This window comes from Mytilus galloprovincialis, chromosome 1 (assembly GCF_965363235.1).
Source record: "Mytilus galloprovincialis chromosome 1, xbMytGall1.hap1.1, whole genome shotgun sequence".
Lineage (NCBI taxonomy): Eukaryota > Metazoa > Mollusca > Bivalvia > Mytilida > Mytilidae > Mytilus > Mytilus galloprovincialis.
Window position 1 is genome coordinate 66,052,785 of NC_134838.1, and position 144,179 is coordinate 66,196,963.

At 32.2% G+C, this 144,179-nt stretch overlaps 2 protein-coding genes across 5 annotated transcripts; one reads left to right on the forward strand and one right to left on the reverse strand.

Annotated features, from left to right (window-relative positions):
- Positions 1-3,756: 3,756 nt before the first annotated feature.
- LOC143085668 (caveolin-1-like) lies at positions 3,757-5,655 on the reverse strand. The gene is made up of 3 exons (XM_076213942.1): positions 5,557-5,655; positions 5,019-5,098; positions 3,757-3,903 (listed from the first exon to the last, which is right to left on the reverse strand). The coding sequence occupies exons 2-3, from the start codon at positions 5,070-5,072 to the stop codon at positions 3,760-3,762; spliced, it is 198 nt and encodes a 65-aa protein (XP_076070057.1). The 5' UTR covers positions 5,073-5,098; positions 5,557-5,655; the 3' UTR covers positions 3,757-3,759.
- A 19,785-nt stretch (positions 5,656-25,440) lies between these two features.
- On the forward strand, positions 25,441-94,599 carry LOC143081975 (uncharacterized). Of its 4 annotated transcripts, none has more exons than XM_076257593.1 (17): positions 25,441-25,642; positions 44,878-44,941; positions 59,688-60,341; positions 62,250-62,531; positions 65,195-66,469; positions 75,159-75,287; positions 80,867-81,060; positions 83,568-83,708; positions 84,105-84,199; positions 85,109-85,280; positions 85,775-85,996; positions 86,271-86,310; positions 86,843-86,934; positions 87,757-87,881; positions 88,204-88,472; positions 89,223-89,295; positions 90,198-94,599. In XM_076257593.1, exons 2-17 carry the CDS (start codon positions 44,887-44,889, stop codon positions 90,814-90,816), a joined length of 4,437 nt encoding a protein of 1,478 aa, XP_076113708.1. In that variant the 5' UTR covers positions 25,441-25,642; positions 44,878-44,886; the 3' UTR covers positions 90,817-94,599. The 4 variants fall into 4 exon arrangements, with proteins under 4 accessions (XP_076113708.1, XP_076113709.1, XP_076113715.1 ...); XM_076257594.1 differs by lacking the exon at positions 25,441-25,642 and adding an exon at positions 38,739-38,898; XM_076257600.1 differs by lacking the exon at positions 25,441-25,642 and adding an exon at positions 41,015-41,073.
- The last annotated feature ends 49,580 nt before the right edge of the window (positions 94,600-144,179 follow it).

Genomic DNA, 144,179 nt, shown 5'->3' on the forward strand with positions numbered 1-144,179 from the left:
TCTTATTTCCATGGAGATTTTTTGGCCCTGCCCCCTCAGTCCATGGTCTATTGACTTTGAAACTTTTGCTTATTTTACATGTTTTACTTTGTGATTAGGTCATTTATGAGAAACCACTAATGGGCATTTGCAAGTATAGTTTTAATGGAGATCATATAGCCTCACCTCCTCTTCATGGTTCATTCATTTTGGCACTTTTACATAGTTTACAAGTTCATGTGTGTGCTAAGGTTTGTTTAAAGGGAACAACTTTTAATAAGTCAATGGTATTTGGTATGCAGTTGTTTTAGCATTGGCACATATCATTTTAATACATGGAGATTGTTTAGCCTTGTACCTCAGACATGGTAATGCTATTCTAATTTCATCATTTGCATAATCAAAATTACAAAAAGGTGAGCCATATCTCTGTGAAAACAGTTTATTTTCTGTAGAAATTTGTAAGAATTGCAAATTAAATGAATATTTTATAAAATGGGTAGTTGAGGTATAAAATATGCTCTTCTACCCTACCCTCATACATTCAAATCAGGAACAAGCCTTAATTGTCCTGGAATATTTTGTTGTTCATGTATTTGTACTTAAGTGTTCTATCATAATTTTATGGAGCAGAATCAATCAAAAAAAGAAATTGAATACCTGGTAACACACCTGCTCTATTAAGGAAAGTCTTTCTGTTAAAAATTTGAATTCTTTCCTTTTTGACCTGTCATCTTTGAGGGATAGAAAAACTGTGTGTCTGTCAATCTATAAATATATATATATATATACATGTATAAAAAAAGATATGGTATGATTGCCAATGAGACATCTCTCCACAAGAGACCTAAATGACACAGAAATTTACAACTATAGGCTTATGTACAAACCTTGACTAATTTTGAGATTTTCATTTCAAAAAGTATATATCAGCAACAAATATTACCAGTTAGAATATCAGCGCCAAACAACTATTTTTTAATGTAAAATGCCGCTTAGAAATATATAAACAAAATGCATTACAAGCACTCTCCTACCCATTTTGAGCATTGATCCATTACTTTTTACAGGTGTAATGTCTCTGAAATGTTATTTGTATTCATCATTGCATTGTAAGCACTCTCACACCTGCGCTTCTTGTCGATTTATTTGTGAAATTTTTATCAAATTCATAGGCAAAGAAAGAGTGCAGAACCCATTCTTTTTCAAAGAAGTTATGTCCCATGGAAATAGAAATTATATATTGAAATAAGATTGTTAGCTATCACATGCATGCTTACAGTTATTTTTTTTCTCTCAGTTATTCCCCTTTGAAAGAAAATATATGCCATCTCTATCTTGATTAAAATTTGCTTAACAGGATCTGACAGTATCGTATTCTGGTAGTTATTACATCAGCAAATGAAATTTAGGACCAAACCAGATGATTCCAAAATTTCTTTAAAACAAAGTTGAATGGAGCGTATTCAGATCTACTTTGAAATTTGAATGTCAAAAAGACTTTCAATGTCATCAAGAATGTTGTTTTAACTAATTAAATCCATGTTTAGATAAATATGTTTATCTGAAATATTCATTGATAGTAATTTCAAATACTAGTACTGTATCATTATAAAAAATTACATTAAAAGAAGGTTGCTACTAACAATCACCCCCCCCCCCCCCCCCAATTATAGAGCAGCTATGAGGAAGATCTCCCATTTTGTTACTCCAAAAAGATAGCAGGTATGTAATATTGATTTAATAACCATTTTGTACTGAAATACACCTTCCTTTTATAACTTTCTTTACTAAATTTCACTTTTCATAACATTCTGTTATCTTTTTCTCAGTTTTTCATTGGTTGAAATTCAGAAGGAAAGTTGTTGAAATTTTTTATACATTTTGACTGCATTTAAAAATCCACTTTGCTAGATGACATAATATATAACAAAAATTAAGGTAATATGGTCAATTGAACGGACAGCCCATGAAGCCCTTGCCTAAGTAGGCATCTATTTCCATGTGCATGTATAAATTCACTATCAAGTCTGGTCATAATTTAATGTAGAGTTAAATATGATACCTCATATAGAGAAAGTGCTTAGTACTCGTCACTATATATATCTTTGCAACAGCTCTGAGGTGTTTGTTGGTGACTTGCTGCAAGGCCTAAGCTCTGTCCCTCTCCAATATACTCTCATTTTTCCATAGCATTCAAAATTTTGCGTGTCATCCTGGTTGACCCCCTATTGCAGAACCTACTTATTATATTTATTATTGTTAATTTTTTCTCGTCTTATGTATACATGAACAATTTGCCACTTGATATTAAAAGTGCAACAATAGATCAATCAAAATTGAAGAAAGGACACTAATCTATTTTTCACCAATCGCCAGAAAGATTTTTTGATTTAATTGTTTCCATTTCAACTGAAAATCTTTCCAGAAATGAACAGTGCAACTATATACAAATAGTATTATAAACATGACATTTTAATTTCATATGTTGATAAAATTGGCCTTAGGTTCATCCATTGATGCCAATGAACCAGTTAAGAGAGCCATGGCTACTTGATTATGCTGTGCTATTTCAACATCCTGATACATGATAGTGGATTGACCACAAAGTCCAAAATACAGATTTTCCCAAAACGCAACACCATTTTTGTGTTGCAGCATTATTACACCCAAACAGAAACTGGTTTGGAAATTAAATCAAACCACGCTGGTAGGATCATTGCCCCTCCACAAAAATAGGTTTGATACTAATACTTTATGTAAGAAGAGCATATTTTTAACAACAAAAAATAGTTTGAAGACTATGAATGAACCCTGTAAGCCGTGGTAGATCCAGAAAATTTCATTTAAAAGGGGGCTCCTATCATGCTTTAGTGATTCCCTATCTAGCCAACCAAAATTTTCCCACAAAAAAGTGCCCGAGCACCCTCCCTTAAATCTGCCTCTGGTAATTCAGTTATACTTAGTTACTACTTGCATATAATGAGACCGTGTTAATTATTTGCCTTGCCGATTTCCATTGGTGTTAAAGATAATCCTGAAATTGGTATTCAATGGTGTTCTGTTAAACAAGCGGTTTTTAGAAGCTGAAACATGTGTTACAGTAATTTATGATTGACACTAAAGGCAAAAACTGATCAGGTGAAGCAAAAAAAAAATGTATCTGGGTAATGTGACATTGTTACATTTAGGTTTTTATCCAGCATGTTGAAATTAAACTTGAGTGTTTCATTAAGTACAAATCCGGGTTAATATTTTGTGTACTGAAATGTATGTAATATTGGCCACTGGACTTTGAATTGATCCATCCAAAATTATAATCGAGGTTTTGTTGGAACATAAACTGCATTTGTCATTGTGTGTGTGAACTGACGGACGACGATCTTCTATTATTTTCAAACAAAATTAGATCAGTAATAAATAAAGTAATCAGTATTTTTCTAATAGTATGCGGGTTGGAAATTATGTCTGTCTGCTGAATTTGTTGTCCGAGTTTCATACACTGTCTTTTCCATGTTGCCTTTTGGTTTTGTTAATTTTTCAAATTCAATTCGAGGTGTAATAAAATAAAATTGATTTCTTTTTATATATTTTATTCTTGGGTAACTTTGATATTACTAAACATAGCACCCACGGATTCATAGCATGGCTGGCAAACACATTTGACGCACGTATTATAAATTCCGCTCCATGAATTGACGCATGTTCTCATCATTCTGACGCATGGAGTGACACACCAAACAGATTTAAAACTGAGACAGGCAAAATTCAGTCCCCACATCAAAGCACATGCACTCCACAAACTGCAGTCAAACCTTTGTAACAGCAATCCATACTTCCGGTGAAAACTTTATCAGAGGCCTTCCAAACACAGTACATACTTTCAGCCGTGGGTGGTTCCCCTATTACACCGTCAAACTGGATCTATAAAGAAATTAAATATGTCACTGTTACACTGTATATTTACATACAGTATCTCATATAGGTGTGGATTATTTCCCAGGATTTTTCCTGGACAATATTTTTGGGCAAAATTTTCAATTTTTACTCAAATTTACAATATCATTGCGTGACGTTCGTCCCTTGTGGTTCTATCTTCTTTTTAGATCGCATGTAAGAAATGCAACTTGATAATCATTACACAAGCCAATGATTCATAACTTTATCAACAACAAAAAGTAATACTTATTTTCCATAATAAAAAACTATAGTCTTATTCCCCTATCATTATTCACCAACAAAAAATTAACATATTGTATCGTCTTTAGTGTCAAAATAAAGCACCGAGTAACATTTTGATTATTGAAAAAGCATAAGTAATATATTCAAATTTAAATATGTTGCAGCACATTTCCAATTAGATAATGTATAATTATCAGCCTTTTATTGTAGATATTTTGGTAATGCTGTCTAATTGGATGTTAATTGTAACCAATATTTTATTTTCATTTGCTAATTTAAACGCAGCGAACGCATTAATATTGGAGGTCTCGTAGTACCTTTCTAGCATCGATCGAGAGCTGGAGGTCGAGAGTCAAAACCATACCAAACCATAGACTTGAAAATTTGTATCAATTGTTTCTCTGCTAACGCGCCATTAAGAAGTAAAAGCAAATATACTGGTCGGTTCGGAGTTAGACATATACTGTGTTTATAAAGGGTAACATGTCTTCCAGTGGATAGTTTGGTAATTAACTTAGGAACGAGCACGTTAAAAAGCCGTTCCATCGAGTTGATCTATAATACAAAGCCACTGTTTCATATTCATACCGCATTCGCAAATTCTGGTCTCATATGCTTGTAATATCTCCCACAGAACGACATAGACACCAATCCATCGCTATCGCCATAATCATATGAAAATGTAGCATGATTGCCAATGAGATAATCCCTTTTAAACGGGAAAATATTATTCCAATTAAATTGATAAAAAAAATTCGCCTTGCTACGATCGATACATTTTTATCATTATGGTAAATTACTGTCCAAACCCTGGATAGGGACGTCTCTCCAAAATCAAACATGTACATTGCACTTACCATGACATGATCATTAAGAGAGTTAGGGTCCCTCATAGCAGCAATACCATCCATTCTGTAAAATTCAGCCGTTATTCTGTCTACAAAAGTAAAGTTTAGCAAATTTCTAAGTTATATAAAACCCAGCCAAAAATCTGAATATAGGGAAACCTTTTCACAAAAAAAATAAAATAAAATACGACTAAAATTATCGTAAGATATACTGAAACTTCCATGACTTAATTTACAAGAATATTTCTAGTAATATTTTTTTTGTAAAAAATGAGTTACTCTGCGTTATTTTTTATGGTATAATTCCTACCGTATATATATAATGTTTCCATTTTGAAAATTATTTTGGACTTGTAATTATGCAAGCACACACCAAAATGTGGCAGGATAGTCACTCTAATGGCAGCAAAATCTTATTGGAAGAAGCTTGAAGACTAAACAGATAGAACTATGTGAAAATCTTATGTGAAATCAAGATCGTAACGCTGACAAATAAAATAACTGGAATTAAGGTACACACAACTAAGTAACTTTTGTAAATACTTACTTGGGTATAAGAATAGCTCTGTCTGCTACAAAACGTTGACAAGGAATATATAGAGTTCGTCTGTTGTCAAGACGGCAACGTCATAAAGAGGCATCGACATAATTGCAAAAGGACCAACAATCAAGTGTCTTGCGCCAAACATTGAGGGTCTGGGGAATTAAGAGATAACTGTATTGTATTTGAAGATTTAAGGACGTCCATCAATAGTTTTACTGTCGCAAATTTAGTTTACCTGGCGACGCGTAGCGTTATCACGGCCAACACTCGGCTAACCGAGAGATTGGTCGGTTAATCTATATTGAGTATGCGGCTATATGGGCGATTGGTCTGTTAATCGGGTTGGTTATACGTCTGTTAAGAGTAAAACGCTTAATTTAATGTTAAACTCTATCAAATATACAGATTTTTGGCATGTTATAAGAACCAAATCAAAAAAAGAAAAGTGTCTGACAAAATGATATCTATCATAGAACATTTTGCACTTGTAAAAACATTTCTTAGTCTGCGCAGTTTTCAGTAAAACTAAAAGGCGTCGCGCAAGTATGTAGTATTTATGCTTATATGCATAGCAATTTTTTTAATAAAAGGCGAAACAAACAAATTTAGATATCATTTAAAGGACAAAAAATAGTACTGTGGTTCTAAAAAATAAATTGACATTAGTAAATATTTCATAATTGTAAAATAACGTGAATAATACCACGTTTTAGTGAAAATTATGGGAATAAAGTCTGTTAATGGGTTGGACAATTGAAATTGTGTCAGTTAAGAGTTATTTAGCCACGACAATAATTTTGCTACCTTTATATTTTCCCCTTGAAAAATTTAAGAATGAGATGTTCCTGAGTAAACAAAAATTACAATACGGTGCCACAGTATCCTAGAAAGAGCATTTTTAGTTTGACTTTCTTTGCATTTTACTGAAGGGTGTGTCACTGCAATATAGCGTGATATGGATTGGCCCCTGGAATATGCATGAATTTGTTATTGACATTTTCAATCAGCCTTAATTTTTGTGTCTGTTCGAAGGAGCACGTTCTCAATTCCGACTGAAAGTGTCTTTCTAATACAACACAGGGTACATATAACGTGTTCTCGTTCACATATGAACATGATATTTGTCACTGGACGTTAAACCCTAATTCGTCAGCATCATCCAATTGGTTGTCTATGGTGACCGGTGAAGTCCATTTCGCGTTTTCGCGATTTCGCCTTTCATATTCCATAGCGCGAAAACGCGAAATTGCGAAAAGGCGAAATCGCGAAGTCGAAAACGCGAAAACGCGAAAACGCGAAGTCGAAAACGAGAAATCGGTTTCGCGTTTTCGCGTTTTCGACTTCGCAATTTCGCGTTTTCGCCATATAGAATATGTAAGGCGAAAACGCTAAAGCGCTAAAACGCAAAATGGCATTAACCTGCCACCATAGTTGTCCGCATGTAAACTTCTGGAATTTGTCACCAATATAAGAACATCGCAATCCGTTACTGTTTCAACAGCCATCAGTGTTTCATGTATGTATTCTTAAACAAGTATTATTTTTCTCCCCTTTTTAGCTCACATGGCCTAAAAAGCCAAGTGAGCTTTTCTCCTCACTTGGCGTCCGGCGTCCGTCGTCTTCCGTCGTCCGTCGTCCGTCGTCCGTCGTCGTCCGTCGTCGTCGTCGTTAACTTTTACAAAAATCTTCTCCTCTGAAACTACTGGGCCAAATTAAACCAAACTTGGCCACAATCATCATTGGGGTATCTGGTTTAAAAAATGTGTCCGGTGACCTGGCCAACCATCCAAGATGGCCGCCATGGCTAAAAATAGAACATAGGGGTAAAATGCAGTTTTTGGCTTATAACTCAAAAACCAAAGCATTTAGAGCAAATCTGACGTGGGGTAGAATTGTTAAACAGGTGAAGATCTATCTGCCCTGAAATTTTCAGATGAATCGGTTAACCCGTTGTTGGGTTGCTGCCCCTGAATTAGTAATTTTAAGGAAATTTTGCTGTTTTTGGTTATTATCTTGAATATTATTATAGATAGAGATAAACAGTAAACTGCAATAATGTTCAGCAAAGTAAGATTTACAAATAAGTCAACATGAGTGAAATGGTCAGTTGACCCCTTTCGGAGTTATTGCCCTTTATAGTAAATTTTTAACCATTTTTCGTAAATCTTAGTAATATTTTACAAAAATCTTCTCCTCTGAAACTACTGGGCCAAATTAATCCAAATTTGGCCACAATCATCTTTTGGGTTAGTAGTTTGAAAAATGTGTCCGGTGACCCGGCCATCAAACCAAGATGGCCGCCATGGCTAAAAATAGAACATGGGGTAAAATGCAGTTTTTGGCTTATAACTCTAAACCCAAAGCATTTAGAGCAAATATGACATGGGGGTAAAATTGTTTATCAGTTCAAGATCTATCTGGCCTGAAATTTTCAGATGAATCGGACAACCCGTTGTTGGGTTGCTGGCCCTGAATTAGTAATTTTAAGGAAATTTTGCTCTTTTTGGTTATTATCTTGAATATTATTATAGATAGAGATATACTATAAACAGCAATAATGTTCAGCAAAGTAAGATTTACAAATAAGTCAACATGAGTGAAATGGTCAGTTGACCCCTTTAGGAGTTATTGCCCTTTATAGTCAATTTTTAACTATTTTTCGTAATTCTTAGTAATCTTTTACAAAAATCTTCTCCTCTGAAACTACTTGGCCAAATTAATCCAAACTTGGCCACAATCATCTTTTGGGTTAGTAGTTTGAAAAATGTGTCCGGTGACTCGGCCATCCAACCAAGATGGCCGCCATGGCTAAAAATAGAACATGGGGTAAAATGCAGTTTTTGGCTTATAACTCAAAACCCAAAGCATTTAGAGCCAATCTGACAGGGGTAAAATTGTTTATCAGGTCAACATTTATCTGCTCTGAAATTTATAGATGAATCGGACAACCCGTTGTTGGGTTGCTGACCCTGAATTGTTAGTTTTAAGGAAATTTTGCTGTTTTTGGTCATTATCTTGAATATTATTATTGATAGAGATAAACTGTAAACAACAATAATGTTCAGCAAAGTAAGATTTACAAATAAGTCAACATGACCGAAATGGTCAATTGACCCCCTAAGGAGTTATTGTTCTTTATAGTCAATTTTTAACAATTTTCATAAAATTTGTAAATTTTTACTAACATTTTCCACTGAAACTAATGGGCCAAGTTCATTATAGATAGAGATAATTTTAAGCAGCAAGAATGTTCAGTAAAGTAAGATGTACAAACACATCACCATCACCAAAATACAATTTTGTCATGAATCCATCTGCTTCCTTTAATATTCACATAGACCAAGGTGAGCGACACAGGCTCTTTAGAGCCTCTAGTTTAACAATGTATCACTCTCTATTGTCCTTATATATTATTCTATATTCTGCGTTTCCATCCAGATTCTCGTGTATACCATGAGGGTCCGGATTGGGGGTATTGTTTATTTCTGTATTCTTTAAATTGTTATGTCATTTTTTTCTACATTTTATTTATCTTACTCTTTATTTTTTCTTTATTTTTCATATTTTGTCATCCCAATATATTTTTTTTACTGATGTTTAGTTACATTACGACGTTTATCTCTGATTTATATACTGGTTACCAATGTAGATGACAGATTTGTGTCATTCATGACAATTTAACAGAATCAACATGATATATGCGATCATTCTTGGATGAAATTAATATGACTTTAATATTACACTTTTTGAAACCATTTTTATCAATTTTCAATTTCATGTGTTGTTTCCGTATATTTAGACAATATACGTATAGTGTCTTGAAATATGAAATTTATTTGTACGAGGCTTAGAAACGGGAAAATGCGAGGTTCTACCGACACTATACGTATATTGTTTTTATACTGAAATCGATAAAAAAAAAATGAAAAATAAAAAAAATATGTAACAAATATTGTTAAAAAAAGTGTTTTGAATTTCCCTCTTGGGGTACCATTTTGGGGTATTTCCCTATGAGCGTAGTCCAGGCGGTAAGACATTGACATATTAAGGGATTAGAAAGGGAAAATGAACTTAATTAATAACATTTGATAAATATGGTATATAAATAACCAATTTGAAGACATAAACGTTTAAATTCATAAAAGTTTGACCATTGTTACTTCACGTTGTCATGGTCGTGACGTGACGTTGTTGATGAAATACAGTAGTTCCGGTAAGGAGGCGGGGCTTATAGGTTAGTTGAGGTCATTGACGTATAAAGCTAACGTTTATACGTATAGCTTTATCTGTATAGTAAAATAGCTGATTGCAGTATAAGTTATGTTTCATTGCTCATGTGTTTTTTTCGTATATTTTAGCCACTCGTCTTGAGCCTACTCATTTGATCCGATAACACCCAATATAGCAATAAAATTATACTTTTATTGCCATTCATAACTCTTAACAGACCAATTAACAGACCGGGTTTTATAGATCCGACCCATTAACAGACCAGGTTTTAAATAAAGATTGATTTATGTCACCAAAATACAGATTTTCGTGTAGATTTTTCACACAATGATATCAATACGGTTAACAAACATAATGCCTTTCTTTTTTCGATGTTCAAAATATTAAATGCAAGTAAATTTAACCAATGTGTCATTTTGTGTACATTTTATGTGTGTAAAATGTGTATAAATTTATTGATGAGTAACCCGCCTTTTCATTTTATAGATCGTACATCGAAGCTAGAAAAATAATAATTACACCACTGAATTCAGTACATTGAATTGTTTTGTTAGACATGGATACTTTTTATGATGAAAATATATTTAGAACGTTATACAATGAAACATGCTGAACTTTCAATGATTTTCTCGATAACACCTGATTAACAGACTTTAGCCAACCCGATTAACAGACCAACCGCCGATATAGCCGCATACTCAATATAGATTAACCGACCAATCTCTCGGTTAGTCGAGTGTCGGCCGTGGTTATATTCACATGTATTCACATATATTTGTGTTATATTCACATGTAATTTGGAATACATTATTCCAGGTTTTGTTCCAACTGGCTTTCATAGTGCTGTAGAGCTTGTTTATAGTCAATTATTAGCAATTACTTACAATAAATTATAATGTTATTTTGTAAATGTTGGTGAATAATTTAATTTTGGATGTAACGCGTCTGACGTCTGATTGTCTGACGTCGTTTTGTTTATCAGCCCATAGACATAATTTTGTCATGTGATCGTGAAGTCATTAACGTTTTTTCATGATTTACTATGGTTTAAAATGGATTTACGAATTAAATTATAAGAAATGATTGTAATATTTTTTCTGCCTATTCGAAATAACATCAAAAATGTGGTGCACACTTTAAATAACCCGCGTATGTGGTGCACACTTTAAACAACCCGCTACGCGGGTTATTCAGTGTGCACCACATTTTTGATCATGTTATTTCTTAAAAGACAGAAAAAATATTACAATCATTCCTTAAATAAAAATCTTTTTGCAAGCCACATGTATGCTTCATTAATAACGAACACGATAAAACAACAATCAAATTAAGTTTAGTATATAATAGTTTCTTTATATATGATGTGAATTAATCTTGTCACAGGGTTACACGAGGGTGTTCATTCCAAAATCCATCTTTTTATATAATTTGTTCCCAATATTGCCTCTTTTTTTTTACCGCTTCTATATCCCACACCACAAAATCATGTCACCGATCTCATATACATGTAACTGATGGACAATGACAAAAAAGGGAAATTTAAGAATACTATGATGGTACTGTCACTCAATGTTTGTTTTTACTGAATTTTCTCTTTTTTTAAAAGAAATTTAAGATACAACTTTTGTACGGCACAAGTCAGGTGTAGTATTTTAGTATGTCTATGTTTACTTTTATTTATTTTGATACCATATAATAGCTATAGACCTCTATGAGATGGGCATAGTAATGAATAACACTAGTTAAGTATTGCTAAGTATTGTTATATGGATATGAATTAGTGAGTATTTTTACCACACCGACGCCGCAATATAGTTCCACAAATAGTTTAAACTGACCGTTAAGTAGTAATATAGATATGTTTAATATTGTTTGATGACAAATGTTCCACACCAGGTGCAGGTTTAGTGTAGAATACATTGTTTATAGATTAACCCTAATAATTACTGTAGTTTATACCAAAATAATGTTCTCAGTCTTCAGGCTTGTGGATGTGTGCCAGTTTTTTTGTGTAAATGACCTAGTCAGATCAGTGTCATTATGCTTAACTGAAAACTTTGCTTTGTTGATATTTGAAAGCCGGTTAAAGCAATATACGGAACGAAAGACAAAACATAAAAAAATCTTGCTTAATGGAAAATAAATATGTGTTATATGTTCTTTAACGAAGGACCACAGACTTTTGAAATTCATATTTCAAAGTTCGAGTACATCTTGTGATAACTTGACAGTGGCAGATCCAGAAATTTTCATAAGTGGGGGCCCACTTACTGACCTAAGAGGGGGCCCGCTCCAGTCACGCTTCAGTGATTCCCTATATAAGCAACCAAATTTTTTTCCCTAAATCCGCCTCTGCTTGAGTATATGCTTACGATGTTCTTTTTTAAAACAAATTCATGATAAAAAAAATAGAGACCAATAATTCTTATATGATTTGCATATTAGGGAATACGTTGATATGATTGGTCGAGACCACTTCCGGTAGTTGATCTTGTCTTTGGTTATTTTTCGATAGACGACGTTGACCGAACTTCTTTTCGTAACCAATGTAAACAAGATGACGGCGAAAATAACACATACGTTACCAAATTTATTTTTACTGCAATCTTCAAATAAAATAATACACATAAACATTCGATTGAATGATAATAAGGGTTTTTGCAGTTTACTATTTATCATATTGCAAATTTCAATGAGTACATATTTTTGCGTTAACCAACAAATACATTCGTGCGGCAGGCCTATTCGATGACATAAATATACAATTTACGTGTGATAGAGGTATAATGTGTGGAAAACTATATTCCCTTTCTCCAAATTTAAAGAATTATAAGGATTAAACGCCTTTTTATTGGTCGAGTTTATACAGCAAGAAATTCCTTTAAAAAGGCGTTTAATCCTATACTATTTACCGGAGTCCAAACGATTATGTAAGCAACTGCATGTCACTACTCGGCGTTCAAAGTCATATATACCGTAAAGTACGTAAAATATAGAAGGACCCGATATAGGAGAAAATTTAAAACAATTTAAACGTAAAATACACCACCTTGATTAATGATAAAACTACGGAAGCCGATAAGGGCCATTAAAAAAAAATAATTATGTCGTAATTACGACCTAGCATGTCGTAATTTCGACATAACATGTCGTTATTACGACATCGCTATGTCGTAATTTCGACATATCATGTCGTTATAACGACATCGCTATGTCGTAATTTCGACATATCATGTCGTAATAACGACATCACTATGTGGTTATAACGACATAGCTATGTCGTAATAACGACATCGCTATATATAAAAGAATATGTATTATGATTGCCAAGAGACTAAATGACACAGAAATTAACAACTATAGGTCATCATAATGCCCCCAATAATTAGAAAAGCCCCCGCATAGTCAGATATAAAAGAGGGAGGAAAGATACCAGAGGGAGAGTCCTCGAAATGCTGTGTGGCAGACAGTGTTATTAATTAATTATTAGCTCCCTTGGTAAAACTCCAAATTTCATATTTAATGTATTTCATTGTTAAATACTTTACATGAATCTTAATAAGTTTATATTTGTTAATTCCATAGCTTTTGCTCTTTGAATTCATTGGTTAAAGATTTTTTTATTTATATTGTAAAGTTTGATATTTAAAATTGAGAATGGAAATTGGGAATGTGTCAAAGAGACAACAACCCGACCATAGAAAAAACAACAGCAGAAGGTCACCGAGAGGTTTTTTTTAATGTAGAGAGATATTCCCGCCCCCGGAGTCGTCCTTCAGCTGCCCCCTAAACAATTACATACTAGTTCAGTGATAATGAACGCCATACTAATATCCAAATTGAACACAAGAAACTAAAATTAAAATAATACAAGACTAACAAAGGCCAGAGGCTGCTGACTTGGGAGAGGCGCAAAAATGCGGCGGGGTTAAACATGATTATGAGATCTCAACCCCCCCCCCCTTACACCTCTAGCCAATGTAAAAAAGTAAACGCATAACAATACGCACATTTAAAATTCAGTTCAAAAGAAGTCCGAGTCTGATGTCAGAAGATGAAACCAAAGTAAAAAGCATCGTTGCAAATTCTTTGGTTACCTTCTGTGAGAAACTTATATATTTTATAGCTTTCATTTAAGTTCAATAAGATACCGGCCGAGGAAGGGCCGTACAGCCAGACAAGGTTGATATAAACTTCTATTTGTTGGAAGAATCATACGTGGAATTTTATGAGGACTGACATTACAAGCCAAGCATTCCATCTCCCTTTAAATAAGCGCAAACTACATGGCTTCTTGTAATAAGGGTGAATTGAAGTATTGATTGCTCTATTTCTACTTTCAAACATTGGGCACGATGTTCCTACAACCCCTAGGATTTAAAACAGATCTTCGAAATTTCATCCGCAAAACAAAATAAAAATGATAGAAAACACGAACCAATATTAAAACAAATTCAATATATGTTTTAAATTATGTTTTTACAGCTCTTGATCCTATACTAAGTAATATCTAGTATATTTGACGATTAAAATAAGAAAGCTATGTGAAAAAAAAAACGGATGTCCAACGTTACATTTATGAAAAACTGTTTTAACTCTTATGTATAGTGATCCTATTTCTTATTCTCTGATCTTCTTGATTCTTGGCAGGAACAACGACATGTGTCGGTTCTTTGTGGCGTTAAAGCCGTTATTTTACCAAATTACATTTGACTCGGTGGCTGCATATTAAGCTAGAATAAGAAAAATGTCCAACGACGTTTTTCGTTAACTCAACGACTGAAAGTGAATTTTATAAGTAGATATAGCAGAAAATGAATAAAAAGAGTAAGACAATAATAATATCAAACAAAAGTACAAATATTTGCCTCATGTGAGTTCAAATATTGCTGATTCAATAATATCTTCTCTACACAGTCGTTGTTCAAACGGTAGCCATTTTGTCCAAGTTGATATTTTATTTTTCAAAGCAGTTGACGCGTATTTTTTTTTATAATTGATCAAAACAAAAGTTAAATACACGAAGAGTAAAAAATGCCAAGATTCTTTTCTTATTACCTACATATTTGGGTCTTAAAGGAATAAAATGCTTCCACACATTACAAAACGGTAGCCAATTTGTACAAACGTCTGAAAACGTATAAAATCCTAAAGACGCTAATTTCCAACGTCACATGTTCTAAAGTTTCAATTAAATGTTCATTATAATTAAAACAAATTGTGTTATGAAATTTGGAAAAAGAGGTTGATGATTGCTGCTGAAAAAAAAGAATAGTGCATGTTGGTATAGACTCCGCCCGGGGACATAGATTCGACACAGAATAAATTTTGCAATTTTTAATCGTTTATAGCTTTTAACGATTTATTTAAAAGAATTGGGAAATGGGGAAAAAATCCCATTACATGAACTTCGTCCAACTTTTGCAAAGACAAATTGGAGACACCAAGACAGTCCTCTAGATGTAAAATGCGAACTGAAATTTATGTTACGAAAGTACTCCGAAATAGATCATTTAAAGTCATCACTTCAGTAAGGTGCAATTCCCAATATTAAAAGACTTATTACCAGTTCGTGGAATGTTTTACTTCGCGATTTGTCCTGCTATTCATGTTATAACTGTCGTGATGAAAGTAATCCCTGTACAAGCGAAGCCGGAACTTTTCGTCAATATAAACTTGTGCATGAAATGGAGGTAATTGAAAGACGAATCCCAAACAGCGACGAAAACCGTTTCATCGAATTGATAAAAACCCGGGATTATATTTGCCGTTTTCGCGGACGATCCAGGAGTACATTACTGTATTTTAAAATGTATATCAGAAGTTGAACACTATAGATGACTTGTGAAATAATTCTCAAGCCAAGGTTCAAGTAATTGAAGGGGTGTATTTCGACAACATATGTGCCAGGGAAAATACAATTCTATTCAAATTTAACCAAGGGTAAAAATGTTCGATTTACTTGCTGAGTGTCAGTTATTTTTGTATTGGGGTTGAATTAAGATATAGAAATTTTACAATGACAGCTGATATGCACCTTGAAAGTTAAACATCCTATGATAAAAAAAATTATGGAAAACCGTATACATGTCCCATCTTTCCTTCCTACATTACTTGCGACAGTACTGCATTTTTAGTTGAAATAACTTAAAGGGTAAACATTATTAAATCGATTTCCACAACTCGAGGTAGTTTTTGATAAAATGACATCACAAAACAAACAGAACCAGAATCAACCAACATTATAAAAAAACGAAAAAAACTTGCAAAAATTAATCGAAGTCAAAAACCCTCTTCGACGCCGGATTTAGAGATGAAATGCTTGGCTTGCAAAGTCAGTCCTCATTATATTCCACGTATTATTCTTCCAACAAATAGAAGTTTATATCAACCTTGTCCGGCTGTACATACCTTCCACGGCTGGTACCTTATAAACATCAGATGGGATCTATAATAGTTATCAAAGGTACCAGAATTATAATTTCGTACGCCAGGCGCGCGTTTGGTCTACATAAAACTCATCAGTGACGCTCATATCTTTTGTTTTATATAGTGACGCTCATATCAAAATAATTATAAAGTCAAACAAATACAATGATGAAGATATAAAATACTTAAGTTTCTCACTGAAGGTATCCAAAGAAGGTAACCAGAGATTTTGCGACGATGCAAATAATAAACTTTACAATATAAATAGAAATCTTTAACCAATGAATTCAAATAGTAAAAGCTATGCAATTACCAAATATATACTTATTAAGCTTCATAAAAATTATTTAACAATGAAATACATTTAATATGAAATATGGAGTTTTACCAAGGGAGCTATTAATTAATCAATAACACTGCCACACAACATTTCGGGACTCTCCCTCTGGTATCTTTCCCCCCTCTTTTAAAGCTGACTATGCGGGGGCTTTTCTAATTATTGGGGGCATTATGATGACCTATAGTTGTTAATTTCTGTGTCATTAAGTCTCTTGGCAATCATAATACATATTCTTTTATATAACGATATCGTTATAACCACATGGTGATGTCGTTATTACGACATGATATGTCGAAATAACGACATATCGATGTCGTTATAACGACATGTTTTGTCGAAATTACGACATAGCGATGTCGTAATAACGACATGTTATGTCGAAATTACGACATGCTATGTCGTAATTACGACATAATTATTTTTTTTTGAATGGCCCTTATCGGCTTCCGTATAAAACAATGAACGAAGAGCAAATATAACACTCAGCAACCACCGGCAAACACTGAATTATGGAATTATGTGTGGTTCAATCAGAAACATATATATTATAATATTATTAATTCGTATATTTTAACAAATTTGATTCGTTTAGGGATAGTCACATGTTAAACTATATTTTCGAAGGTAGAGAGAAAACGGCGGATAGCAAAAAGCATATTGACCTGCAAAAAGCATTATTGCACGGTTATTTTTAGAATATCTAAAAACCAATATACTTTGTGACGTCATGTAATGAATTTCAGGATATTGTTAAACATTTTGAAACACATGATATCTGTGATTAATTATTTGACGAAAAAAAAGTAAATGAAATATCAATCAATATGTTGTTATTGTCAAGGAGACAATGTAATATCTATAAAATTCCAACAAACCTAAATGACGATTTTGATACAAATATGGTCAGAAATTAATAATATAACAAATATAGCCTTTGTATGAGATCAATACAAGATATATCGACCCAAAGAAGTATATCGACCTCGGACTTCGTCCTCAGTCAATATACTTCTTTTAGGTCAATATATCCTTGTATCGACCTCATACAAAGGCTATATTTGTATAATATGTGTCTCTGTTTCAAGGCATTTATCTCACTTGCGATATTGTCAATTTTTTAATTTTTCGAACCATATAATATGGCATTTTTCAAGATTCAACAGGCTGGAGCTCTAATATTATATTTAACTCAAAATCTCTTTACTAATTGCAATTTCTGTACAGTGTTTGACAATATACAAAAACTTGCATTCCGATACTGACGATTTCGGGTTATTAAAAAAAAAAAGAAGGAAGGTAAACGGCCCCAACTTTTCTTCTTATAATTCACCTCATATCGTTATACTGAATGTTGAACAAGAAATGGTACCTTCTTTTCAATTTATAGAATTTTCATTTTATTCATTCTGATCTAAACGGTTGTAGGACATAAATGGTTGAAATAAGTCAGCAGACTGGCGTATTATGCACCCATTGCGTCCATGTTTCTACATAAGTGTTCGTATTAATCAAATTCTGACAATCTACCATCATTATTTTTCTTGCAATTTTCATTACACAATCGACTAAAAAGATGTGGCTCCTGTGCTTAAATATAAGCTAAAACAGAAAAGAATGAAGAGACAACAAAAAGCATCACAAGTTAACTTATTTGTGACTATAGACGTCAATTGATGCCCGGAAATCTTCAAATACAGTACTGTTTTTTTTTTTTTTGCATTTTTATGCAACTGAAAAAGTCTGCAAAATTACACATTTCAAATTGATAAAACTACGTCTGAGCTTGTGCGTTGATGTCCTGATATTTATGGCAGCGGATAACCAAAATGAACGTTTCAAACATTACAAACGTTGAATAACAACGCGAATCGTGCAAGGGCTGTATAGCCAGTCAAGGTCGTTCGAAACTTCCATTTGTTGTAACAAAGCGAACAATTTGGGTGCAACATTATTTTAATAATAATACCGGACCCTGTAAATGTATTGCATGCCATATTGAGATATTGTATGGTTGACCCCAATATATCAAAATATAGATCTCTGATTTCGTTAAACTTATATGCAGTATAACGAAATTAGAGATCTATATTTTAATTAGATTGGGTTGACCCCCCAAACCACTATAAATCATAACCGAATCATATTATCATACTAGCATGGCTTTTATGAATATCCGCTCAAATTATACATTCATAATATGTCATTTTCAATTCTTGTTTTTCTCATTTTCCGTTGTACTGCAATAAGCGGTACTTTGGTCTTCGTAAGAAGTCTGAGAAGAGACTGGTTTGATGAATATTGAACCAAATGTTAATGCAACTTAACACACATTCTGAACGATTGTTGCTTTGTTTACGTCTTTTGATTTTAACTGACACTAAACGGGATTGTATTTCTTTATACGCCCTCACATCGACAATACAAATCTATTTTCTGTGTTTGACAAATTGCAATGAGGCCGAAAGTTTTTAAGCTGAAGATTAAGTATGACTGCTTAAAGATTAAAAGCTGAGAACAAAGCAAATCAGCTTTCAAAATGCTTGACCGACTTTTTGTTCTTTGAAAGTGAAAGAAGAAAAGTTAGAGGAAATCTTAGTTATCTATGTTGTTCCCTTAATCAGTATTTTGTATGTTCATGCCGGTTTGAATTCGGTTGGAGCAGATCCCACGAAATTCATCGAGGCTTTTCATTTTAATACTGAATGAAAATTTGAACTTCCTGTTTCGTTCTTTCGTTCTTTTAAATCGCAATTTATGTGAGAACCTGGTGTTGTCAAAGTTGAACATAGGATTCGTGCAAAAGGACACCATAACCCCGAATGTGTTTGTCAGTTGAAGAGACGCGATTCTTATATAATTTAGCATACTATCTATACAAAAATCAACAGAGCAGAACGCATAACAGTAAGTTTTTCTTGATGTCTTTGATGATTGCGTACAAAAAGAATTGCAAAGTCGTTATCACTAAATAATTGGTTTTATGAATTAATTTAATATTGAAAGCGCTTCTGTATAGTAAAGTTGTAAAAATTAATAGAATTGGCGGGACTACTTTAAAACAGACAGATCGCTTTTCAATATTTGCAGAATTTCTTAAGAGACTTGAGGTAATAAGTATTTTCGTTAATTACCCATAACACTCTAGTATTTTGTGAAGTTTTTCAGCAGACAACTGTTACTTTTTCTTTTACATGCATCCACGTAAGCCACCGTGGTAGATCGATTTCACTGTTATAAGTCAACATACTCCTAAAATAAGGATGTCAACACCCATTAGTTAAGATGTTTGATTACAATAACTGATAAAAGTTATTTTACACTAGTTTTGAAAGTGAATAACCGTGTTTTTTCTAATGTTACTTCTGTTACAAATTAATCTTGAACAAAAGCCTGGGAGGAATTGTCTAAATATTAATGTAAGTTTATATATATAAGTAATTCGTCAAATTTATTCATTGAATACATTAAAAAAGAAATTTAATTGAAATTTTTCAATAAAGATTGTCATGTAACATATTGATCGCTATACTTGATGTATTGTGACATTATAAATAGATCTGAAGTTTACGGAAGCCGATAAGGGCCATTCAAAAAAAAAAATAATTATGTCGTAATTACGACATAGCATGTCGTAAATTACGACATAGCATGTCGTAATTTCGACATAACATGTCGTTATTACGACATCGCTATGTCGTAATTTCGACATAACATGTCGTTATAACGACATCGCTATGTCGTTATTTCGACATATCATGTCGTAATAACGACATCACTATGTGGTTATAACGACATAGCTATGTCGTAATAACGACATCGCTATATATAAAAGAATATGTATTATGATTGCCAAGAGACTTAATGACACAGAAATTAACAACTATGGGTCATCATAATGCCCCCAATAATTAGAAAAGCCCCCGCATAGTCAACTTTAAAAGAGGGGGAAAGATACCAGAGGGAGAGTCCCGAAATGTTGTGTGGCAGTGTTATTAATTAATTATTAGCTCCCTTGGTAAAACTCCAAATTTCATATTTAATGTATTTCATTGTTAAATAATTTTTATGAAGCTTAATAAGTATATATTTGTTAATTGCATAGCTTTTACTATTTGAATTCATTGGTTAAAGATTTCTATTTATATTGTAAAGTTTATTATTTGCATCGTCGCAAAATCTCTCGTTACCTTCTTTGGATACCTTCAGTGAGAAACTTAAGTATTTTATATCTTCAACATTGTATTTGTTTGACTTTATAAATATTTTGATATGAGCGTCAGTATAAAAAGAAAGATATGATCGTCACTGATAAGTCTTATGTAGACGAAACGCGCGCCTGGCGTACTAAATTATAATCCTGGTACCTTTGATAACTATTATAGATCCCATCTGATGTTTATAAGGTACCAGTCGTGGAAGGTATGTACAGCCGGACAAGGTTGACATAAACTTCTATTTGTTGGAAGAATAATACGTGGAATATAATGAGGACTGACTTTGCAAGCCAAGCATTTCATCTCTAAATGCGGCGTCGAAGAGGGTTTTTGACTTCGATTAATTTTTGCAAGTTTTTTTTCGGTTTTTTATAATGTTGGTTGATTCTGGTTCTGTTTGTTTTGTGATGTCATTTTATCAAAAACTACCTCGAGTTGTGGAAATCGATTTAATAATGTTTACCCTTTAAGTTATTTCAACTAAAAATGCAGTACTGTCGCAAGTAATGTAGGAAGGAAAGATGGGACATGTATACGGTTTTCCATAAATTTTTTTATCATAGGATGTTTAACTTTCAAGGTGCATATCATCTGTCATTGTAAAATTTCTATATCTTAATTCAACCCGCAATACAAAAATAACTGACACTCAGCAAGTAAATCGAACATTTTTACCCTTGGTTAAATTTGAATAGAATTGTATTTTCCCTGGCACATATGTTGTCGAAATACACCCCTTCAATTACTTGAACCTTGGCTTGAGAATTATTTCACAAGTCATCTATAGTGTTCAACTTCTGATATACATTTTAAAATATAGTAATGTACTCCTGGATCGTCCGCGAAAACGGCAAATATAATCCCGGGTTTTTATCAATTCGATGAAACTGTTTTCGTCGCTGTTTGGGATTCGTCTTTCAATTACCTCTATTTCATGCACAAGTTTATGTTGACGAAAAGTTCCGGCTTCGCTAGTACAGGGATTACTTTCATCACGACAGTTATAACATGAATAGCAGGACAAATCGCGAAGTAAAACATTCCGCGAACTGGTAATAAGTCTTTTAATATTGGGGATTGCACCTTACTGAAGTGATGACTTTAAATGATCTATTTTTGAGTACTTCCGTAACATAAATTTCAGTTCGCATTTTACATTTAGAGGACTGTCTTGGTGTCTCCAATTTGTCTTTGCAAAAGTTGGACGAAGTTGATGTAATGGGATTTTTTCTCCATTTCCAATTCTTTTAAATAAATCGTTAAAAGCTATAAACGATTAAAAATTGCAAAATGTATTCTGTGTCGAATCTATGTCCCCGGGCGGAGTCTATAGCAACATGCACTATTCTTTTTTTTTCGGCAGCAATCATCAACCTCTTTTTCCAAATTTCATAACACGATTTGTTTTAATTATTATCAACATTTCATTGAAACTTTAGAACATGTGACGTTGGAAATTAGCGTCTTTATGATTTTAGACGTTTTCAGACGTTTGTACAAATTGGCTACCGTTTTGTAATGTGTGGAAGCATTTTATTCCTTTATATATAAGACCCAAATATGTAGATAATAAGAAAAGAATCTTGGCATTTTTTACTCTTCGTGTATTTAACTTTTGTTTTGATCAATTATCAAAAAAACTACGCGTCAACTGCTTTGAAAAATAAAATATCAACTTGGACAAAATGGCTACCGTTTGAAAAACGACGTGTAGAGAAGATATTATTGAATCAGCAATATTTGAACTCACATGAGGCAAATATTTGTACTTTTGTTTGATATTATTACTGTCTTACTCTTTTTATTCATTTTCTGCTATATCTACTTATAAAATTCCCTTTCAGTCGTTGAGTTAAAGAAAAACGTCGTTGGACATTTTTCTTATTCTAGCTTAATATGCAGCCACCGAGTCAAATGTAATTTGGCAAAATAACGGCTTTAACGCCACAAAGAACCGACACATGTCGTTGTTCCTGTCAAGAATCAAGAAGATCAGAGAATAAGAAATAGGATCACTATACATAAGAGTTAAAACAGTTTTTCATAAATGTAACGTTGGACATCCGTTTTTTTTTCACATAGCTTTCTTATTTTAATCGTCAAATATACTAGATATTACTTAGTATAGGATCAAAAGCTGTAAAAACATAATTTAAAACATATATTGAATTTGTTTTAATATTGGTTCGTGTTTTCTATCATTTTTATTTTGTTTTGCGGATGAAATTTCGAAGATTTTGTTTTAAATCCTAGGGGTTGTAGGAACATCGTGCCCAATGTTTGAAAGTAGAAATAGAGCAATCAATACTTCAATTCACCCTTATTACAAGAAGCCATGTAGTTTGCGCTTATTTAAAGGGAGATGGAATGCTTGGCTTGTAATGTCAGTCCTCATAAAATTCCACGTATGATTCTTCCAACAAATAGAAGTTTATATCAACCTTGTCTGGCTGTACGGCCCTTCCTCGGCCGGTATCTTATTGAACTTAGATGAAAGCTATAAAATATGTAAGTTTCTCACTGAAAGTATCCAAAGAAGGTAACCAAAGAATTTGCAACGATGCTTTTTTTCTTTGGTTTCATCTTCTGACATCAGACTCGGACTTCTTTTGAACTGAATTTTAAATGTGCGTATTGTTATTCGTTTACTTTTCTACATTGGCTAGAGGTGTAGGGGGAGGGTTGAGATCTCATAAACATGTTTAACCCCGCCGCATTTTTGCGCCTGTCCCAAGTCAGGAGCCTCTGGCCTTTGTTAGTCTTGTATTATTTTAATTTTAGTTTCTTGTTTTCAATTTGGATATTAGTATGGCGTTCATTATCACTGAACTAGTATGTAATTGGTTAGGGGGCAGCTGAAGGACGCCTCCGGGGGCGGGAATATCTCGCTACATTAAAAAACCTCTCGGTTACCTTCTGCTGTTGTTTTTTCTATGGTCGGGTTGTTGTCTCTTTGACACATTCCCAATTTCCATTCTCAATTTTAAATATCAAACTTTACAATATAAATAAAAAAATCTTTAACCAATGAATTCAAAGAGCAAAAGCTATGGAATTAACAAATATAAACTTATTAAGATTCATGTAAAGTATTTAACAATGAAATACATTAAATATGAAATTTGGAGTTTTACCAAGGGAGCTAATAATTAATTAATAACACTGTCTGCCACACAGCATTTCGGGGACTCTCCCTCTGGTATCTTTCCTCCCTCTTTTATATCTGACTATGCGGGGGCTTTTCTAATTATTGGGGACATTATGATGACCTATAGTTGTTAATTTCTGTGTCATTTAGTCTCTTGGCAATCATAATACATATTCTTTTATATATAGCGATGTCGTTATTACGACATAGCTATGTCGTTATAACCACATAGTGATGTCGTTGTTACGACATGATATGTCGAAATTACGACATACGACATAACGATGTCGTAATAATGACATGTTATGTCAAAATTACGCTATGTCGTAATTACGACATAATTATTTTTTTTTGAATGGCCCTTATCGGCTTCCGTAGAAGTTCGTTTCACGGATATCGATAAATTAAAATAATCGAGTGCGAACACTTTAATTCGATATCGTCAATATTGGCTATCGAGTGGTCTTATTCTTTTACATCTATCCACGTAAGCCACCGTGGTAGATCAATTTCACTGTTATAAGTCAATATGCTCCTAAAATAAGGATGTCAACACCCATTAGTTAAGATGTGCATAGATGTAATACCATCTATGAGATGTGTGATTATAATAACTGATAAAGTTGTTTTACACTAGTTTTAAAAGCGAATAACCGTGTTTTTTCCAATGTTACTTCTGTTACAAGTTAATCTTGAACAAAAACCTGGGAGGAATTGTCAAAATATTAATGTAAGTTTATATGTAAGTAATTAATCAAATTTATTCATTCAATAAATTAATAAAAAAGGAATTTAATTGATTTTTTTCAATAAAGATTGACATGTTATATATCGATGTATTGTGACATTATATATAAATAGAATACTGTTTCAGATATCGATAATCTAAAATAATCGAGTGCGAACACTTTAAATCGATATCGTGAATATTGGATTTCGAGTGGACTTATTGTGATACGAATGTGATATGAAAATAAAGTATGGGTATGCTTGCGCCAATGAGACAACTATCAACCAAAGTTTAAATAAAGTGGATGTAAGCAATCATGGGCAACCGTACGGACTTCAAATATGAGAAAAAACCCATACCGTATAGTCAGCAATAATAAAAGGCACTGACACGAAAAAAATGAAACAATTCAAATGATAAATCTAAACTGACGGCCTAATTTATAACAAAACTATTTACGAAAAACAAACATGACAGACGTGAAATAACGACAACCGCTGACCTACGGGTTCCTGACTTTGGACAGGGTCGGGGTTTAACATGTTTGTGAGCGCAATGACTGTTTTTTTTTTTTTCTCAATTTTTAGTTTTTTTGTTGTTTTTTTTTTGATTTTTGTACAATCAACGGTTTCTAATATCAAAGATCATATTGACAAGATATTAAATTAACTTAATATTTTTTACATAATTTTTATTACTTCTCATTAACATAATGATTGACACATTTACGCACGCGTATTGACAAGGACAGAGTAGTCTCGTTATCTGCTATTTTATTGCTGGAACCATTCATCCGTGGTATTATACAAGTATGGACAAGCATTGATGTAATTTTCAAATCAGCATAAAAAGTTACTTTTTTCATCATATGTTTACATTATTGAATTCTTAAGATGGATTTTATTTTAATTTTCAAATTGGATAGTGAGTGACCAGTTGTAAATGAGGAAAAGGGTATTTGATCTGTCTCACAGGAGCTGTATTTACATGTGATTAGGGTAAGTGAATTTAAGATTGTTGATGGCATATCTTAGTGGTATTCTCTTTAGATATAGCTGTTTTCTGAAATAATACGTAAGGAACCCGTTTCAGTATTTCATTACTAACTCTTTTAAGAACAACTTTTATTTCCGCATTCTTAAAAAATCATAGTGGACTTTCATAGAACTATTGAATCTATTTTGTACTTCTTTTGTTATTGTCCGTTGTTTATTTATTTATCATAATTTATTTATTTATGTTTTTTCTCCATTTTTTGTGTATCTATAAATCTAAAATATTTAAAAAAAATCATTGATCTTTTCTATATTATTATTATCAATATTTGACTTTTTATTTTTCTAATCAGTTATTTTGCTTATTAAGATGTTGGCAAACAAGGAACATAAGACTAAGTGTTTTATTTTATAAAATAATATATTGTTTGTTTCAAACAGCAACGTCACAAGTCTTCAGCTTTTGTATGTTAGTTTTTTTCTTAAACTTTAGATATAGCATAATTATAATAAAATTTTATCTGGATATAAAGAAACTCCTTTCAATTTTTGCTGTTTTATCTTATTTTTTTCTGACGAACATTTATATCTATATCTACATGTATATACAACAACAGCAGCAGCAAAAATAATGATTATCATTTTATGTTTCCCTGAATACATAGTTATCAAAGGTACCAGGATTATAATTAGTACGCCAGACGCGCGTTTCGTCTACATAAGACTCATCAGTGACGCTCATATACAAACTGACACAACATAACACTTGAAACACTTAAAGACAACAATACAATTAGCTGTAAGAACTCTCGAATGTGCCTTTATAGAAGATCTTACAGTCAATAAGAAGATCTTGTAATCAAAAGCGTGTTATTGTCACGAACTGACTGGAAGTCTAGTGTCCCCGGATATCTTCAAGTTCTAAGGGTCATTGAGAGATTACCATAAGATATTGATCTGTTTACAGTTTGATTAAAATCATATGTGACCAATTTCCAATTGAACCGAAGAGTTTTTGTATAAGGGGGCGATCATTTTAATTCCGGGGGAGGAGAATTTTGAAAATGAATAACTTGGGATGACCAGAACTAAAATAAATCACTCAACATAAGACTGGGTGAACAAATAAAGCATGCACAGTAACAGATGAAAAAGATTACCAATCCGTATCTGGACACAAATCCTCAAAGGCCCTTACAAAAATGTCAAAAGGTCGTCCCCAAACCTCAATAACGAAAATTGGTCGGTTTCAAAGTTTTAAGATGCAAGATATGTAAAATGCATGTTTATAATCATAAAACCGGAAGAGCAAAAGAAGAATAAATGAAAACGACCAATCAAAGTGTAAGCTTTCCCAAGCGAAAGTGTTTCTTCGTTGAGTATTATTTCATTGTCTTTCCTTGTCGCGGCAATATGATTTCTAAGTTTTTTGATTATATAATGTCAGTTCTGCAACTGTTTTTTGTTCGATCTGTTTTCTACACAGGCGAGACGTATCTCTTGGGGAACAGTTCATGTTCTTTTATTTGTCTTTGATAGTCAAATGCATGATATAGCTATCGATAGCAAAAAATCTAGTTTTAAATCCGAAACGTGATCATAAGTCAGGAACCTATTCAGGAGTTGTCTGCAATTATCATACAAATTGAGTTATTTTTGTTCTTTAGAGAATGTGATGTTGATAACAGATCTTTTAACTTTTCAATATTGAGCAAAGTTCTTAATATAAATGCAATATTTGCGACTGGACGTTAGGCAACCAACAATCAATCAAGACTAAGAGATTAAAGGCGTGACATATAGTTTAGGCATCTGTCTATTTTTAAGCCCATATATTGACCTTTATAAATATCTAAATGCTGTTGCATTGATATATACATACCTTTGCTTTCATCCATATATTTTTAATATACTAGTCTAATGGTTTACATTTTCAATTTTTGACTTGAATGGAAAGTTGTCTTATTGGCACTCATACGAGTACCACATATTCTTATGTCTAAACATAAAAACAAATGTTCAATTCAAGTTGCCGCAATAACTATTATAGTTAATTTTCGTCAGGTTGCAAACAAATAAGGAATAGAAGAAGTTTAATTATCAGCGTATTCTTTTTTCACCATTTTCATAATATATTAATTTGTTTTTTTTTTAAATGTGAGATATTTACTGCAATTCATCATTTACCACCAATTTATAACAAAACAAACGAAAAAGTAACAATCGGTAAAAAACAAACTATGCATCACACAAAGTGATAAAAAATATCTGAAATAGAAATAGGGAATTATTAACCCTCAACAAAAAAAAAGCTAACTTGCAAACAAAAAAAGAAGAGTTTTTCACTCAACAAAACAAGTTTTTGTATTGCTATAAAGTAAGGTCTATTTCCACTGATTCTATTACACACCAGAGCCATTGTTCAAGGTACAAAATTTAACTTAAATTCACAGTAGTACAGCTTCATTTTGTATGTATATCATCATGTTTTTTTTTGAAAATTATCTAATTTGTGACCAAATCATAAATGCCGAAAGATACCGAATAAATTTACGAAGTTTTGCATATATTTACCTAAATGAAATAATTAGAAGGAAAGTTTATACCAACACCTATATTCAATCGAAAGAAAGGGCTAGTTATTGTTTTTCAGATACACATTACATGAGTTCGTATGTATTTTTTTAATTTTTTTTACAAAATTTGCAAAATGTACAATTGTTACACAATGACCTTCAACAGTGAAGTTAGGCGGTAAATTACATTTTGATTTTAAGGATACAGTACATTTGTATGTATAATATCAGAAATCCATTACTAGTCTAGTAATGTACTTCTGATAATATTAATAATCTGTTTACGTAATGTATGTTTTGTTGTATAAACATATTTTATTAATTAAATTGAAATTAAATATTAAAAACAATTTGGCATTAACATTTTAGTACAACTGAATGATAAATAGGATCCGGAAACAATCTGCTAGCTAACATTAATCCGTTTCCTTTGTTATATTAAATATGTGATGTTCAAATTGGTGTAGGTTCCATCAACTCCCTGCTTCTGAACCAACGATATCAACAACATAATGGGATATTGTCGCTACTTATATCATGTAACAGAATAAACAACTCGTTTGTTAACCAGTTTAATTTTGTAATGTTGAACTCGAATCTTGCACTTGCCTAAAAAACACTAGCAAATAAAAAATAAAGTCTCAAAGGTTATTTTACCCAAAATAAAGCGTCTTTAAAAATTCAAACGATTTCCCCTAAACTATTTTAAGTTCAACTAGTGTCTGATTTTTTAAATGACCTCATTCAAGAAGGAGTGGAATTTTATACCATCAAACAGCAACCCAACACAAATTCCAAGGTCATTCTTGCACGAAATGATGTGAATATAAGCTTTGTCATTATTACAATGCTGGTCAGTATATCAAGTTCGGAAATCAAGTTGTCAAGTTTTGACAAGTCTCTGTCAGGTCTTTGTCATTGGACACGTGGATGTGGATATTATTTACGATTCTATACACAAAAAAGAAGATTTGTAACGATTGCAAATGAGACAACCATCAACCATAGACCAATACTAATTTGCAAATGACGTAGAATTAAGCAATTTTTGGTCACCCAAACCGTACATTAAGTACTAAAATATCACAACATGACTAAATGTAAAACAATTCAATCGAGAAAACCAACGGCCTGGTTCATGCTAAAAAAAAAAACAAACAAAAAAACAAACAAACAACAAATTTGAAAGACAGTAGTGTAACAGAACAATCTGTAAAAATAAGTCGAAAAATAGGGAATATTTTTTTTTATGTATTTCATACCCTTCTTCATGTCTCTACAGGAGTACAGAGGCGGATTTAGGGGGGGGGGGGCGGCAGGGGACCCGGGCCCCTTTGAAAAACAAATTTGGTTGCTTATATAGGGAATCACTGAGGCATGACGAAATCAAGCCCCCTCTAAGGCAGCCAGTGAGCCCCCACTTATGAAAATTTCTGGATCCGCCACTGGAGTATAGCAATATGACCTCAAATATTTCTTCCGTCAATTAATGATACATATACTCTTGTAGGGAAGAATCTGCTTCACTTTGCGGGATGCACAAATACATAGCCACGTACAATAAAGATAGACACTTTTTTGGGGCCATCACTTTGCCACTATCCAAGGTACTATTTTTTTTCCGTGACATACATTCGGTCATTAAGGTCGACCCATTATGCAACAATACCTACTTTTCTCGCCCTAAATATGCATGTTATATGTTTAAAAAACATTATATCATTCACATATATCAAACATAAGCTATAAAAGGACCTACTCATTTTACAAAATTTGTGTTTACTTTATTTCAATTCAACAAAAACCCCATGATGTTTCGTGTTTCAATTTGTACATAGGGAACAGAAACTCAACTATTTCCGAAGTTTTTTCGATTACGCATGCGCTTGTCCTCGTAGAAATTAAGCAACGCATTTTTATATGTTAACATAGTATTATCTCATTAATTATGACAACAACCGCGTGTCACCCTGTTAAAGCAATTATTACATTATACATATGGACAAATGATGATGTCAACATAATACAATGAAACAATGATTACATGAACGGTTTTAGGGGTCATCCAATGGTCAACTTTAGGTTCATAGGATGGACACATTGCTACTAAATCTTGTTAATGTATATGTAAATCTCGTATATCATGAAATCTTGTTTTAGCTGGATAGAATTCAATAGTTTTACATGACTTTCAGTAACTTTCAATAACTTATATAAGGTATTGATAGTCAGATCATTTTGAAAGGACAACAGTACAACTATAAGTTAACGAATTATCTGGATTCACTAAATCACTCGTTTATATTGTTGTAGTTCATTTAAGAATTGAATTTCTGGAAATGTGAGCACGATCAACACTTTTAAAACCCTATAAAATTACAAAAAGAAGCATTCAATTCTTATAATTACATTTTTATGCTAGGGTCATGAAAAACTGATTTCTATCACATATTTCTTTAATAAACCTGTGGACTTTATTGTGATTGTATGTGTCATCATGGATGTTACACTGCATTGGGATATAAAGGTTGATATTAGTATGAAGCGCAAGTGTTGTTATCCAATATAAAAAACAGAGTCTTCTGAAACATTCATGCAATGTAGTTGTTTTAAATTATGGAATATATGTCCCTTGTACAAAGCTCTTATTTATTGTACGGATTTGACTATAATATTTAAGATTCGGGTAAACTTATCAGTCCTTTGAATCTGAGACTATTATACTATGTGTTATATGTATAGAAGTCTCAGTTTGAATAAACGTATTCTAAAAGGTTTGTTTTTAGGGATGTATAAATACACTGCCACGTCCGATTTGTGTTTTTCTGATTGGTATCAGTTTGATGAGTAAAGCCCTTTTCCACTGATTTTTTTATTATGTTGTTTTGTTGCCCAACTGTTCCAGTCCAGGGGAGTGTTTGCGCCTTCCCATATATTCAACCCCGCCACATTCTATGCCTATCTAAAATAAGTAGCCGCTGTAGTTCAGTGGTTTTATCAATTGAATTGTTTCATATTTTTTCATGTCAGCGCCTTTTTTAAGCGGACTATACGTTATGGATTTTTCCTCATTGTTGATGGCCGTACGGTTGCTTATAATTGCTTACATCCATGCACATCATTTGAACTTCGGCTGATACTTGTCTCAATGACAATCATACCATATCTCTTTCATTGTATATAGGTTTTACATTTGTTTGATCAGCTTTTTAAATTTGACTTTTTTTCATGTTGTTCCAAATCAGTTTTGTATTACCACTTTGAAATTTCGTAAGATTGTGTTTCTTATATTCAACTGATACATATGTTTTCCCCGCAGATATCATAATATCACGTCACATTACGGAAACATGCGTATTTCCTTGACTTTTTCACTCTATCGATGACATTCTTAGTGATAAAATGGAGAGACCTTGTACCGTGGTATCCGTTGTATCGTAAAAGACAAATAAAAAGTGTCTTTGAATATAATATATATGTAACCTATCACGCTTACAGGGAATATATTTGTGTTATTAATGAACATAACCAATTTGCTCTTCTATTACATCATGCACTTCTAACTTCCATTTTGAAATCATCATTGTTTTAAGTTACCATGCAGAGATCATTGATGTAAAAAAAAAAGTCCATGATATCATAGAGATCGGAGGCAGGGAAATATTAACAAATGAAAAATAAAATCCACAAAGTTCTTGCTTCAATCAATGATACTAGAACACACCCGCGAAATCGCGGGGAAATAGAGCGTATGTAAACTGTAAAAAAAAATATACTGACTGAAGAATTTCAGGAGAGGTATCAAAAGTCAAAGGTACTTAGTGACTGGGCACATTTTTTTTGCCTTCCACCTATTTTTCAAATACCCCGATTTTTATACCTTCTGTTTTTGTAACAAAAACAGTTATTCATAGTAAATAAATGTATGTAAGTATACAGAAATATATCCGCAGTGACCGCCGTTGATATTAATCCATAAGCGGATCCCAAAAGGGGGGGGGGGGCTGGGACCCTGCCCCCCATTTCGTTGAAAAAAATTGTTGATTATATGGGAAATCACTGAAGCATGAGAGGAACGCCCCCCCCCCCCCCCCCGTTTAGATCAGTCAGCGCCCCCTCCCTCATGTTCTGGATCCGCCACTGTAAACTAATTGATAGTAAATAGCAAATATTATTCATTTTCGTTTTCCTACCTAAATAACCCAAACTGAAACACGTTAAGCAAGGATGATACATGCTAGAACTCAAAATGATAGCACAAAGCAAATTTATATACTTTATTCATAGTCTTTGTATGTTCAAAGTACAGAAAAACACAAACCGGAAGACTAATCTGACTTAAAGTTTTGTCCAATGACGGGAAAATATCCGGACGCATTCTTTTTCGTTTTTATCCCAAAATAACCCAAACTGAATGATCATAAGAATGGATGACAAATGCGACTATACATGTTACCTATAGGACACAGAGGCATGATGATTAATTTATTGTGGAAGGAGGAGAAGCGACACCCAAAATGAGGTCTTCTCGTTTAATAGTATAGATGATTTGTAAAGTCTTTTGGTAAGATGAGGGCTTTAAGAAACATCTGAAAAAAAGACAACGATACATGTGCCCTAAAATGCATAGAACGCCAGAAATGTAGATGGTCATTTGAGGGCCATTAAAACAAGATAAGATAATAAAATCCAAATATTAAAATAATTTTAAGTAAAACTCGTTACATCATTTTGTGTCCCTTCGAATGTGCATCGTATAATTGTTTACGATGCGGTACTGTTAGACTCGTCACCGATCTGTGTTTTTCTGTTCTGTGACTATTTCCAACCGGGTAAACGGCAACGTTCCACACCTTTGCATTTATATTTTTTCTTAAGTAATTTTGCTGAATGACAGATATGTTTTGACTTCTTAAATTATTTGTAAAGTCAAAAACACAACTAATGCCAGTTGAAAGAACAGATGCTGTTTTTTATGTTTCTGACGGGCAATCAATGCCAACGTTCCAAAGTTTTTGTTATAACGATTTGATTCGATGTTATTTAAACAAATGACAATTAAGGAAGTTCGCTACTCAGTTTCAAGATAACAAACTTTTCAAAACGCTAGTATGTAGTGATAGGGGATTAATAAAGGAAACAAAAGAGCAGATCAATGTGCTTGTTTTCGATATATAAACCATTGAAATTTTAGAGGGGATATTTTCTCTCTTGATTCTCATAGCTTTATCATTGATGAGTTTAAGCTCTCAAAAATAATAAAAAATAACAACGATTTTATAAGACTTTTACAGATAGCTTATAATGATACCTATAAAAGATTTATAAAAAGAAAAATGGGGGTCAATGGGCAAAATTTTTTAAGGCATTCAAATGGATAAAACCAGAGGTTTCCGAAAATCTAACAAAAATTCCAAAACATGACAAGCGAACTTTCTCAATGTTTAGGTTATTAATAAAGTCAAAACTATAAATATTGCCATGTGGCCGAACAGAAGCAGTCATATTTTATTTTCAGTGTTTTATTTTTCAAGCATCCACCCTCACCTCCCCCTCCAAAAAATAAGGTTTTTTTTATTCCTTATGTCCAGCTCTGTAGGTTCTTACTTATTTCAATAATGATTTTATTGAAAATGTCATGTATTATCCGTGTTCGTCTGACAAGGAAAAAGTTGAACAAAGTAAACAAGAAAGTAAGAATTTGGTCAATTATTGACATTTCCCATACATTTCATCCAAAGTAGTTGTATATATTATTTTGTAGAATTGTATCCACACAAAGTCATCCGATAACATTATAATATATACTAAGTTTACACTACAAGTGAAGATTATTTACTGTTTTATATCACGGCCGTACCTATTTGACTCTTCTTACTATAAAAACAAGATTTTAACGTGCATTGCATATCTATTTTTGACTTTCATTACATGCTTTTCGAAGTTCTGTCTGATTATTTTTTTTGAGGACTTATTCGACACATTTAATTACTATTCTTCTTGAAATGCAATAAGATAAAAGTATTTAATTAAAAATTGAAATAGGTAATCATCTCTATAAGGTTACATTCCCATTGTACCTAACGGTCTCGTGGTTGCGTTTCGGTCCTCGACCGGGTCAAATGATTTTATCGAAGACTTTAATACTGACCATACATGACTCTCATGGTTAGTCAATGTCTTTACAATACCACCGAAGAAGTTAGATTTTATATTTGACATTTGCTGCTTCACCTCTTAGCAAGTTGTCAGGGTAGAAAACCAGAAATACTTTGGCTTCTTCTGAGAAAAGTCTGGGTAGGGTTTATAGCCAGAATAGAGAATAACAGGCCAATACATCAAGAATGTGCCAAAAGACATATAGAGAAAATAGAATTATTAATAAAATAAAGAAAAGGGAATAATAAAATAAAGTAAAGGGAATAATATGGAGCTAAAAGATAAATGATAGGAAAGAACGACCAAAACATAAATAATAGAACAAATTACGTAAAATTTATAAAGAATAGAGGAAAATGAAGGACCTCATTCAGACATTCGTGTAATTTCTGATTTATTGTGTGTTCCATCCTTTAATTTTTTAATTAGTAATCTTTTTACGCTTTTTTTCATTTCATTGTGTCTGGGCAATAAACATACTAAACATGTATACATTATGTTGTTACCTTAACGGCGATAGGAACGATTTCGAATGCTAAGAAGGGTATGTTCATCCGAATCGCCTAACATATTAATCTAACATTACTTTGAATTTTAGCAGAGCCTCAATATTGTGTAAGCTCTAGTTTTCTACGTTGTTTGCTATGTATATGTCTATGTGCGCGTTTTGCCTTTTTGAACGTCACAAGGCCGGATTGACACAATGTTGGCCTGTCCTTTCTGTTTTCGACATTTTAATTTTTCGCTGTAACACATTGACTAAAATACTTCTCTTCATTTACATCTAATTAGAATCGTAATGGTTTCTTCGAAAGTTTCCAAATTTCATTTTTCAGTTTGGTGATCCGTGATTTCATAATGTCTCATCAATTTCCACACATGTCGAATGGTTAATAAGATTTTTGTAGTTATGTGCAGTTACCCGGATTCGCCCACATTAAAAATGGGCAGCATGGGTGTCAATTTTGATGGTCACTTAAACAAGTGTATGCGCAACAGAAATACCACTCTAATCTCTAACTATGACCATATCATATATGAATCCCTATGATTAGTTCATCTAATGCCTTATTATAAACAAATTTATCCTTATCAACACTGCAAATATTGCAGACGCCTGACGCGTCTGGACGCGTTCCAATTTTAAACACAATATGTTCAGTTATTAACATTAGTGTTCCACATTGAACGCCAGCGTTAAAGAATATAACACATTGTGTTCAGTCTTTTAACGCACATATTCAAGACAAGTGTTCTAAATTGAACACTAAAAATGTTCTTATATTGTAATGGGGAGTGAAAAAAAAATTCATCATTTCAGAGTCAAACAGACGATGAATAAGGGTGATTCGTACTATGATTTGACGATAAATGTATTTTAGCTGTATCGGCATATAAGCAAATTATAGTTTGGTAAAAAAAAATGAAACATTTTACAAGAGCGTATTTATAAGCGTGCAAATGATTGATTTTTAATATGAATCTTTTTCTAAACGACTTAAGTTCTTAAGGTATTTTTTTAACAATGTAAATGCGTAAATGCTCATGAAAACGTTGCTCTTGTAAAAGCGTTCTGGTGTCGAACATGATGCGTTCAAATTTACCATTTTCCCTGAACGCCATGTGTTCCAAACATATCCGCGTACATAACAGCGCGTGACGTATTAATGTACCGGAAGTTTGGTTTTTGATCGTGATTGAAGAAGCTTCACTGAAGAAAATTAACAACAAAACTTGATATAATAGGTATGTATATCTATATTTATCTACACATGACGAACATAAAAAATATTTTTTTTAGTCATGAAATCAACAAATGTCTACTTGGACAGGACACACTAAAGTATAAATGGAAGAACATTTTGTTCGAACATAAAACTGCCCCCTCCACTTCCACTTAACTGTGCTGTCATAATTCGATTAAAAAAGTAGCGGTTCTTTGAGAGATTACATTCAAATTATCATGTTTAAAAAAAAAAATTAACCTCTGTAAATTTAAACGTAAATGTTAAATGATATCGTTGCTATTGTAAATGTGTTCTGGTCTCGAACATGATGCGTTCAAGCTAATCGTTTTCTCCGAACGCCATGTATTCCTAACACGACTCAAACATTGTGTATAGAAAGCATTAAGAAGATCAAACGATCATCTACACTTTTGAGGATGTACATTTTTTAATTAAATAAAACCAATGCATAAGGATTTGTTCACAAATGCAAAAACTGTCATGACATTGCAATGTCAAGACAGAAGTTTGTAAAAAAAGGCATACTGCAACACTAATTTTAAATTTCTCATGTATATGTTATTTATAATAGCTTTGTAATTAGTAATTCATTTTAGCAAATGTCCACCCTTGTGCACTGCATTCATGTATTGTAATGTATTCCTATGTTACTTTTATAGGGTACAAACCCAACTATACTGTACTTAAGGGTAATTGTTCGTGCATACCTCGAGAATAAAGAGAACATGTTGCAGTTCAAGAGATGACTACTTATCCTGCACCATAAAAGTACTATATGTAAGTTTAAGAATTTTGAATAGGAGTGCATGTCCATTGACTTCTTACAAGTGTTGTTATTGCAGATTTATCAATAAAATGTGCACCATTCACTTGCTTACATTAATCAGAAAGCTATTTGAGCTAAATTTGATGCAATTACATCATCCGTCAATTATCCGTATACAGATCATAAGTGAAAAAATTACTAAATATCTTTCAAAATAAAGGCAAATGGCAATTAGTTTCTTGAAATGTTAGCAGTTAATTTAGTGACAAGTCTAAGTTGACGATAAAGTTTTGCCTAAAAAACATAATAGCACTTGCTGGACACTTTCTATCATTTTTTAAAAAAGATATAGTGTAAACAATATTTTATTCAGAAACAGATAAATAAATGCGAACATAAATACAATACAATGGATTGGAAAACAAGTGACAAGTCACTTATACAAATAAAAAGATATAGAACACGAGAGCACATTTGACCACTCAATTACCACTCATTGGCAAATGCATCTTATCTTATAATGCTGACAAGTATAATGGAATTACAAAAACGAAATAAGATTTTCTAATATTCTTAAGGAATGTCGACATGATGAATAATTTGTTTACTCATACACTTCATATTTCACATTTTAGAACTTACGGTTGATGGATAACAAGGTTAAAGAATAATTATAACCCAAGGAGACGAATCCTCTAAAAATGGAAGCTCAAAATCAGTTGTAAACGACTCAAATCATGTTTAAAAGTGTCCAAGGAAGCAGTGTTACATGAACACCGACTCGACTACTAGCATCATATACACAGGGTATTTTATGTTTGATATTGACTATCTGAGTGCTATGCAGCCAGTGGATTATGGAACATTTTGGTGATAAAAGAGTCAGTGGCATCAGTATTTTGTAAAGAAATTCAGAACAGTTCTTGACTTAGGAAGTTGCAAACGATGAGTTAAACATAAGACACTTGACTTTGTTGTAACATAATAATTTTAAATATATGACGAACATTTTGTTTATGAGTAAATATTTGGACACATTTTGCATATTACAAATGTTATATTTCTAACTTGTCTAACTTGTCATTTTAAAGTTGCTTCAATATTTCACATTTTATTGTACTTTTTTTTTTAAATGTTGCCTTTTTTAATCAATTAAAGACGTTTTTAATCAATTAGAATATTTGTTTTACAAGACCACAATAATGTTTCAGAGAATATAACACTTTTTCTGGAACATGTAAAATTGTGTTCCAGTAATATACACTATGTGTTCTGGATATTAACACATATTTCTGGAACACAGTCCGAGCGTTCCAGAAGTGTTACAAGGCTTAGAACGCGTAACGGCATACAATTTTGCTCACAAGGACATGTTCCAGATTCAAACACTAGGCGTTCAAGAAGTACACGCTATCCGTTCAAGAATAACACATAGCGTTCGAAAGATGCACACATGATGTTAAAAACTGGAACACGAAAGTTAATATCTAGAACACTGTTACGCGTTCCAGATTCTAACACTAGGTGTTCAAGGAGTACACACTATCCGTTCAAAAATAACACACATAGCGTTCGAAAGATGCACACATAATGTTAAAAACTGGAACACCAATGTTAATATTGAGAACACCGTTACGCGTTCCAGAAGTGTTACAAAAGGGCGTTCAAAAAGTGTTCAGATTCTTAACACTTTTATTTACAGTGAAGGGATTGTCGTGTATATGCCCATTCCAACAAATATTTCTACTTCTGATGTTTACTTAATGATAAATTAAAACTGGTTAAGTGTATCACTAAAACAATGTTCTTAATTCTACAAATGATATCACCGTTGTAGTATAGGTTCAGCTATTTTAAAGTTAACTGTCGAATATTGTTCTTTCTGGAATTCAAAAAGGATTTTTTACAGCAGTGGCAACTACCAGTTAATCTTCGACTCAAGTTTTAGTGATATTGGATACTTATTTTTGCCAGAAGTGTTCTATTTTGATATTTCTTAACCGAACAGTGGTAAGATAGAATCCATTTTTAAATTCATTCGAAACACTACAGTTTTTATCCTTGACTTTATAGTCTTAAAAATATAGACAGATCGATTCGGCACACCTTTCTTGATTTTTTGTTTGTTTGTTGCTTTTCAATTATGAGTACGAGACGAAACGCGCATCGGGAATGCTACATCAAAACCGGGTATCTAATGACTTTTTTAATAGGGCTTGGTTCTTACGAAATAACTTCAACGTGGAATAAGATATTTTGTCAGCTGGGACAGTTTTAAGATACTCAGTATACTTTGGTACTAGCATATGCAAATACGGATATTGTTTTGTTGTTGTTGTTTCAAATTTTTGTGTAAATATTAGGAAATGAACTGGAATTTAGAAATGTATCTTTTCGTTCCTATCCCAAATTGACGTTACATTTTGACCCCTTTTATTGTTATCATCTTCTCAACGATTGCATTATGTTTTGAATTTCAAAATATTTTGGCCTCATGCATCACTAAAGAGATATTTAATGTAAAAATTGCTACCTTACATGCATATGTTTGACTACAATGGATACTTAGTTATGTACCTCCGCTTGTGGACTGTCAGTCCTCAAGGTTATTATCCTCAGTTCAATAGTTCAGTACTGCGTATACGGTACTGGCATACAAATACATAAATTGTTTTATTGAAATGCTGTTATAAGATGATTAAGGATATAATTTTGAATAAAGGAATGAATATCCCTCAGGTATAGTTTCTGATTCTGATATACATTGTTTTTGTTTTTGTTTTTTTTTTGGTTTTTCGTTTAAGCATCTCTTGCCTTGAATTTTCTAATATTTTAGTCCCGATTATCATTGGGGAGACATTAATTGTTGAAATTAGCAAAATTGAAACAGTATATGGTATAGACCAGCAAAGGTTGATCGTCAGTAGTCCCTGAGAGTATCCACAGACCAGTAGATCAGTACTTTTGGATTGGGATGTCAAAACTGATATCGTTTTTTAAATTTGCTGTTATGAAATATAGGAAATAATTGTGGAATCAGAACATGCATGTATAGCTCTGGTTCTGTGTACGGATTTGGCTATACATTTTCTGTGCGTTTTGGCTAAGAACATAATATGCTGACTCTAATGCCGCACTATAGGGAAAACGGTAGTATTACATTTTCCTAGCATTAGGTTGGCCTTTTGTGTACCCAAGACAGGTGAAGGAAGTCAACTTAGGAGCGCTGCGATTGGATGTAAGGGTACAATATATTTTTTTATTTATCTATGAATAACTGCAGTGTTTATATTTACAATATAAATTTTAAAACCTATTGAAATATTTTCTAGAGAATTATTCGAAAAGGCTTTCAAAATTTTATAAATTTGCTGCAAAATGACGGTGGGCATGGATAACATAAACAAGCTCCGTTGGAAATTGGTCATGATAATATTTGGCTTCAATTTTTAAAATAGAGTAATAAAGTACTAACACCACACATAGCTGTTTTATCCAGGTTTTTATTATAAAATGTGGTAAAATTAGAAAATGTTAGTATTGTCGCCTATGGCAGAATAAATAGTACCGTTTTCCCTATAGAGCTTTACATAGAGCTTTACATAGAGCTTTACAAAATACGATTAGTCTGTACTTCTTTTTGCAATGATTCATCTATAAACATCCGACAGAATCCAAAAAGCCATTATATCATTCAAAGTGTGCATTAATTGTCTCGCTTGGTGCAATTGCACACTTTTATAGATTTAAACCTAGTTGAAAATAGTTAACTGCCACTGCTGAAAACACATTTATCCTTCAAGTTTATGATTGATAGGAGATTTACATTTCTTAAAAGTGAAACACAACAGTACAGAGTTACTATAATCCCACGCCCTGTGAGAAATTATAACAGGTTCTTGGGTGTATCTGAATGGTCTTATTTCCACAATTAATCAAGATAGATAGAGTAAAATGGTATTGTTTCTACAACTTCTGTATACCAGAATAATGACTTTTCACCTTGGTTTCCTGTCGAAACTATACTAAAGCCGCTAATTTGTTTGTTTTCATTATAAAGTTAATAGTCGTGATCCGTAATAAGAAGGACTTTTAAATGCTAATGTTTGTCACTTCCAAGACAACTTTGGATTGTTAAATTTATTCATAAGATTATATTTATTTCTGCAAAAACGCAAAATTCAAGTAAGTGTTGTTCATTTATCTGTTGTTATTATTATTATATTTCAGAAAGAATTTTTAGACAAAAACCTTTTTTATTCAATAAAAACGAATGAAAACTTTGAATTTCAGATCAATAATCACTAATTTCATGACTAGATTATATCTGTAATTGGACCTAAAGAAACCAGAATTTCAAACAGAAGCTAAGAAGGTCGAACAGTACATCAACAAATGATTGCTTAGGGTCAACACGTTGGACAATATCGCTTTGTTTCATTACAATACATTGGTTTTATTTTTTATTTTGTTTTTTGTTTGCTTTCTGTTTTGGTTGTTTTGTTTTAGTTTTTTTTTTTTTTTAGATTATTCTATTTTATATTTTAATTAATTTACTAGTATGCAATTGAAATTTTTAAAAACTGATACAACAGCATGCGTCTATTCAATTCTTGGAATTCTTATTCGTATATTTGTACAGTGAATATATATTTTGCTATATTTTTGCATAATTGGAGTGTGATTCGTTTAACAGTATACTCACCGTGTTTGCTAGACTATACGGACAATTTAGAGTTTAACTTGTATTGTTGATGACCACTAGGTCTCTTTTAGCGTCGCTGGGTAGTCTGACTTTGTATTGAAATATATCTCGAAATCTGGTTTTATTGTTAATCCAATGGTCTTTCATTTGGACAAGTACTAATCGTTTCAAAATGGACTCTTCATTGAAAAGGAAGTGCTTCAGTAAAAACAACTTGTTGCCAACCTAAAGTAACAGCTTGGTTTTAGTGGAGTGTGGTTGTTCAGAAAGACAGTCTTTACACTACCTTGTAACCAATGAGACATAACTATTAACCAATACGACGTCTCTAAATGGTCACGTGTCAGCAATTTTCAGGGAAAAAGCATGCGCATCAAAATGTCGTCAATCGAAACGAAAACTGGCATAAACCAGGATTAAATGTATGAATGAAACAATGATTAAGGTTACCGTGACCGTAGTTTTTGTTATTGTTTCATGTTTATTAACTATAAATCTGTTTACCTCGCACCTGATCGATATAGTTAATGATTTGTTGTCAAAATATAATCATTACAAACAAATAAATATGTCAATACATGACGCATAGGATCTGACCGCTCGATCAGTTGACTAGTCCAGCTTTGTTTAGTACACCACGTACTTATGGCATAAACAATCCAGATGTTGCCGGATTGACAGCATACGAGCGTTTTAAAATTACATGACGTGGACAGACTTCTACCGTTTATTGACAATTTCTTTTTTAAATGATCGATATTATTACCGTAACGGTAGACCCCACTGTATATGTTAATGTGCAAATCCCTAATTTGGAACTCCCTCCTGGGTTGGATATCTTTAGATATAACATTAAGTTTCTTTGTTTTTTGTTATATTTGGTATGGCATATCTTTTGCCACCGATAAATACATGTATGCTACACGTGTAGTTACTAAAGATTTCAAGTGTGTCATGTTGTAAAATCGCATGTCTGTTTTTGCCCATTTTATATTGCTGGGTAGTTGTATACTCGACAAAGGCCAACATTCACCTTTCTCCCTTATTCGTAAGTAGGTGAACGAAAAAACAAGACCAAGTGATAACCAACAACTTCAGGCACATAAATGTGATGCGAACTGGAAAATGCTTATGTATATGCGCTCAACAAACCCTAACTCCACATTGTATAGTGACATGCAACTAATAAGCAAGAGGGGCAGAAAATACCTAAGAGACATTCAAACTTGTAAGACGACGACAAAGTGACAACCGCCAATGCTAAACAAAAATCAAATGACAACGAATAGTCTACAAAACAAAACATAGAAAACCAAAGACCGGTTGGAATACTTACAAAATATTGTAAGATGTTACAATTCGCCGTTTCAGAATCTAAAGAAATATGGGAAATTTTATTGTTTGCATACCAAAATGTAAATTACCAGTCACGTCATCAGGTGTATTTCAATTGTTGGTGATGTTGGTGGGGTCTTGGTAGCCAATCACAGCGTTTTTGTGTACGTGTGACAATATGATGGGCTTCAATATATATATATATATATAGATATAAGAAGATGTGGTGTGAGTGCCAATGAGACACTCTCCATCCAAATAACAATTTATAAAAGTAAACCATTATAGGTCAATGTACAGCCTTCAACACGGAGCCGTGGCTCACACCGAACAACAAGCTATAAAGGGTTCCAAAATTACTAGTGTAAAACCATTCAAACGGGAAAACCAACGGTCTAATCTATATAAAAAACGGGAAACGAGAAACACGTATAAATTACATAAACAAACGACAACTACTGTACATCAGGAGTCGATTTCACCAAAAAACGTACGACTAAGATTGGTCGTAAGTATACTGAATTGTTCATGACTTCAATCTTAGTCTTAAGCTTTTTTTGTGAAATCGACTCCAGATTCCAGAAATAGGACAGGTGCAAACATTTGCAGCGGGATTAAACGTTTTAATGGTTCCAAATCTTCTCCCTTTTTCTGAAACAATAGCATAACATCACAACATAGAAAAACACACGATAAAATTCTAAAAATATATATATATATATTCATACTCTTAATATGTTTAATAAAATTCATTGAATTAAACAACACAGTGAAATGTCTATCAAGAAAATTATACAAATAAGTTTTAGACAGGTTGTTTTTATTCAAGGTTAAAATTACATGAAAATATAAGTACATTTGTTGTGTGATCTATGGGTGGGTTATTGTCTCTTTTGACACATTCACAATTTCCATTCTCAATTTTACATTTGTACATGTAGGCCATATACTGACATGTTATAATAACAATTAGTTAATGAACTGGACATACGCAAGATTCACAACTATAAATTGTCCAGATTGGTAAAAACATGTCAATTCAAGTCAGCTTGATAGATATTCATCTTTGTATCTTTAGAATAAAAACTATATTGTCAAAGTAATAGAAATTTTGATAAACTGTTATATTCAAATGAAATGTACATAAACTATTGCTTGTACTGTTATTGGAGAGACCGTCCTTTATGGACACTGATCCAGACCGGCTTGAATAAAATTGTGTTCCATATAACCTTGTGTTGTGTTACATACGCTATTGAAAATATTACATAGAGTGCATTGGATTTTGAAACGGAGAATTTGTAAGTGGACTTGTATTTCTTCACGTTCATTTTTCGGTGAAAGTTCACATTTTCCACCCTTCATCATGGTCGACATATCTAGCAGAGCCTTCTTGTTGCATTAATCGTTAACTTGTTCTCGTTAAGACTATTCATCAAATATTTGCAACTGGACGCTAGGCATTCAAAATTTAATTATACAGTCCTTCGTGCATATGCATATATGAGAACAGGAAATTTTAACACAAAGAATGGAAAAATCGTCGCATTGTTTTTTTTAATCATTTATTCTGTCACTGTGTTACTGAAATTAAGTTCAAATCTATAACACGACGGGTGCCACATGTGGAGCAGGATCTGCTTACCCTTCAAGAGCACCTGAGATCACCCCTAGTTTTTGGTGGGGTTCGTGTTGTTTATTCTTTAGTTTTCTATGTTGAGTCATGTGTACTATTGTTTGTCTGTTTGTCCTTTTCATTTTTAGCCATGGTGTTTATTTTCGATTTATGAGTTTGACTGTCCCTCTGGTATCTTTCGTCCCTCTTTTGTTACAGATCTGTGATTTAAATGCTGCTTGTATTTTTTTTTCGAATTTTAATCAAAAGTTAAACCCATGCAAAACCTTTTCTTTAGCTTCATGTTTTTGATGAATCAATTTGTATTTTTCAGGTGTAGAAGATGTTCCCTTTGGGGAAGGTATTGGTGTTCTTGGTTTTAGTATGTTCAACAAAAGGTAAGACACATATTATTTCTGCAAAAACATGTGTTTATAGGGTAATGTATGACATGTATAGACTACAAAAACCTCGTGAAATAAACGAACCAAATAATAAGCCTTTTTATGCTTGTTCTTATTGACAGTTGCGCAAAGGCGTTGCTTATATAAACGGTACCATCATCAACTTGTTGTTGTTGCCATTTGTTTGACGTACGGTCTTGCATGTGAAAACAACACATAACACAGACTTGTTGTTGTTTGCCGTTTCTGGAAAGTCTTGTGTACGGAAATGGTACGTACATAAAACAAATTTCTTGATGCTGCCATTGCCTTGACGGTATTGCATGAGGAAACGGTACCTTACACAAACTTGTTGTTGTTTGCAGTTACTGGAGGGCCTTGAACATGCAAAGGGTTTCCAAAATCAACTTGTTGTTGCCATTTGCCTGAAAACCTTGCATGTTGAAACGGTACCTTTCGTGTTTTCAAACTTTACTGTTAATACGTGCATATGCGTTTGTATGAAACATTGTAGGCATAGTCAACTAATCACAGAACTCAATTGGGGAAAGTCAGTTTGCAAATACATTAATGTATTGCCAAATAAATGAAACTTACAACGATTGAAAAAAGCAGAAAAATAAAACAGAGAATACAGTATTATATAATTGATAATTTAAGGTAATTTGTCGACCTTAAAATTAAAGGTAAACTTGTTGATATGAATATGACGGATTTGGTTATCATACCAAATATCCTTTTTTGTGTTTCATATTCTAATTTTTAAAAACATGACATATTTTGAAACCGCATTCTGTTTGGTGTTAAAGAAGCAAAAGTCAAAATTCAATGATTATAAGCGAGTTTCGAACCTTTCAAAATATATATGTAGCATATTACCATGCCTTTTCTTAATCTTGTATGTTCAGAAAATATTTTACTTACAATACCTGATTATCATTCAAATAAAACATTCTCATATTATCGAAAAAAGTATCGAACTAGCAGGACATTTTATTGATACTTATTGCAACAGGTATTCTATGGAATGTCACTATGTTTTTGCTATATATCAAACATAACATCTTTGAAATGTAGCTGCCTTTGAAATCAGAATATATGATAAAATGAGGAGATTTGGTATGATAACCTACTGTATCATAAAACTATCAGCTAAGAACTAAGGGACAAAAATTTGTTAGCTCAACGGCGTTTACGTGCAATATAACGGCATACTCATCTTGCAAAATGTCGTGCATCCCACCAATCTATATGTTCCTACCAAATTCGAAAACGATTGAATATCATTTCATATTATTATTGCACATAAATCAATAATTTATCATTTTACAACCAGCATGAATTTAAATTAAAAAAACCCTATGTAGAAATCGAGAAAATAGAGAATATGTTTCTGTTGCCTTGCAATAGTGTGCAGTCTTTGGAACAAGACAAACAATGATTTCTCGATTAGCTCTTCGTAGTTTCCGACTTCAATAACATTCTTTATATAACTTTAGCTTTACATTCCAAAAACAATATTTAAACATCTGCAAATGCTTTCATAGACATTATAAATACCTTCTTAGCTTTCTAATAGGTTCATTCAGCTTTCCATTGTAAAAATAATTCAAAACTATCAAAATAAAACTTATCACAATTTAGTAGATATTAATTTTCTAAGCAAATATCAAACAACAAAACAGAAGAGTTAATTATCTTTAATCGTATGGTGCATATTTCATAAATTAATTTTGTGGCGAAAGTTATCTAAATGTGAGGGGTAACGGTATCGACATGGAGTAATTATACAGATTACTATTTTATATATAAACTACAGTTACATTTTACAGAAAGTTGAATTAATTACGATCAGATAAGCATTCAAGAGACCCGCCTTTCAATTTTGTAAACAATCTGAAAAATCTTGTTCATACTTTTGAACTGGAACGGGTTATAAAAGCTAGTTTATCAAAGTTGAAAATCTCCCGGGTTATTTTGTGCTTTTAATGTTTAATCCATTAACCCAATAATTTAGTACAGTCGTAGAGCATTGATAATTTAAAAAAACGCACTTTTCTGTAATTTTTTTAGGTATGTACACTGATCTTCAATGGTTGTGACTTCTATTTCAACAAGGTGTTACTCTTGATTTTTAAAAGGTGACTAGAACACACCCGCGAAATCGCGGGCATTCAGAGCGTAGTTGAAAGTATGTAAAGTGTTGTTGGAAGAATTTTGTAAAATATTGAATGACTGGAGAATTTCCGGAAAAGTATCAAAAGTCATAGGTACTTGGGAACAGGAAAATGTTTTTTTATCCCTCCTCCTTTGTTTCCAAAATTCCAAATTTTTTATTGTCTATTAATTTCAATGTTTTGTATGATATGAAGATTCAGTTAATGAGCCTGTTATCCAGTGGTTGTCGTTTGTTTACGTATTACAATTTTGTTTTTCGTTCATTTTTTTGTACATAAATAAGGCCGCTAGTTTTCTCGCTTGAATATGTTTTACATTGTCATTTCGGGGCCTTTTATAGCCGACAATGCTATATGGGCTTTGCTAGTTGTTGAAGGCCGTATTGTGACCTATAGTTGTAAATTTCTATGTCATTTTGGTCTTTTGTGGAGAGTTGTCTCAACATTGCAATCATACCACATCTTCTTTTTTTGTAATCAATTATTTTTTGTAAAAGATTAATGATTGGAGAATTTCAGAAAAGGTATCAAAAGTTCACATGAATAATTTTAACACTTATCTGTATGATCCTGTATATTATTAACATTCATTACTATATAAATAAAGTTTACTAATCGATCGGTGGTCATTGATATATCATACAGACCCTCTCTCTTTAATAAACTCTGTGACCGCCGTGGATAGTAAACTTGAAAATGATAGCAGATAGAATTCGGAAAATACACTTTATTCGTAGTATATTTTATGTTCAAAGTATACAGAAAAACGCAAATCGGAAGTCTAATCTGACTTAAAATTTCATCCAATGACGGAAACAATACCCGGATGCATTTTTCTCGTTTTTCTCCCAAAATAAGTCAATCTGAATAATCATATAAATGGATGACAAATGCGACTTTGCACTGTACCTATAGGACACAGAGGCGTGTTGTTTAATTTATTGGGGAAAGAAGAGAAGCGACACACAAAATGAGGTCTTCTCGTTTAATAGTATAGATTTCCATTTTCACCGGCTCAAGAATTTCTATTATTCCAGTTGCATTTCAAAATTAACACGTATTTTCCCGTTTTCCATTTTCAAAGCATCATTAATGTATGTCTTATTTTGGTTAGTCAGTTGTCCTAAATATCACGAATATTCATCAATCAATCAATCAATCAATCAATCACTAAAATATCTATTTAATCAATTAAGTTATTATTAAAATATCAAATACTACATACGGTTGTACATAATTAAATTTGAACTTGTTTTTACTATGTAGACATTTTATAGTTTTTAAATGTCCTTAACATGCTTAACTATCATTTTTGCCTGTAGTTAATGCTGGTTAATTGGCGCCATTTTTTTTAATTTGTTCGTCTCGTTAATTTTCCATTTAACATGTCTGCCATGTCGCGTGTTTGAAATCTGAAAATATACATACATGTCCTTCAAAAATACTTTAGACTTAGTTTATCTAACATGTAATCCTGTTGCTTTTCTTTGTTTATCATTTTGATAGTTATCGTTGACAAGGGATTTGTGTTCAAGATTGATAAATAGCTGCACCGAGTTCACCTTTCAAAAGTTTAATAAGGAAATGACGCATTTGCGGTACGCAATGCTCTCCAAGAGAGGAACCTGGACACGTGTTCAAAGCCGGATATTTTATCTGACTGGCTTTATATTTAAGATTTGAATGCTTCTTTTTGTAACTTCATTGGGGTGTAAAAGCGTTGACCGAAGTACATTTTGTATGAAGCGAGGAAGCGCTTTATACTAAAAAGTGTTACTACAGGACAATAAATTGAGAACTGCATTCTAAGCAGGGTATGCTTAATCTGTTGTTGAAACTGGTGTCCTGTCGGTTTTTCGGGAGTTCGTTTGTCCAAGCCTAAGCGTAATTTCGTATGTGTATTTTGTTGTTTATTTCAGAATGTTTTTTCTTGTTTTTTTTTATAAACTGTAAGCCAGTCATCAAGCTGAATTCTGTTTTTTGATTAGTTTGTTGTCTGGTTTTCGACACCGCTAGTTTTTTCCTAGACCCTTCCGTAGAAAAGAATAAAGTTATAGATCAAAGATGAAGATATGAGTAGGGAACATAGAGGTTGGATCTCCGATTGAACGTTACATTCAAGTGGCTAATATTAAAAACCGATAAAAATAATCCAAAAAAAAAAGAACGCGTTTTTGTTTTTGAACTTTCAAACTAAACGTAAGCTATCTCGCAATTATATAGATATGGGAATATACTTCAAAATTATAATTGCACAAGACCACAAATTACAGACAGTATGTAGCGACATCAACAGATAAGCGAGCAATCATATCATTTCATTTCATCTAAATCATTAACTTTTTGGTACAAAAATATTTTTCGAAAGTGCAAAACCATCATAATTGATTCGGTTGTACTTCAAAGTGTAAAATGAACTTAATTTTCAATGATAAATTCCTTCTTTAAAGTACAAAATGCCAAGACTGAATTGTAAACATGTTTCTTTTCAAGAAATATTTATCAAGGTGGGCAGTGATTTAAGTGAAATAAACTAGAAAACGATTAAGAGCATTCTTGATTTTTGCTTTTGTAAAACAAGTAAAAGTTTATGTACACGTATATACTTATACTTCTTTCATTTAAACAATAATGATAAATAGTCAAGTAATTTAACTTTTATGGTGTGGTGAAAATAACATTCAACATTTCAACACGTATATTCATGTCAACACAGAGGTGCTGACTACTGGGCTGCTGATACCCCGGGGAGATTAATATATCCCATTTATAAAAATCATATTAAAGTGACTTTTTTACAATCATTATTTTTAATCTTAAACAGTTTCTCTTTATTTCATTTTGTCTTCTATATTGACAAGATGGCATTGAACTTCATAGTTAAGTGCCTCAACTCGAATTATAATACCTACATGACATAATGAAGGAAATATAAAAGAATACATGTACTTTATAGACACCATTCATTAAATATATTCATCAACAGTGTAATTTATTACAAAATTTATTAAAATGGCACCTATATATAGTTTGCATGATTATATATAGATTTTTAAGTATTTATTGGTGATTGTACATACATAAGAACATTAACCTGTATATATAAACGTGTTCCACTGTTCCTATCTTTATCGTGAAAGACTATTTTAACCCTGGTTTAGTCAGTTTTGAGGTTGTAAGAACAATAACAGTACTTCTATCACTGCACAGATGCGGATTGTGACAATTGATATCTCCTAAACGAGTCGAGGCTATATCTTGACAAATAATGGAAGAGAAAAGAGTTTGAAGGCTGACAATCTACAAGTTCGACCTTTTTAAATAATTATCAAAGGTACCAGGATTATAATTTAGTACGCCAGACGCGCGTTTCGTCTACATAAGACTCATCAGTGACGCTCATGTCAAAATAGTTATAAAGCCAAACAAGTACAAAGTCAAAAGAGCATTTTTAAAAAGGTACGGAGTGCTTTGCAGTATCATGAATTACGTCAACATGAAACAATATTTGTTCGTCAGGTCTTATTACTAGTACATATACTATAATTTTATTTCTCCGGCATCGCCGGTTTAATCTTGTTTTGTACATGTATCCAATTTTATACATCATTCAAGCCAAAATAATATTTGATTTACCATATCATATTAATGCAACCAATGAGAATCAATATTCGTTACGTAATAATTTCAAGATGACGTGGATATCGTATGAAAATAATAGCTTCATGCATGTTAAACCGCCATCTTGGATTGTACTAACGCAGAACACAATCAGTCTAGTTATTTTCTCAAATGTGCAAATTTGAAGAAAGATGTGCACTTTTATTGGTTATACTGTCTTTTTATATGAAGAAAACTTGCTGATTTATTGCAGTATTCAAAATATTTAAATAAATACCAAACATTTGTGTTTTAGAATCATTTTTTCAGCTAAGCCATTTAAGGGGAGATGACTCTTTTAATGAAAAATTTATACTGGACTGATTGGGATTTTTTTTATTCAGTTTACTTGTACCAAGAAAACAAGTTCGATGACATCAATTGTTTTTAATAATTTTCTTAAAACATATTATATAACCTATCTTCTTACAATTTAATTCTAAATTCTATCTGAAATAGATTTCTTTTTATGCACAAAAATGTTTTTTATCATGATCATTCTTAGCAAATAAAGGCAATTTTCAACGACTCATAGCTTGAAAAATAGCACGGTGACCCATACTTTTTATTATAATTTTGAAAACAGCATAGTAAAATCTTTATTTTGGCAAATTATAAGTAAATTCTATATCCGACAATGACAATGTAACCAAATGATCATCAGTAATCTGTCTCGAATACATTTTTTAAAAATTCTAAACCATTTCGAAAATATACCTAAAATAAATTATGGATGTCATCACAAACCTTATTTACCATCAGATTTAACTATGTACATTAATATTTGGTCATTACTTGGACTTTTCTTTTCCGTAATAATATGTATCTACACCAAAGCTGATTCCTCTGGTAACCCTTTTAGAGAATAAAATCCTTTATTCTGCACTGGATGAACATACATTTTCCTTAACACAATTTTGATGCCAAATAACTTCACCGACAACTCTACTAAATATGTTTTATACGTTTATAGCATAATGACTGCAACAAAACGTCATCACATACAATTAGTCAGGTGAATGACACCGGGCCTTGAAGTCATTAACTTTTTGAGTCAGTTTTTGGTACTCACACTCCAAAATCAACCAATAAAAATGTTTGATTTCATGTTTCGATCATGATTTTTGTGCTCCGAGCACTGAGCAAAGTTTTATGACTTCAACCCCAGATGTTCTGGGTTAGATGTTAGTCTGAGATTGTTCTATGCTTGAGACTTGTTTGGACCATCTATAGCGCTAGAATCATCTCGGACTATTTTGACAAAACTGATCCACTCAAACTTGTACCTTTTACCTTCGGTGCTTTTTTAGTTAACACGTTATGTTTTATAATTTGTATCAGTCTCATTACTGTCCAAACACTCAATTGTTTCGCATCTCAACTAATTTGTTTTTGTAGTTTCGATTTAAATGTATCTTTCTTAGTTTGAAGAGAAAAAGAAAAGAAAAACTTCGAATACTAAATTCATTCATCTATATTTCAAAGATAGGGAAAATAATTTTCTGAACGAAAAGTTCTGCAATATGTGTTATAGCTAATTATTTGAAATGCAAATGACTTTACCAGATTTGTTTATATTTTAGTTACGTAACTCTTTGTTATGTTTCCAACAACAAATAAAGTTTGCACGCCAGCTAGACAAGACATGTGGTTTACCATACCCCATGGCTGCGTCTCCTGACGTAATCACAAGAAATAATGAGTTCTAAACTATAAATACTACAAACATTTATATCGTAGAATGTTTGTTTTACCTACCACTACTTGAAAAAATGCAGAAATGCGGTGACAGCAAGCATTTTAATGGTAGTCTGAACGTTTCGGATTTTAATTTTTAATCAAGACATAATGTAAAGTTTTGATATGAATGATGATAATGTTGATGATGATAGTATACATAAAAAACAATTAATCAATCATGATGTATACAAATGTGTACATGTATGATACCTAGTTCATTTGTGTATGCCATGTGCTTGCCAGAAACATGTATACATACGATACCATAATTTCAGAAAGTCCTAAATGCAAAAAGGTAAAAACTAATAAAAAGAAACAATACTAAACTTTGCTTAAGATATGAAAAAGTATACATCTATAGTCGATAATTATCACGGGGGTTTAATTTAACGTTTATTTTGGTAAGTTTCTGTGGCGTTTACACTTGATTAAAATCATAAGAATATTCTATGATATAAATTTCGAGAAGGATATTTGAAAAAAGAGGGCCGGAAAGATACCAGATGGACATTCAGACTCATAAATCAAAAATAAACCGACAACGCTATGGCTAAAGTATAGAAAAAGACAAACAGACACAACAACAAAAATAGCACACACAACACAACATAGAAAAATAAAGATTAAGCAACACGGAACACGAATTTCGGAAATAGCGCGAACTAGAGCTGGTTCCTATTTCAAGTTTTCTAAGGGGGTAACAGATACACGGGAGACATTATTTTAGATCTCGGCAGCTATGATTCCTATTTCGGTATTATCTAAATGAATTTGTAACAATATTAATAGTAAATGCATAAAAAATACAATTCATCAATATAACTTACGATCTCAAATAAAAGAACCGCTTGTTGATACTTTAAGTATATTTATTTGAAAAAAATGAAATTTCCAGGATAAGAGTATTTCGTAATGCCCGCGTCACACTGTCCCGATTTTTACGCCGATGGCAACACGATAATGGAAATTTTCAAAATCGGGACTGATCGTATCTAGATCGGGCTATTCGTAGTGCCATCTTTAACCATCGTAGAACTATCGGCCACTTTTTCTAGCCTTCGGGGACAACTTCGGGAAGGGTTCTAAATTTTTTAACATATTAAAAAATCCCCGAAGGTGCGTCCGATGTTGAGGGTTCGTATTGAGTTCGTATCACTATCCTCACTATCGTAATGTCACCGGGAATGCATCTTTGCACATCGTATTGCATTCGTGTTTCCATCGTTTCCATCGGGCAGTTTTGACATTACGATGTCTACACGAATGAATCACGAAGATACCCGAAGGTCTTACGATGGCAACACGACTTCGTGAAGACCTCGTAATCCCGTCGTGTTGCCATCGAATAAAAGTACGAAGGCGACAAGATGGAACTACGACGGCAATAAATCCAGCTAAATGTTACTTGTTAATTTTCGCGTTAAAATACATTTAAAGTGCCATGCGCGATATGCACTGGTCAGTCTAATATGACAGTTAAGAAAGACGTTCACAAAACCTGGAGCTCATATCATATGATTCTATGAGAACAAGAAAGGCGACAGCGTTGTTTCTATTAATTCAAATGGAACAAGAAGAGCAGCTATTACAGGCTCAGGATTTACTTTTACAAATAAAATATTTTTTTTTGTCAATTTTCCATATCAAGTAACATAATGAAAATCATAAACGCGCCTCGTACATCAACACTGCAGGTACATGTATATAGGGAAACCAACTTTTTCTTCATTATGCTGATTTTTTTATGTATCGTCTGAGTTGTTGTCACACGAATGTTAACTCCATAACCATTTTGGTTTTTATATGTCATATTTTGCCGCATTTGTTGCTTTCCCCACATCCTTCCTTTTAGATATAGGAAGATGTGGTGTGAGTGCCAATGAGACAACTCTCCATACAAATAACAATTTAAAAAGTAAACCATTATAGGTTAAAGTTTGTCTATATTATTATGATATTCTCCTGGAAAGAGCTCTTTTTGAATAAAAGGGATCAATGAACCCATTACCTTACCTTTAAGATAGATCAGTAAACATGGGCATAATTATGGGTGATTATTCAGACTAGTGCACACATTTTACAGTTCAAACAAGGCAATGCCGAGCGTGGCATCCCCTCGAATGTAACATATTGGGGACAAATATGGACACTATATTTGTATATACACATGCAGAAAATGGTAAATTGATTCAATATGCATATTTGATACATAAACTATTTTTCTATAAATCAACCAAAACATTCAGTAACTGGAAATACCTTTAATATTGTCTTTAGAACCAGCAGGTAAAAAAAATGAGCAACCAATTCCTGTGTATTATGCTATTTCAAGGAGAAAAAACAAGTCCATCTGCATGACCTTGACCTTTGGCCTTGAACGTAAAAAATGTCAGATCATTACAAGGAGGAACAATATACCAAATGTGGTTAAAATCTTTTGAAGCATATTGGTTTTAGAGTGTCCACAAGGGTGATATTGCCTTGTATTACAACTGCCACTGTGACCTCGACCTTTGAACTTTAAAGTCAATAGCGCTTAAGATATTCTGAACGAGTAACACCATACCAAGTTTTGAGCATTTTGGGTCTAGAGTGTCAATAACAATTTTATATACACGCAACTTACATGTAGTAGGCGAGGGGATAATAAACTAAGTTTTATAAGAATTAGACAAAAAGATCGATTTCCCGCCATGCATGGCAGACTTGTACAGAAACGATATGTTGTCGAAATTCTGTTCGTATCTTTAATACATCGTATGGACATCGCGCCATCATCGTAATCCATCGTGTAGCCTTCATAATCCATAGTGTAGCCTTCGTAATCCATCGTGTAGCCTTCGTGATCCATCGTGTAGTCTTTGGCTGATATATGAAGCTTAAATACCCGTCTTCGGTTAACCTTCGTATGTCCATCTTTTGCTATCGTATATAATTTCGGCACCATCGTATAGACTTCGTTATTCATCGTACTTTCTTCGGTCACTTTTTGGTATTTTAACGAGATCGGGACCAACTTCGTACGAACTTACAATTTTCGCATTCGGGTGTCCATCGTATATAAAAATCGGGACAGTGTGACGCGGGCATAATAGAGTATACTATCGGGCTAAAAGTAATTCCTGGATAAGTGTATAACAAACGTATTCAAACATAAAATGTGCAACTATATCAAATCGGATAACGCAAAAAGATCAGTCAGACGAAAATATTACACATGACTCTGATGGGTTTTCCGGGTTTTCCCTTTAAGTGTTAGTAATATATAAAAAACTTTCTTCTTGATTTATTTTTTCAAAATGTTAAAAGTCTTCGCCCCTAGCGATAAAAAATGTCATCAATCAATCAATCGAATCAATTAGAACATATTTCCGACATTAATTGAAGATATGAAAAGTTTTATGGACAATAAAATAAAGATTTATGACCACTGCAGATCGTAAAAAAATATACATGAAATATTTTAGCGAAGGTCAGTGCAAGAATCTTATTGAAATAACATGTTTAGTAATGCTAATAGATTAACAATCTCCTTCAGTTTATAATAACTGATGTCGATGGATCCATATCAATTAAAGCAAATCGAACATCGCATATGGGTAAGGGGATAATTCAAATATTTACAATATAAATGTAAATGTTTCGTACAGTTTTTATAAAATCTTGCTCTGTCGCTGGAAACATTATTTGAAGCGAATTTAACAGCTACAACAGTTCAAAGCAATACGTACAAGTTGTTAATTAAAACCGTATCATACAATAATAGACGGAAATTGAAATGAACAATTTAATAATTTACATGAAAGAAGGAAATATGCGTGCAATATATTCCAAGCATGACATAATCTTATTCATATTGTTCAAATGACAAATACATAAAGGTTTCTTAAATGTAAATACATGTATGGAGGATTACGAACTGACACCAATTATTACAACCACCGCTACTTTTTCATTTGTTTATATCTTTATGGAATATATTTCATACATATGTTACATTTAATTTGACATGTACATCTACATCAGAGAAACACTACAAAGCATGTATAGTGACTGAAGAAATAATGAGAAAAAGTTCAACATGTTGACACTGTAGTTTAACTAACTGTAAATTGACAAATGGACCGTTGCACCTTCAAAGAAAGCATTTTATTCTTTTTTATTTGATTAAACAGTGTAAATAATGAAAATGAATTTACAAATAACTGAATCTTTGTTACTGGACAATTTGTGTTAAGATAATGGTAGTTTGGATTTTCTTATGGATACATGTAAGCCTTGTAGAATCTGTAGGAAGTTTAATGAATGTTCAAATCATTGGAGGTAACCAAACATTGCAAGCACACGGAATAAGAGTGACGTCATCATACACAGGTAAGATCGCAATATTTCAAATTTCATTTTAACCGCACACAAGTTTTTACTTCCGATTTTAAAGCAAATTGGAATATAAATGTGTAAGACATAAAAGCAGTGGCCATCTCATCGTCACGTACTTTGTTTTTACTTCAAGCTGATAGTTTTTTGATTAGATAAACTACAACAACTACCCAACAAAACCAAACTTGAATTCCCCAAAAAACAAAGTGAAGGAACACTAGTCCAAATAAATATGAAATGTTTAAAGTTTTCTTGTGCAGCACAAAATACTTAAAGGAAAGGGGGGAGTATGTTGAAAAAAATTAATATTTGATTTCGTCTGAAATGTTCACCATAACAATTAGACACAATTTGAAATGCATGATACGAAAAAAAAAATAATAATATCATCTATCTGTAACACGAAATGCATTAACTTGATATAACTGGAAGATGATAGGCCTTAAAAACTTCATATGTTTTATGTGTTCACAAAAAGAATTTGACGCGCTGTAAACCTCTATTTTGTCCAATCATTTTAATGAACCTTAATTGAAACGATAGTAAATACCTTTTTGTGTGTCGGTAAATATATTTATGCCTTCCTGAGAGCGCTACTATTTATAAATCTTTTTACGTCTTTCAATCTTTCCAAATTTTAGCTTTCAGCAACAAATTACGAATGCATCAGCGTTTTCATTATTTATTAGAATTTGGCTACCAACCATCATGTTGAATAAAAATGAGGATGAGTTGGGATGAAGATTAAAAGAAATGTTTTGTTTTTATTTCAAAATATATTTCATGGAAAAGTCAACTTTTTAATTCAAAAATTTGGACTAAAAAGCTTATAGAAAATTAAATAAATATCGAGATCGAGATGAACTTTTGCAACTTCGATATTTTAATCTTTTTTGAACGTTTAATACATCCCAAATATTTCTTATTCGCCATAGCAACTCTTTTTTTTAACAGTTAATGCAGACACAAATATTCGTGGTTTTTACTCTTTTTGATCACACGCAGACGTAATGCTGATAATCAAAATGAAAATTATGATTACGAAACTTTTACCAGGACGAGATGTAAACAGATATATGAAGATTTCATAAATGGTTTATAAAGACCGTTCACATCAAAGGCCAGAGATCATACTTTAAGTTAGTTAATGTTATATGAAGAACTTGAAAAATCAACTGTTACTAAGAGCAGAACAAAACAAGATTTATGATAAACCAAAGTCGCTCCAATCAATCTAAAGATTTTTTTTAGAAAGTAAAGAGGCATTTCCAATAAAGAGGTATGCCATTATACTCTGCATTTATCGTATTCCCAAACAGGATCAAAAGCAGAAAGTTGTTAAAATCAAATAACAAGGTGTTTAAATAAAACGCATGCAATAATTTATTTTAATAAACACTTATCAGGGGCGGATGCAGGAATTTTCGAAAGGGGGGGTGCTAACCCAGGGCAAAGGGGGGGGTGCAGGGGGGTGCTAACCCAGGGCAAAGGGGGGGGGGTGCAGGGGGGGTGCAAAACATATGTCCCGATACAAATGCATTGATCGGCAAAAATAAAGGGGGGGTGCGCACCCCCGGAACCCCCCCCCCCCCTGGATCCGCCTTTGCTTATATATATAAATTCAAACGTTGTTCAGTACTATCATTTGTTTAAAGGCAATTTCGTTAAATTATTGCATTTTTCAAATTAGAATTTTCATACAAAACGTTTCATACGGCGGAGAGCATCCCTTAAAATGAACAAGATAGAAGAGGGAGTCATTATTTGTATCAACGATTACTTCTAACTTGACTGTAGAACTCATTGGTCTTAACCTCGCGGCTTATACTACACAATTGTCTTTTATGTATATATAAAGATACACGCCCTGTGTGTCCGTTGCACCGATATATACCGATATGTATCATATATGTTCTTAAATATATTTAAAATAGACATCTAAATTACAAACCATTGATAGCCGAAAGGTTTCATAAATCTAATAATGCCGTCACAGCTTCTAAGCAAAACTTCCGCATTCAAGTCTTTGGATTTAAAGGAAAAGAGTTAAACTATGGTCAGATGAAATAAACTGTTGTAAAGTTTTGCTGTCATTGTGACCGAGTAAATGATAGAAGTATTGTTACAATCAGTTTATAACAGTACCAGTGTTTTCAATTATTAAATCACTTAAAATTATTCAACAGGTTTTTTAGGAGGAGGGATAACGATGCTTAATCCTTTAAATTTTGTTTCTATGAAGTCTTTTTTGGTTAGTTGTCATCTTATCTTTGTTCATTTAGTTATTGTGTCATAAGTCTTTAGACTTATATTATGGTTGCCATTTTGGTACCCGTTACAATTTAAAGTTGTTCTGATGTTATTTATATGTGTACATGTCCATTTGTGATACACATTAATTTTTGTTGTATACCAACAAACACGAAAGACACTGTTGCTATGTACATCAAATGTTTCTTTGTATATCTCGAACAGCCTTAAAGGCTGAATGTTTGATATGAAAACAAATTACATTATATACAAAACACTTTGAGATTGAACAAAAAAGAAAAAAAGAAGACCGATTCATTTATCTATAGTGACATCAGCGGTCATCGACCCTCTTCATGAAAATACAGTTATACAAGTCCATGCATGGTTTTTCTGTTTTTATTTCATTTTTGTATTAACCATTTGTACGCGCTTTATTATAATATAATAATTCTTTATTGTCATATAAGTAAAACTATAATTGTGACATAAACAAAATATGAGAAAAGTCTTATTTATCCTTTTTATTTCAGCTACTAGATCGTTCAGGAAGTTAATACTGAGTGTCGAACCAAATCCTGCCTTAATTCATATCAACGCACCTCCCGGTACTCCAATTCTTTCCATCACCGGTTACGATGCCGCTACTGGACAACGGTTAGAACAAGTACAAATAACCAATACGCCTGATGCTAGCTATTTCATGCTCAAAGACCCGATAGCAGGGGACAACAAGTGGTACTTATACTCAAAACAGTTCATGAACAAACCACTTAATTATGTCTTCCGATTTCGTGTTTACGGGACTCATCAAGGAACTGTACAAGACCAGGAAATTAAAATTAAAGTCAGTAAACCAAACTTATATCCACCGGTCTTTGAAAACCAGACGTATGAATTTATTGCTTACAGGAAATCAGCTGATTTGGACATTCAACTTGTCGGAACCGTGCAGGCAACTGACGCTGATTTTGAAATGTACAATTCAAAGTTTGATTATTTTATTTTTGATACACAGGTTTTAGGACTGTTTAATGTAGATTCTTCAGGAAAGGTTATCATTGTATCAAAACAAAACTTTCCAGACGATGCAGACTCTTACACTTTCAGCATTGTCGCCATTGATGCCGGTTCGCCCCAGAAAATGAGCAACATCACAGTAAATGTTAAAATCTCAGATATACCACGTAAGTAGATGTATAATCAGTAAGAGAAATATATCAAGTTTGACTAAAGCTAAATATATAAAAATATCCTCGATTATCTAAGCCTACATATCCATGCTTAGTGGCTGCATATCGGTTTTGGTAATTTCACGAAAGGACAATTTGAATACCAATTCAGTTTAAGAACGTGTACATATAAATTATACAATCTCTGCTCCTTGTTAAAAGAACCAAGAGACACTCACGTCTATAAAGTCTGTTTTGAAAGCATGCACATTTTTTTTTCGTTATAACATCGGACAATTAACACATCAAGCTTTATTCCCTTGTTTGTCATGTCCGTTTCAACGTATATAACACAGACAGTGACCCGTTAATCTTATTGAAATACAGACCTATGTCAACGCTTTGCTGGCATAAGGATCACCAAAACAGCACCGCATGGAGAAAGGATCAGCATTTTTAATCAGACAGTGATCATTTCTATTATAACAATCTACAACGTGCAACTACTTATGTTTTCTTTTTACATTAATTTGAATACCAGATTGGTATAACAAACCGAATTTCTTCCTTCTTTCTTTGAATACTGTCAGGTTTTACTATGAAAGTAAGAAGATGTGGTAAATTTGCTAACAAAAATCATTCCACCAGAGACCAAAAAACAGAAGTTAAAACTATAGGTCATTGTAAGGACTTCAACAATGAACAAAACCTATACCGCATAGTCAGCTTTAAAAATGCCCCGAAATGACAATCGAAAAAAACTAACGGCCAGATTTATATACAAAACAATGTTCGAAAAAACAGCAAAAAACAGAAACCACTGAATTACAAGCTCCTAACTTGGCACAGACAAATATAGCATGCGACGGGTTTAACATGTTTGAAGGCGCAAACCCTCCCCTAATCTAGTTAAAAGTTATTTTCGCACCATATCTAGGTTGATGTTCTAGTGTCTGTGCAGATGTCGAATGACAATTGCTAAGATATGCACTTTGAACATCTTAAGTAAATATTTCGGTCAAACTTATATTCATAACTGGGCGAGACGAACAGGTCAAAATACTCTGACACAAACATTCAGAAAAAAAGCCCACGTCTTAATCGGATTAACGTTATGGACGTGTCGGCTGTTACCAATTTACCGTACACTTTCTATCGAACAAAAACTTTCAAATATTGACTGAAGACGATTTAACTAGCGATATATCATTTTTTTTTGATAAATAAAACTTTTAACAAATGATTTACATAAAAACCGTGAATAAATTTGTTTTTTCTTGCGGTATTTTGACTTTTTAAAACAAGAGAAATTAAAGCTTTCCGGAAGAGGTGTCAACAATTGATAAATGTGGTATTTTTATGGGACAATCTACCTTATACATCAAATAATTTGATATCGACATTTTCATAAATTGCATAGTAAAATAGGAATTATCAGTTGAAGATATTTGAGGTTTCTTTATTACGTCGACGAGTTTCATTGACAAATTATCCCATTTTTAAACTTTGTCATTATACGTTAGTTTAGTTGATAAATAGTAGCAAAGAAAGTCGACAGGCGCTTTTGATGTCGTTATATATCCTTTAGTCATTTTATTCGTTCAGCTTGCATGTTTTTATATTCGTCAAGAAATTTATGTCCGCGTGTACGGTCAGAACGTCACTTGTCAGGAGTTTATAAGTAATAGATTTGGTCATACGTGTTGTGTACTGGGACACCGAGATAGGAAATCAAATATTTATTGACAACAAACTACAACTCTCGTGAGAACTTCATCTTTATTAGTTGATAAACAAACATATTACGTTTTTACATTCAAGATGCAATAAACTTATTTGTTATTTTGGAATAATTTAAATTCTGTGGATTAATATACTTGAATAAAATGCTCTCATTGACGTTGACATTTTATTTCACTTTAGCTCCAGATATATTTTGTGTATCCGTTGAAGGAGTAAAAGCCAAATTCTGCTGGAAAGATCCAACACATGGACAGTTCGTTAACAATTACCAATTACAGTTTACTGTTAACGATAAGAACATAACAACACGTCCTGTGGCAATCCATGGGAAACGAAATGAGATCTGTACCAGTGTTAGTGGACAACACATGGAAAGATCCTACAGATTCACAGTTCAAATCTTTAATGGAACGGATAGGAGTCCTGCAAGTGTTCAGAGATTTGTTAACATTTCAAAACCGGGTAAGTTCAGGCATTTTAACATTTTAGGTAGTTTTCGTGCTTATATTTAACATAAATACTTTAATGTCTTAAATCTCCTTTTTAAAGTGAGAATAGGGATCATTGCTAACACCAAATACCAATGTGTGCAACAACAAAAAACAGGGAAGTTTGAATTGGTAACTTCATGCGCAGAGCTCACCATTAAATATGTTTTCTTCGTAAAAACATTTTATTAAATAAAATACGATGACATGTGTACTAAATGCATAATCACTGCACTAGTACACATTTTTATTAGGGGACAAGCTGTAGCACGCCTCCGGGCGCGGAATTTTCTCGCTGTGTTGAAGACCCTTTGGTGGCCTTCGGCTTTTTCCTGCTCTCTGGTCGGGTTGGTGTCTCTTTGAAACATTCACCATTTCCATTCTCAATTTTATAAGTATAATTACTACTCAAATTAAAGCTTATCCTAGATCTGTTGAGTGATTTCACAAGAGGGGTTTGATTTTCATTCTGCATCCTTACTTATTTTCAATCTCAGTAACATTCTTGTACAATTAGTATGAATTTTTCGAAATGCTTAGGATTTTCTTATCCCAGGAATTGTTTTGCATTGTCATTTCGGGGTCTTTTATAGCTGACTATTCGGTATGGGCTTTGCTCATTGAAGGCCGTAAGGTGACCTTTAGATGTTAATTTCTATGTTATTTTGGTTTCTTGTGGAGAGTTGTCTAATCAACAATCGTGCCACATCTTCTTTTTTTATATAGATTACCGTATCCGTATTTGGCACAACTTTTTGGAATGTTGGGTCGTCAATGCTCTTCACCTTCGTACTTGTTTGGCTTTATAACTATTTTGATCTGAACGTCACTGTTGGGTCTTATGTAGACAAAACGATCGTCTGGCATATAAGCCTGGTAATTTTGATAACTATTTTACAACGTATAATTATATTATCAATACGATTATAAATGGTACAATGATATAATTTACACAAATCGTGACTAAGTTTTTCATTTTCACGAGTTACCTCACATATCAGACATTTTTACTGCATTCTTTTTGAACCTGTGTCCTTCAAATACAGATTTTCTATATCATGTCTTTTTTTCAACGTTTAATTTTTGCTGAAAAAAATAGATTATTTAAGGTTGAACAGCATCGATGTTTGCAAGATTGTCAATATTGTTTTCAACGTTGTCCCCACCTGAAAGAAAATTAGATGCAAAATATACAAAACTAAGGAACCAAATTTCTGAAAAGTATTTTGTCCGAAGCATATAATTCTGTACTTCTATAATTTAACAATATTGTTACCTTCAATATAAGATAATGACAAGAAATATAAAAACGATTGTAAATTAGTAAGAATACAATATATGTAAATTTTTGTCGTCAGAAATGACATTTGATGTTTTATTTGATGTTTAATACATACAAATTATCATTGAATAGGTTTCATTCATGTCAACATAGACATATTTCAGTTTGTTTGTTATATTTCAAATATCTCAAGTACAAACAATGAAATATTTCAAAATGAAAAATGATGCAAGGTTGTGAAAGTCATATTTTTTGTACTTAAATCATAGTCACATTTGTATATAAAGATTATAAAAAGATAACCCGAAGATCATGAATCATGTTTCTTGATAACTTTGTTCATATATAATGTATAATACCGCAATCAGAATTAGGATGGGTGATACGCGAAACTGTTTCGTCATTCAAAAAGCTATAGATGGCGATTCTAATTTTCTAATATCTTCGTTTAAAAAAAAGTTGTTTACATTAAAATATCTTTTTAACTACTTCTGTTTAAATGGTATTTATTTTATTATGATAATAAGAAAGTCTTTTTGTTGTTAGGATATACAAGTACCCGGCCACGTCCACTCCGTGTGTGTGTATTTCTATTTGTATCCATCTGTTGAGTTAAGCCTTTTTCAACTGTTTATAGTTTGTTCTTATGTTGTACTGATACACCAATGTTAGGGGAGGGTTGGGATTCCGCTAACATGCTTAACCCCGCCACATTTTGTATGTATGTGTCTGTCAAGCCAGGAGCCTGTAATTCAGTGGTTGTCGTTTGTTGATGTGTTATATATTTATTTTTCGTTCATTATTTTTTACATAAATTAGACTCTTAGTGTAGTTTTCTCGTTGAATTGTTTTACATTTATTATTTCGAGGCCTTTTATAGCAAACTATCGCGTATGTGCTTTGCTCGTTGTTCTAGGCCGTACTGTGATCTATAGTTGTTAAATTCGCTCGAATTGTATTGCACATCAATGGCTTACCATGCATATCCTTGATTAAAACCTTCCAATATGCAGATTAATCGTGGTGACTGCATGAAATTAAATCTGGGGTTTTGTGTTTGTTTGCAAGTCGAGAATAGGGAAGGGGGAGGGGGCTACATAACTTTTGTGAAAATGAAGTGGGGTTTAGGGTAATAAAGCAGTATCCAGAGGATTAGAGATTTTCGGCTTCATGGAAGATTGAGGCAGACAATCGCAAAATCGTTAACTATTCTAATTCACCCTTACACGTTAATTTAAAACCGTCCCTTTTTTTTCCATTCACACTCAGTTTGTCTTTATCCAGTTCAACAATTTTACACTTGAACAATTGAATATGCTTTTTGCTGTTTTCATTGTTTTAACTTCTTCCAACAGGTTTATATGGGGATTGTCTAAACTTCAGTAACTGCAGTATATGGAAGCCGTGTAGACATGGCAAGTGTTTGACAAAGAAAGATATGTCGTATGAATGCGATTGTTTCCAAGGATGGATTGGCAGAAATTGTACAGTTAAAGATCCATGTCTTCCTTCTCCTTGTATGAACAATGGACAGTGCAACAGGACTGAAAAAAATGGATTCCAATGTCAATGTGCGCATGGCTATTTTGGGAAATACTGCCACCAGAAGGACAGTTGTGTCGGGGATCCTTGTTTAAATCAAGGGTCGTGCTCATCAAAAACTGATGGAAGTTACGAATGTCATTGTCGGCCTCATTTTACGGGACAACATTGCGAGGTTACAGATCCTTGCAGTCCTAGCCCTTGTAATCATACCGGTTTGTGTCATAGATTAACAAACACTGAATATGTGTGTTCTTGCTTACAAGGTTACTATGGAGATGATTGCGAAAACATAAATAAGTGTGAATTACACAATCCATGCAAATCCGGTTGGTGTGTTCATATTGACCATAACCAATTCAACTGCACGTGTTACAAGGGCAGTTCAGGGAAATATTGTAATATAACAGACGCCTGCATGATAAATACGTGCAAAAACGGTGCTACATGTGTTCCAATAATTGGAAATACTGTCAAGAAATACGACTGCCAATGCAGCCGTGGTTATCATGGGGACGAATGTCAGCATTATGATCCGTGTTCGAGTAACCCGTGTCAGTTTGGCGGCGTCTGTCGGGCTTTGTCCGACCAACTTTACCGCTGTGAATGTAAACAGGAGAGATATGGCGAAAACTGTCAATATGTAGATGGATGCAAGATTCACAAATGTGGCGCAAACATGGTTTGTCAGAACACATCATTGACTGGCGCCGTTGATTGTTTGTGTAACTCCTCGCCCTGTAGACAAGGTGGAACGTGTACAATAGGCTATAATTCGCAACCGTATTGCAAATGCAAGAGCGGTTATAGCGGAACATCGTGTGAGAGGTCTTGTTCTCGTGATTCTTGCCTGAATGAAGGCACATGTGAAATAATAGATGGATCTTATGAGTGTGTTTGTCCGGATAATTTCTTCGGAACTCGATGTGAGAATTATGATTTCTGTAATGCTACCAGGATGTGTATTCGTGGTGCTAGATGCCACCTAACACAGAAAACCTACCATCACTTAATAGTGATCAACCAAACTATGACGGCGAACGTGACAAATTGGTACACGTGTTCTCACTGTCCTGTAGGTTATACAGGTAAGTTTACAGAAATTTGATTCCTACATTTCGAATGCAGATTTGCATTTGTATTGGCAGTAGATCCGTCCTACTCTAGGTGACCATTCTTTTTTTCTGGAAGGATTGTCTGTCGGTCCATTCATGCCTAAATCTTTAAGATAAAGTTATCTTTCTTTTGTTTTATTGTTTCGAATTATCGAATTTGAATTTCAAATTTTGCTAATAATAAGTCAAATGAAACAATTGACTGGTGAAAACAAATGTTTGTCCAATTCTTTAACCAATGCATGCATATATCATATACCTAGTCTTCTGTACACGTTATTATCATTTTTCACTCATCTATTCCATAAAATCGGCAAAAAAATATTTCACTCGGTCGGTGTTGTTGTGAAAATATGGCAGCTTATTAATGGTTGTGTTTTGTAAACAACCACCAAAGAATCATGGATATTCAGGTAAGCACGTGTATAACATAATCAATAAGATATAGTTTATTTCGATGACGGAGCGATGTTTACTCTTGTTGACTCTCTCTGCCAGTTTGGGTTTCCCCTTCAAACTTGCGTAATTACGATTATCGGATTTTTTCGAGAAAGGTCACGCCGAGGTAACTGCATACAAAAACATGTCGGAAAATTGTTGACTGGAAGGGAACAATTAAAAAAAGGAAATTTCTTTTAAATTTGGACAAATTAAAGATTTTTCTTTAAAAAAAAAGTATGTTTTTATAAGTTTTATAAAAAATATAAAAACTAGCCATTTATTTATAAAAACCATATGCATCATTTCTTTTTAATTGAAGTTTGAAATGACTTTTAGGGGAACGAATTTATTGTTCAAAATTTAAAAATTAAAATATTTACATGAATTTTAGTCGTACAATATAGATTGTAGTTTGAATTTTTTTCAAGGATATATTTTTGTAAAACATAATTACAAAAAGAGTAACCTAGATGCTTTTGCAGAGTGAGGGTAAGCCCTTAATTTCTCATCATTATTATTCCAAACTTTTATAATTAAAACACTGAACATTGACTTTTGTTTTATAAGTACTGTAGTTGTGCTTCTTGCATATCTGTTTGAACTCATTCTGTTGTTTAAGACATTTGTGCATAAACATTTAATAATATAAGATTTGAAAGAAGGAATAACTAAAAAGAAAAGTAATGTGCTGTGCATCTTTCTTGTTAGTTTTAATTGGTCTACAATATTCGAACAGGCTATAATAAAAATGATAACTGAATATCAAGGTTCAAAATGTTCTAAGGCAGATGCACGTATGTCCTAATAATATCTCGAACTATAAAGAAGTCTAATCTTAAGTTGGTTCTTTTTAGACTACCTTGAGAAATTCATGTTTTTACAGAAGTGTTAAAATTGGATCAGCATGATTTTTTCCTTAGTATTTGAATGTGTTAACTGGACCAATTAACTCACAAACGAATGTTTAGTTGAAGTGAAAGTAGTATACGATTATGTAAAAAGGTAGTAAATTGGTCACTTTAAATGTTTACTAAACTGTTACAACTTGTAAAAGATATTTTAAATTTAAAGTAGTAATTGTACGGATTTAATCATTTGTTAGGTTCAATTTCGACTTCTCTTTGTACTCGTTTACCTTTCATATGTTGAAAGTACATGTTATCATCTAGTAAGTCAATGTTATCATCTAGTTAGTCAATCCAGTAAAAGAGTAAATAATGATTTTTTTTATGCAATTATATAAAGGCTTTAACAATGTTTAAGAAAATATTAACATTACATGCATATTTGATAAAAATCCGACCTTTCGGTGGAAGGAAGGGAATGTATCTATTAAAAGTTGATTCTACCTTGAGAAATCAATTTAGTGATTGACCGCACATTGCGCTTCGTACAAAATGTGCTTCGGTCAACGTTTTTGCACCCCAATAAACAAATAATATTCAATTCATAAATGATTTATCTTGTCGATTTTATCAAATCTCTACTTTAATTTATTATTCTTTAGATATATTTGTAAATGTAATGATTTTTAAAAATTTTATGTCGATTGGTAACATAGTAGGAAAGCACTTTGTATTTTATGAATTAGCAAGTTTCAAACCCCCGTATTGCGAATGAATCAACCATGACTTGCAAGAGTCATACAACTCTTTCGAAAAAAAACCAAACTGCCACTCCTGTACGCCATATCGATTGGTGAATTTTAAGCCTCTTGGGTGCATTGCCCTTTAAAGGTTTTATGTCTATGACCCAACCCTTATTTTTCACAAATTACACGTTCTTCCTCTTCAAGGTTATGCGAACTGTTAACTAAATATTTTTCGTTATACAAGGTTTGTGACCATGATTAAAGTCAATAGCACCTAGATTTGACATTAAAAGCCTAATGTTTTGTCAGGTAAATGGAAAATAAAGTGACGTTTATGCTGATTTCTATGATCAAAATGTGTGGTTTAGTTTTGCATCAGTTATGGCGCAAGTATTAAATAGTAACAATTAAACACATTGACCTACTTAGATTTAATTAAAAATATTTTATTGCGTCAGAAATAAAAAGGAACATAAACCTTTTATGTAAATTAAAAATCAAAAATAAATCATTCAATCAATTTTTTTTAATTAATAAAAATTATATGTTAAACGTGTTTTCACTTAATTACAAGTGAGTTCATTTCCGATTTTCTGAAAATATTTGGAATTCTTTTTTCAAATACCTAGTGGTGTTGCTTGTCTTTACTGCAAATACATATTTTACTATCGTATGTACATACTAAGTTTGAAAGATAAGTTTTCCAGTTCACTTGAAATAGATGGACAGATATAATGCCTAAAATCTTTTATTCTATTTATTTTAGAAAAGAAATCAAAATTTAAGTAATACTGCATATTTTTATTTATGCAATAAACTGCAGTAATTTGTGAGGGAGTGAGAAAAAAGCATAACTGGTATTATGTCCCTTGCCGTCAAAATTTAAGTTTATGTAAAACAAAGAATACTGCAGTAATTTGCATGAGAGAGAAAAACATAATCGTAATGATTTCTTTCCCGCGAAATTTAAAGTTTATGAAAAAAACTTTATTAATTTGTGAGAGATAGCGAAAAACCAACTTTATGCTAATTTTTCTTTTGCCGCCTAAATTGTCGTCTTCGTCTGCTACCGCCTTATGCACACATACCTATGTCATTGTCGGAGATTTTAATTTTTTTGATAAAATTGTTCATTTCTTATCTGAGAATCGAATTTTATGTAGTCATTCATACAAAAAGGTATTGAATTAAATCTGTTACCGTTTAGTATCATGGTACGAGATTGAATGACCACAAATGTCTTAACTACCATAGAATTCTCAAATTTATTGTTGATTTAAGAATTATTTATTACAAATAGGGCTGTTGTTAAGACGCTAAGTGATTCTCCTTCGTATATAAGCATTTGTTCTATTTATGGATGAAACAGTAGTGTATAGTCCTTTAAGTCAAGTAGACGGATAAATAAGACGGGACATAGATACTAAAAAATCATTTTAAAAAGTTAAAATAAGAAATAGAATAAGTAATGTCAACAAGAAAGTTTATTAAAAGGTTATCATATAAATATTCAAGGATTATCTTTTATTTTAGTCTGAATGTTGACAGTCTCGTTTTTTAAATAATCACGCGGCAATTTAAAATTGCACGTTTAATCTTTATAAATAGTTTTGTATTTTTGAACCCCAGAAGTTTGCGTTGCTATGAAATTTAAAGAACGGTCTTGCACAAGAACTAATTATTATGCCGAATCTGCACGATTGTAAAAAAAAACGTAACGGATAGGATTTCCGCGAGAACAAAACGTGTGTTTGTTTAACCTACCCTCTAGACCAGGCCGCCGCGACTTAACAATATTTGGTTTGCCTTAACCCTACCCAGGGATAGAGACAGGACATATTCTTCTTTTGATTGGCAAAGAAAAAATTGAAATGTGCATGAGATGTTTTTCAGTCTTCATGGCTATCTATTTTTCACATCAGGACGAAGAAAGATGATGAGTAAGCAGCTATTTTCTGGATAGGTAGTGTTACGTCAAACAAACATATTCTTTTTTTATGTCCCCACCACAAACGTTTTAAAAGCAACAGCTTATAAGTTTTAAAACGGAATATTTGAAAAATTGCATGCTTGATCAATTCAACTTTTTTGTTGTTGGGGATAAAACAGATACAATCCTTACTACTGCAACGGATTATTTATTTGACCATATTAAACCGAGATTTGATACAGTAAGGACTTTAAAAAAATAGAAACAGAAATTGAATAAAAACGTACAAGACAGTCGTATAGTATTGACGTACTTACTTAAATACTATAAATCATCTGAAAATGTACCCTCTTCAACCCCTCAAAAATGTATATTTTAAAAGTCTCACTATCACAAATAAAGCACCGGTGAACTAAACAATTAGCACATGCTATTGTACCAGTGACAAATATGATAATTTTTAAGTAATACAATGGTATAAAACTGAGTATAAAACAGGAACTACATTGTTTTTACAATAATGATGGTATAATCACCTTGCATACATGAATTTCCGTCAATTACATCTTTGTAACTTGTCACAAATGTCAGAACTAGGGTTAATGATTATACAGTTCGTCTTTCAACTGTCAATCAAACTAAATACACAACCAAATACATAAGAAACATTCATAAAAAAATTAACGAACTAGGTCACTCTTGGAAAAGATTAATTCTTTATCATATATCAAACATATTTTAAAAAAGCATGATCTCATATCTTTTAACAAATTGATTTCCCCCAATCTTTATTAAGTATCAGTGTAGTCATCAATTTCCGTTCAGTGCCTGTACGGTGCACATATTTATGCCCCACCTACGATAGTAGAGGGGCATTATGTTTTCTGGTCTGTGCCTCCGTTCGTCCGTGCGTCCGTCCGTCTGTCCGTCCGTCCGTCCGTCCGTTCAGGTTAAAGTTTTTGGTCAAGGTAGTTTTTGATGAAGCTGAAGTCCAATCAACTTCAAACTTAGTACACTTGTTGCTTATGATATGATCTTTCTAATTTTAATGCCAAATTAGACTTTTGACCCCAATTTCACGGTCCACTGAACATAGAAAATGAAAGGGGGAGTTTCAGGTTAAAGTTTTTGGTCAAGGTAGTTTTTGATGAAGCTGAAGTCCAATCAACTTGAAACTTAGTACACTTGTTGCTTATGATATGATCTTTTTAATTTTAAAGTCAAATTAGACTTTTGACCCCAATTTCACGGTCCACTGAACATAGAAAATGAAAGGGGGAGTTTCAGGTTAAAGTTTTTGGTCAAGGTAGTTTTTGATGAAGCTGAAGTCCAATCAACTTGAAACTTAGTACACTTTTTGCTTATGATATGATCTTTCTAATTTTAATGCCAAATTAGACTTTTTGACCCCAATTTCACGGTCCACTGAACATAGAAAATGAAAGTGGGAGTTTCAGGTTAAAGTTTTTGGTCAATGTAGTTTTCGATGAAATTGAAGTCCAATCAACTTGAAACTTATTACATATGTTCCCTATAATATAATCTTTCTAATTTTAATGCCAAATTAGATTATTACCCAATTTTTACAGTCCATGGAACATGGAAAAGGATAACGAAGTGGGGCATCCGTGTACTTTGGACACATTCTTGTTTTCTGACTGGTTTGGAATGTGACAGTTGTTTTCCATTTGTTTGATGAGTTTAAGGAAGCTGGCTTGTCATATGTTTTGGATTTTTTGACAGATTTTCGGGATCCTCTGGTTTTATCCATTTGAATGCCTGGAAAAAATTTGCCCGGTGACTCCCATTTTTCTTTTTATAAATCTTTTACATGTATAATGATCTATAATGATAAGCAATCTGTAAAAGTCTTATAAAATTTTAATGACTTTTTAACAGTTTTTGAGAACTTCAACTTGTCAATGATAAAGCTATGAAAAGTCAAGAGAGAATATTTTCCCGCCAAAATTTCAATGGCATATATCTCGAAAACAAGCACGGCGACCTATATTTTTTTTTTTGCTCTTTGGGTTCCTTGAGTTTAAACATATTTTATTTGCGTAAATGTGCAAAAGGGATGAGACACAAGTTAATCAAACTTATAAAGTCTTCTCCCAGACGGACTGTTCCTTTATTAACCCCCTATCTATATAAACTAGTGTTTTAAAAAGTTAAGTGCCAGTCTTTGTAAGAATCAGGCAATTTTGGAAAAAATCAAAACATGGCTGAAAAAACCCACCTACCCAGCCATCATATTTTGAAGTAACACTCATACTGAGTTTGAAATGGTAGGTCTTTAGTGTCTGCGTGTCTGGTAACTTGAGAAATCTTTAGATAAACTTTGGTTAGAATGATAGCAAATTACAGAGTTAGCTCCCCTTAATTGTTGATTTCTAGTGCATTGTAACCAAATTTTATCTCCAATTACCAGAACAGGACAAGGAAACAAATGGTATATTTTTGCATCATTATACATTTTGAGCATAAATTAATGTCAACCTGAGTGGGTTTTTGTTTGTCATGTTTTCACCACTGCCTGATTCTTAGGTAGACTGGCACTTAATTACTTTAAAACTGAGAAGCGAACTCCCTTAAGATTTTGATGTTACCATGGTTACCATTTGAATTCATTTTGAATTTTCCTTGGAGTATGGTAATTTTATATTTTTACTTTTGCCTTCATTTTTTTTTACGATATTTTTCGACAGATATTAATTTGGAGCATCTACTTGTTTTTCACACGCCATTTTGTGAGTTCTGAATAGTAAAACTTGTTTGTTCCAATTAATAGAAGTCATTTTAAGAAAGGGTTATTTCGAACAGTTATACAATTAATATACTACAGATAACTTATTGGATGGATTGTTAAATTTGGTTTGTATGGATATTGTCTCTTCCTTTTAACGACTTTTTTTTTGCACGAAGAATTGTTTGAGAATAATATATGAACGTCCTATTAATTAATTTATGGTTTTATTGAATAATTTATAAAATGGAACAAAAAATTCTTATGAAAAGGATATAATTTATTACAAAATAAAGATAAAAATAAAAAATCAAACTCAAATGAAGAAAGATATGAGATACTGAAAAAAGCTTTATCAGATTTAGTCAACGTTGTTTACAGAAGAAATTCCTGTACCAAGTCAAGAATATGATAGTTGTTATCCATTTGTTTGACATGAATGTTTGAGCTTTCGATTTTGCCATTTGCTTAGGGACTTTCTTTTTAGAATTTTCCTCGAAGTTTGATATTTTTGTTATTTTACTTTTTTTCATGTATGTGAGCAATTAAGTTTTTAAAGAACAGTCTCTTTAGAAGGTGTTATCGCTTAACCGCTTTTCACATAGGACACTTTTCTCAAGGGGAACGACTAAATACATTTTTCATAATTTACGTCTTACATAGAATTGCTGAGGGGAAAAGGATATGTTATTACAATTGATGAGTCATATAGGTTCATTATGAGTCAAACTATTACATTTTTGTGAAGGGTTAACATTTATTTATAAGATTGAAAATATGGTAAATTACACAAAAAGAAAACAATGGTCATTTTCAAATTCATTTACAATGTTTTTCGCCCTTGATTTTAGTGAAAGTACATTTTATGATGATGCATACCTGTTTGACGCAGATTTGATATTATTAAATTAATGTGTAATACAAATCATAAGAACAAAGATTCAGTCAATATTCAAATTTGGGATATGACAAGGGTGCCCATTACCACCTGTAGATTTTGATAGAAGAAAACTAAAAGCATTCTAAATACTTGATTTGGGATGAATTGTAATAACATGAAATACGAAATTTAATTCCGTTTCCGTTTAATGATATGACAAATTCCATGTTACTCAGATATCAAAAGCATTCTTATTTTACATATACACATCAATATTTCACAGGTGAAATAGCTAAGACAAGTAATCATTTTATGAACTACTTATTGATATTGCATAATTCATGGATTGTATGACAGTATACATCATTTACACGTTTATACGGCGAATAGTACACGGCTGTCAAAATGTATAAGTGATATTTAATTTATGATGATAAAAGACATGTATAGCATTGCAGTCATGTTCAAGTATCAATAAAAACTAACCATTTATGCCATTATTGTGGGTTTTTATGTTATAAACCGTTTCCTGTTTTTATTATTAAAGATAATTTGAACGTTATCATTATGGAATATGTTGAACATCTATACATGATTTCCTTATTTGATAAAATAGTATTTTAACATATTTAAAGCTAATAATGTGTAAATATGAAATATTTGTACATATGAGAGATTTACTTAGAACAAATATACATACAGTGAATAAGTATTGATATAATAACATACAACATACTATCGATACTGATTTAAGAACAGTTGGCCTCCTCATTTTATTGGGTAACAGTATAAAAAGGACACTCGGTTAATAATTCTCTCTTTTTAAAGAGAGACGAATGATATTAAAATAATATTCCGCTTATAAGGCAAAGATAAACTGACAACGCCGCGGTTAGAATTGAAAATCCAGAGAACAAAACACAGAAAGCTTAATATACAAATAAGAAGATGAGTTACCTAAAGAGTATAAGTTATAGATCAACATAAGCAACCCCCCCCAAAAAAAAACCCACCGAAAGGTGTCTCATACATTAAACATGTTAAAGTTATTTAATATTATTTATTATGTTCCAGGTGTCCGTTGTCAGTTCAAAACAGATCCATGTGACCATAATCTTTGTGGGGCCGGCGTTTGCCAGAAACAAGGGAACAATTATATTTGTATTTGCCCAGATAATACTAGACAAAGGAGGTGTAGTGACGGTGAGTAGGATTTTAATATACGAGGCCCTTATGGGGATGTCCAAGAAGGCACATAATCACAAACAGTTTTGCAAATATAATCACTTAATCAATAAGTACTTATTTTTAACAAAATAATCAAATAATCAAAACTACAGTCCTATATTATCAAATAATCAAAGAATCATGACATATCGGAGGCTCTGTTATAATTTCATGGTTTTTCATACAAGACTAACAAGATGATTTTCACCTGTTGAACATTCTAGATTCTCAACCAGAAATTCGAAGACAACAACTAATTTTTCGAAAACATTGTCATTTGTGCTTGAGAAAAGGTTTTCCTATTTAGCAACCGATTTGCTTATCTTCTTTCAAAAAAAAAAAAAAAAAAAAAACCAAAACATTTAGAGCTTTCAATATAACTACAACGATACAGAACAGATGTCTTCATACATATTACAAGATCACATCTATACTATTAAACGAGAAGACCTCATTTTTGGTGTCGCTTCTCTTCTTTCCACAATAAATTAATCAACACGACTCTGTGTCCTATATATACAGTGCATAGTCGCATTTGTCATCCATTCATATGATTATTCAGATTGAGTTATTTTGGGAGAAAAACGAGAAAAAAGGCATCCGGATATTGTCCCGTCATTGGACGAAATTTTAAGTCAGATTATACTTCCGGTTTGCGTTTTTCTGTATACTTTGAACAAACAAATAGTACGAATAAAGTGTATTTTAATTCTGTTCAGAGTTTATTAAATGGAGAGGGTCTGTATACTATGTCAATTGACCACCATGGATCGATTACTAAACTAAGAATTGAAAGTAAATACACTTTATTTATATAGTTATATACAGATAAGCGGTAAAATTATTCATGTGAACTTTTGATACCTTTTCTGAAATTCCCCATTCATTAAATATTTTACAAAATTCATTGATTACAAAAAAAAGAAGATGTGGTATGATTGCCATGTTGACAACTCTCCACAAGAGACCAAAATGACACAGAAATTAACAACTATAGGTCATCATACGGCCTTCAACAACGAGCAAAGACCATACCGCATACTCAGCTTTAAAAGGCACCGAAATGAAAATGTAAAACAATTCAAACGAGAAAACTAGCGGCCTTATTCATGTACAAAAAATGAACGAAAAACAAATATGTAACGCATAAACAAACGACAACCACTGAAGTACAGGCTCCTTACTTAAATGTTCATAACATACTAAATGTATATTCATATTGAAATTGATAGAAAACCACACATTGGGTATTTTGGAAATAAAGGAGGAGGGATTAAAAAAAAACATTTTCCTGTCCCCAATAACCTATGATTTATGATAATTTTGCTGAAATTCTCCAGTCATTCAATATCTCACAAACACTTTACATACTTTAAACTAAGCTCTGAATGCCCGCGATTTCGCGGGTGTATTCTAGTACATATAATATATAAATGACATGCATTCCAAGATGTTCTGCCTTATGCATCTTCGAAACAATGTTTCATTTAATCTTTCTGAAGGCTAATTTTGTCTATTGGATGATCAAATAAGTTAAGCATGATTTTTGTGCTGGTATGAAATAATACTGGAATGCATGACTCTAGTATAATTATTAATGATTTTATTAGAAAATGTCAATCAAATATTTCATATCTCCATATAACTTGACAATGGGAGGATTGTACATCGAATATTTTAGAACAAGGCATTTTACATATTTTCAACTGCCTTAAAATATACAGTCATATTATTTTTTTTTTGTACATTTTATTGAATACAAACAAAAGGGATACCTTTGCATGTAAAAGAGACCGTATTACAAAATCATTGATCCAAAATTAGCTTATTGTTATACCCTAGCTTTAAAAACAACAGGGAAGTAAACAGAGATGGATGATCTTTCTTTCATTTGTCATCTCCAAGACTGTAATTCAGAAGTCAATGGAACTAAATTCTCATATTTTCCCAATACCATTATGCATCTCATATTTAGTCATTTTTATCTGAACTATTTTTGGATATCCTTCAGCATATCATATGAAGTTTTCCATTCCTTCCACTTTTTTTGTAATCGTAGAATAGTTTTAGAGCAAAAAGAAATGACTATTAAAGCTACATTTCTCAAACCTTCCAAAATGTTTGGTTCTTGATGCCTTCCAACTTCTCGGCATACATTTTTGGCCTTTTTATTTTTTTTTTAATTCGAGCGTTATGGATTAATCTGTTGTAAACGGAACGTGAGTCTGGCGTACACAATTTCATGACTGATTTTTATGATGAATTTTTTGAAGTTTAACCAATTTATCTTTCGTTGTTTAACACAGTTGTGACTAGACCCATTTTTAGCTCACCTGGCCCGAAGGGCCAAGTGAGCTTTTCCCATCACTTTGCGTCCGTCGTCGTCGTCGTCCGTCGTCTGTCGTCCGTCGTCCGTCGTCCGTCGTCGTTAACTTTTACAAAAATCTTCTCCTCTGAAACTGCTGGGCCAAATTAAACCAAACTTGGCCACAATCATCATTGGGGTATCTAGTTTAAAAAATGTGTGGCGTGACCCCGCCTACCAACCAAGATGGCCGCCATGGCTAAAAATAGAACATAGGGGTAAAATGCAGTTTTTGGCTTATAACTCAAAAACCAAAGCATTTAGAGACATGGGGTAAAATTGTTTATCAGGTCAAGATCTATCTGCCCTGAAATTTTCAGATGAATCAGACAACCCGTTGTTGGGTTGCTCCCCCTGAATATGTAATTTAAGGAAATTTTGCTGTTTTTGGTTATTATCTTGAATATTATTATAGATAAAGATAAACTGTAAACAGCAATAATGTTCAGCAAAGTAAGATTTACAAATAAGTCAACATGACCGAAATGGTCAATTGACCCCTTTAGGAGTTATTGCCCTTTATAGTCAATTTTTAACCATTTTTCGTAAATCTTAGTCATCTTTTAGAAAAATCTTCTCCTCTGAAACTACTGGGCCAAATTAAACCAAACATGGCCACAATCATCATTGGGGTATCTAGTTTTAAAAATGTGTCTGGTGACCCGGTCAACCAACCAAAATGGCCGCCATGGCTAAAAATAGAACATGGGGTAAAATGCAGTTTTTCGCTTATAACTCAAAAACCAAAGCATTTAGAGCAAATCTGACAGGAATAAAATTGTTCATCAGGTCAAAATCTATCTGCTCTGAAATTTTCAGATGAATCGGACAACCTGTTGTTGGGTTGCTGCCCCTGAATTGGTAAATTTTACTGTTTTTGGTTATTATCTTGAATATTATTATAGATAGAGATAAACTGTAAACAGCAATAATGTTCAGCAAAGTAAGATTTACATATAAGTCAACATGACCAAAATGGTCAGTTGACCAATTTAGGAGTTATTGCTCTTTATAGTCAATTTTTAACCATTTTTCGTAAATCTTAGTAAAAAGTAAAATCACAAAAATACTGAACTCAGAGGAAAATCAATTCGGAAAGTCCATAATCACATGGCAAAATCAAATAACAAAACGCATCAAAAACGAATGGACAAGAACTGTCATATTCCTGACTTGGTACAGGCATTTTCAAATGTAGAAAATGGTAGATTGAACCTGGTTTTATAGCTAGCTAAACCTCTCACTTGTATGACAGTCAATGGCCTTTTACAAAAATCTTCTCCTCTGAAACTTAGTACTGGGCCAAATTAATCCAGACTTGGCCACAATCATCATTGGGGTATCTAGTTTAAAAAATGTGTCCGGTGACCCGGCCAACTAACCAAGATGGCCGCCACGCCTAAAAATAGAACATAGGGGTAAAATGCAGTTTTTGGCTTATAACTCAAAAACCAAAGCATTTAGAGCACATCTGACATGAGTAAAAAAATTTATCGGGTCAAGATCTATCTGCCCTGAAATTTTCAAATGAATCAGACAACCTGTTGTTGGGTTGCTGCCCCTGAATTGGTAATTTTAAGGAAATTTTGCTGTTTTTGGTTATTATCTTGAATATTATTATAGATAGAGATAAACTGTAAACAGCAATAATGTACAGCAAAGTAAGACCTAAAAAGAAGTCAACATGACCAAAATGGTCAATTGACCCCTAAGGAGTTATTGCCCTTTATATAGTCATTTTTTTAAACAATTTTCACCAAATTTGTAAAATTTTACTAACATTTTCCACTGTAACTACTGGGTCAAGTTCATTATAGATAGAGATAATTGTAAGCAGCAAGAATGTTCAGTAAAGTAAGATCTACAAACACATCACCATCACTAAACCACAATTTTGTCTTGAATCCATCTGTGTCCTTTGTTTAGTATTCACATAGACCAAGGTGAGCGACACAGGCTCTTTAGAGCCTCTAGTTATTTCTAACCATAAACCTTTTGTCAGCAAATGATATTGTAAATCTTTTTCATTTTCGCTTTCATAAAAGTTAATTATTAATATTTTGCTTATCATATTATTATACATTCTCAGTTTAGATTTTTCAAATAAACGAGCAAATATGGGATATGATTTTAAATACACAAGACGTTCTCCAGCCCGTTAGAATGGGTTGGCAAATAGTTCATCTGTAAGTCAATTGCTGTCCTAATGTGTTGTCTTATAAAACTTCTTTTACAATCTCATTACTCTGTTATTGTCTATTGAATGATACAATAAGTAAATCAAATACTTTTTTCTTGTATGAATTAAAACTGGGAAACATGACTCTTTTATGATCATTAATAATTTTATAAGAAAATGTCAATCAATTTTTCACACATAACGTAGAACTACAGTACCATGAATGTACACAAAAAAGAAGAAAAAAGCGTCTTCTATAGTTGTTTGTTTTTCAATAGTATATTTTTTTGAATTAAACAAATAAGAATAAAATATAAGATTATCATGTTATTCATTCAGACTAATTAATTGACTTAATCTTAAAAAAACCCAGGGATATGTAGTATTCCAGTGGAAATGTTATGAGCGGTTAACTGAACTTATTAATGGCTTCCGAGGTTTCCAATCACATAAGATTTTTAATAGAGACATTTACCCTCAATGGTTATAGCAAAGTGATGACTGCTTCAATATATTGTATATCAGCCTAAGTCCCGTGATAATACATTTCCATGGATGTTAAAAAAGTTTCAGATTACCGATTAATGCGATTGAGAACTGTGGGAAGCAGTGAAAAATAAAGGCAACAGTATTATACCGCTGTTTAAAAGTAATAAAACGATTGAGAGAAAAAAAATCCGGGTTACAAACTGAAGAACAGAAACACTGAAATGAAAGAAAGGAGAAACAGAACCTTACAATTTAAATAAATAGACAAAAGGTTCCGTCCTTGCATTAAAAAAAAAACCACATATAAAACTACAATGTAGTATGACCAAATGGGCTTTTTTAAATAAGTTTGATGTTGCTGATTTTCTGTTCTCTCAAAACAATATATATTTGTTCAGCCAAACTTAACCTTTCAAACCATATTGTTACATGAACAAATCATTGTTTTGATGGTCTTAAAACGGTCAGGAAATCCAAAAAAAGGTGATATTCTTACTTAAACACTTTCATTATTCACTGTAGATTCCTGCCCTGATAGTAAATATCATGATAAAAGTGGACGATATATATGGCAAGAGACAAAAGTGGGATATATGGCAAAATCAGTTTGTCCACATGGCAGTACAACAACGATAGAAGAAGTGTTCCGTATGTGTCGAGTAGACTCAAGAGGACTTCCAAAATGGGCGACACCAAACACAATGCACTGCAAACAGGTAAGCATGCTTTCCGTTCGGAATATTTTGGCTTCTAGCTGTTATAATGCAGAGCTAAATTGAGAATACTCACGACGCAATGAATAATTGAAGATGATATCATTTAGAATGTAGACAATATGTATATTAATTTTTGTTCATTTCCCTACCTTTTTACACATTTCTTAAAGTCATATGAAACTAGTTACTGGTGAAAAATAATGTTTATCCAATTCTTGAACCAATGCATGTATATATCATAAACTTAGTCCTCTGTGCACGATTTTATCATTTTTTACGCAAACATATCGAATAGTCGTCATTTTTTTCTCTCTGTCTGTTATGATTTCACAAATATGGCAGCTCATTAATGCCGTGTTTTGAAGCCGAAGTTTACCGATTGTCACCTTTAGTAAACAATCAACAAATAAGTATGGATATCGAGCACGTGTATAACATATACAATTAGATAATAGTTTGTTTAAATGAGAGAACCACGCGTATTTCGATTACCGGATTTTTACGAGAATGGTCACGCTAAGGGCACTTGCATATACGGAGAATCGTCGGCGAATTGCTTCCTGAAAACAAGCAAATAAAATAATGTAAAGTTCTTCTAATGTGGACAAATTAAAGAATTTTCTTCAGAAAAAAATGTATGTACATACGTTTTATAATGCAAACTATCCATCTAGTTATAAAAATCATATGCATCATTTTTTTCAATTTGAGGTTTCATATGATTTTTGAAAAAATCCTTTCATCCAGATTGTTACTATTTTGTATCTGATTATATGACTATTTTTTCCGGTTTGAATTCTTTTAATGATATGTTTAAATCTTTTGTTTTTTAGTTACAGTTTTGCCAAGATTTAGTTTGTCTAAAATTAATATTGTTTGAATGTCTAATTAATCCTTTAACTTAAACATGTTAATCTATCAAATGAAAAACAAACTTAGTCTTTATAAATAAACATCACAACAGAATGTTAAAATAAAACGCATGATACAGATTTCTTTGCGTTCTTAACAAACGTCTGTAATATATTTCATTATGTACATTTAATCCCAACAATCAAACATTTGAGAGTATATATAGTTGTCAATGGCTTGACTTAGTTGCTAAAACAGATGACCAATATATAAGACGTATTTGCTATTGCTCCTTCTAAAGTTTACTCGATAACCTCATTTTTTTAACATCGGTAAACTATATAGGTATCTACTGTTGCCCCTAGTTAAGCTTATTGTCCAAATGAGTCATAAATTTGATTTTCAAAGAAACATTTAGATGATTAATTCGTGAAATTATTAAAGATTATCTTTTATATTAACACAAAATTAAAATGAAATACTGTTATTTGTTTTCAAAATGCCATCTTAATTAACAGACAGTCAAACCAGCATGCTAACTTAATTACGAATGTTTGTATAGGATGTAGAAAACATCTGAAACAATTCATTATAAGAGTTGTTGCCAATGATCATCAATTTGTTTAATTATAACTTGGTGTAAAACAAACCGTAATATGATGTAAGGCAATAGATAAACGAGAATTGGTTCAAAGATCCCGAAGCAAAACAAAATGGAGACTTGTACCAAAGAAAACCAAATACACCCATAAATCATTTTACAAAAAAACAAAGTATTTATTTTAACTAGAAAGCAACAAGATTTATATTGTATAACGACAAATTTGATAATGAAAAACAACAATATTTTCATCAAAGGCCTTTTCACCTTTACATTAACCTAGGAAGAACAAATTACGCACAAGGAAAACTCAATTTTTATATCCCACTCTTATAAAGACCGCGAGCAAGAAAAGGGAATTTATGAAATATTGTTTTTTCATTCGGATTACTAATAAAGCACTTATAAAGATTATGTTGAAATATACAACGTAATTAACTTAATTTGCCATGATTTGAACAGGCATACTCAGTTTTGAAACGTGGTTAATACTTGATTAGATTATTTGGTAGACAAAAAGGTACAACTTATCATACTATATATAATAGATATTAAAAATATCCGAAAGAAAATAATAACAACAATTGTAATTATAATTAAAGAAAGATAAATCATCAGGTGATTTCTACTTTGAGTTATCTACCTTATTGTTGATGAATAGCAGCACGATAAACTAAATAAATAAAAACATCGTCCAATCAAAGAAAATATGAATAAAACTGTATAGTTTTTGTGACATTTAGCGTAGCTTGCTTGCATCATTGTGTATAAGTTTAAACACGATGATAAAACTCCACCTTGGCAAACCTGTTTACTAAAAGCAGACACTACAGGACATGATTCTCAGAACAACTACAATTAGAAGTATCAAAGTTTAACCCAGACTTGAACATTTGATAGTGTGTTTTCTTGATAAAAAAAATATTACACCTGTAAGATATGTATTACTTGCTAATATAATTTTTTTTGGGTAGATATTTTAAAAGATATTAAATATGGTATGTATATTGATAATTACAACCAAGAATGAATTATTTTTCATATTTCTTAACAGCTGACTGCATCTGAAGCTGATATGGCACTGAGAAATCTTGTTGCATACACAGGAGATGGTGTTCATCTGACGTCACAGGAAGTTGCGAATGTGACCAATCAACTTGAAGGATTAGCAGCTTATGCTGTAGACGATGTTAAGGTATATATCTATATATTATCGTTATCACCTGGTCCAGCTGTAAGAAAATCAAAGTCGTAAATTAGTTTTGTAATCGAATTTGTTTTGTATACTTTACTTATCAAGCAAGATGGCACCTATATTATAAACTAGATTGTTAAGGTCGAAAAAAAACATTGTTGAAACAAAATTCAATACTTTGGAAATTAGCCTTTGTGCGCAAAATAGAACAGGATTATTTATTATTTATGAGTTTGATTCCCTCTCTTTTTCAAAACAGTTTGTGTCACTTTTGCATTTTTTTTTACTTCCTAGTGACTAGTTTTTAGTTGAAATCTGATATAAGATGTATGGTAATTACAATATAGTATACAACTTTTACACACGCATTTTAAAAACACGTTTTAAATTCTTTAGATTGCCAAAGACATGACCATGGTTATCAGTAACCTTCTCGAAGCCAGAGAATCGGTGTTGATAGAGAGTAACCATAACAACCACTCTAGTGAAAGGTAATGATTTTTTGGGCATAGTTATCCCTCTTTGCCAACTCGGTAATTAATTTGAATAATGGTTGAAGACAACAATTTGAGGTTCAAGTGTTTTCAACTTGATTATCCGAAGTATAACGACGACAAACGAAACTGAGATATACAACCGGCTAACGAACTTGCGGTATAAAACAGATTGTCGAATGATTTGAAAAAGTAGAGATGCATCATTGGCATTTGATTGTTTCTAACGTTGTATAGCTGACGGCCATTTGGAAGGTGTTTAGACTTTGTAACTAAAGGAAGGATCTGGACGGTTTCAATTAGTTGATTTTAATAAACAGAACTTACAAAACATGGCTTTATATCGACATTAATTACAGAAATAATGGAACGCAATACCGTTTTCTCTTGAGCAATACAAGAGAGAAAAAAGTAAACAACAAATAAAACCTAAAAATAAGGGCAATAGTAGTATACCGCTTTTAGAAATTCATAAATCGATTGATTCAAATATTAACCAGGAATTCCCTTTTCTGTAAAAATATGTGTATATGCCTTAACATATGTGATCTAAACTTCAACACGTTAAATAAAATTCGATAGGAATCCTCGCCTCATTTTATCTTTCACTTGAATCCAATGCAAAGAACGGTTCTTTACATATCATAGTTGATGTGTCTCCCTTGGTTTTAGTGTGTTACCCGGATTTGGTTTTCTATTACTTGATCAATGACTTTTTAAGAGCGGTATACAACTGTCTCCTTTATGTATTTAAAGTTCTGAAATAAAATAAGTGGTAGGTCGGAAACTGGTCAAATACAAGAGTTTAGGCATTTTAGCAGCATTTATTTAAATAACACAGGAAAGCACTGATTAAAAGTTTCAAACAAATCCTTGATTAATATCTCTCATTCCTAATGTTTTTAGATTGGTTGAACTGCTGCACGAGTATACAGAAGATGTACCAATGAACACCAACTCAAATGCTACCATTGAGACAAAGAACATCAACATTATGGTTGTCAATCATTCATTAACAGATAATCATAAAGATTTTCACTACCAGCCATACCTTTCACACAACAGCTCTTTCGAACAGGTTATATATTTTATTAGTAGTTATTTCTGTTGATGAGATCGGTTTGTATGGACATATTATGTTGTAACCTTTCGTCAAATGTTATGGCATAGGTTGCAGGTATTACAACTTATAAGGTCTCCACCCAATACGTAAAGGATAAAGTTTAATTCAACATTCGCATTCACTTCTTACATGGAAACTTATAACAGTGGTTTACTGATATCAAAATCTCATAAATGCATTCGGTTCAAACAAATCATGGTAACAATCAAACACGAAGAAATAAAAATAAAAACAACAGTGAGCCCGATTTTTTCGACAGAACACATTTCCAGCATACCTCACTCAACCATGCATAGAACTATTAGACATATATGACTGTCACATACAACATACGTTAATATCTTATACTTAACTAGGGAATTGATTTGATTATGCATGTCATTTTTGGTAGCGAATCTTACTTTCTAAATGGGTTGCTTAATAATGATTTGGTGCTTATATTTTCACAGGGTGGAATAAGCATGATTGTGCCTGCGGACGTCATGCGACAGACAAAAGAATCCAACGTACGATTACATTTCATAGCATACAGAACATCAGCCTTTTTTATACCAGAGGCTGCTGCGCCAGAAGAAGTAGTGCTTAAACAGAGAGTAGTAACTGCAGAAATAAGAGGGAAAACTATAGCAAATTTATCAACTCCTATTAAATATAATGTTGTCAACATGGAGGTATGTTGGTTTCTTCTGCAAATGTAATATCAAATTTCAATTCAAATGTATCGTAATGTAAAGGTGTATCTTTTACAAGTAATAGTTCATACAAGATAGTTTGTAAAATGAAATCATATGCGTATTTCTGTAATTGATGAAAGTAATTATAGTGACCAGGAACCTACATTTTCATATCATTGTCATTTAGGTGTATAGATAGTTGTTTTATTGGCAATTATGCAACATGTCTTAATTTGTATACTAAATGACCTTGTTGTTCTTCTATTTTCAGAATGGTAGAAATCATACATGTGTATATTGGAATGATACAGGTCAGGGACGAAGTTTGATGTTTCATATTGTTATTTAAAAATTAGAGTTATAAAATGATAGTATACACCATAGAAGAATTAAAAATACAACGCATGTTGTTTCAATTTAAAAGAGATTCTAAATAAAAAAAAAAAATTAGAACTCTAAATTTTTAATAAGTTTTCTATTAGGATACGTTTTGTCATTATCATAACTCACTTTACTTCCCTTAACTACAACTATTTTTAACTACCTACGCGTTTTCATACCACAGCTGAACAACAAGCATTGCCTTCAAACACAAAAAACATTATTATACATGAAAATCAAACTGTAAAAACTGAATATGACTTATGGAAATTAAAGTAGGTCAAAATGAAACTTATATATGAAACAATATTTTTTATGCATTTTAAAACAGCTTTGCATGTTTAGGTCACTGTAGGTAGTACCCATTAAATAAATTTGTAAATAATTAGATTTGATGATTGTTACATCTTGTATGAATTGAATTTAGGAAATCATTAAAACGATGTGTTTTGTTTTCTCCAGACTGGTCTACAGAAGGAGTATACACAGTTTCAACAGGTGGAAACAAAACAGAATGTCACACTACACATTTGACAAGTTTTGCTATCTTAATGGTACGATTTAATAAATAGTTAACAAAGTTAATTTAAGCTTACAAATTTTACAGTTGTACGTTTGTTGGTATTTGTATGCATTCATAGGTAAACAATTTTGTATTATGGATGTATGACTAAAACAGATCTGAAATTGTTACATTATACAAGCTTATCTTTTTTATTCATCTTGCAAATTTTGTGACCGGCATTATAGGACATATATCTTAAATGAGTTTTTCCGTTGACCATTCGGTACATCTCATGTTACTAGAAATGAAGCACTCAGTGCTTTAAACGAAATCAAACTACATATGTTAAACGTTTTATTGCGAAAGGAGGAAAAAAGTCTGTATGATAAATACCCCTTGTAGATGGAAAATACTATATATAAGGCGAGAGGAACCCTTGGAAAAAATGTTTGCTCAATCAGAAAAAAACCCAGCTTTAAAGAAACATTGATGAAAAAAATATGTTATTGTGACTTGAAATATATATAAATACTAGTACATACATCTGATATTCAGTAGTTGTCGTTTGTTGATGTAGTTCATACGTGTTTCTTGTTTCTCGTTTTTTTTAACATAGATGAGACCATTGGTTTTCCCGTTTGAATGGTTTTACACTAGTAATATTTTGGGGTCCTTTATAGCTTGCTGTTCGTAGTAAGCCAAGGCTCCGTGTTTAAGGCAGTGTCTTGGCCTATAATGGTTTACTTTTATAAATTGTAACTTGGATTGAGAGTTGTCTCATTGGCACTCATATCACATCTTCCTGTAATTAAATACATACATATTATAAATATAAATTGCTTAAACCTCTATTTTTTCATATTTATTTAAGGATCCAGTTCCATCATACGAACTTGATGAAGTACACGACAAGGCCATGACGTACATCTCATATATCGGTTGTGCCGTATCTATTTTTGGATTGGCTGTTACCATCGTAACATATAGCATGTTCAGGTAAGGAGCTGATTAAAACACTATGTTTAGTGAAACTGTACCACTTCTTAATATCTAATACTTTCTTTGCTATTTTTAATTTTATTTGCATTTTTTGAACAGATTTTACATAAAATGAAATCCTTTAAATGAATTCGTTTCATTGTGACCTGTAGAAAATTTGAAAAATACCATTCACAATATATTGAACTTGTGAGGAATTAATCAAGAAGAAAAACAATAATTTCTGCTTACTATTCAATTTTTTTCATTGCGTGCTAGACAAAATGTTCTTTGTATTTTTGATTCTTAATTATATCAAGTTTGTTTTAATTTATTTTAGGTCCTTGAATAGAGAAAAATCTAGCAGAATTCTATTAAACATGTGTGTTTCTATGCTTCTAATGAACGTAGCCTTTCTAATGATGGCTGAGACTACAAAGTCCGAGAGTTCTGCTCTTTGTACAACTATAGCAATTCTACTTCACTACTTCCTTTTAACATCATTGATGTGGATGTTGACAGAAGCTATCAATATGTATCATGCTTTGATAACTGTATTCACAACATATTCCTCCCAGTTTATACTGAGACGTTGTGTCATTGCGTGGGGTATGTATAGTGTTAAAAGTGGTGCTCGATTTTCATATTTAATTTTCCGAATTCGTCTGCCAAAAAAAACCCCAGGATATCAAATACCTTTCAGTACTCTTCACTTGTAATTTTTCTATATTTTTTCTATTTTCTCTATGAGTACAATTTTCTTTTATATTATACGGAGGGTAGATAGTGGTACCTTATGTTATTTCATTCATTAAATATCAAAACCGAGTGAACAGCTTGTACCTTACAATTTTGCTCCTTTTCAGTCTTTTAAACCTTATTTTATGTGTTTTTTTATATAAAAAAGGTGGACTATACAGTTTACTGGTCGTCTAAATGGCTGCTATTGTTTGACGTACTATTAATATGTTTAAGGTTTGTTTTTTTAAATATGAAACTCTTCATACGCAGTGGTAATTATCTCGTTTGACATATCTATACAGATTCCAAATGCGATATTAACAAGAAAACTGAGATATCCAACTCGTAAATTTCGTACACAAGATATGTAGTCTTGTCATTTGACGTGTCAATACTTCTTATCGATTTCTAGGACAACATGTAAACAATGTTCTGGAATAATTCGAATGATATTTAAGGGAAAGCAGCTTCAGACAAAATAAAATGTATGATCCAAAACAGCATTCTCGAAATACCAGTTCTTTTAAAAAAATGTAATGTTGAATGGACCATCCAGGATATTCATGACGCGTATGATTTAAATAGTGTTTGAAAACTTTCATTATTTTTTATTTTTAGGCATACCATTACTTGTTGTGGCTATTACTATGGGTGTCAACAAAATGGACAATTATAACTCAAAAACGGATTTGTAAGTATCATAATTTTGTAAATAAACTCATCATAGATACCAGCATTGACGTTTTATATTAACGCCAGACACACATTTCTTCTACAAAAGACTCATCAGTGACGATCGAACAATTTTGTTTTTAAAAAGCCAAATAAAGTACGAAATTGAAGAGCATTGGGGACAACAAATTGCTTAAAGTTTTACCAAATAAAGCTAAGGTAATCTATTTCTGAGGTAGAAAGCCTTAGTATTTCAAAAAAATCATTTTTGTTAACAGTTAATTTATAATTCTGAACATATCAATGATAACTCAAGTCAACACAGAAGTGCTGACTACTGGGATACCCTCGGGAAATTAAAACTCCACCAGCATTGGCATCGACCCAGTGGTTGTAAATAAACTCATCATAGATACCAGAATTGAAATAAGAAAACCTTTATAGAATTCCATGTCTACTTAATCGAGTTTCCGTGATTTCAGAAAAAAAATATAGCACCGATATTGTTTTGATCGTGGGCTCTGATATATTTTGGTTATCTTTGAGATGCAATATGGTGTTTAATCTAATTTGTAGTGTAAAATTATCACATTACTGCTATTTCCCCCTGATAATCAAATAAACTATAACGTGGAAATTATTCTAAATTGAAAATGTCCTTATAAGGCTCCCTGTACATTATGGAATGGTACAGCAGGCAAATATTGAAAATGGTTAATATTCTACTCAATTTATTTTTACATAGCCAACTAGAAAACAATAATGTAATTCTTTTGAAATTTCAACAATAAATCAGCACTTTTTTTAATACAGGTAATAAAAAAACTCTAGCAAATAGATATTGCATTTTGCATCTGGTGCAGAAAAAATTGGTACCGTTAATGTTATTGCATAACATGTTGTTTTGTTTTTATTTTTCAGTTGTTTTATATCTCATGCCAGCACAATTGCATTTTATATTGCCCTACTTGGACCTGCCTGTTGCATTCTAATTATCAACACAGTCGTCTTTACTTTAGTTGCCAGGGTTATTTTAAAACCAAAGTTTAGAGGTCATCCGAATGGAGGAAGAAGAGAAAAAGTTACTCCTACTCAGGTCCGAGGAGCATTCACAGTAATGGTTCTTCTTGGAGTTACTTGGGTTTTTGGACCAGTAGCAATCAACGAATCAAAAGTAGTTTTCAATTATATTTTTGTGGTGTTAAACTCTTTGCAAGGATTTCTAATATTCGTCTTCCGCTGTTTGATAAATACCGAAGTGCGTCTATCCTGGCTATATCTATTGAAGACTGGAAAGTTCAAAAGAAGAAGAGGCCCAATACCATCAACGACGGATTCTTCTTCGTCTTCCAAAGCTTTACATGACTCAAGGATAAACAATTGTAGTACCATTGATAGCACTGTTGACACAAATAGTCCTCAAAGTCCCCGAAATTCAGTTCAGAATGGCAATGGACGGGATAGTAACGGGTTCAGTGAATATGACAAGAACAAAAATAAACAAAATGGGTTAGGAGTAGACAACTTCACAAAGATATGAACTTCCATTAGTACATTTTTCAAAAAGAAAAGATAGTTGTATCTGTCTCACAAATCAGAAACAATGTCGTGCATGAATTGTAACCGGCCGAAAAATGTAGTATGAAATATGATGGAGACACAAAATATAGTTCAGTTCTTTTTTGTAATCACCAATCAAAGTGAAAGTCTTAGCGTGTCAAATGACTTGAGCATTAAAGATAGCAATATGTTTTGACAATCAGTAATGAACTCTAACCTTATGTTAGTAATAAGAGTTGTTGATTATGATACAGTCGGGAAAGAATTCATGATAATTTACCTATTAATTACATACTATGCCATATAATAGCTTTTATTAAGGAAATATATGACAATAAACTAAATAGAGATTAGTCATAGCAAACAACTTTATTTAGCCAGCGATACAGAACGATATTTGAAGATTGAAAACACAATAAAATATTATGGAGAATACATCAGATGCCAGATAGACTTAGTAATAGGAATTTATTTCCTAAGTCCCTGTCTTGCCAAATTGTGATATCTTGTAATATAAATTGTCCCTAATTGATAGATAGAAAACTTGTTTTTATTTTTTCAAATGCATGCATGTTTTTTTTATCATCTGAATAGTTTTCTTCATGTTTTTGTCTTTTTTTTACCATTTAGATTTATTTAAATACGATTTTATTCAAAGAAATGTGCATTATTAGAATCCGTCATCAATACATTGTTTTGTGTTTGTAGTTTCATGTTTAGTAATAAGATTTTTAGTTTGCTACACATCCATTGTAGTTGTAGATCAATAGGAGTTTTTTCCTCCTACTAGCTTTTGATTCACCCATTTTGTATTGGAGTTAATCAATACCAAGGATACTGTCAATTTGGATATAATGAATGATAATAATAATCAATGATACAAAATATGCATAATCGAGTGCACACAATATTAATATGACTGTAATTTATTGCCAATTATGTATGAAATATTGTATTTACGTACACACGCAGTAAATATTCTTATGATGTGCTTTTGTAGATACCTTAATTCGATAAATGAAGAAAGAAACATATGTATTCATTGATAATTTGTCTACAATACTAAGATTTATACGTTTCAGTTTTTGGTGTGTCCAACAGATTACAAAGTACTTTTTTTTGCATTTGAACTTGAGTTTGAAACGAACAAATGTTTTATATTTAGGCATTACAACTTCTGTGAAATAACTAAAACATTTTTTGCGCCTGTCCCAAGTCAGGAGCCTCTGGCCTTTGTTAGTCTTGTATTATTTAAATTTTAGTTTCTTGTGTACAATTTGGAAATTAGTATGGCGTTCATTATCACTGAACTAGTATATATTTGTTTAGGGGCCAGCTGAAGGACGCCTCCGGGTGCGGGAATTTCTCGCTACATTGAAGACCTGTTGGTGACCTTCTGCTGTTGTGTTTTTTTTATTTTGGTCGGGTTGTTGTCTCTTTGACACATTCCCCATTTCCATTCTCAATTTTATTGCTAGATATGTATATTTAATTATGAATCATTGGTTATCATACACAAATTTGTAAAATTAATATGTTTGATATTACAACTGAATAACCATTTGAATATTTGCATGTCCCTACATGCTGGATATTATATTTGAACTCTTCTCTAATTCATATCATTGCTTTTAATTGAGGTATACATACGCATTTTTCTGATTCATTTAAACATATGAATACTCAAAACAATGGTTCAATTTCTTTTAAATGATTTAAAAAAATAAAAACAAAAGTAATTAATACATCCCATTCATATATTGTGCTAATTGATATTAATCATCTGTTTAAATTGAATTTATAGCTTACAGAGCTGTCAGCGTATTTTAAATCTCTTCTGTGATTTAGATCATTTTTAGTAATTGTAATGTTATTGTTAAGGACGGAGCAGAAATGAAGGTTGAAATTATGGAAGTAGAAACTATCGATTAGTTGGCTTTTTGAATTTAGCTACTGTTTTGAAAAACTATGAATTATTCACTTTTATTGTTTTCAAAAAAAATCATACCATGTGCAATGAATAAGTGTTGTTTTCATTTTTTATGAGTAAAATATGAAAACAAACTTCCCTCAAAAGACGTGAAATACTTTCATTACATCACTGGTAAAAAAATATACTTAATTTATATAAAAATATATTTATGTTCGATTTCCTGAAATTGAATCAAAGTGACATTCATAACTTATAAAATCAGTACGTTGTATCTAGATCTCACACTTTCATATTTATTATTCATATAACGAGACAACTACAAATCATGATTTCTGTTATGTAATGGAAATCTATTTAACACATCAACCGGTGTAAATAATCGTCATAAATTATTTAATAAGTTCTCATTTAGCATGTTTATGTACAAGCATTGTGTGCATTAACAACTTGGGTATGTTTAAGTATAGGCTTTTGATCCCTTATCTCACCCTTTCATTTATTTTCCGCTGTGCAAAAGTGCCTAGTCTGAACACAATTAACACTCTTTCATTTATTTTCCATGCGGTGCACTCGTACTGGATCTGATAACACAATTACTTTCCTTAGATTTGGGTAATCTTCAAATATGGTCTTTACGTGGTCTGTGTATTATTTGCTTTTATTACCATGTACCTTCAAACTTTATCTATTCATGATATGTGCAAAACTAGCGAAAGGGGGGGGGGGTGAAATTATAATGTTAAATGATAAGTAAAAAGGTTTATTTGCACAACTTTTGGGAATTTTGGGTCCTCACTGCTCTTCAACTTTGTACTTGTTCGGCTTTATACCTATTTTGATTTGAGCGTCACTGATGAGTCGTATGTAGACGAAAAGCGCGTCTGTCCGATTAAATTATAATTCTGGTACCTTTGATAACTACTTATATATTGATTTCTATCAGTTTAAAAAAGCAATATAATAAGTAGGCCTGATTGTGTTCAGACCCATTTAACATAGCTTTGTTGATATTTTGATTTAGAGGCGATGACGTTTTCTCTCATTCGATCTATTAATGTGTCCTGAAAGTAGTTAATTAAATGGGGGGGGGAAATAAAAAAAGAAGGGTTTATAAAAATTATCAAAAATGAGTAGGCCTGATACTGTTATCCTGAATTGAAGACCACTTCGAAAAAATTGAATCGTCTATGTTTTGATTAAAATAGGATAAAGTGCAATTAATTTTTATAAAATGTGTCCCAAAAGTTATCAACTGTAGAAAATAAAATTTAAAAAAAACATTATTTTTTTTAAAATTTGCATAATATAGTTCTATGAAATACACATCAAATTAATTGTGTTATCGGATCAACAAGTCATGTTTATTGTCATATCTTAAAGATAATAAAACGATCTATGTGCTTTAGTAATCAATTCATTTTTTTTTTAATTGTAGTTCGAGTAAAGACTGAGGATGGTCTTTCGTAAAGTTTTCATTTGTCGTTACTGAACCACCACTTTTGACATGAAGTCAAAACAGTTCTATTTTTATATTTACTCATGTTGGTTTCTGAAGAAGTTGTTAAATTTCTTTATTTCATTTCATCTTTTTTCTTTCAAATCCAATTTAATATCTATCATGTTATCTTAGTTTTTTACGCATCATACTTTTGTTTAGAAAATACGTTTTGTATCATCTATAGTAAATTTTATTTATGTCCAGTGTATCATTTGCATTATAAGTTTGATAAGTGCATTCTCATTAGTGTCACTTGCATTCGATGTTATCATATAATTTATTGTTATATACTTAAACATGTTAAATATACAATAAAATATCATTGTATAGAACTGTGTTACTAAACTTATTAAAAAACCCTGATATAAAACATTCAGTCAACAGGTTCTTGGTTTAATTTGCAATTATAAATTTAACATTTTATGGCTAACCGAAAGGGGATTAAGTGTGTAACCCAATTACTATAATAAATTAAACTAGTGCGACCATATTCTCCAGCTAGTTTCCTTTCATCCGAATCTTCAAAATTTATTGGGTTTGATAATTAGGTTCAAATGTTTAGTCTTTTAGAAAAGTACCTCTGATACATAAAAAATTTGTTTATATTATGTTGGATTTAGTCTCAGGATTTAAAATTCCTTTTCATCACGGTCTTCAATTTCGAGTTAGAAGATGAAAGATATTCGCATTTAACGTCGATGGCTGTTGAATAGCGGTATATACTACTGTTGTCTTTATTTAAGGTAAAAATCACTGCTTAAATAAATAAGACAATTATAAATAAGGGAAATACTACACTTTATAATATATTCATACTGCTAACAATTTAATGTATGTTTCATTTTTAATATTTCTCACCTTAATGATACTGTAGCAGTCCTTTTAAAACATTCAATTATGAAAAGGTGAGTTAACATAACAAACACTACAGACTGAATTTGAAAAAAATATTTTGACATAAAAAGCTTATGATGTTTATTTAAGGGAATACAGCCATGCCAATTCTGATATTGCTAAGATGTCATTCAAATGAAAAAGAAATTATGGTATGTTTGCCAATGGGACAAGTTTCTACAAGAGACTAAATGACACAGAAATTAACAACTATAGGTCATTGTACGGCCTTTAACAATGAGCAAGCTTATACCGCATAGTCAGCTATAAAAGGTCCCGAACGGACAAGTTAAAACAATTCAAACGAGAAAAACTAGCATATTAATATTGTCGAATTGAGCAGTAGCATTGATACCGTATATATTATTCAATCTAAAGTGGATATTTTACACATAACATTAATATATTGGACAGGCTTACTCACATTGATATTTTACTCACAACAACATATTTATTAAAGTCACATTGTGTTAAAATTTCTTTTTGAGTAAGGCTCATGTGTGAATATAACAGATCTTCAACCAACTTCGCCTGTTTTTGCAGCTTTCTTTAAAACGTTACTATGCAAGAATTTCAATATTTTCAAAGGGTCGAAACGTTACCAAAACATATATTGTTTATAGCAACATACACATATAAATATTAAAAACAATTAGAAAACATATTTGCCAGTACCATGAATATATTACTTAATATGATTTCTATAAAAATTGCATGTTCTGTTCTGTTCTGTTCTGTTCTGTTCTGACGAAATGCGATTTTTACATTTATTTTTCGAGATTAATTTGGTGTTTAGCACTTTTCCGCAGAACTCACATAGGCAATTATCCATTTTTTTGTTCGGAAACTTTAAGGTAGTTCCATATATATGGATGTCTTGGCAGCTGGTATTTTCAGTTTCCATCTATGATTCTGGTTTCTACGTATGTATCGTTTTGTTGCGGTGGAATCGACTTGGTAAGTAGAGCTAGGTATACGATGGGTGTGTTCCCCTGGTCCTTTAACAACAGTAAGTTAAATTCCGTTCCAATAATATGAAATCATGAAGAAATAACTCCCTCTTTCAGCTTTTAATTAAACAGTCCGGTTAGAGCAAACAACAAAACTTAATATAATTTAATACATATCATCAATAACAATTTATACTTTTCCCAGATGTACCCATCAAGACTTACAACATTCCAACTTTTAATTAAACAGTAAGGCAAAGAGCAAACAACAAACTCACACGTTACTAAATAAAATGAAGCAAATATCAACAGCAACAATAAATGTTTTTACCCCAAGCTTCACTAATCAAAAGATACAACATGTATAATGTTTAATAGTATGTTATGAAAATATTCAATTAAATTGAAGAACAACATGCATACTGGTTTTGGTGGAATAAGACATAAAGTGACTTCTGCACATAGCACAAAGGGTCGGTTCTCAACCGGATAAATTTGATGGAGTATTTCCATATTTAAAAAGAAAAATCAGAAAAATACCGAACTAAGAAAATTCAATCGGAAAGTCCCTCATCAAATGGCAAATAAAAGACAAAACACATCAAACGAATGGACAACAACTGTCATATTCCTGACTTGGTACAGGCATTTTCAAATGTAGATAATGGTTAATTAAACCTGGTTGTATAGCTAGCTAAATCTCTCACTTGCATGACAGTTGCATTTATTTCCAGTATATTGACAACGATGTGTGAACAAAACAAACAGACGTAATAGGTTAAATGTCAAAGATAGGGGTACAGCAGTCAATATTGTGTTATAATTTTAATCACTATAAATCAAACAAGTATGTAACAAAGAAGCACAACGGCATATAGACATAGCACAGTACCAACAATGAAAGACAAGAATACAGAAATTTACATTAGCACAATAAAACAATGACGTTTTATGCAAAATACTTATGCATAAGTACCGAGCCACGTCATATGGTTCAAAGAAACTTAAAAAGGGGCATATAGACAAAGCACATAAGCAAAACTGAAAGACAACATTACAAAAATTATCATAGAATAATAACACAATGACGGGATGTATAAGTACAAAGCCACGTCATATATATCAAAGAAACACAAAAAGGCATTCTAAGTATAGAAAAATCACATTTAATTTAGCAAAAATGACATACAAGAATACAAAACGTATCATAGAACAATAACACAATAACGGAATCTATAAGTACAGAGTCACGTCAAATGAATATCACCAAAAACAGACTAAACAGTAAACGTCATGAACATAAAGACAAATAAAAGAATACTATAACACGTAATTAAGATGATAATCAACGTCATTATCCAGAATCCATACTTCAAGACTATTGTGTAATATTTGTGAATAACATTCACAATCCGATGCTCAGACTCAATATCGATCTTTTCATTGGTGTGATGACACTGACCGAAAAAAGAGCGCGACATCATTGGAGTTAAAACTTAGTAGGAATATCAATGACAGCAACATGTGTACTCACGATATTGCCCCTTCATTTCTTAGTTATATAAATGTATGGGGAGGGTCACACCAGTTTCGTTTTAGCATGCATATACGTAGTAATTTTGACTTACAAACGGGAAACGCAAAACCCGATATCTTGTAGACATTTGTAGACTTTATTTTATCTATGGCATGAACACTAGAACATGTTGAACGGTAAGTTTGTATTTTAAGTGTGATTATTCAGCCGACTGACTTTTAAAAAAAATACATTCTATATAGTTAAAGCTCTATTTTACGAATTTTCACTTAAACTATTAAAGTTCAATGTGAATAATGCATATTAATTTAATTTACTAGTAGTTGCGTGAATAATTCTACTGAAGACAAATCGAGTGTACGACACCTTTTTTTTCAGACAATTGTTTTTATTTCTACAAAAAAAATGTATGTAGGTCCTTTATAGCTTGCTATTCGGTGTGAGTCTAGGCTCCGTGATGAAGGTTGGCCGATAGTTGTTTACTTTATACACATTTTCTCATACAACATCTTAATATTTCGAAATATAGAGTTTTGTTTTATTATAGATTTATTATGATGAAAAGTAGATAATCCAACATTTTAACCATGTATTGTGGAGAATTATCTTATAATATTATCAAATAAATATTCCTGATAAATTTTTTTACAGCATGCCAAATAGTAGAACTTTTTTCGACATACTGGGTGACGCGTTGCCAAGGATAAATAAATAGGTGTCAAACGGGAGATGTCAAGAACAGCTTTCCATTTACAACCATCGGACCTCCAATGCAGAAAAGGGAAAGACATAATGTTCCCTATTCACAGCTGGTATTTTTTTTTTCTTTTCCGAATAATACCAATCACTAGTAGCCTGATTTAAGTCTGAAACGGTCATTTTGGTCTGATCAATTTTTGGTCTGATTTAAATTTACTGCTAGGGAAAAACCTTAAAGACCAAATAGCCTATTGTTTATGCGCATCAGCTAACGCAACTTGGTAGTGACATAAAAGCTCTATGACGTTGTTTCTAGCAATGAAAAAACGTCAAATTATAACGTCCTATTTCGCGTTTTCCACGGATTCCAACATGGTGTACGCTACGTAGGTACGCTACTTCTCCCAAGACAAGAGGAACTATTATGCGTCGCGCTACTTTAATATCCTGTGGATATTTAACACAAATGGACACATAAGATACTTCACTATATTTAATGATCTCGACTTTTTGCATTTGCGCCGTTCTGCATTTCCTTTTTTTTTATTCTTTCACATGCGTAGATTTTGTCTTATATTTGCGTCGATCTGCATTTCATTTTTTTCTTCTTCACTTGCGTAGATTTTGTCTTTCGTTTGCGCCGATTGTGTACAGGTAAGGTGAAAGTTTTTTTTTGCCCGATTTATGGGCATTATGTTTTCTGGTCTGTGCGTCCGTTCGTTCGTCTGTCCGTCTGTCCCACTTCAGGTTAAAGTTTTTGGATACAGTTTTTGGTCAAGGTAGTTTTTGACGAAGTTGAAGTCCTATCACCTTAAAACTTAGTAAACATGTTCCTTATGCAATGATCCTTCTAATTTAAGTGTCAATTTTTCAAAAATTAAAAAAAAATTAGTATTCACAAGGTTAGGCCCATAATCAAATATTCCTAAAAGTTTTGACATACTGGCAACATGTGCATGTAACTGATGTCTGGATGATTCTCGTAAAATAATGTCCGATCTTGCAATGAAGGTAAAATTTACTTATACTGCTTATTTGACATAATCTTATAGTAAAAATAAAATGATAACAAAGGGTCATTTTTGTTTGTCATTTGTTTCATTTCAAATTGTCTTAAGGAGAAATGATAAACATATTGTCTAATCTCACTGAAGCTTACAGCTAGTTTTCTAATGTATGTAGATCAGCACTTTGGTTTGCCTGCTTGCTTTGTTTGTATATTTTGTATAATTATATTTTGATAACGTCCAATTCAATTAAATAGCATGTATACAGGTTTACATACCTATATATAAAGATGTCAATCTTAATAACAGAGCTTGAGTAAACATTAATTAAGGAAGCCAACCAAAGTTTCACCCTACATGCATTAGGAAATTAGCTGTAAGGCAAAAAGTATTAATAAAACTAATACTCAGTAATGTGGATGTTAATTAAAATCAAAATTGTCGGTGTTTAAAACTAAATTGTTGTAAGTTTAACTTATGACAAAAACAATTGCTCCAAGAATAATATCTTAAATAAAATCGCTCCCTTCCATTTAGCTACAACTGTGACCGGATAGATTGAAATCAAATTTCGATTTTCAATGCCGGCAACAACCTTTTCTTTGTTTTAATTTCCAAAATGAGCAATTTAGATTTATTATATTTTATCCTGTTGGAGAAATCTTATTTTGTAGTTTTCAACGGAAAATTATTTCTAAATTAATTTTTGAATCAAAAACTTTTTGTATTTTATATTTACTGTCTCGTTTATTGAAAACACATGAGGTAGTAATAAAAGGATTGTATTTTAAGATAGATGTATAACGTTTTAGAATCAAAACTTTCATTCATATATTATACCTATAATTTTAATTTCCTAATATCTTAAATATTCTAAAATAATGAATTCACAAACTCGATGCAATAATTTCTAAACGTTCGTCCTAGGTCGGCAAAAATAATGCTATAAAGAACTCCGTCCATGCTTTTGTATGTCCGTCTTTCAACAGTACCGAATGAGTTCGTTACGGCAATCTTCTGAAATTGACGCGAAAAAGAAACAAGCGCATCTAGTCTGGTATAGTCTAATACTCTGTAAGTTTACCAGTGCCATCTTTCATTTCTTTTTTTATTTTCAATCATTTTGCTTATGTGGGACAGAGAACAAAGACAGACTTTCCTAACAAAAGCGGCGTGAAAGGTTATTTTAAACAATTTTCCATTCCGACGGATGGTGTTTCTGAAGGTTAATATTGTGCGGCAACATCGTAAGATCTGATACTGACACATGCATTTAATCTCTTGTATTACCGGATAATAAAGTAGGTGAATATAGTTGTCATTCTTGGAAATTTAAATGTGGGTTTCAAACGTCCAATTTGCGATTTTTTTTCAAATAGTGCGCCACCAAGGAAAGTTTGTACTATGACGTCAGATGCAATGTTCCGAAGAAAGACAACTCTTTTCTTCAAAATGAACGAGAAAAAAACATGGAAATTACTTATAACTTTTTTGAAAGGTCGGTGACATACGCTTTTTATTGCTTTATTTTGAAGAGTACACATGGCACTTTCCTTCTTGAAATTATTATGAAGATATCACTGGTAGATATTTTTTAATACTGGAAACGTTTTTCATTTTTACGTTTTATTTTTGGCGGGAATGAAATAAATCATATTTTTAAAGATCAAAACAATACGAGTCTAAAACTCTTGAACCTGTATTTGATAGATACAAATCTACTGTTTAACGTGAAACAAGAATTATGCTCGTAGGTTTGATATAAAGTATTTTTTGGAGAGTTTATATAACAAGCACATATAATGTTAATATTCGGGAAAACACGAAACTGAGGTTGCTATAGCGACAAAACTAAGTCGGTGACCCCGAATTTTTTTCATCATATTTTCTTCCTCAAATCATGAAATACCTTCACACAGAATTTTAAGGAAAAATCACTGTTAGAAATGAATAGGCTGTTTGGTCTTTAAGACCTGTTTAGACCCTCAGACTCTGTTCAGATATATTGTGTTCATTCAGATCAGTCGTGTCAAGATAAACAAGACAGATTTTTCTAGCATTCAAATAAGACTAGATTAGATCACGTTCAGATCAAATAAGACCAAAGGTAAAAACACTGTTCAGTTGCTGTAGGATCGTGTTCAGTCGTGTTAAGATTTTAAATATTTTGAATAAAACGGGCGACAATCTGTTTTTTATCAGGGGTTACTCCCCTTTTATGAATAAAACCTCTATAGCTTGAATGGTATTCTTTTGTGGTCTTTTGATATGACTGTATATCTTAATATTAGTATGATGAAAATAACATTTTAACTTGAACTACAATGCAACTATAAGATTGCTATGAATAAATAATATAAAATTTCTAGAAACCCATGTACAAAAATACAGAAAGGTAGGCCTCAAATTAAGTCCGACATTACTATGACGTCCAACGGCTGTTTTGCCAGACAAGCTGGGGCCGTGGGACGTCAGAGCTCGTCCCATATCAAAAAGTGGATATTTGCCCGTCCAAAATAGATGCGCTGCTTCGTCGCTTCTGGTGCCGACTAACGGCCTTGGAACTATATAAATCATGTCTCAATTCGTTCATTTTTCATTAATCTCTTCATTTATCTCTTCGTAAATTTTACGGACGCCATCACGAGTTAGTTGACCGTTATGAAATAACCGTTTCACAAATGAAATCGGATATGTTCCTACAATTCCCTTCCCTTTCATGAATGTGACCTACCGAATTAGACTTTTTACCGGATTTTGTTATTACATAAGCAACACGACAGGTGTCACATGTGGAGCAGTATCTGCTTACCCTTCCGGAGCACCTGGGGATTAACCCTAGTTTTTGGTGGGGTTCGTGTTGCTTATTCTTTAGTTTTCTATGTTGTGTCATGTGTACTATTGTTTGTTTGCCTTTTTCATTTTTTATGAGTTTGACTGTCCCTCTAGTATCTTTCGTCCCCCTTTTTTTTTTATGTAAGCTGTACCTTCCTGTCACCCTTTAATTTTCCATATTCATACAGTTTTCACAGTGACCCATAGATTTCTGCATTTTTACTTTCATTTTCAAAGATTATCACGTGACCACGAGAAAAAGTGATGATTTATCTAACACCTCGTTCATTTACCATGCAAGTAATCTATATGTCCGAGAGATTCCGACTGTTATCGTGGTTGGCTACTAAATGCTTAAAACCGATCTCCTTTAAAGGAGATGAAAAATCGTGGTTGGCTACTAAATGTTAAACATCGATCTCCTATAAAGGAGGTAAAAAAAAAGCAAAAAATATTTGCATATTTGCGTCTCGAGGTCGCGAAGTCTCTGCTAACTTGACGTCCATTTGAAAATAAAAGTAAAAATGTCTGAAACGATGGGTCACTGTGAAAACTGTCTGAATATAAGAAAATAAAGGGTGACAGGTAGGTGAAACTTACATAAATGAAGAGATAAATGAAAAATGAACAAATTGAGACCCGATTTATATAATTCCAAGGCCGTTAGTTGGCACCAGATGCGACGTAGCAGCGCATCTATTTTGGACGGGCAAATATCCACTTTTTGATATGGGACGAGCTATGACGTCTCACGGCCCAAGCTTGTCTGGCAAAACAGCCGTTGAACATCAGAGTAATCTCGGACTAGCCTCCAATGAGATTAAGTCAAATCATTATTACTCATGCTGATGCTTTGAATCTGAAACTTCTTACAATCAATTATTTTTAAAATCAACTGCATTTCGTCCTACACAAACGATGATTTTAAAAGTATCAACTGCATTTCTTCCTACCCTGTCGATTATTTTAAAAGAAGCAACTGCATTTTGGGCTATTTGAAAAAAATAAGCAATAAATGCAAATTCGATAAAATTAAACTGAATATTCAGTCTATGCAGGCTTTGTTAAAAACAAAGTCATCATATATACCAGGATGGATTGCAAATGAAAATCGAATTAAAGCTACTCTTCCTACTCTCGGATATAAAGTATATATGCATTCAAAAATTGGACTCTTTATCGAAAAAATATAGGAACAAATACTGCTCTAAACGAAAGTTGTGTTCGATTCCATATATAATAATCTTATTGTTGTATCTTAGGAAGACCGTAGGGAACAATATGTCATTTTTACGGAATGAAAACCAATAATTTTATTGTGATCGATATTTGAATCTATGTCTGTGCATATTATGTATAATAGTAAATAACCAGATAAAAAATTATCAAAGGTACCAAGGTTATAATTTAATATGCCAGACGCGCGTTTCGTCTACATAAGACGCATCAGGTACGCTCAGATAAAAAAAGTTAGAAAGACAAACAAGTACAAAGTTGAAGAGCATTGGGAACCAAAAATTCCAAACAGTTGTGCCATATACGGCTACGGTAATCTTTTTCTGGTAAGAAAATCCTTAGTTTTTCGAAAAATGCAAAGTTTTGTAAACAGGAAATTTATAAAATGGCCATATAATTGATATTCATGTCAACACCAAAGTTCTGACTACTGGGCTGGTGATACCGTTGGGGACGAAACGTCCAACAGCAGTTGCATCAAACCAGTGGTTTAAAAAGTTATCAAAGGTAAATCATGCTTCGTAATACATAAGTACTCACCACAGGTTATGTATCCTTTTTATAATCCATTTTTATATTACAGAATAATTTTATTTTTGTTCATTCACATTAATAATTTTCAATTCAAATTATAACTAATTTTTCTTAATCAAATATATAAGGTTTTTTTAAGTTTAAATCAACACATGTTTAGTCAGTGAACCGAATGTACAATAGCTATTATGTATTATACAGTGAAGCTTATCATGTAAAATCAATTGTATTGGTTATTTTAATATATATATATGTAAAACTTTGTTTTTTCCCCCTGATCAAGGCTGTGGAAATACAGGGGTCCTTAAATATAAATAAACCTGGGCTACTTAGGTATTTATAAAATCAGGAAATGATTGAATAAAAATATTTGTTATCGATAAAAAAAACCTAAAAAAAACCCCTGAATTTCGTCCTGCACAACCGATTATTTTAAAAAAATCAACTGCATTTCTTCCTACAAAGCCGATTATTTTAAAAGAATCAAATGCATTTCTTCCTCCAAAACCGATTATTTTATAAGAATCAACTGCATATCGTCCTACACAAACGGATTGATAAGGATAACATTGAGACTTTCATGTCACTAGGTCGTATGTCAACCAGAAAAAAAATCAAACTTGGATAACTTACTTCTCATTGTTATATACAATTACAAAAAAAACTATAAAATGTATATGCTAAATATCAGCATATCATCTATGGACTGACTATTGAAATTTGAAGTACGTGTTTAACCACAGCATAATCTAGATTTCACATATATCAACTCCTCATTTTAGAAATACAAGTTAGTTACCAGATATAAGCTTAATTTACCTTTACATGGCTAAAATTTTAGCAAAAAAACATATTTGTTTTGATATTTTCTGAAGTCCAAAATGCCATAACTAGGTCCAAAAAGCAAAACATTAAACATTTGTGTCAAGTGAGCTTACAGAACCCCTTAACAAGATAAAATAATGTTTTTCTTTCTAAGATGTCAACTTCGATGACAGGAGTTTACACCATTGTTACTTCTTAATGCAGCTGTACATATTAACAATATTTCCGCCGACTTCTATGGCCAGTTTCTTTGCTTGATGTTGATAACAAATAAATCTCGGTTGGAAAACATTAGCATCATGTGTCAAAAACGGCACAATTGTGCCATCACTGGCTTGCATTTGGACTACTGAATTATCCGACTTACTGGCAACAAATAAAATGTTGCTTTGCTCACAGTAATCAATTCCTCTAGGTGAATTAACTTTCACACTCCATTTAATATCTCCATCATAACTAACATGATTAACACATCCTTTAACAATATCAACTACGTAAACAGCACCTTTGGTGTTATCGTGAGCTAATCGAATAGTGTTTCCAGTAAACAAACCGAAATCTCTACTTGCTCCAGAAATAACATGTGATTCTTTTCCGTCGTTTTCGATTATGGCAATATATCCATACTTCCCTTCGCCTTGTTCAACAGCAAATGTTTTCTTGTGATACGATATACTAAACGGTTTTTCTTGCAATACAAATGGTCTTATAGAGAGCATCGCACCATCGTGATTAATTTTAAACCTTTTTATCTCGTTTTTGTCCGAAAATGTGACAGCAATTTCTTCTTTGCCGCAACAGGTTATACCTCGTGGTTCATCCGGAAAGTTTTTGCGAGATTCAAAGTTATAATGTGGGGGTTTAAAAATCTTTAAACATCTATTTTTCTGATCAATTATAATCAAACGACCATCTTCGAGCATTACCATTCCGCGTGAACGAGTTGCATCCTTATCACCAGGCGCTGAAGTAGCAATTTCTTTGATACATTTTGCATGAAATTCACTTTCTGTAAACGTATCTGATGCCATAATCTGTCAAAAGAAGGAGTATTTGAATAAAATCATATCATACACATTTATATGTAAATATAAAAGTCTTTGGAGCTGGAAAAAATGCAAGCGGTGTTATCCCGATGTCACAGAAAGAGGGGTCCGAATCCTAATGTGGAAAGGAGAACAAAACAATGCTAAAGAAAACATGCAGACTTAACATTGTTTCGCTTTATTTCAGACAAAGAATATTCGATTGAGAACGTCTGTCATTTATTAGTCACATACAAAAAAAACTGAAGTGTTTGCATTCAAAGTATGATCATCATCCTTTTAAACAGACAAATACAGATAATATGCAAAGTTTACCATCTATTATCTACAATACATCACGAATAACGTTGCAAAATTAAATGACGCCGATTAGGGACGGAATTAAAACTCTCGAAGCTTTATGGCCTAGTTGGCCTATAGATCAATATAGCCGGGCACAGTGCAGGGAGTGTTGCCACGATGTCATATAGGTTAAAGCAAATATGCATTTCAAACATTGCTGGGCTATTTACATGGTGTTAGCACTGTATAACAACAGGTTATCCGACGAAGAACGTTTATCGTAAAGTTATCACATAATATAAATAGTCACTGGAAAAGAACCAACAGGCAAATTCAAGAAGTATTGGATCTCTTATTTACGATGCTGCACATTATGAAAATCTAACCATTTTAGAAAAGTAAAATATACGATCAAGATTAAATGAAATCGCATTGACAAATTTCTCAGCATAACAAATTGCCTCCGTCAGTGTCAACCATTTTTCAAATGTAATGTGACGATATGAGCTCTTTGTGTACTAAAAGAAATAAAAAGTAAAATAACAAGAACACCGAACTCATATTCCTGACAAATTCTTACTTTGTATCTACTAGTAATTCTGTTATCCTACACTTCATCAACATTACAAACAAAAACAATACTGAACGCAAAACCCGATTATGGAGACGGGTAATTAACACAACACTATTCAAAACAATTGTCTGAGAACGAAAATATTCTATGAAGCAAGTTGCTGATATTCAATGATAAAAACAAAGACTTCATTCTAACTTACTGTGCACTTAAAACAGTGTCGGTGTCATTTGTCAGCAGTGAAAAACAATTGAATTATCTTTCCCGCGACCAGCATGCTAGGTTTTATGTAACCTATGTAGTGTGCAGCATCTTAAGTTGCGGTCTTGAGTTTCTGAGTCAAACATTTCTTCTGGGGAATGCCGTTCGTGATGTAACAAAAGCTACAAACGCTGCATACAAATATTACACCCCACAGTTAGGCTATAGAAATAACTATACAATATCATGCATTGTTAGCAACAAGCGTATTTACATTCTATAATCCTCGGTTTGTGGCCTCCGATGTGTTAGTGACTCAGAACTGCCGTTCCATAAACGGGTTAATTGCTATAAAAAATATCAAAGGTCTAAATAGCAAGTTTTCCAGTTAGCTAGCGTTTCAGACAGTCGGAACATAAACTTGATAACTTTAAAAAAGTCCTAGTGATTAAAATAAATTGTTATCACAGAGATTTGTCTTGTTTTTTGGTAATTTCAATTACTATAAAACCAACTAATTTTCGCGAGTGATTGATTTTTGCGACTTTCGCGAGTAGAAAGATATAGATATTCAAATCGTCGCGAATATGTAAATCTTACATTTTTCTTACTCAACTTCATGAAGTAATTTTGGGAATCGCGAAATCAAATCGTCGCGAAATATGCTAGAATGGGCTAAAGGCGATCGTGAAGTATCCGCGAAAATAACATGAATAAGTTGGTTTCGTTATGAAATATTGAAATTAAAAAATCAACACTTTTTACTAAAAAAAAAAAAATCAGCTATCGTAATCGGTGTCCTAGTGTTACATTTCCTCTTCAGCAGAACCTAGAGCTGTTACACAATATATTATATATTAGGCATGATGATGGAATGGGACTTTATTTAAGTAAATCAAATACAAGAGGATTTCTGGTATGAGCATTGACGTCAATATAATATTTCCATGCTCAGATCAGCATACATAGAATGTCAAATCAAGTTCATAACAAGTGGAAGAGCATTGAGGACCCTAAATTCCAAAATATGCCAAATACGACTAAGGCAATCTATGCGTTTGATTAGAAAATTCTTAGTAATTCGTATAAATTGCATACAGTGAATTAAAAAAAAAAAAAAAATGACCATAAAACGTATATACAGCTCAATAACGAAGTGCTGTCTACTAGCTGTTGATACACTCGGTAATAAAACGCTCACCAGCAGTGGCATCGACCCAGTGGTGTAAATAGTAATCGAAGGTACATGTACCAGGTTTTTAATTTGATACGCCAGCCTGGTATATATTTATGGTGTCAGTCGATTTTACGTAATAAGGTAGTGAACTTTTTTCATATTGTATATATAGCAACTTGATAAATTTTAGAAATTGCATCTTTGATTTGTAATACCAAGAATTTGATAGTATATAAACCCATCATAAATACTAGGATTTAAATTTTATATTGGCACCAGACGCGCGCTTCGTCTACAAAAGACTCATTAGTGAACCTCGAATAACAAAATGTTAAAAAGGCTAAAAAAAAAGTATGAAAGAGCATGGAGGACATAATTTTAACTAAAAGATTTGCCAAAATGCAGTTAACCTTTTAAAAAGACATAGATATAGCAAAACCCTAGATTAATTAATTAATTATTGTCAACATTTAAGACATGGCTTACATGAAGCATCTCAATATCATCACTTCTTTATGAGCGTTTTACAGGTAAAAAAACCCCCTATTTTTCTTCAAACGCGTGTATTATTTTTTTTCTAGTGAATTAAAAGGCCTTGTAAATTAATACCAAGTACTTAAATATACCAAGTTATGATAAGAACATATATTTATTTCTTATGTATAGTTAAAAAATTTAAGTACTTTCCGGCTGTTTTTTCTTCAGTGAAAGAGAACTATATTGTATTTACACTTAAGTCTAGTATATAATACCGTATAGCAGTCAATTGAAGCTGATGTAAAATTTCGCGATTTTCATTGAATAAGGTATACGAAATATTTGGCGGTCATTATTTTGGCGGATTCAAACATTTTATCAATACCTTTGCATGTGCACTTTTAAATTTGTGGAAGTCATTTTGACGATTTTTTTCTATCCGCGAACATATTCGAAAATTTACAACCTGCGAAAATAACCCGATATACGCCGGTATTATTCAAAATGCACCATAATACTATTTTACTATCATCTGTAAAGATTTGTGTTTAAATTTAATCTTTTTAAAACAAAGATTTTAATTCAAAATTACATAACTTGACTAATGAATTGCAAATCTATTAATCATGTAAGGATGTAAAAATATGTGAATATATCATGGCAGTTAAGAAGATAGTTATATAAAAAGTTAAATTAAACAAAGAATGTGTCCGCAGTACACAAATGCCCCACTCGCACTATCATTTTCTATATTCAGTGGATCGTGAAAATGGGGTCAAAATCTAATTTGGCAACAAAATTTAAAAGATCGTATCATAGGAAACATGTGTAACAAGTTTCAAGTTGAATCAACTTCAATTTCATCAAAAACTACCTTGACCAAAAACTTTAACCTTAGACTCGCACTATCATTTTCTTTGTTCAGGGGGCTGTGAATTTGGGGTCAAAAATCTAATTTGGCAATACAATTAAAATATCATATCATAGGAAACCAGTGTACTAAGTTTGAAGTTAAATGGACTTCAATTTCATCAAAAACTACCTCGACCAAAAACTTTAACCTAAACGGAACAGACCGACGGACGGACGAACGGACGGACGCACAGACCAGAAACATAATACCTCTCTACTATCGTAGTTGGGACAAAAAAGAGAGGTTATTTATTCAAGTATTGTTCCTTCACTTACGGAGAGTATCGAAATCTTTAAAATTTGACGAACCCGAATTTCTGTAACGTTCTGTTTTTATTATTCTTAATTATCGGATTGAATTGTACAAGTAATTTAAAAAAATGATATTGGATCAACCATTAGATAAAAAAAAGATGTGGCATAATTGCTAATGAGACAACTCTCCAAAGGAGACGAATTGAAACAGACTTTAACAACTAAAGGTCACCGTACGGCCTTCAACAATAAGCAAAGCACATACTGCATAGTCAGCTATAAAAAGCCCAAATATGATAAATGTAAAACAATTCAAAACGAGAAAACTAACGGCCTAATTTATGTACAAAGAAATAAACGAATAACAAATAATTATGTAACACATCAACAAATGACCACTGAATTAGAGGCTCCTGAATTGGAACAGGCATTTACATAGGAATGTGGCGGGTTAAACATGTAAGCGGGATCTCAATCCTCACCCAACCTGGGACAGTGGTGTATAAGTACAACATGAGAACGAACTATTAAATTAGTCAAAAATGCTAAACTCATCAGATGGATACATAAAGACATATATCTAACAAAAACACAAAACAACAACAAAAAGACACTTAAAACACATCTTAGAGTACTCGCAGTTACTGACAGCTAGTTCAGAGCTACTAGTAACTAATAAAACAAATCATGCATCTAAGACTAAATTACAAATTAGTACAGTCATCTCCAACATCCAAGGGATTTAGTGTGAACTTGTCATAAACAATCTGAGAAAAACATGACCTTGTGTAGTGTCATTAAAGTTTTCTGTGTTTACATACGTCCAACCTTCAATAATTGGTAATGCTATTTTTCCTATAAAAAAAAGAAGATCGGATCATCTTTCTTGTTAAGTTATGTCAAACTACTCATAAATAGAATGTACTCTCTAACACATTTTGGTAACTTGACAATAACTGTTGAGCAATAAATCTTAACCTATCTTTCATTGATGATTGCCTTTGTGTGGAAATGAGCCCTATTGATTTTGGTCAAAGGTCAAGGCTACAGCAGCAATAAATAGACTGAAATTTAGATCTGATATAATTTTCCGTCACACATTGTACTGTCTTCATTTTGCTTAACACAAAATTTGCTTTTTAATTCAGTAGCAAATCCAAAGATCTTTACTTAACTTATGCAGTAGAATTCTGTTATAACTGAAGTTTTTATTCATTTCTGTTTATTTATTGGCGTCAGTGAATGAATAAGAGCAAATTTGGCCATTGATTCTTAAAACGAACGTTTTTCTTTCTTAACTGTTACTTTAAAAATACCCAATGTTTTATCCGCCTTATCTGGAACTTATCTTGTGTACTTTAATAATATCATCTATGACATATATTCGACCTTATTTGTTATTATCACATATTTTATTATTGTGATTTTGTAATAAATTGACATAATTTCATTTAAGACTTGTCAATGTGACACATTTTTCTTAAACATTATTTGTAACAAGATGTACATTATCAGTTACCATGATATTTTGATGAAAGACTTTAATGAATATTGTTTGATAAACCTTGTCCTATTGATAGGTGTCTGTATCGATTATTTTTCAAACACTAAATAACTAAACAACATAGATACATCGATAGGCAATATACTTTTATATGGAATATCAATCACTTCTTGATATCAAAACATGGTATATAAATCAGGAAGTAGTTGTAATGGTTATGTATACATTTCGTCGCGTTGACAACCAATTGGGTGGGTGAGAAAAAGGGTGGTTTAAAATTGTGATTTTTTTTAATCTTTATTTTTTATTAAGAAGTACGTTTTTTTTCTACAATATTCGTTTTCCCGCTCTCATTAAGGCTAAAAATTAAGGTTTTTCTATGTTTAAAACTTTTCGTTGCTTTTTTTATTATTAATTTTGAAATAATATTTTGGTACCAATTTTATTGCACCAGTAAACTTCAACTTGTTCTGATTTTTTTGGTTACACTTCATCTTTTAGTCATTTTAAAGTCACAAATCCATCAAGCTAATAAATATGCTTGAAAGCATTGTCATTTACTTATAGAGATTCCTTGTTCTAACATTTAAACTGTAAGTAGGCCTTGACAATAAGAAAATCTATTACTTAGAACAACCACTGATCTGCATTAATTCTTTACAAGCATAATAAACACCAATTCCGACAATTCAATTGGTCAATAGCGCTGTGCCTTATTATAAGTATCTTTCAATAATTAATAATTTTGTATCAAAAGAACATTTTGTTTAAAAATTATCACTTACCTTTTTAAAAAAACCCAGAAATTATCATTTAGGTGGTGAAAGTCGAATTATCTATTTGAACATTGATAAGCGCTGATCTTCTGTCACTATTTTTATTGAGTTCAGTTTTAAAGGTTAATTATCTTTTGTCTGTTGACACAAGCGACGGACTGTTAACGTTAGCCTTAAATGTCAAACCCATTGATTGGTTCCTTAAAGGGGCACTAGCTACGAGATTTATGAAAAATCTAATATGTTATTTTTGTTGCTCAATCATTAGGGACTGTTTAATATTTATCAGATGGATGGGCCGGTGTCATATGGTATTTTGAACCCCATGGTAAATTGACCCCGGGGTCAAAATACCGCTATAGTAAATTGACCCCCCCCCCCCTGTATGGAAAATTGAACCCCCATGGTAAATTGAACCCCCCAGTTTTTTTCATCCTAGATGAATATCAGAACATTTTACATTATTCTAAAGCTTATCATCATTCATACAAGAAGGGGAGGTACATTTTCCATGCTTAATTAAAAGAAATATCTTTGCTTGGTATAAGTGCTCTGAAGTCTTTACCAACAAAATGTCATTCAAAATACTTATTGACACATTATAACTAGACCATATGTAGCTTGAATGTTTTAATTATTTGTAATTATAACATATGTATATATATATATAAGGGTAGTTTTGATTTTCCATGGTAAAAAAAGGGGGAGGGGGTCAAAATACCATGGCAAAGTAAAATTTAAAAATATCTTTTCCAGCAAGTTAAATACATACAAACTACTTATTGGTGAATTCTTACTACATAAAAGAGTTAGAATTGCCAGATTTTTGGAAATTAAAGGCCTAGAGTAGGGGGTTCAATATACTGCAGGGGGTCAAAATACCATGGCAAAGTAAAATTTTCAAAATAACTTTTCCAGCAAGTTTAATACATACAAACTGCTTATTTGTGTATTCTAACTATATAAAAAAGTTAGAATTGCCAGAATTTTTTTAATTAAAGGTCTAGAGTTAGGAGTTCAATATACTGCAGGGGGTCAAAATACCATGGCAAAGTAAAATTTTCAAAATATCTTTTCCAACAAGTTTAATACATACCTCGCCATGGAATTTTGACCCCCCTGTGGTATATTGAACCCCCTACTATAGACCTTGAATTTTTTTAAATTCTAGCAATTCTAACTTTTAACATTGTAATAATACTCCAATAAGTAGTTTGTATGTATTTAATATACTGGAAAAGATATTTTGAAAATTTTACTCAGCCATGGTATTTTGACCCCTTGTGGTATATTGAACCCCCTACTATAGACCTTGAATTTCAAAAATTCAAGCTATTCTAACTCCATAACATAGTTATAATACTCCAATAAGTAGTTTGTATATATTTGATATACTGGAAAAGATATTTTGAAAATTTTACTTAGCTATGGTATTTTGACCCCCCTGCGGTATATTGAACCCCTTCTATAGACCTTGATTTTTCAAAAATTCAAGCTTTTCTAACTCCTTAACATACATTGTAGTTATAATGCTCCAATCAGTAGTTTGTATGTATTTAATATACTGGAAAAGATATTTTGAAAATTTTACTTAGCCATGGTATTTTGACCCCCCTGTGGTATATTGAACCCCCTACTATAGACCTTGAATTTCAAAAATTCAAGCTATTATAACTCCATAACAAAGTTATAATACTCCAATAAGTAGTTTGTATATATTTGATATACTGGAAAAGATATTTTGAAAATTTTACTTAGCCATGGTATGTTGACCCCCCTGCGGTATATTGAAGCCCCTTCTATAGACCTTGATTTTTCAAAAATTCAAGCTATTCTAACTCCTTAACCTTCATTGTAGTTATAATACTCCAATCAGTAGTTTGTATGTATTTAATATACTGGAAAAGATATTTTGAAAATTTTACTCAGCCATGGTACTTTGACCCCTCTGTGGTATATTGAACCCCCTACTATAGACCTTGAATTTCAAAAATTCAAGCTATTCTAAATCCTTAACATAGTTATAATACTCTAGTAAGTAGTTTGTATGTATTTAATATACTGGAAATGATATTTTGAAAATTTTACTTAGCCATGGTATTTTGACCCCCCTGCGGTATATTGAACCCCCTACTATAGACCTTGAATTTCAAAATTTTAAGCTATTCTAAATCCTTAAGATAGTTATATTACTCCAATAAGTAGTTTGTATGTATTCAATATACTGGAAAAGATATTTTGAAAATTTTACTTAGCCATGGTATTTTGACCCCCTTGCGGTATATTGAAACCCCTACTATAGACCTTGAATTTCAAAATTTCAAGCTATTCTAAATCCTTAAGATAGTTATATTACTCCAACAAGTAGTTTGTATGTATTTAATATACTGGAAAAGATATTTTGAAAATTTTACTTAGCCATGGTATTTTGACCCCCATGCGGTATATTGAACCCCCTACTTTAGACCTTGAATTTCAAAAATTCAAGCTATTCTAACCCTTTTACATAGTTATAATACTCCAGTAAGAAGTTTGTATGTATTTGATATACTGGAAAAGATATTTTGAAAATTTTACTTAGCCATGGTATTTTGAACCCCCTGCGGTATATTGAATCCCCTACTACAGACCTTGAATTTCAAAAATTCAAGCTATTCTAACTCCTTAACATAGCTACAATACTACAGTAAGTAGTTTGTATGTATTTTATATACTGACAAAGATATTTTGAAAATTTTACTTAGCCATGGTATTTTGACCCCCCCCCTCCCTGCGGTATATTGAACCCCCTACTATAGACCTTGAATTTCAAAAATTCAAGCTATTCTAATTCCTTAACATAGTTATGTTACTCCAATAAGTAGTTTGTATGTATTTAATATACTGGAAAAGATATTTTGAAAATTTTACTTAGCCATGGTATTTTGACCCCCCTGCGGTATATTGAACCCCCTACTATAGACCTTTAATTTCAAAAATTCAAGCTATTCTAACTCCTTAACATAGTTATCATACTCCAATAAGTAGTTTGTATGTATTTAATATACTGGAAAAGATATTTTGAAAATTTTACTTAGCCATGGTATTTTGACCCCCCCCCTTTGCGGTATATTGAACCCCTACTATAGACCTTGAATTTCAAAAATTCAAGCTATTCTAACTCCTTAACATAGTTATAATACTCCAATAAGCAGTTTGTATGTATTAAATAAACTGGAAAAGATATTTTGAAAATTTTACTTAGCCATGGTATGTTGACCCCCCCTGCGGTATATTGAAGCCCCTTCTATAGACCTTGATTTTTCAAAAATTCAAGCTATTCTAACTCCTTAACCTACATTGTAGTTATAATACTCCAATCAGTAGTTTGTATGTATTTGATATACTGGAAAAGATATTTTGAAAATTTTACTCAGCCATGGTATTTGACCCCCCTTTGGTATATTGAACCCCCTACTATAGACCTTGAATTTCAAAAATTCAAGCTATTCTAACTCCATAACATAGTTATAATACTCCAATATGTAGTTTGTATATATTTGATATACTGGAAAAGATATTTTGAAAACTTAGCTATGGTATTTTGATTCCCCTGCGGTATATTGAACCCCCTTCTATAGACCTTGATTTTAAAAAATTCAAGCTTTTTTAACTCCTTAACACACATTGTAGTTATAATACTCCAATCAGTAGTTTGTATGTATTTCATATACTGGAAAAGATATTTTGAAAATTTTACTCAGTCATGGTATTTTGACCCCCCTGTGGTATATTGAACCCCCTACTATAGACTTTGAATTTCAAAAATTCAAGCTATTCTAAATCCTTAACATAGTTAAAATACTCTAATAAGTAGTTTGTATGTATTTAATATACTGGAAAAGATATTTTGAAAATTTTACTTAGTAATGGTATTTTGACCCCCCTGCGGTATATTGAACCCCCTACTATAGACCTTGAATTTCAAAATTTCAAGCTATTCTAAATCCTTAACATAGTTATATTACTCCAATAAGTAGTTTGTATGTATTTAATATACTGGAAAAGATATTTTGAAAATTTTACTTAGCCATGGTATTTTGACCCCCCTGCGGTATATTGAACCCCCTACTATAGACCTTGAATTTCAAAATTTCAAGCTATTTTAAATCCTTAACATAGTTATATTACTCCAATAAGTAGTTTGTATGTATTTAATATACTGGAAAAGATATTTTGAAAATTTTACTTAGCCATGGTATTTTGACCCCCCTGCGGTATATTGAACCCCCTACTTTAGACCTTGAATGCCAAAAATTCAAGCTATTCTAACTCCTTAACATAGTTACAATACTCCAGTAAGTAGTTTGTATGTATTTTATATACTGACAAAGATATTTTGAAAATTTTACTTAGCCATGGTATTTTGACCCCCCCCTTTGCGGTATATTGAACCCCCTACTACAGACCTTGAATTTCAAAAGTTCAAGCTATTCTAACTCCTTAACATAGTTATAATACTCCAATAAGTAGTTTGTATGTATTTAATATACTGGAAAAGATATTTTGAAAATTTTACTTAGCCATGGTATTTTGACCCCCCTGCGGTATATTGAACCCCTACTATAGACCTTGAATTTCAAAAATTCAAGCTATTCTAACTCCTTAACATAGTTATAATACTCCAATAAGTAGTTTGTATGTATTTAATATACTGGAAAAGATATTTTGAAAATTTTACTTAGCCATGGTATTTTGACCCCCCTGCGGTATATTGAACCCCCTACTATAGACCTTGAATTTCAAAAATTCAAGCTTTTCTAACTCCTTAACACACATTGTAGTTATAATACTCCAATCAGTAGTTTGTATGTATTTAATATACTGGAAAAGATATTTTGAAAATTTTACTCAGTCATGATATTTTGACCCCCCTGTGGTATATTGAACCCCCTACTATAGACCTTGAATTTCAAAAATTCAAGCTATTCTAAATCCTTAACATAGTTATAATACTCTAATAAGTAGTTTGTATGTATTTAATATACTGGAAAAAATATTTTGAAAATTTTACTTAGCCATGGTATTTTGACCCCCCTGCGGTATATTGAACCCCCTACTATAGACCTTGAATTTCAAAAATTCAAGCTTTTCTAACTCCTTAACACACATTGTAGTTATAATACTCCAATCAGTAGTTTGTATGTATTTAATATACTGGAAAAGATATTTTGAAAATTTTACTCAGTCATGATATTTTGACCCCCCTGTGGTATATTGAACCCCCTACTATAGACCTTGAATTTCAAAAATTCAAGCTATTCTAAATCCTTAACATAGTTATAATACTCTAATAAGTAGTTTGTATGTATTTAATATACTGGAAAAAATATTTTGAAAATTTTACTTAGTAATGGTATTTTGACCCCCCTGCGGTATATTGAACCCCCTACTATAGACCTTGAATTTCAAAATTTCAAGCTATTCTAAATCCTTAACATAGTTATATTACTCCAATAAGTAGTTTGTATGTATTTAATATACTGGAAAAGATATTTTGAAAATTTTACTTAGCCATGGTATTTTGACCCCCCTGCGGTATATTGAACCCCCTACTATAGACCTTGAATTTCAAAATTTCAAGCTATTCTAAATCCTTAACATAGTTATATTACTCCAATAAGTAGTTTGTATGTATTTAATATACTGGAAAAGATATTTTGAAAATTTTACTTAGCCATGGTATTTTGACCCCCCTGCGGTATATTGAACCCCCTACTTTAGACCTTGAATTTCAAAAATTCAAGCTATTCTAACCCCTTAACATAGTTATAATACTCCAGTAAGAAGTTTGTATGTATTTGATATACTGGAAAAGATATTTTGAAAATTTTACTTAGCCATGGTATTTTGACCCCCCTGCGGTATATTGAACCCCCTACTATAGACCTTGAATTTCAAAAATTCAAGGTATTCTAACTCCTTAACATAGTTACAATACTCCAGTAAGTAGTTTGTATGTATTTTATATACTGACAAAGATATTTTGAAAATTTTACTTAGCCATGGTATTTTGACCCCCCCCCCTGCGGTATATTGAACCCCCTACTATAGACCTTGAATTTCAAAAATTCAAGCTATTCTAATTCCTTTACATAGTTATATTACTCCAATAAGTAGTTTGTATGTATTTAATATACTGGAAAAGATATTTTGAAAATTTTACTTAGCCATGGTATTTTGACCCCCCTGCGGTATATTGAACCCCCTACTATAGACCTTGAATTTCAAAAATTCAAGCTATTCTAACTCCTTAACATAGTTATCATACTCCAATAAGTAGTTTGTAGGTTATTAATAGACTAGAAAAGATATTTTGAAAATTTTACTTAGTCATGGTATTTTGACCCCCCCTCCCCTTTGCGGTATATTGAACCCCTACTATAGACCTTGAATTTCAAAAATTCAAGCTATTCTAACTCCTTAACATAGTTATAATACTCCAATAAGTAGTTTGTATGTATTTAATATACTGGAAAAGATATTTTGAAAATTTTACTTAGCCATGGTATTTTGACCCCCCTACGGTATATTGAACCCCCTACTATAGACCTTGAATTTCAAAAATTCAAGCTATTCTAACTCCTTAACACACATTGTAGTTATAATACTCCAATCAGTAGTTTGTATGTATTTAATATACTGGAAAAGATATTTTGAAAATTTTACTCAGTCATGATATTTTGACCCCCCTGTGGTATATTGAACCCCCTACTATAGACCTTGAATTTCAAAAATTCAAGCTATTCTAAATCCTTAACATAGTTATAATACTCTAATAAGTAGTTTGTATGTATTTAATATACTGGAAAAAATATTTTGAAAATTTTACTTAGTAATGGTATTTTGACCCCCCTGCGGTATATTGAACCCCCTACTATAGACCTTGAATTTCAAAATTTCAAGCTATTCTAAATCCTTAACATAGTTATATTACTCCAATAAGTAGTTTGTATGTATTTAATATACTGGAAAAGATATTTTGAAAATTTTACTTAGCCATGGTATTTTGACCCCCCTGCGGTATATTGAACCCCCTACTATAGACCTTGAATTTCAAAAATTCAAGCTTTTCTAACTCCTTAACACACATTGTAGTTATAATACTCCAATCAGTAGTTTGTATGTATTTAATATACTGGAAAAGATATTTTGAAAATTTTACTCAGTCATGATATTTTGACCCCCCTGTGGTATATTGAACCCCCTACTATAGACCTTGAATTTCAAAAATTCAAGCTATTCTAAATCCTTAACATAGTTATAATACTCTAATAAGTAGTTTGTATGTATTAATTATACTGGAAAAAATATTTTGAAAATTTTACTTAGTAATGGTATTTTGACCCCCCTGCGGTATATTGAACCCCCTACTATAGACCTTGAATTTCAAAATTTCAAGCTATTTTAAATCCTTAACATAGTTATATTACTCCAATAAGTAGTTTGTATGTATTTAATATACTGGAAAAGATATTTTGAAAATTTTACTTAGCCATGGTATTTTGACCCCCCTGCGGTATATTGAACCCCCTACTATAGACCTTGAATTTCAAAATTTCAAGCTATTCTAAATCCTTAACATAGTTATATTACTCCAATAAGTAGTTTGTATGTATTTAATATACTGGAAAAGATATTTTGAAAATTTTACTTAGCCATGGTATTTTGACCCCCCTGCGGTATATTGAACCCCCTACTTTAGACCTTGAATTTCAAAAATTCAAGCTATTCTAACCCCTTACTATAGTTATAATACTCCAGTAAGAAGTTTGTATGTATTTGATATACTGGAAAAGATATTTTGAAAATTTTACTTAGCCATGGTATTTTGACCCCCCCTGCGGTATATTGAACCCCCTACTATAGACCTTGAATTTCAAAAATTCAAGGTATTCTAACTCCTTAACATAGTTACAATACTCCAGTAAGTAGTTTGTATGTATTTTATATACTGACAAAGATATTTTGAAAATTTTACTTAGCCATGGTATTTTGACCCCCCCTGCGGTATATTGAACCCCCTACTATATACCTTGAATTTCAAAAATTCAAGCTATTCTAATTCCTTTACATAGTTATATTACTCCAATAAGTAGTTTGTGTGTATTTAATATACTGGAAAAGATATTTTGAAAATTTTACTTAGCCATGGTATTTTGACCCCCCTGCGGTATATTGAACCCCCTACTATAGACCTTGAATTTCAAAAATTCAAGCTATTCTAACTCCTTAACATAGTTATCATACTCCAATAAGTAGGTTGTAGGTTATTAATATACTAGAAAAGATATTTTGAAAATTTTACTTAGTCATGGTATTTTGACCCCCCCCCCCCCCCCCCTTTGCGGTATATTGAACCCCTACTATAGACCTTGAATTTCAAAAAGTCAGCTATTCTAACTCCTTAACATAGTAATAATACTCCAATAAGAAGTTTGTATGTATTTGATATACTGGAAAAGATATTTTGAAAATTTTACTTAGCCATGGTATTTTGACCCCCCCTGCGGTATATTGAACCCCCTACTATAGACCTTGAATTTCAAAATTTCAAGCTATTTTAACTCCTTAACATAGTTATAATACTCCAATAAGTAGTTTGTATGTATTAAATAAACTGGAAAAGATATTTTGAAAATTTTACTTAGCCATGGTATTTTGACCCCCCTGCGGTATATTGAACCCCCTACTATAGACCTTGAATTTCAAAAATTCAAGCTATTCTAACTCCTTAACATAGTTATAATACTCCAATAAGTAGTTTGTATGTATTTAATATACTGGAAAAGATATTTTGAAAATTTTACTTAGCCATGGTATTTTGACCCCCCTGCGGTATATTGAACCCCCTACTATAGACCTTGAATTTCAAAAAATCAAGCTATTCTAAATCCTTAACATAGTTATATTACTCCAATAAGTAGTTTGTATGTATTTAATATACTGGAAAAGATATTTTGAAAATTTTACTTAGCCATGGTATTTTGACCCCCCTGCGGTATATTGAACCCCCTACTATAGACCTTGAATTTTAAAAAATTAAGCTATTCTAACTCCTTAACATAGTTATAATACTCCAATACGTGGTTTGTATGTGTTAAACATGCTGGAAAAGATATTTTGAAAATTTTGCTTAGCCATGGTATTTTGACCCCCCTGCGGTATATTGAACCCCTACTTAAAACCACAAATTAAAAAAAATGATAGCCAATAAATTGTAAATTAGATTATCTGCAATACTATTTATCAAAAACAGGGGGTTCAATATACCGCAGGGGGGTTCAAAATACCATATGTGAAAAATGACTCCGGGGTCAAAATACCATGCGGTATAATGATCCCGGGGTCATTTTACCGCATGGTATTTTGACCCGGGTTCACTTTTAGGGGGTTCAAAATACCATATAACACCGGTGCAAAATAGGGCGGGGCAAGCACTTTTTTGTGGAAATATTTGGATGGGCAAGAACTTTTTTTTTAACATTTAGTGGATGGGCCAGAACATATTTTATAGGAAAAATTTTGCTATCAATTTTATTGGTTTGTAGGATATTTCTTTTGCGGGCACTCAAAACATGTCTCAACAAACTGGTAGCTTGGCTCATTTCTGTCAATTTTAAGGATTTAATTAAGGAATAAAAAGCTCAAATTTTCTGTTCAGACTATCTTTTAAATTATTTTGACCTTATAGAATACCAAATTATTTAATAGTTTGGTGTATTGCGGTAAAATTTATGGATTTAAGTAATAGGTAAGAAAAAAAAGCTCAAATTTTTAGGTAAGGGTAAATTCAGATAGTAAACTTTACATTTTTTTCTAAGTTTTTCAAATCAACTTGGATTTTCCTAAAACTCTACAGCTATCTCATTTATATATTAATCTTATAGAAAGCCAGGTTGCTTGGTAGTTAGGTGTATTGCTGTTAAATTTATAGATTTAATTAATAGGTAAGAAGAAAAAAGCTCAAATTTTAAGTTTTAGGCTGAATCTAGATAGTCATCTTTGATTTTTTTTATATCTTTTTTAAATCAACATGGACTTTCATAAAACTCTACAGCTATTTCATTTATATATTGATCTTACAGAATGCCAGGTTGATTGGTAGTTTGTTGTATTGCTGTCATTCTTATGGATTTAATAAAAAGGTTAAAAAAAAAAGCTCAAATTTTCAGTTTAGGCTAAATCCAGATAGTCATCTTTAAATATTTTTATAACTTTTTTAAAATCAACATGGATTTTCATAAAACTTTACAGCTATTTCATTTATATATTGATCTTGTAGAATGCCTAGTTATTTGGTAGTTTGGTGTATTGCTGTCATTCTTATGGATTTAATGAAAAGGTTTAAGAAAAAGCTTAAATTTCAGTTTTTGGTTATTTCAAGATTGTCATCTTTAATTTTGTTCATAACTTTTTCAAATCAACTTGCATTTTCATAAAACTCTACTGCTATATCATCTTTATATTGATCTTACTGAATGCCAGGCTGTTTAGTTCTTTGTTTTTTTGTTGTCATTTTATGGATTTAGTTAATAGGTTGAAAAAAAGCTACAGTTTTAAGTTTAGACTAAGTTCAGATGGTCACCTTTCATTTTTTTTATAACTTTTTCAAATCAACTTAGATTTTCATATAACTGTACAGCTATCTCATTTATATATTGATCTTAAAGAATGCCAGGTTGTTTTATACTTTCGTGTTAAGCTGTCAAAAAAGGCTGCATCATTAAAGTCAAAAACATGTCTGCCAAGATTTGCTTAAAAAGACCATATTAAATTTCTTTTTTGAAAAGTAGAATAGATAAAGGGACATTGATATTTGAACTATAAACATGTTCTGTTATTAGGACAATAATTAGTAATTCAGTATATGATAATATGTTTACTAGTCCAAGAGTTATTGTCCCTTAATTTAAATTATTTCCTTCATTTTAAATCAATATTGTATTTGAGGCTGTACATATAAAATCAAATCTGTACATGTATATTCATACTGGTTTTGAAAATCAGTAAAATGTATGGTTCTGATACACACATAGATATATACATATAGAATTAACTAGCACATTTTAAATTTTGTATAAAGTCAATTCTTTGATTTCAAGACATAAAAATTTAAAAACTTAAAAATAGAAAAAGAACCTAAATCATTTTTGATTGTCTTAGAGTTTAAGAGGGGCAAGGACTTTTTTTATAGATTTTTTTAGATGGGCAAGGACTTTTTTTCAGAATTTAAAAGGATGGGCAATAACTTTTTTAATGAAACAATATGAAGAATGCACCGGCCCATCCATCTGATAAATATTGAACGGTCCCTTAATGAAATGCAAATAGTGAAATAATATTTTAGCAGCCAATATGGTTAAATTTTGTCAAAATAAGCAAAAAAACATTGATTTTGAATTATTCACCACCTCATGTGAACTTCAATTTACCCCCGTAGTTTGAGATCGATAACACGTGAATTGTATGTGTAAAGTTATTTAACAGGTCGGGACCACTACCTTATATGGAAATGCATAAATTAGCATACTTATGTTCTCTCACATGTAATTGTTTACTTACATGTGACGCAATTTATTTTTACCTAGGTTTTTGACCAATCCACTAAATGAGTAACAATGCATGATGGACTACTACGTGTTTACAATCAACCGAGAACACGTGTTATTTACTAAAATACAACACATTTTTTCGTGCAATGCGGGATTCACAATTTCGCTTAGTTTTTCTTTTTTTGTATCCTCATTTATAGTTCGTGATACATAGTATTCCTTCCATGCTCAGATTAACGAAGAGTTGTTTCTATGCGAAGAAAAAAGGATTTAAATTACCCGATATACAGCCATTAATATATTTGATGATGGCACGGAGATTTCATGTATTTGTCCACCCGACAGCAACGAAATAACAGCGAAAAACAATTACCCATAAGACAAACTTACTAGTGTAAAGTAAGCCGTCGATAACAGTCGGTGCTAATATTCACGAGTACAGTAATTTCCGTATAGATAACTAAAGACAAATGTGTGATCCTTGAATTTTGTGTTCGTAAAAAGGCGAAGAAATATTTACATACATGGCAGTGTTCACAAATCTACAAGTATTTATTTTTGTCACCTTTCAGTATACGAGACTTCCAAACTGTTCCCTTTGTTTTGAAGGTAGTGAAGTCACCAACTGTAGTTTCATTTTGTTTTCGTTTTTTAAAGGACGACATCAAAAGATCGATGTAGGATAAAAAACTTAAATCAAATAGTTTTTTTTCTTGTTTTTTTTTGGGGGGGAGGGGGGGGTTGAAAGTGCTGCAAGTTTTATCGATCCAAAATCAATTTTATATAAATAAATATTGGTCAATCAATTTTTCCCAAATTAAGTTTAGAGAGGGGTGTGGGGGTCAGTGAAAAAACTATGCGAATTAAGTTTCTTATCCTTCATTGAACTTTTGATGTCGTCCCTTAAACGGGCTCGGACATTTACCAAAATGATTAAAATCATTACAGCTGATTTCCTAATGCTTGCAAAGTAAAACTTTGGTTGGCTTGCTTGCATTAGTTGTTTATAGTTGTTTATACAAGCTTTGAAAATAAGATTGACATCTTTAAACAATATATACAGGCATAGTTTAACTTGTATATTTTATATTTGAACTTAATTCTTCTCCTTTTATATATTATATTGGGCCGTTTTTGTTTTGTTTTGTTTTTGTTTTTGTTTTTTTTGTTTTTTGTTTTTTTTTATTGTTTTACACAATTAATTTTTGGGTTATTTACAGCGTACTTTTCGGCACTGAACCTATGACTGCTTACTTTACTAGATTGTGTCTTTTTTGGAAAGATGTCTCATTTGGCACTCATACCGCGTCTTCTCATTTCGATATACAAAGCACGTTTTGCAATAAAAATAATAGGTAATGTGGCACCCACTGTGATCCAGGAGCTTTAAATATTGGAGATATTTCACATACGTCAACATGACAGCAGCCGAACGATAAAAAAAACCTCTGAGGTATATTTTGTGATAAAACTAGCAACAAACGGACTTGATCGATGGATGAAGCTATACAAAATGTATTAAGCTATATACCGTACCCGCTCAGTGGCGGCTAAAAAGGGGGGATCTGGGTGTTGGATCCCCCTTTTTTTGAACGATCAATACATTTGAATGGGGACATGTAGTTGGAACCCCCACCCCCTTTTATCCTGGGTTAGGACCCTACTTTTTAAAATTAATGGCTGGATCCGCCCTGCCGCTTTCATAACTCTTATTTTTAGCATACTGAATATTATAATGTTCTTACTTTCAGTTCAGGACCTGATAAAATTTTTACACATCCAGTACAGAAAAAAATGTTTCAATGAAAGTTTTCGTGTTTTTCTAGGCAGAAATGATTTTGGAATGACATTATACAGGTTTAAAAGAGCTCAAAAAATTCCATAGTGGACAGTGGTCAGTTCATCTGAAATTTCACTGTTTAAGGTCGTAAAATAATTGCACAGGTACAATGCATACCAAATGGAGAAAAAACCTGTTCAACAACTTTAACAAGGCGAAAAAGAAAGTCGAATAACGAAGCCCGTAAACAATACTTTTTTAATCTGAGCATGCAAATTGAAGATTTTGTTATATATTTTACAAAAATCACATTCGCAGAACAAAAACATATATTTTGAGAATCCCAGACACTATATTAGTTGACAGTTCTTCCACTAATTTCACGTGTATTCCGGTTGTAGTAAACTCGTAGTAGCCCACAATGCATTGTAGCTCATTGAGTCGATTGGTCAGTTTTTCAAGGCCGTATTGGCCTTGTGTTTGGGAAATTACTATGCAAATATATTCTGACGTAAAGAAATCTAGAGTTCTCGACCTGTTTAAAGGAAAAGAATGTCAACATTGAAAGTGAAACAAAGGTAAATCAGTTGATTGACTGATTCGATCCACAAAAAAAAACATTCTTATACAGGTAAAAACGATTATAAACATTTATATTTCATCTGTGATATGAAATTAAATAGACCCAGAATAATTCAACAGCACGTGTTTGCTTAATCAATTTATATTTATATTTATGTTTACATCGCTTATATGGTCATCGGATGACTTTAGAGGTCAACCCTATAATTAATTAGATGTCGTCTAGACTCAAATACAAACGAAACGACGCAACGTATTTTCATACCGTATCCTGTTTATTGTTTAATTTAGACTTTTAATAGTTTGAATAAATTTTTTACATTGTTATAATTCAAATATGAGAATTTGATTAAAATCAGTGAACATGAATTTGACAGCTAGTGCCCCTTTAAAGTAATTTTATTTCATCTGAACTAGAAATCTGTATTTCGAGATAACACTTTAACGACAAATTTGTGTTTCAATTTAATCGGCTAACGGTTGATCCGATGTTTCGTAAATGATATATATAAAACACAGGTATTATTGTGTATTGTTATGACATTCTGGTGACAAAAAATTCCACACTATACGTAGTGCTCATTAATGTCATTGTCGTCTATAATCACCTGTTATTATGATGCCGATGCCAGGAATTGCATGATTCATGTGGCTGGATTTCCATACGCAACTTATAAAAGCCATGTATATTTGAAAATCAATAGGATTATAGCCCTCCCTATACGCTACATTCTGTATGTTCATGTCCCAAGTCGGGAGTCTGTTGTACAGTGGTTGTCGTTGCTTCATGTCTATCATATTTGTTTTTTTGTAACATCTTTTGGTATAAATTCGGCCAGTAGTTTTTTCGCTGGAATTTCCTTTCACATTTCTCATGTTGGAACCATTTATAGCCGACTTTAAGGTATGTATTTTTCTCATTGCTGAATGCCGCATGATGGCTACAATGGCTATAATTGCTTACTTCCACTTCATGTTATCTCTGGTATATAGTTGTCTCATTGGCAATCCTACCACATTTACTCATTAATATACTATTTGATTAAGGACATTCCATTTTGAAACTTTATCGGCGTTCGGTATTTTATTGATTTCACTTTTTATATACCAAATGTGTTCAGAATCAGTTGTCAAACACAATATGCAGTGTCCCTAGTATCAACCTTATATAATAGAAAATTCTTCCTAAGAAACAAAACAAGTATTAGCTTTCTAAAAAGCTATGGACTGCTTCGCTCTACACTAATTTAAGGTTATATGTGTGTGCATGTGGTTGTTAAATTAGTATTGGAAATGTGGTATCTTTAGAAATTGAATGATATAAAATGGATGTACTTTAAGAGTGTGCGTTATACACCCATGCTTTTAAAAAAAATTAAATTTCTTGTTGAAAATGAAACAACAGATAATGCATTTTTGTAAACATTGTATAGGAACATTGTTTAGCAAAGCAAATCGGGCAAATTGCAGAGTATCAAAACGATTAAACAAGTTTTAATAATTGATATTTCAATATTGAATTCATCTGTGAAATGTATGCATAATAAAACGAACATGCATTAATGACAGTTGATTGGAACTGAAATACACATAGGTAATTTCCCGGCATTTGATGTCTTATCCTGGACGAGAAAAGTCTGTAATTCTTTATCTCATTTAAATAAAGGCAACAGTAGTATACCGCTGTTCAAACTCATAAATCCATGGACAAAAAACAAAATCGGGGTAACAAACTAAAATTGAGGGAAACGCACCAAACATAAGAGGAGAACAACGACACAATACTACAATGTAACACACACAGAAACGGACCAAGCATCAGACAAAATCCCACGAGAATAACAAATATAACATCAAAACCAAATACATTAATTTGGGATAGACAAGTACCGTCACACGTCTTATCGCAATGTGAATTTACACTACAAAAATAAGAGAAAACAAAAGACGCAACGTTAAAATGCAACACACAGAGAAACGAACTATAATACAACAATGGCCATATTCCTGACTTGGTACAGGACATTTTTAAAGGAAAAAATGGTGGGTTGACCCTGGTTTTGTGGCATGCAAAACCTCGCACTTTAATGGCAATGTTAAATATAACATTGAAATGACAACATAATATTACAGGACTACAATACAAATAAATAGGAGAACGTATTAGACAAAGAAACACATGATTATAGATAACAAAAAGCATTAGGTTTAAAATTTAATACGCCAAAAACGCCCCTCGTCCACACAAGACTCACCAGTGACGCCCAGATATAAAAGATCGAAAGTGAAAAAAAGTACAAAGTTGTACAGCACTGAAGATTAAAATTTGAAAAAGGTTGTGTCAAATACGGCTATGTTTTTATGCTTGGGATAAGAACATCATTATATATATCATTTAGAACAATTAATGCTGTTGCTGTATCACAGCCTCATTATATATAATGCAACCATTAAGAATGTTAATTTATTCAAGATGGCGTGTATTTCGATATGAAACTAATAGCTCCGCACCGTGATGCGAAGCAATGACACATAAATTGACAGCCGACAGGTCATTGTGCGGCGTTCAATAATGAGCCTGAAATCTGTACAGGGAAGTTTTAGCTAGCTCTAATTGTATAGTTTTATTGTTGATATTCACCCCAATTTGTATCTAGTGTTAAATTATGTATTTATATGACATAACTTTCTTGGTATTCCTAATTATTGGTAGAATTTTTATAAACATAAGTAGTACACTTAAAACGACGAAGTTATTTATCATTTACCTGTAGATATTGTAAAAACCGGTTTTTTTCAAAAGTAATTTTTTTCGAAGGGTTAAATATTTCGCGGTTGTGTTTTGCCATGGCTTTCGACCTTTTTAATTGCTTTTTGGCCTTGTATGTTTGTCCCTTATATTTTATTAACTGTGCATTTGCATTCAGGTATCGCAGATCAAATTTATTCGTTCATAGTGTGTTAATTTACGTTTTTAGCTCACCTTTCCAAAAGGAAATGTAAGCTTTTGCCATCACTTTGCGTCCGTCGTCGTCCGTCTGTCGTCGTCGTCCGTCCGTCGTCGTCGTCCGTCCGTCGTAAACTATTTCAAAGATCTTCTCCTCTGAAACTACTGAACCAATTCAAACCAAACTTCATCTGATTGATTCCTAGGGTATTTAGAATAAAGTTTGTGTTTTAATTCCCATTTCATACAAAAACATGGCCGCCATGGTTAAAAATAGAACATAGGGGTAAAATGCAGTTTTTAGCTTATAACTCAAAAACCAAAGCATTTAGAGCAAATCTGACAGGGATAAAATTGTTTATCAGGTCAAGATCTATCTGCCCTGAAATTTTCAGATGAATCGGACAACCCGTTGTTAGGTTGCTGCCCCTGAATTGGTAATTTTAAGGAAATTTTGCTGTTTTTGGTTATTATCATGAATATTATTATAGATAGAGATAAACTGTAAACAGCAAAAATGTTCAGCAAAGTAAGATTTACAAATAAGTCAACATGACCGAAATGGTCAGTTGACCCCTTTAGGAGTTATGGCCCTTTATAGTCAATTTTTAACCATTTTCCGTAAATCTTAGTTATCTTTTACAAAAATCTTCTCCTCTGAAACAACTGGGCCAAATTTAACCAAACATGGCCAAAATTATTATTAGGGTATCTAGTTTTAAAATTGTGTCTGGTGACCCGGCTAACCAACCAAGATGGCCGCCATGGCTAAAAATAGAACATAGGGATAAAATGCAGTTTTTAGCTTATAACTCAAAAACAAAAGCATTTAGAGCAAATTCTTGCAGGGTTAAAATTGTTTATCAGGTCAAGATCTATCTGCCCTGAAATTTTCAGATGAATCGGACAACCTGTTGTTGGGTTGCCGCCCCTGAATTGATAATTTTAAGGAAATTTTGCTGTTTTTGGTTATTATCTTGAATATTATTATAGATGTAGATAAACTGTAAACAGCAATAATGTAATGCTTGGGGTATACAATGTTTTTTTATACTTTCATCATAAATTATATTATGAACACGAGACAAACGAGACATTTCAGTGTGTCCACTCTTGTTTTTGCTTTTGAAGAAGATATGACAGAATCGAAGAACCATTATATAAATTGAAAACCCAAAAATAATCATTGATGGAAGATTTAAGCAAAACATTTAAGGTGAGCGATTCAGGCTCTTGAGAGCCTCTTGTTTGATTGAGTTAAGCCTTCCAATTGATATTTTATCGTGTGGTTTTCTATGTTGTGATGTTATGCTATTGTTTCAGAAAAAGGGAGAAGGTTTGGTGCCATTAAAACGTTTAATCCCGCTAAGTACAGATCCGAGTACTCCCAGTTAATGACAGCTACTTCATAGCCAATAACAACTAGTTAAAAAAAATCATGCATTTGAGACTACATTATCAATCAGTAAAGATCAAAATTACAATGGATTTATTGTAAGATGTCATAAACAGTCATAGAAAAAAAATATATTGTGCAATGCCAAGATACAGAAATCGACAGATTTTAGATCTATGAATGAAATTAACGGTACCAATTTTCTTGCACCAGATGCGCATTTCGACAATACATGTCTCTTCAGTGATGCTCGTGGCCAAAATATTTGAAATCCAAAGCTTATATAAAAGATGAAGAGCTATAATCCAAAAGGTCCAAAAAGTATAGCCAAATCCGTGAAAAGAATCAGAGCTTTGCATGAGGGAGATACATTCCTTAATTTATAATAATTTCTAATATTTTGTAACAGTAAATTTTAATAACACAAACAATCCGTATGTTCTAGCCAGTACCGATGTACTGGCTACTGGGCAGGTGATACCCTCGGGGACTAATAGTCCACCAGCAGAGGCACCCAGTGGTAGAAATAAAATTAACGGTACCAATTTTCTTGCACCAGATGCGCATTTCGACAATACATGTCTCTTCAGTGATGCTCGTGGCCAAAATATTTGAAATCCAAAGCTTATATAAAAGATGAAGAACTATAATCCAAAAGGTCCAAAAAGTATAGCCAAATCCGTGAAAGGAATCAGAGCTTTGCATGAGGGAGATACATTCCTTAATTTATAATAATTTCTAATATTTTGTAACAGTAAATTTTAATAACACAAAAAATCCGTATGTTCATGCCAGTACCGAAGTCCTGGGTACTGGGCTGGTGATACCCTCGAGGATTAATAGTCCACCAGCAGAAAGTGCATCTAACAATAATGTTTCGTTTGCTTTTAAATCACTTATAAAAAATCAATAATAATACAAAATAAAAACAATATTCAAAGATCTAAACTAATGTGTTGAATTGGTAACCTTTTGAAGAAGATTACCAGGATCGTTTTATAAATTAGAGGCACGGTAAACAGCATTTCCGTAAAAACTATCCCATTTGATACAGATAAGAACAAAAAATCTTTAGTTTTCTATGTTATGTCTTGTGTACTAGTATATGTCTCTCTAGTATCTTTGGCACCTTTTTTACTCTCCATTTGAATCTTTCTGTTGGATGGCTGTTCCTGCTGCATACTGGATAATTGTACGTCCTTTTTAAATTTACGTCTTTTTGAGTTGTTCGATGATTCCGTTGATGTTGCATGTCTCTTTTTAATTCTGTTGTGACATCATTTCAGGTGGTTGATGATACTGATTTCTTGTATCATATAGTGGTTGCATAAAAAGTTTTGATCAACTTTCAAACCTTGCTTTACCAACAAACATACCCCTCCTGATTATTAATAGAAACAAAAAGAAAAGTGCATGTTCTACTAGTATTCTATATTAAAATATAAAAAAGTGTATATGTTGTGTACAAGTTATCATTTTGTACAAATTGTAATTTGTACAAAAATATCGTACAAATTATAATTTGTATTTTGACTTTGTACAAATTACAATTTGTACAAAATTTTAAATAAATTTCACTTATAACTTGTACAATATTTTACAGTACGATTTTTGTTATTAAAAAGCATTGATATAGAAGATGTGGTATGATTGTCAATGAGACATTTTTTTTACAAGAGACTAAATGACACAGAAAATAACAACTATAGGTCACACTATAAAATACCTATTCAATAGACCTTATTTTCAAGATCTAAAAATACGTAAATGGAGACTTGAAATATAATTGAAACATGCATGCCAGGAATTACACAAGAATCTTGCCCTTGTGATAATTCTGATATAATAATAATAATTGGCTTCTTTGAACTACTAATAACTGAAAATCGAAAAATTTATTCATTTGTCCTTTTTAATTTCTGGAATATTGCCGATTGAATTAAAGGGCAAAATAAGCGAATATTTGTACAGTAGGCAAATAAAATAAGCGAAAAGCGTTCTTTAATTGGTCTTGAAATAAAAAAAAACTATGTTGTTACTGGTTGTTGGTGTATGGATTTCTATTGTAATGATGTAAAATAATCATGAGGTCACCAACTTCGTCTTTACGGTATGCATTACTTTTCGATTTTCAGTTATAATTCATGTAATTTAATGAGCCGAATTTATATGCAAAATTATACCAATATATGTGAAATAGCCGATTTTCAATTCCTTGACCTTTATTACGTGTCAGAAAACAGATCTAGAACTTGATGTTGGGGGGGGGGGGGGGGGGATGTCATTAAATCTTTGAGGTACTTAATAAAGAGAGAAAAGAGGGACGAAAGATACTAGAGGGACAGTCAAACTCATAAATCGAAAATAAACTGACAACGCCTGGCTAAAAATGAAAGAAGACATACAATAGAACACATGACACAACATAAAGAACTAAAATATTATAAATGTTTTGATATTATATAAAGTAATAAGCACAAAATTTTGTGAAATTCTCAAATGAAGACAAACAAGAATGACGGAGAGAATAAGTCGTATTTAGATTGGAAATTACCACCACTAACTGCAAATACTCTCCTTTGTACCAATCTTTTGAGTTGAAGTCATGTTTAATTTTCTCTTACTGTTAATGACGTCTTTACACTAAATCCATACGATGTTGGATGTGTACTGATTGATATTTTAGTCTTAGATAAGTGATTTTTTTAGAGATGTAATTGGCTTCGATTTTTGTTGAATTCAAACAGTCTAACTTAACACCATTTGGACCTCAATGTGGACCAATTAAATACAGGACAAGATTTAGCAAACCCCTGAAATTCAATTTTTTTTTAATCAAACAAAGTTTATTTTGAGACCCTTTGGACCTTAATGTGAACCAATTTGAAAACGTTACCAACATTCAAAGATCAAAATACACGGTTATATTTGTCATATCAAGGAACCCCAATAATTCAAGTTTTGATGAAATAAAATAAATAATTTAAAACCTTTTGGACCTCAATATTGACCAATTTAAGAACGGAGTCCAAAATTCAAAATATATACACAAGTAGATTCAGAATATTTAAAAACTCCAAAAATTCAAGATCTTGAATTATGCTTTATTGAAATTGGTCAAGAAATTAGCAATTTATTTAAAGCATTATCAAAAGTATTGTTTTTTCCCACTTTTGTGGCTGAACGGTTAGGTCTATAACCCCTAAATCAATCCCAATCATTTCTTGCTATAGAAGCTTGTGGTACAATTTTATAGAGATCATTGGACCTAATATACTCAGTTATTGTTTGGAAACCAAAATATCATAGTTTCTAGCCCTTTATTCCCAAACGGTTCGTGTAATAACCCTCAAAATCAACCTGAGCATTTCCTTTAAGGTATGGAACCTTATACACATTTAGGGAGATCCATAGACTAGTATTCAAGTCATTGTCCAGTAACCAAAAGTCTTCGGACGACGAAGACGACGACAACATCATACCAATATAATACCGCAAAAATGTTGCAGTTGTATAAAAATGTTTCAGCTATTTAAATATTGCATATTAAGTGGAACACATATTATATTTATTTCAATTTCTTTATTTTTGCTATTTATAGATTTAATAGAATGGACTTGAAATAAATTTCTAAAAGACGAAACTCGAAAATGTACCCGTGTAATCACGCTTCATGTATTCTGTATTTGTGTCAAAAATAAACAAATAAAAAAAGAGTCTTCTACCTTCTGAAATATAAAGCTTTATAAATAGTTTCACCACAGGGTTTTCAACCACATGTCTCACATTCTGCAACTTTAGTGCACCTGAAATTTTTCCACTTCACGTATTTTGATTGAAGATCAACAAATAAGAAAATATGAACAGAACAAATAAAGAATTATCTAATTTTATAGATTTAGGAAAAACAACTTTGCAGCAGACACACCAACAATTGCTCACATTTTTATAGTTCTTAATTCGCTTAGTTTAATTAGGACTTTCAAATTGCCATACCAAAATTGCGCTCTATGTTTAACCTAACTCCAATAGGTTTTCAGATAACAGCATAAATTGCAAGAAAGAGGAATGGGTCCATTGGACACAGATGAAGTCCCTGCTTGCATATCATACAGTTAAAAAGGGACATGTCTGCATAATGGTAAAAGCGACGCTACCTTAATTTGAACTTTATCAAGGTTTTGTGGTAATAAGCATTTTGTATAAATTTCATAAAATTTGGTTGAGGTTAACTTTATTTGAGAACAGAAACCATAGTTTCAGCAATTTTTCCATTTGTACAGGATGGATAACTCTAGAACAATAAAAGTGACCCACCAACAATCCATCTTTATCTGTGGTAAGTGGTTATACGCATTGTGTATAAGTTTCATAGCATTTGGTTGAGGCAAACGTAAGTTACAGAGCGGAAACCAACAATTCAGCATTTTTTCCATTTGTGTAGGGGTATAACTCTTGAACGGTTAAAATGACACCATCAAAAATCAAACTTGATCTGTATTTTTAGTAGGAAGCATTTATATGTATAAGTTTCATACCATTTGGTTGATGCAAACTAAAGTAAAAGAACGGAAACCAAAAATTCAGAAAACGTAAAGGGACTGAACTGTAGAACGGTTAAAGTGTCGCCACCAAAACGCAAACTTGATCTGTATTTTGTGGTAATAAGCATTGTTTATATGTTTCATATCATTTGGTTGAGGCAAACAAAAGTTAGAGAACGGAAACCAACTTTGGGATGTACGGACGAACTGACGTACGTACGTACAGACGGACAAGGGTAAAACTTAATGCCCCCTCCGCTAAGCCCGGGGCATGAAATAACAATCTAGTTTAACTCAACATATGAAGGATGATTACTCCAAATTGGGTTGTCATAAATATGAGAGGTAAATGATCTAGTATGCTGATCCTTTTTGCTGTTTACACTTTTAACCTTGCTCTTAAAGTTTTCAAAAAAATAACAGCCAAAAAATAATGCGAAAAAATAGAAAAATGTAAATTTCAGCGGCTTTAATCTAAGAAAAGTACAAATGATGAAATGTCACACCTGCTGTACTTTAATTGCATATCATGTAAGAGTCTGTAACTGGAATCACATTATGGATGATTTATGTAAATGAGGTCAAGTCCAGATAAACCTTGCATAGCAAACATGTACACATTTTGGATCATACCATTCACCAAATATAGTTAGCCTACTGCTTAGTTTTAAAAAACATGCACAGCAATGAAACATGCCATGCTGCAATATATAGTTCGACTGTTTTCTTATGGTATCGGATAAACAGACATATATACCGCTGTTCGAAATTCATAAATCGATTGAGAAATAAAACAAATCCGGGTTACAAACTAAAACTAAGGGAAACACATAAAAAATAAGAGAACTACGACACAACAGAAACACAACATTAAAATGTAACACGCACAGAATTTAATTAAAACAATCATACCATATAGCTAACTTAGTAAGGCTTATATTATTTGAGAAGCACGTGACCTTACCATCATACCATACACCAAATATAGTTAGCCAACTGCTTATAGTATTGTAGAGAAATGTACACCTCACAATCAAACCATACAATGACAGGTGAATCCTACTTGACAGAAATGTACACCTTCCAATTATTGAATTCACCAAATACAGTTAACCTATAACGGTTATAGCATATGATAAATTGACAAAAACTAATTATGACCAATGAACCATGAAAATGAGGTCAATGCCAGATGAATCCTGTTAGACAGACAGCGATATACAACTTATAATCATTCCTCTCAAAGTAAAATGAACATATTAGCTCATAGTATCTGACCCATGATAAGATCGATGTCAGATGAACTTTGATTGAAGGACTTCTACAAGTTGCAAACATCACATAAACAAAATACAATTGTATTGTCATATGCTTTTGCTCGTAAATGAGTGAATATTATACAATACAAATTTTTTTTTTCAAGCAATCATTGAACCATAAAAAATGAGTCAATGACAGCCTGAAACTTCTTAACATAAGGCATCTGCAAACAAAGTATATTTCATTTTTTAACCCTGTCTGCTTACATTGCCCATGTGAAATTTTAAACTTTTGTTTGTATAAACATTGAACGAAAAAAGTATGTGATGTATATAATTTTCTGACGTCAGACACGCGAATCAATGAATGTGTTTGTAGATAGATGTGTTTGTGTTCTGTTAAATTGTTCCTTTTAAAATTGTTACACGATGATGACTGCTGTATCCATATTTTGACAATATTATTTATTATGTCTGTTTAGTTCACGCATTATTGTAAATATAACGGAGTTTAATGAGAGATTTAGCGCTATAAAACCAGGTTTAATCCACCATTTTCTACATTTGAAAATGTCTGTACCAAGTCAGGAATATGACAGTTCTTGTTCATTCGTTTTTGATGTGTTTTGTCATTTGATTTTGCCATGTGACTCTGGACTTTCCGATTGGATTTTCCTCCAAGTTCAGTATTTTTGTTATTTTACCTTTTATCACATGACAAAAAACTATATCTTTTATCAAACCGTCGATGAACCATAAGTTCAAGGACTATGAACATATGACTTGACTTTGGAACATAAGAACTCTTCATTCATGGTATGAATAATCAATGTTTTCTTCCTTCTAAGAAAGAAAGCTTTTACAGATAGTTTACGTGATCCTCAGCTAGAAATCCTTATTTTGCATTTGCTGGCGAGATAAACATAAGATGACAGATATTTCTGAAATTAACAGGGTTAATAGATCTTTTCCTGATTATTTTTGCAATTTACACTTTCAGGCTACCTAACATATTTAAACCAGATGATCCGCAGGGCGCAGCTTTATACGACCGCAGAGTTCGAACCCTAATAGTTGGGGTAAGTATGGACACAACATTCAAGCTTGAGACAGCTCTGAAGTTGGGTTGTGATTAAATAGTTGACACATCATAAGTTTCTGACACAGAATGAATGTGGTCTAAGAACTTAAACTTAAAAAAATTAAATTGGACATTTACCTATTATGGTCCAATATCCAAAATATAAATACATGGTTAGATTCAGCATATCAAAGAACCCCAATAATTCAATTTTTGATGAAATCAAATAAAGTTCAATTTTGGAACCTTTAGGCCTCATGTTGACCAATATGATAACCGGCCCAAAATATCAAAAATCTAAATACATGGTTAGATTCAGCATATATCAAAGAACCCCATATATTCAATTTTTGTTGAAATCAAACAAAGTTTAATGTTGGACCCCGATGTAGACCAACTTGAAAACTGGGCATATAAACAAAAATCTAAATACATGTTTAGATTCAGCATATCAAAGAACCCCAAGGATTCATTTTTGTTGATATCAAGCAAAGTTTAATTTTGGACCACGATTTGGACCAACTTGAAAACTGGCCCAATAAGCAAAAATCTTAATACATGTTTAGAGTCAGCTTAAAAAAACTTTTAATTTTGGACCCTTTGGACCTTAATGTAGACCAATTTGAAAACGGGACTAAAAATTAAGAATTAGCATACACAGTTAGATTCGGCATATCAAAGAACCCCAATAATTCATTTTTTTTATGAAATCAAAGTTTAATATTGGATCCTGTGGGCCCCTTTTTCCTAAACTGTTGGGACCAAAACTCTAAAAGTCAATCCCAACCTTCCTTTTATGGTCATAAACCTCGTGTTTAAATTTCATAGATTTTTATTTACTAATACTAAAGTTATGGTGCAAAAACCAAGAAAAATGCTAATTTTGGCCCCTTTTTCCTAAACTGTTAGGACCAAAACTCCCAAAACCAATCCCAATCTTCCTTTTGGAGTCATAAACCTTGTGTTAAAATTTCATAGATTTCTATTTACTTAAACTGAAGTTATAGTGCGAAAACCAATGTGTCTTCGGAAGGCCGACGACGACGACGACGCCAACGTCATACCAATATCCGACCGCAAAAAATTGTTGTGATCGTATAACAAATGACCGCAAAATACTGCAAAAAATAATTCCATGCGGAAAATGTTGTTTTCGGCAACGAAAAATTAAGAAAATACTAACTTTAAAACTTATTGTTCAAATATAAACACCAATTGAGTCTAAATATACATTCAGAAGTTAGTTAGAAGCAAACCTTTATGTCCGTGTAAAATTTAAAGTGCTGTGTTTTTCTTACATACATAAATATACAATGCAATACTTTTAAAATATCATAGCGGTGTTTTGTTATATCAATATTAGTACTTATTTTTATATATTTTGACAATTTTACCTATTATGTCTGTTTTGTTCACGCATCGTTGTAAATTTATATGACAGAATTTGATGAGACTGTCATACACGTGAAAGGTTTAGCGCTATTAAACCAGGTTCAATCCACCATTTTCAAAATTTGAAAATGCAGGTACCGATGGGGTTTAATAAACAATGTCGTAATCAAATAGCTAAGTATCAAAATTATTGTTCACATATATATAACATTTAGCATAAATAGACTTATTGAGAAGGGATTTAATTACGATGCTGTTGTCAGGTCATTAAAGATTGCATGTTTAGGAGTTAATATTGATTCACTTATAGGGTCTTTGCACAGGAACTAAACACATGTATTCATAAACCAGTTGTTGGCATGACACGGGTTATTTTCTTCTCATATATGTTATGATGGTATGATACTAAACCCCTAACGGGAAGGATTGTGCCTGATATTCATGTGATGAAATCAATAAGTTTAATTGAAGTCTGGAGCTGGCATGTCAGTTAACTGCTAGTAGTCTGTTGTTATTTATGTATTATTGTCATTTTTTTGTTGTAAATTCTTCTGACATCAGACTCGGACTTCTCTTGAACTGAATTTTAATGTGCGTATTGTTATGCGTTTACTTTTCTACATTGGCTAGAGGTATAGGGGGAGGGTTGAGATCTCATAAACATGTTTTACCCTGCCGCATTTTTGCGCCTGTCCAAAGTCAGGAGCCTCTGGCCTTTGTTAGTCTTGTATTATTTTTAATTTTAGTGTCTCGTGTACAATTTGGAGTTTAGTACGGCGTTCATTATCACTGAACTCGGGTGGTGGAATTTCTCGCTACATTGAAGACCTGTTTGTGACATTCTGCTGTTGTCTTTTCTATGGTCGGGTTGTTGTCTCTTTGACACATTCCCCATCCCCATTTCCATTCTCAATTTTATTTATAATGAACGCACCGAAATAATATATATCTGATATGCTCGAACGCACGCATGGAAGATTTTCTTTATTGATAACAATGAAACTAACTTGTGACAAAGATGAATCATACTGTTTAACACTAGTATTTTTTTGGTTCCTATATAGCGGGGTGTTCGCTATGAGCCAAGGCTCCGTGTTTTAGGTCCTACTTTGATCTATAATGGTTTACTTGAAACAAATTATTACTTTGATGGAAAGTAGTCTCATTCTAAATGATGGAACAAGAACGATAACGTCAAACAAAATACCAAATTAACAAATAAACAGCACTGAACGATCTAAGTTTATATGTATAGAAAACAGACATTTACATCTTATTTATTTGTTTTCTAAACATTTTTTTGGTATTTATTGAAGAAATGAATTTATAACAAGCGATACGGATTGTTATTTTGCACTAAGAAATGTTCGCTTATTTATACGATCGGTTACTAGTCAAAAACGAAAGTCAAATCTCTATTGCAACAATACAATCGGAATTCCCTCACGGTCATCGCAATGTAAAAGAGCGTCCACGCGGCGAGCTGATTATGTTCATAGAGATAAAGATTTACCAACGGGAAAAGTCTTTGATATCCAAAAAGAACTGTTCTCATTCTCAATATTTTTTTTCTATGTTAATAATAAATACATTTTCTGTTTGACAAGATTTTTTATTTTCGTTGCATCTGAAGTTGTTCAATTTATAGTCTGAGGCTACTCAGTTGGTATCTTCAAAGTTCGGGACATCAGCGTTTGTACATTTTAATTTGTTTGGAACATTTATTTTACCATTTAAATATTCATTGTAATTTGGAGCTGGATTGTTTGAATGAATGTTTTTTTTCTTTTAAGTAATGATATTTTTTGTCTATTTCGATATTACCCATGTGGATAGGCTATAGCAGTGTGACATCAAGGGCGGATCCAGCCGTTTTCAAAAGGGGGGGGGGGGTCCAACCATATGTCCCTATTCAACTATTCAAATGCATTGATCGGCCAAAAAAAAAGGGGTTTCCAACCCCCGGAACCCCCCCCCCCCCAACCGTACCCCTCCCCTTGGATCCGCCACTGGACCTTTATTAGAATCTAATAGGTCGGTAAACTATGTACAACCGCATTTAAATTCCGTCATTGCATCATCACTTCAAATAGAATTAGTTGGTTAAACCATGTGATTGAAAACAATAGACTGAACAGGCTGTTAACACTTTCAACTATCAATAGGGTCAAGCAACATTTTCGAAATGATAAGTTCATGTAAGCGTTAATTTTGTTACAGATACGAAATTGATATTGATCCTCAAACATTAAGCCGGTCATGAACTATGTTTGTGCATTATGTTTGCGATTTTCTTGATATGCATTGTGACGTGTCAACGTATTCATTTTATATTAGAAAACTATAGCAGTTATGTTAGGAAAGTATCGCATTCATAAATTTTTGATATTAAAAAAACATCGCTATGATATAAGACAAACATCGCATTGATACTATAAAATATAGCAGTATCTTTGACTTTTCTATAGGTGATTTTAGCTTAGCAAACAATTGAATTCATCTCAATTGCATTCCACTGAATTTGCTACAACATGATATTTATTGAATGTGTACATCTACAATTGATAAATCGTGCATTTATTTTTCATTTATTCAACAATTCAATTTTCTCGTTTAAATACATCGTATGTGTTATTACATAAAATAATTCATGGAAATTATACAGCAGACGTATGTCGTTTTAAATGTCACCCTATTTTGAGAAAAGAGTCATTACTTTATACCGAGAAATCTGCCTTTCTTCGAACAAATGCTAACATTCGACTGAAATTTCCCACAATGCAACTCGTTGATATAAGACAATATCGCTCGTTGATATAAGAAAAGTTTACGATTCACTTCTTCCATAGACTGTATTTGTACACTTTAATTTAAACTGTAATTGTTCTGCTTCTCGGGGTGTTTTGATTGACAAATACAAATTGTTGTCACCGTACTTCCTTCAACAATGAGCAAAGCCCATACCGCATAGTCAGCTATAAAAGGCCCGATAAGACAATGTAAAACAATTCAAACGAGAAAACTATCGGCCTTTGGTTTGGGTTACTTCAATCTTGCCTCACAATAAGATTAAAGAATATTTTGTAGACATACAGGTTAAGGGGAGGGTTGGAATCCCGTTAACCTGTTTAACCCATTATCTATGTATGCCGCTGTCCAAAGTCAAGAGCCTGTAATTCAGTGGTTGTCGTTTGTTTATGTGTTTCATCTTTGTTTATCGTTCATTTTTTGTGCATACATTAGGCCGTTAGTTTCTCGTTTGAATTGTTTTACATTGTCATTTCGAGGCCTTTTAAAGCTGACTATGTGGTATGGGCTTTGCTTATTGTTGAAGGCCGTACGGTGAATTTGTAGTTGTTAATTTCTGTATCATTTTGGTCTCTTGTGAAAAGTTCTTTCATTGGCAATCATACCACATCTTCTTTGTTATAAATATGGTTTCGATCCATTGAGCAGTTTTTAAGAGCAAATTTCAAAATGAAATTCATGGACATAAAGACGCCAAGACAGACAAGGGACACAAAGTGAAGGTAAAAGCTCACATGTCCAATCGGGCTGGCTTAGCTAAAAATAATTTAGATACAAATATTCTGCCTTATGTTCTACCTCGCTATGCTAGTCCGAACATAAATTATTTCTCATTCTATATAAAGAAACAACAAAGACTAGTATGGCAACAGGTACACACCATGCAAACAGTTTTAATATAACATTTTTTTCAAAATATATGTATACTGTGCAATCGAATATTAAAGTCCATACATCATGCGTCATTATATTATCTATATAATCATCTCAACTAGTTCATACTAATATCTACAAAAAAAAATACAAAGAATTAGGATTTATACAAAGCATAATATTACAATCTAAATGTAGTAAAGTTGTCGAACAAGTTTGGTGTGTGAAATCTCGATGAAATAAAAAGGGCGGGTAAAAAAGTATATAAAGTCCGAAAACCGAATTACTCAGTATTCCGCAACAGAAATATGAAGAAATCTCAAAACCAAAAAGAAATATAATTATGTTCTACCTCGCTATGCTCGTCCGAACATAAATTATTTCTCATTCTATATTAAGAAACAACAAAGACTAATATGGCAGGAGGTACACACCAAACAGTTCGACAAAACAAAGGAAATATGTGTAGATTAGTATAAATAAAATACAAAAATAGCAATTTACAAATTCAAATTATTGGTAACAGATAACCTGTTACATAAATTTTCTTTTATGTAACCGTCTCTTGAAAAACCTGACTTCCATCGACCGTGTGCTTTTACTAATCTTTCTGGTAGTCTATTATGAGCTGCCTGAGTCACGCCTCCACTTCTCAAACTATGAAGGCCAAATTTACTTTTATCAAAACCTGCTTGATACAAAGCATCTAAAAGTAGCTCTCTTGCTCTAGTGTATGATATAGGTTTGTTAATTTTGCATAACGCATAACTGTTTTTACTTTTTAAGAATGTAATTGCTCTAAATACATATTCGCTGGAAATCACAGAAATATTTGTTAATTTTAAATATCTCTCTAACTTTGTTACTGGACACAAGTCTGTTTTGGTTCTAACAATACAAATAGTGTTACCCTGTCTAAACACATCAGTTTTACTACTTTCTATAATAATTTCGAGATGAGATTTCTGAAAAGTTAAATTAAATGCTTTAATATTTGCAAGCTCGCTGAAACGCATAAAACCGGCATATCCCAACAGCATCAAACAACATATTCTTAAATTCTTAATGTTATTCAAATCTTCATAATTATCGAAAACTTTTTGTAAAATTTTAGCTGTAATTGGTTCTTTTTTATTAACGGGCTTTGATAAAAATTCTGGTTTCTCCAAAAATCAACTGCAAAAATGTTTCAGAAAACACTGAATTGTACAAGTTAAGCTCACTCCCATTTAATTGCGTAATAAGCATTTTGTAAAACTGAAGAAGATACTTCCAGCTGAATTAAATATGATGAATAAAGTGCAATGTTAGCAACTGACGATGGTAACGCACATAAGTCATAATTTGTACACCAAATGTTAAATTTTTTAAAAGCGTAATCATAAACTTTTATAGTGTTTTTACTTTTGCTGGACATAGCAATACGGGATAGTTTATCAGCGAGGTTGCGTAAAAGATTTTCAAAAGAATTCATATCTTTCCAGTGAGAAAAATTAAACCGAACCTGAAAGGAAAAGAAAGCAATTAAAAAAAATGACTTATATTGCGCCAATTATCGTATCTTGTAAGGGTCTCCGTCACAGAGTTGACAAATCCCATCACAGGAGATAGAGTCCCATCACGGGAAAATAAACGAAATCCCATCACGGGAACGTAAACAAAATCCCATCACAGGAAATAATATATTCAGTTATAAACACCCATATCAGGTTAAGAATATCAATACCCATCACGGGTTATTACAATGTCTGAAATAAACTCCCATCACGGGAAAATTAATACTAGTATATAATTGCCGTCAGCTTCTGAAATCTAACCTCAAGACGAGAATGTTAAATGATAATTTCTCAGCAACGAAAATACTGTTAATATCTGAACCTTTTTGAAAAAACTTCTTGGGATTTTGCGTACTCGATTACATCTTTCACGAAGTAT

Coding starts and splice junctions, on each gene's coding strand:
- LOC143085668 (XM_076213942.1), bottom strand. CDS start 5,072: ATGGATGGTATTGCTGCTATGAGGGACCCTAACTCTCTTAATGATCAT. Junction 3,904..5,018: donor CTCTTAATGATCATGTCATG/GTAAGTGCAATG, acceptor ATTTCTTTATAG/ATCCAGTTTGACGGTGTAAT.
- LOC143081975 (XM_076257589.1), top strand. CDS start 56,766: ATGGTAGTTTGGATTTTCTTATGGATACATGTAAGCCTTGTAGAATCT. Junction 62,532..65,194: donor TGTTAACATTTCAAAACCGG/GTAAGTTCAGGC, acceptor TTCTTCCAACAG/GTTTATATGGGGATTGTCTA. Junction 66,470..75,158: donor CTGTCCTGTAGGTTATACAG/GTAAGTTTACAG, acceptor ATTATGTTCCAG/GTGTCCGTTGTCAGTTCAAA.